This window comes from Epinephelus lanceolatus, chromosome 10 (assembly GCF_041903045.1).
Source record: "Epinephelus lanceolatus isolate andai-2023 chromosome 10, ASM4190304v1, whole genome shotgun sequence".
Taxonomy (NCBI): Eukaryota; Metazoa; Chordata; class Actinopteri; order Perciformes; family Serranidae; genus Epinephelus; species Epinephelus lanceolatus.
Genome location: NC_135743.1, coordinates 4716971 through 4861149, shown reverse-complemented (window position 1 = coordinate 4861149; position 144179 = coordinate 4716971). Strand labels below are relative to the sequence as shown.

The window sequence follows — 144179 nt, the reverse complement described above, 5'->3', positions numbered from 1 at the left end:
AAGCATCAGTGGCTGCAGCTGACAGGGACAGTTAGCAAAGCTAACATCAGGACGTCATCTGTTAAAAGCCTCCTGTTGTCGGATACGACATGAAACTACTCCAGTAAGCTCAATGATGTTGTAACTAAGACATTCGCTGGAAAAAATAGTTTTTTCCACGTTGACGAGACTCCTCAGGACACCCCTCAGGTGTCAGCCAGTTGGCTCTTCAAAGTCATTGTGGCATGCCCATTCCAGCTTAAAGGCCTCAAAAGCTCTCTCAGAGGTGCCACTGACTTGCTTCTGTGAAGCTATTTAAAATCACACACTGGAGCGGGATGATGCCACCATAGTTTAGGTCTGTGTAAAAATGCAAAGGCGGCATAAAGAAGGGACTTACTAGCAGCCCTACAGCGCCATCTCTGTGTAAAAAGGGCTACTGAATGTTCCTTTAACAGGCTGCTCAGGCTTTGACCTCTGCTCTCGTATGGTTCTCAGGGCACATGACTTCCTACGTTGGCGCCAAACATAAATCATGAGGTGTAAAATAATTTTTATGTAGATTTTTTATGAGCCTCCACCTGTAAGCTCTGAGCGCTATGATCCCCTCGTGGGGAAGTTATTATTTTTTCTCCCCCCTGTGCTCAGTTTTACATATACTTCAGTGGAGTGCCAAGGTCAGAGCTGAGACAGCAAATATTAAGACTGCTGTATTCAACATAATAATCCAGTTATTATTAATCCATTGACAAAAAAATGTATTGCTCAAACTTTTTTAGTGATTTTTCAAGCAAAAATGCAAAATATCTGTGAGCTTAGGCCTCTCAAATGTAATGATTTTATGCTTTTTCTCTGATAATATGAACAGCTTAAAGACATCACTATGTGACTCTTGAAACTCAATTCAACATATCACAATATGAATAACTGATATATAAATGGTTATTTTGTGGGTGAAGTATTCCTTTACCTTCGAGCAGGTAGCCCTGTGTTATGGAGATGCAAATCTCTGCTGTGCTGGTCTGATGCGCTGAGTCAAACCGGGTCAGGCCAAGCCAGCACATGTGTATGGAAAAGGGCTTAATTGTGAGCTGCTCTGCATAAATGCCCAAAGTACAAGAACATAACTGGAACCTGAGGTCAAACCCAGAAGGTCGCTACACCTATTTTCAGCCTCCTTCGCTTCAAATCAGCAGACACACAAAGGAAAGGTATTTAGTGACATTTTACTCTGGGAGTCATGGCAACCGTTTTACTCTAAACCCCACCATTACTTTCAGAACATATCAGGGCTGAGACACACAAAGGAAGGAGGACCTCTGAGGGTGTGTTATGTGCATTGTCTCTCCATGAGACCTGACGGAGAACACCAGGACAGGTCAAGGCTGGCACAAATACTGTGTGACCTCAGAGAGCTAATGGTGAAAGGCGGGGGGGGGGGGGGGGGGTTGGCTTCTGTGAATCAAACCCTCTAGATTAGGGCAGGAGGAGGAAGGAAGGGAAGCCGCAGCTCGTCACTTGACCTCTACATGTGTGACTAACTGTCCTCCTGGGAAAGAGGAAGGCGGTGGACGGAGCATCTTGATGGCCTCCTACAGCTAGCTCCAGTCTCGTCCAGGACAATGAGCAATCAGGAGTAAGTGTTGGTGATTAGGGGGACACTCAGGGAGGACCTGGCCTCCGATGAGCCTACTGAACCTTCATGATAGCATCAGCCTCCAGCAGCCTTCTCAGACCATGTCCTCATGTGAGAGTGGATCTTTTTCTACCAGAATGTTGATATTGGACGATTCTGTAAAACCCAAAATTACGTTCACTGACAATTTTGGGGCTGGTCAGCTGTCATTGGTTGGACAATCGCTGGAGTTACTTTCAAAAGGTTCTGTGTCCACCAAAGCTTTTATCCCAGCTCAAAACACCAGGGGCCAGGGTCTTGATCACTGTGGTGCTAAGTGCATGAGCAGGAGCCTCAGTTCACCAGAAGTGGATGCAGAAACGGATCTGTCTTATTCTCCTGAATGCAATATCTCAAGAACGCCACAAGGGAAATTCCTCAAATTTCATCCAAAAATAAACGTATTAGAATTTGGTGGTCAAAAGTCAGAGGTCAAGGTCACTGTGACCTTACAAAACATATTTTTGCCCATAACTCCCGAATTCATACGCTTATTATAACAACATTTCACACAAATGTCTAACAGGGTAAAAATGATGAAGTGATGACATTTTATATCCAAGAGGTAAAGGGCCAGCTTCACTGTGACATCATTGTGCTCTGCAAAAACACTTTTCTGTACATTATTCAACGTCACATCTCAGGAACAGAAGGGGACACTGAATTGGTGACGCTAATCTTGAAACTGTGCTGACTGTATAGATCTTCCGTTCTGGCAAAAATGTGTGTGAAGCACCCATGTTTAACACACATGGACATAAACTGTAAGTGCAACTTGACAGATTTATATTGGGATATAACTAGTTTTCATAATATAGTTTTAAAACAGTCACTGTCTGTTTAGGAGTGTACTCTAACCAGGCTGGGAAAGCCTCTGAAACATAATTTAGACCATCATGAAATGCTAAAACGTTGCATAAAAATCTAGACTAATCAGATTCTTTCAGGGTTAGCTGCTCTTTAAGGCTGCATGACCCTCTGACACTCACATAGTCAGTGGGATCCAGAGCTCTGGGATACATTACTGCATTAAAAAAAATAAAAATAAAAAAAAAGATGCAGAATTGATATCAAATGGATGTCTGGCTGATATTTGCCAACATCTAGCCTAAGTTAGATAAGTAATATGCTCATCATGTGTCTGAAAAAAGCACAAAAAGTAACTGAAAGTACAATTTCAAAACCAAAATAATAAAATATTATCAGATCACAACTGCTGCAGTTGATCCTGCAAAGCTCTGCAACATCTACAACCCACAGTTGATAAAATATCCATCTATGCTCCTCTGAAATACCCTCGCCACTTTGTCTTTATGATAATTCGATTTTGCATTAAAAACAATCACATATCTGTAGGCAGCAAAATTCTGAAAACAACAGTGTTGTAATCAAAACCGCTTTAGTGTTGAAAGCAGACGCGGCGATTACCATATGGTTAGAGCAGCGCGCACAAAGACGTTCCCAGGCTTTGATGGTAAAACAGAGGACACCATTGATGCTGCTGTGAATGCCATGCAGCCGTAATATGCTGCATATGTTTCTCATCCCATTGCAACTCTATGGGATTAAGCCACACACACACACACACACACACACACACACACACACAGATATCCAAACATGCGAAGTCTATGGCCTCACGGTCTCAGGGTCCCCCTAATCATGTTCCTTCCATGGGTCCCCCTCTCTTCATTAAAACTCAGACATGAAAAGGGGGTGCAGACAGGAGCATGGTGGCAAAGAAAGGCTGCTGAGAGAGAGTCCTCCAGCCTGTCTGGTTACGAGTGTGGGAGCGTGTGTGATGGTGTCTGTTTTTGGGGGAGGAGGGTGGTGTATGGGAATTGACTTTACTATGAAACAACCTGATTGAGAGACACCCACCCACTGCTCTCCCCCGGCGAGAGGTCGGGAGCAGCAGTCGAGCAGCGAGGGACCCGCCGCTACCACGGCAGCAATTTGCTGTCTGCGTGTCACAAAGGGGAGGTCAGAGGTCAAATAAGTGCAGTGAGATGGAGGTGCTTTCTCATGGTAATGCCATCACAAACAACTCTGCATCATTCCAGGGCTGTTAGAGGAGACATTTATGAATATGATGCTGCTTAGAATGAATGACACCTTTGAGGAATCCATGAAAATTGACAGGAAGTGTTAGGCTGGCTTACGCAAGAGGTGAACAACTGTGAATAACAGCTACACATCAGCGAATCCTCAGACCAGCAGTTTTTGAGGAACATATTCAAAATGTAGCACCCTCTGCAAATCTGCTCCTGTGAATCAGATTTCTGAATGACCAAAAGCTTGATTCAATCCCACAAGCAGATGTGTCCTTTTATTTTTCAGGAGTATCTGAATTAGTTTGATTCCTTCATTCAGATGAGAATGACTGAAATCAAATAACCAATGAGAATTAAGGAGCTAAAATTAAATGCGCAAATCACCTGAAAACAAAGAGAGAAGCAGTTTGTTGTGGATTTGAAGTGGTTTGTAACAATGCACCTACAAACAGGGTAAACTTGTTGACATCTGTTTGTCAGTAATTCCTCCCACTTCAAGCTGAATGTTGTGACCTCTGGATCGAATGACAACTATGCAACAAGTTATTACATGACAGAACATGTCATTTAGAAAAAGAAGAAGTGTGTTAGCAGCAGCAGGATGAAATCATTTGTCTGTTCTTTCCATAATCATTAAATATCACTGTTGAAAAATAAATCTGTTTTATGATGCGACAACACTGTGGTTAATGTTTGGTTAAAATTGAGTTTAAATGTTAAAAGTTAAAATGACCAATTCGTTAAGGTTGAAAATATTTGTTGTCATGGTTGTCTTGGTTAGGGAATGATTGTTTTTATTGTCCTAAGATGTCTTTTTTTTTTAGACATTTTTGCCGTTTTATTGATAGGACAGCCATAGATTGACAGGAAAGGTGCAAAGGGCCACAGGTCTGAATGAATCCAAGGCACTGCAAAGGACTCAGCCTATATGGGGCACACACTTTACCAGATGAGATAGAGGTTGTACTAAGAAACCAAAGTTGTTGAAGGAAACAGGGAAGGAATACCTAAAGATCAGCTACATTCCTCCTTTGCTCCTGGCAGACAAGACTCAGGGCCATACCCAACTATGTCAGTCGAACCAGATTTGGCTGTTCAATATGAATACTTGACATTTTGTACCTTTTTTTCCATATAGAGTTGGAGAATTTGAACAGGGTTTGTTGGGACCTTTAGGTGTACAGTGACGGACGCGTAATAATATTAAACAGACCAAGTTAGCTTTCTACGCCCCACTCTGAAGTCGCCGAAAACCAGTGCTTGGTCAGTGACTTTCAGCATCAGACACTGACAAAAAAAGCTGTCCTTTCACATTGGCATCATACACAGCTGGTCACCTTAATTGTTTAACGATGCCCAGCAGCATCAGGGGAAAATGTGGTGGGACAACAAGAAAGTTAAGTTTGCGGAAGTTCGAGTTTGGTGGATGGGTCCACTTTCACCCAGGAGGGCGGTGTCGCTTCCTGTATGATTGCAATGCCAAACCCTGTTTTTTTTCCTAAACCCAACCTGCTCATGTTGCATTTATTTTGAAAGAGACTGTATGCAAACTGTTTCCTGTAAAATCTGCAGTGTATTTTGAAAACAGACAATGCATGTAACAGGCTGAGGTTGACAGAACATCCCAGAACATCAACAACCACCGCACCCAGGGTACCTTGTATGTCATATCTTAACGTGGAAATTCCATGACCAAACGTCAATATGTGATGAGGTGCACAAATGTCAGATTGGAAACTAGAACTAGATTCAAACAAAAGTCAGAGACTGTATTGTATTTAGTTGCAGTGAGCTGTAAATTCACCACTTCTAAGTAGAAGGCAGAAAATAACGTTATCTCTGAGCCTGACCGGACAAAACATCTCTTCCTCCAGGCAGCTGCCTCACTCTCACTCAGACTCACTCTGGGTCTGCAGCTGTCTGTACCAAAGAGCAGCATGAACGCGAGGAGCGCTCACTCTGCAGCTACATCTGAGGATCGAAATGTCCCCTGAAGTAAACTGCATATTGACTGACAACAAAAGTCCTGCTCAGCTTGAAGAATCTCAGTCGATGGTGGGGTCTCCAACTGATGATTCATGTCTTTGACTCTCTGGGGCCAGCCCTACTTGAATGTAAGCATATGTTGTTGAGGACACTTGCTGAAACAACTGATGCTGTTCTTGGAAAGACAGTCTTCAAGTGTGACTTACATGAACCAGTATCACTGCGAAAGTCACTGAAAGGCCTCCAAAACTTCATTTTCTATATAAGTTGCTTGAAAATGGTCAGTTGGCCCTAAATCTGGATTTCAGCAACTGGAACCTGGTTCAGCTTTTTTTCTCAGCCCTCTCAATATTCCCCTCCTTGAGACAGAGCTCTCTGATTGCCTTGGATCTATCAAGGTGGACTCTGCAGTGGTCAAACTGAATGATCAAACACAAGCCTCCATAATGCTATAAATTATGCACAGCAACCTTCAGACTGTAAGCAAGCACAGTTTGTCTCAGTCAGGACTTTGGGGCTCAGTGCAGTTACATAGTAACAAAGGAAAACAACCCTTAAAACGGACAGCAGATCCACCTGTCTTTTCTATCTGATGACCTCTGAACTTTTTCTTCTCCAACATCCATTTAAATATCACAACAAACAGTGATATACAGGTGGCGCCCAACAAGGCGGAAGCTCTACCCTCAGCACTATTATTTCAGCATTATTTCAACTTTGACCTTTCAAAGCGCAACCAATGAGAAAACAGATGTATGTGAAGCAGCCGTAAGTGAGCTGTCACACATGCAAGCAGGGGAGATAGAGAGTGGTGGAAGAAAAACTCATCCTCTTCCCCAAACTAACACAACATCAAAAACAGACCAAAGTCTCACCAGGAAAAGTGAAGCATGATGTCAGCAATCAGATGGGGCTACCAGGTTTGTGAATAAGGCTACAGCTTATGAGCATACAGAGACTAAATCTAATGCTAAAGTTAGCTTAGCTGTTTATTGCATTAGCTTTGCCAAGCAGACACAGCTGCCTCTTTTACGCTGCCTGTTCAAGGCGGGAATATCGCACCACCATGTCATGGAACTGGGGGGACAGAGTTTTCTCTCCTCTAAGCCAGGTAGTAACAGTGCTGAAACGGTGTCTGTATAAACAGGTCAGTCAGCAGGATGGCAGGTGACATTTTGATGATGCATTATCCCACCATGGGAGGTTTAAGAAGTAGCTGTTAGCAGTTAGCTCCTAACTAAGAGAAAAAGAACAGCAGACGTAAATGTCTGCAAATTGGCAAAAAAATGAAGTTCAGGTGCTCCTTATCCTCCAAGCAGAGGACGCAGTTGACTGAAATCTAACACTGCCGGCATGTATGTTATATGTCACACTAGAGGCGGACATTGTTGTGTTACATGTCATGCCTGCCATGCCTCTTTTGAATCCACAATGTTGTCATGCTGTCTAAAATCACACACTGGAGCGACACGATGCAGCTGCTGTTTGTTTATATGTAAAAATGCAAAGAAGGCATAAAGGAGGGACCTTGTAGCGACTCTATAGCGCCATCTCTGTGTAAAAAGGGCTGCACAGTGACAGGGGCTATGCTTTGTATCACAAGCATCTGGTCTGAACAGTGACTGCCAGGGTCTTCTTTTAACTTAACTCAAATGTGTCGTACACAAACTGGCTTCTGCTTCTTCTTCTTTGAGGCGTAACCTACATATAATGGTCTAAGACTGCATCTGTTGTTGCCGAGATGACGTATACCTGTGCTTTAAAGGTTTATTCAGTGTGAGAGATTTCGGGGGTTATAGTGGCATCTAGTGGTGAGGATTGCAGATTGCAACCAGCTGAAACTTCTCCTGTTTAGAGTTCTGTCAGTGTTCATTGCTTATGAGGTTTTTACCAGGAGCCAAATTATCTGCAGAGGTCTCTTCCTCTCCAAAACAAACCAACCAGGTGATTTAAACCGGTAAAAACACTGAATAAAGCAGTTTCACGATACAAATGAGTGTTTTTCCAACCCTACTCCTTGCAGATGAGTTTCTAACCACAGTGACCAATGCAAAAATGTGAATGTCCCTATCTGGAGCCAGTGTTGGGTTTGTCTGTTCTGGGCTACTGTAGAAACATGGCGGTGCAACATCGTGGCCTCCATAGACAATATATAAGACATACTTATTATATTATATATTCTATTTCTGCCAATATGTCTCCTTAAATCCTACACACTGGACCTTTAACTCCGCATGTTCTGCATCCTACCTCATAGGCACTCCTTCACAAACACACACACACACATACACACACTCTTTTGTATCTGGCTGCTCCTCAGGAGGCAGCTGTGGGATCAGGCCTGTCTGATCAAGAGACTGAGGCCCCTCCACATGCAGACATGAAGCATTGTGTTTGCATGCTGCCTGCCTTTCTGTCTGGGTGGAGAGGCTGCTGAGATGGAGGGAAAGAGGCAGCTCAGGCCTCAGCAAAGCAATTTACTCACTGTGACTCAAGGTGTGTTTGTTTGATGGCACCAGATGAAAGCGACACTGAGGGAACAGATGTGACTTCTAAAGAACGAGAGGAAGTGGAAATCAGTTGAAACATTCTAATAAAGTGATAACATGCAGCTCTATGACACTGCTGAACAGGTGTATTGAGGGCAGTGAGTAAGGCTGGAGTCCAAATGACCTGTCCAAAATATCAGCAGCTAATTGTAGCACCAACAAACATGATGGTACTGATAGCATTCTGGTTACAGTACAGGACAAACACTAACCTGAAGCACAGGATTCCTTGTTGTGTATTTGAAGTCTGACTCCGTGGATTTTCTTCATCTTGTAATCATGTTTGAGTTGCAAGAACTGTTTCTTCCTCCCACCATTCAAACAAACCAACAACATGTGCTCAGGTGAATTATATTGCCACCACCATGACTGTAATATTGCCCCCTGCTGGCTTGGAGTGCAAATGCCAAAAACACACCTGCAAAAACCCTTCAAGAAAAAAATCAATCAATTACATTTTGCAGGAGTTAAAGGGATTTGTCCTTTCCCCTCTCCGTCTCACTCTCTCCTGTTTGTATCTGATGTAAAAGATAAAAGATAAATCTGATAATAACTCCTCTTGGTGTACTTAACTCCAGGTAATACTCTGTGACATTTCCAGCTGCTTCTCTTCATCAGTCTGACAAAACACAGCAGAGCTTCAAACTTTTTGATTTGCTCTTCTAAACACTTGATATGATGAAAATCTCTCCTGCTGCTCAGGAACAGATTTGCTTGTTTGATTCACCATCGATCTCTCTGGTTTGGACTCTTTGACTGACAGATGATCTCTGCAGTAACTCTACAGAAATTAGTGTGGTGTCGAGAGATTGACACACACACACACACACACACACACACACAAAATGTGGATCTTGAAAAATGCAACAAAGCTACATGGCTGTTTAGAGCAGTGGTTCTCAACTGGTCTATCCTCAGGACACACATTTTTCCTCAGTCATTAAGTCGTGACCCAAATTTTTGACTCTCCACTCAAATCTATTTCACAGACACTTCCTTGAAATTTTATGACTTTTTTCATGAAATCTTTTGGCACGTATTCATGTATTCATCATCTTTGCATTGACTATTGTATGTAATATACAGACTAACATTTTGAGAATTTCTAGAAAATATTTCTAGAAAAAAAAGTTGTAAAATTATATGAACAAAGTTGCAATATTTTGCAAAAAAGTTGTAAAATTTTTAGAAAAAAGTCAAGATTTTTTAGAAAAAAGTTGTAAAATTTTGAGAGAGAAATCTTAAAATTTTGAGAAAAAAATAAGATTTCAAGGAAAAATCATAAAATTTCAGAAAAAAAGTCAAAATATTGAGAAAAAATCATTACATTTTGCGAAAATAATTGTAAAACTTTAAGAAAAGGTCATAATTTTTTTTTTTAGAAAAAGTTCTAAAATTTTGAGGAAAAAAGTAACAATATTTCACAAAAGATTTGTGAATCCTCGACCCAGTCAAAATGACCCCGCGACCCACTTTTGGGTCCCAACCCACCAGTTGAGAACCACTGGTTTAGAGTATTAATCAGATGCACAATTGTGGCATCTAGTAGCTAAATGGTTAAGATATAAACCATGTAACCACAATGTAACCACAATCTCATTCTTAAGTCGTCATTTACCGCCGCTTGGTCGTTGATTTCCATGTTAGACACCCATGAAAAACAGTCCTTTCGTATGATATGCCTTCAGGCAGCATCACTAAATAGCACCACCGGACAGCAATATACTAAAGACCTGGAAAGTCCCTATAAGTGGGTGGGAGGGTGGTGGATGGGTTCAGCAACACCAGCAACCTGGTCTCACTCCAAAGCGGTTGAACACTGGTGCTTGGTCAGTGACTTCTGGCATCAGACACCAACGAAGAAAGGTGCATTCGGTATGATACACAGCTGGTCTCTGTTATTGCGTAATACTATGAACAACAACGAAAGTCAATAGGCCTAAACCCAACCATGTGCGTGTGTTGGCCAAAAATAACCATGTATGTTTGTTGTTTGTTGTCGTGACAGAGTGCTTTTATTTTGAAAGAGACTGTATGCAAACTGTACATTTCCTGTGAAAACAGAAGTGTATTTTGAAAACAGACAATGCATGTAACAGGCTGAAGCTGACACGGCATCCCAGAACGTCAACAACCAACACACTCAGGGTACCTTGGACGTCGTATCCCAACAAGAAAAGTCCGTGACCGAACGTCGATATGTGACGAGATCGGAGTGAGAATGTGTTGACACCAGACTTTCACCTATAGGACGCCAGTGTTTGCTTCCTGCATGAATGTGTATGAATTCTTCCTGAAAGAATGCTCCTTAAACCCACATGATATCAGCATATCGTACACACCTTAATCAGAAAATTTGACCTGTATTAAATTTAAAATATTATCATATTCTGAATGATAGTGGAATATTAGCATGCATGTTAACGTAGCCAGTGATGCTTGTGATAGGCTGAGACACCTGTTAATCAAAAGAACACCACCTCACATTACATGAAGATCAAGTAGGGGCCTACTGTAAGTGTTGAGATCACATTTTCTTTTGGAAAACGGTGTGGTAGTAATTCTACAGGGGATTTGTGGAGGTTTTCCCACTAACTTCAATATGAAATTTTCCTGAAGTCAGCATCTAGTGGCCATTAGTGGAACTGCACGTGTAGAGGATCCTCTGGCACTTCAGCTGTCAGCCATGATGGTCCCTGCTCAGGTAGCCTGGACTGAGGAACACTGAGACCTTACACTTTACCTTAAAGGGACAGTTCACCCCCAAATCAAAAATACACCTGTTATCAATTAACATAGCTTTGGTGTGAACTGCAGAGTAGTGTTGGAGATATCAGCCATAGAGATGCCTGCCTTCTCTCCAATATGATGGAACTAGATGGCACTCAGCTTGTGGTGCTCAGAGCACAAAAAAGACAATAAAAAAATAAATAAAATTTGAAGTTACTCAAGATGATCCACAGTTTTAAAACATTTTTGGAAAAAAATGTAAAGTAAATCCAGTAACTGTTGGCTTTGAAATGTAGTAAAATCAAACAAAGGGCAATTTAATGAAGTTTGTGTTTAAGTTGCACCTCAGAGTCCATCCATTCTTCACAATGGAAGGCTTTTTACTTTTTATTTTGGATTCATCATATTTATTTTCTTTAATACTTACACATTAAATCACTGATCACTGATTTTACTCAAGAAAGCACCAGCTGTTGGAATTAAATAAAATAAATACTAATACTAATACTAATGATGGTTTTACAGCCCACACATTTTCCCCATCAAAATACTGTATTTCCATCCGTGTCAATCTTTGGGGCCTTTTTATCATTTCATATGGCCTTGTACACAAATCCTAATTTTCTAAAAAAATATCTCCCCATAATATTCCCTTAATAACCTGGAGTTTAGGCCTTATCTAATTTCATACTACTATTGTTACCTGCTTTAATCAATAAAACAAGGCCTGAAAATGCTGCTTTATGTTTGTATGAAGTGTCCCAACATCTGATTTCATGACAGCAACATGCAAAAAAAAAAACGACTTCACTCTCATTTTGACTTTATAAAATATTATTATTATTATTATTATTATTATTATTATAATTATTATAAGGACAGAGCTCCTGTGCAGTCTTACAACAGTGCCACGGAATTCATATTATTCATATGTGGTGAGTCATTTGAGTCTAATTGCACTTTAAACCGTGAAGCAATCCATTAATGAGCAGAAACACACATCCGTTCTGCTGAAGGATTCAAGCCGCTGCTGCTGCTGCTGCTGCGGGACTCAGAGCTGCAGCTCTCTGCAGGACAACCTGCCTCACGTCAATAAAACCAAAGATTCCTGTTAAAGGTTTGGTTTGGCTCCACGTGTTGTGTTCAGGATTTCATTCAGAGGAAAATAAATACATTTTTTTGTTTGTGTGTGTTCAGTGACTTTCAGTTTCATCTCCTGTCTGTGGAAGAGTACAACACGTTATTAATCGGCACATTATTCACCAGGCAACAATTCTTGAGCTTCATTGTTTCAGAGAGTTGACTGTTGTCCACACTGAAGATCTTTTTCTCATCCTTTCAGAAACTGCAGCAGGATCAATGTGTCTCACCCTGCAGGAGTCACAACCTCAAATTCAGTTTATACATTATTTAAAAATCAAAATATGGCACATTTAATTTTTTTCCGATACCAGTGATTGTCAGAAAAGATTTCCCTCTGTTTCAGCTTTAAAAAAAATTCTGAATCAGTCGCACGCGAACTCAAGCGCTGCCAGATCAATATATGTCACATAACTCGCTGATTTAAAGTTGTAGTTTTGAAAATACAAGTTTATCTTTAAAATTATTTTGCAGTTTAGTCGTTTTATATATTATGTGTTTATTGTGGGCGATATTTGAGCTCTCCAAAATGGTTTCAGGATTAGATACTTTACCTTAAATAAAGGAGAAGAAGAAAGTGTTATTATGAATTAATAATTAAAACTCTCATTTTCTTGTTAAAAAGATAATCGAAAAATCATTTGAAATCAGATTTTTAATCCCAAGAGGTTAAATATAGGCCTAAAGGTTAAAGAGTTAAATAAATACATACATTTTTGCTTTCCCCCAAAATGGTTTCAAGGTGCAATCTGAACTTCTCACTTCATAAATGACTGAGTTAATATTAGTTCTGCACTTTTTTAAACATGAGAAATTAATTTAAATTTTAAAGCAGACTGGTTGGTCCCAGTTGTGTGAAACCTTTACATATTATATAAAAAATTAAACATGATGCAAAGCCATAATTTATAATAGAAACACATTTTATGATTTTCGCAGAGGATTGGATGTGACTGCAGAAAAAGTGGCCTATTGCATATAAGAAAGAAGCGTCCTAAATCTCCCTTTACATTATGATAAAGGTGGTGTAAATAATACTGTAAATTATATATGATAAAAGGAGGTTAAATGATCCTCAAAGTGTGATGAAATCATCATGTTTAATTATGAGAAACAGAAGCAGGCCTTGGGTTGTGGCGGTGCCCGGGCAGGAGCTCTCCTCTCCGGGCCCTTTCTCTCCCCGGGCCCCTCTGTGTCTCTGCCTCTCTGTCCCCCTCTCCCCCTCTTGTCTGCTGAGGGGTGTCTAATCAGGGAAGACAAGCGGCTGACGGAATGACGATGCTTAATTGGCATGGAGTCGTGGGAACGCGTAAACAAACAGCTGCCATTTTCATTTTGCTTGTTTCCCCCTCGTCCCTCTTCCTCATGAATAAAGGCGCCGCGGAGAAGTGGAACAGCAACCTGGCAGCTGCAGGAGGCTGAACTGAAGGAACGAGAAAGAGAAGAGGAGGAGGAGGAGGAGGAGGAGGTGGTGGAGGAGGAGGCCCGGATTGGAGATTAGCTTCACTTTAATCCGCCCTCCACCTCCTCCAGTGATGGGTAAGAAAAAGCAGCACACAGATATATACCTTCTGAACAACAGGAGAATCTCCTCTTCACATAAAGGCGAACACATTTCCAAGATAAGCTGTGCATGTGATTATCCCTCTCTTATACGAGCATGTTTCTGCCCTGAGAGGAAGAAGAAAGATCACAATAATAATCACAGGTTTCCTCCACAGTCCCGAGCTGCACAACACACAGTCACTCTGTGGGGTTATTCTTAAAATTAACTGGGCCTGGGGAGCATGCGGATTAAGATCATAGGTATTTTTCTACTAGATTAAAAATTAAAAATTCACTTTGGCTCAGGCAGCTCAGGATATTAATGATCCATAGCATAAACATCCAGTGACAAATTTCTAATGTCTCTCCTAAAAACATTATATATTTATAACTATGATATTCTTGCAAAGAATAAATGGGGTTTTAACATTTTTTTATTGTCTGTCTGGACACTAGAGACCACAATAACATAATAAAATGATAGTTGAACAAAATCATAATGTGCAGATTCACAAATTAGAAATAAAACATTTCAAAATACCCAATTTATGTCCATGAAATGTCCCATTATGAAGAATAAAGCCTTATCTTTTTCAACCACTGTGCTTTTACTTTAAATAAGCGAGTAAAGATGTATTTAAACTGCACTTTTCAAAGTAAAAAAAATTACACAATGCTTAACAATAAAAGCACAAAATATCATAAAAGATGAGCAGAACAAAATGGAATTTAAAAAAATGAAAATCAGTTTTTTAAAAATGGATAAACAGTGGCAAAGAAAGACAGTAAATAAAGTAAGTCACTGATATTTTTTACCTTTTTATTGTGGCCTTCTTATTTTTATTGAATGTAAATCCCTTCTTAACAAACCTAAAGGATGAAGCTTTCAGTATTTTATATGTTTCTTGCTGTCAACAAATCCCTCGAGACATTTTAGTCTGTGTCCCTCTGACCTCTCTAACCTGTCGCTGACTCTCAGCTCCAAGGCCGCTGGTTCCTGCTGGAGATGTGAATCTTTACTAACAGCTCACATTTAAATTATTTTAAATAACATCTCAGTGGTGGATTAATCCACATTTGGTGCTGTAGTGGGGTTTTTTGGCAGCGGGACAGTGTAAGTAGGGTTGAGTCAAAATTAAATGTAGTGTGTGTGTGTGTGTGTGTGTGTGTGTGTGTGTGTGTGTTTTCGGAGGAAGAAGATCTATCAGGCTGCAGATAAACACAGCACCAGTTGGATAAGTTGTTTGTCTCTCCATCACATTTGTTAACTATAAGAATATTACTAGCTCAGACTGATCCTGTAAGTTTTCTCTACAAGGCCTTCCTGGGTTTTTGGTCCTTTAAAGGAGCAGTGTGTCAGTTTCAGGGGGATTTGGTGGTGTCTAGTGGTGAGGACTGCAGACTGCAACCATCTGAAACTTCTTAGAATTCCTTCAGTGTTCATTGTTCAGGAGGTTTTTATCTTGAGAAGAGTTATCTACAGAGGTCTCTTCCTCTCCAAAACAAACAGACCCAGAAATTTGTTATTTGCTGTTAGTTGTATCAAGGTGAAAGCAATGTACCTATAAAGCTCCTGACCTTCTTTACACATCTCTGTTATACTATCAGATTTAAATCAGCCCTGTCAGTCAAAGGAGAAACATGCATTATTCATCAAGGCTGCTAAAATGTTCTGCTTTCTTAAATCTATCAGTGAGAAACTACTAAAGACTTCTTCCCATTAATTATCTCTATTAGCAGTAACATCAATTCAAGTGGCTGCTTTTTGGAAATCCACTGCTCTGTAATGAACATGATTTAGCTGAACTTTGAAGGAAGCCACGAGTGAATATTTACGTTAAAATGCCACATAAAGAACATTATTAAAAAAGTCTTCATGTGAAAGCTGTCCAGATTTGATGCTCTAATTTAACACTGAAACATGTTCTTCAACAGTCAGTATGAATCTCCACATTAGCCCCTGTTCCTCTTGATTATATTCATTTTCAGCATTTTAATCCCTGCATACGTTAAATCAGACATCCATATAGTGCTGAGCAGACATTAAGATTAAGCCCTGATTAAAAATGAGAATTAATTAATTCTTTTGAAGTTGCACGTCTCCTGATTGGCTCCAGTGCCAAAGCAATACATATTTCTGAAAGCAGTCGAACGTCTCCCTCACGTGAGAGCTGCTCTCTCAGGGTTCCTATAAGGCAGCACAAGCACGTGATAGACCTTCAGTCTGAAACGGTGGCGTGAGGTAGCTACAATGGGCCCCAGTGCACGCTATTATGATGGGCCCCAGTGCATGGTATTGTGCACATATCATCTTGTCACATGATCTAACAGAGACTCAACCCTGGGCAACATCGACATAAATAAAAAAACATGACAGAGATGTGCTAAGGATGCAGTCACACATAAGGGCCCATTCTCCACCCAACACATTGGTGGAGGGCCCGCTCTCCCCCCACCTAACAGGCCCCAGTGTAACCGCACTTCCTGCACTGTCTATATTTACACCCCTGGTCTGAAAGCATTTGATTTTATTGTTCAGCCTGGTTCCAACCTTATTCAGAGGTTAAATATATTGTATTATATGTGGTGAGCATGCAACTCTTTGACTCTGTCCCTGTGTGAATAATTGAAGCTTGAGGGAAATTGCAGATATTAAGTTTATATATATATTTAAAGAAAATAAATAATAAAATAAATGTAGCGTCTAGAAAAGTTCAGGCTATATATGTCTAAAATATTCCCATGCTTTCTTGCAAGATATTTACTTTCCTCTAGTGGTGGAAGAAGTTTTCAGATCCTTTACTTCACTAAAAGAAACAATACCAAACTGTAAAAATGCTCCGTGACAAGAAAAAATATCTGACCTGCAAAATTTTACAACAGGAGTTTAGTATTATTATCAGCTAAATGTAAGTGAAGTATAAAATATTTAAGTACCTCATCACGCAGAAAATGGCCAGTGTTAGTGTTATATTGATATGATGTTATTGGACAGTTAAAAACTGATGCATTCATGTGTAAAGCTCACTTTGTGTGAATGAGGATAGTGATAGTGAGATACTGGCTACAGTTGCATTCGTAGTAGTGATTAAAAGAGTAAAAATACATAAACACAACAAGCATCAGATGGACTGTATTTATAATAATTACTCACAAAATATAAAAAAACCCAGCACCAATTAATCAGGCAATGAATATGTGTGTGGGCGGGGCGTAAGCACATAAAGCGAGCAGCAGCAGCGACCCAGCGTCTGACACCGGCACACCATGAAGATGGAAACAGGAACTGGCGGGGACGGAGCACCTGCTGCAGCAGTCTAACATGCCATCTGCAGCCATTTTGACTTAACCAACAGACGTCACTACAAGCTGACTGGCTGTAGAAACAGGTGACATGTTTGATGTTCTAAAACCAGCTGCAGGTGATTTGACCAGCTGAGTTACAGGTGACACCATCAGTTAGCCTGAGTCAAGTTCAGTCCTGCTGCAACTTTTCTCTGCAGCGTTCTAAAATGGTTTCATCCTATCGCGAGTCATTGGTCTGAACTGGGCTCAGAAACATGTTAATAGTGGGTCAAGGTGGAGCTAAGACGTTTATATACTGTTCTGCAGTTGAATCTAAAACTGTGCATCATATCATAAAAACAGGAAGACAGAAGTGTAAAGTAGCATAAAATGAAAATACTAATGTAAAGAATATGCAAGATGGTGGTGCGGTGGTTAGCACTGTCACCTCACACCAAGAGGTTCCTCCTGCAATCCAAAGACATGCAGGTTTGATTAAATGGTGACTCTAAATTGTCCATAGGAGTAAATGTGTAACAGGATGTGTTAGGGCCTCAATGCAGCACACAGGAGACTAATGACGTCATGACGTTTAATGCCTCAACTCAGCAGGGGCAGGGCAGGAAATTTGCACACAGCACAGTTCAACAGTCTAGTGAAGTCTCTCCACAAAGTCTGGCTGAACTAACCAGGTTATTAGAAGCGGGCTGTCAGGCAGGTAAGTAGCCAGAGACATTTCCCCATACACACACGCCGTGTAGTTCAATAACGGGCGATGGTTTGGTGTAGGAGCAGGCAGGAGACGTAGTCGTGGAGGCAGAAGAACCAGAACCAGGTACAGTAAGTACACAGTCCAAGCAGACGAACCAGTAGGGGGCAGGCTGAAGGTAGGTTGAGGCCAGGCAGAGGGTCAAGAAACCGGCAGGTAAGTTCTCACAGGACGCACACACAATGGCAAGTGTGGTGACAATCTCTCGAGCACAGGAAACCACAGGTAAGCAGACTGGGACACTCACACTGGAGCATTGTCATCAGATGGTAATGTCAAGCAGCCACAGGCAAACAGGAACCAAGGACATGGAATCAGGTCATGTGGTCAGGGACAGAAGCCTGAGGCACATACCGGGAATCAGACTCTACAGGTAGGTCAGGGGCAGGCAGGGTCGGCAACAGGGAATCAGTCCAGATAAAAGTGCTGGAGAGCCTTGCTTGAGTGGTGAAGAAAAATCTGGCAATGAGTGTCTGAGAGACTGGGGTATATGCTGGCTGAGAGTAATGAGGAACTGAGTGAGGAAGGTGTGACTGATGCGCAGGTGCAGGACACAAGGGTGAATGAAAACTACTGAATGAATGGGAGCTGAGTGACTAGTCAGGCAGAAGTGAGAGGGGTACCAGTAGTGCAGAACTGTGACAGAATGTGAGTGTGAATGGTTGTCTGTCTCTATGTGTCAATCCCGTGATAGTCTGGTGCCCTGTCCAGGGTGTACCCCACCACCTGCCCACTGTCAGCTTGGATAGGCTCCAGGCCCCCAAGACCCTGAATAAGATAAGTGGTTACGGATACTGAATGAATGAATAAATGAAGTAAAGAGCTTAGGTACAGTTGTGGGGTATTTGTATGGTCCTTACCTGTAGTACTTGAGTTCTTATGCCTTATTTCCACTGCATGGTGCGACCCAACTCGACTCAACTCGACTGGACTCGACCCAACTCAACTCAACTCACTATTGGTCCCATTTCCTTTTCTCTATTTTGTTATCCACTGCAGTTGGTACCCTGTCAGCCTAGGTGGGATTCTCAGCCATGACAACACCACATGAAACTGCCTTCACGTCATCTTCAGTGTGACACTTGCTGAATCCTTTCATCAGTAAACAGACAAAGAAAGTTCTACACTTTGTTAATTGTAGAGCGTAATGTATGGGGAAGTTTTGTGGGCTACCATTTTTGAAAATGTGGTTCAAGTACCACCTTCTAGTATCAGCTCAGCTCGCTTGGAACCTCATCCAAGATGGTACCAAAAAAAGTACCACTAACTATCAACAACTTTTGTCAGTGGAAACCAAAACAGAGCGAGTTTCATAGAGTTTAGAGTTTCCGTTTTTTTGTTTTTTCTATTTTTTTATTGACAAAATCAATTTCACCACAAGGTCCACTTAGAAGCTAAAAGAAGAACATCTTCAAATTTCAGTTTTTTTCTGAGCAGTTGAAGTATCTTCCATCTTCTAAGCATTTCCAACATTTTACTTGTACCACAAAATGTATTCAGTGTTGAGTATCTAAATGTAGCTAACAACATGCTAATTTTTGCTAAACACTGCATTGTTTTGTTTTTGAAAAATATTTACTTTTTCTATCATTTGGCAAAAACTCCAGTCAGTAAGTGTTCTAGTGTGTTTGATCGTGTTACACAATCTTCCTCAGCAGATGATGTCGCCCATGGAAATGTAGATGTCCAAATTTCCATGTTTTTCTGAGCACTTTAAACACTTTGTCTAAGTTAGCATAAAAGTTGAGACTGACAGTTCAGTCCTGACCTTGGGAACAACAGTTGACAAAAACAATCTCATCACGAGTTTTATCAGTAACTCTGTGGAGCTTTCTATTGCATCACATGGGCTTCCTCGTGGGATTGTTATTATTTCATTTGAGTGTTTGAGTCACTGTCTAACATCCCGACAGAAAGCACTCACATTATTTTATGCAAAAAACCCTGTGAAGCTTTGCTTTCGCTTGTAACTTATCATCATGAGACTGCAGCTGTCAGCGGTGGTGCAGAATGATGATTCATTACCATCTGAAATCTCAGTTTAGTGATCACTATAGAGTATAGCACTGAGGGGGTAATGAATGAGTGAACGAGGGAGTGATTTTGGAAACAACGGGTGCTTCCAAAACTGGACCCTACCCACTCCCACTCTCAGTTTTTACTTCAGTCCAAAAAGGTAATACACAAACAAAACAACAAAACAGACTGGGAGTAGGAAAAAAATCCTTAAATCCAAAACAGGCAAAGTTAAAAAAAATCCAGGGAATCAAACACAGAGATTGCTAGAAGGCTATCTGGCAGAGACATGAGGAGCTGGTTAGTATATATACACAGTGATGGCTAAGAGGATAATCAGGGGCAGGTGAGTAAGTGGCAGCAGGTGTGGTTGATGAAAGGCAGGAAAACACAGGAAACTGCAGTGACACAAGAGGTAAGTACTTTGAAATAAATGAAGAAATATCATGACAAAATCCAGAATGTTACAGTTGGCATCACTGCAGGCTGTCGGAGGGTTTTCACTAGTTAGTCTGGGAAGGCACGCAATGCGGCAAATCCTCCCCATGACTGTGGAAACGCAGTGGAAGTGGGTAGGCAGAGGGCCCAACGTTAGTACTGCAGAAGTTGAAGAACATGAGCATAAGCAGCAAACCGATGTGATTGAACCATGGGTAGAAATGTTGTTCAGTGTGTTTTGTGGTTCACCGATTGTCCTTGAAGAAACTTATTGGTGGACATGAAAAATGTGTTTGAAATGGAGCCCAATCAACGAGCAAACCCCTCCTGCTTGGAGACAATGATAGGTGGGACGAATGGGGAGGGGCGGTAAGCAGCGTTCTGCTCAGCTGGAAGGATTTAAGCATTTGACGAACCTTTGATATGTGTCTTTGAATGAAGGGGTGTATTTTCCCTTTTTGTTTCCCAGAGTAGGATAATTGAGTTCAGCAGCAGAGAGGGGACACCGCTGCAGAGACACAAATTACATCATTTGCAGAGTTTGTTGTATTTTCTGCTCATGAGACGACGTGGCAGCGGTGGTGTGGTGGTGTGGTGGCTGGGAGGGAGCAGGAGAAGAAAGCAACACGGCCACAATTGGGCCAATGAAGCATATCACGCGCATTCACTTTGCATTTGCCACTTCCTTCAAGACTTTTCTTTCTTTGATTTCTTTGAGGCACTGCGGCACTCCTCACATGCTAATAATAGACTTGTCCATCAACTGTCCCCACCCTTGGAGTTAATTGGCGCTGTGCAAAGGGAGCCAGCGTCGCTCTGAAGCTGGGCCGTCATTAGATCAGTGGATGCTGACCATCCCGAGCTCGTATACACCCCTCTGATCTGCACACACTCCCCATCTCTTTTTCACCGCCCCACCTGCTCTCACAGCACGCCCCCCCCCCCTACAGAGCAGACCCTCCCTTTCACCATCCCGTGGCGTCTTCTCAGAAGGTCTTGAGAAGGCCGACCTGCCTCCTTTCACATCTACGCCTCAGACACCACTGTGATCTCACTCTGACGAGATAGCCCTCCTCTGCGCCCGCAGGAAGAGCCGGGAGACTGCCCTCGAGCCGCAACTGTTTTCATCTTATTAATGGCACATAGTGTCTGCGCATGTCTTCTAAGCTCGTGTTGTGGTCAGATCTCTCTGTACATTCACTGCAAAAGTCTTATTAATAAATGTGTATTACTACTCTTCTTAGCTGGCCACCAGCGTCTTTCAGCACTGATATTTGGTTGAATTTAGGCTGTGACGTCAGGTGAGCAAAATTTAATGCCAACGCCAACTGACAGAGAATACTGACGACAGATGACGTTGACATTTTGTTGATTTAAAGCTGTATTATTAAGTAACCAAAATTCAACGTCTTTTAAACGTCTCATGCTAACGTCATCTTGACGGCAAATACCATCATTTAGTTGTAAGTTATGGACACGAAACCCTACATCTGCAAAACAAGGTAATATTAATGTCCACACAGCATGAAATTCTAACATCATTAGACATTTAAAATATTGTTAACCCAATTTTTATTACAACTAAAAAATGAGTCATTTTGTTGCCAGCAGGGATAAAAGCCTTAAACTCTTAAAATAAAAAATAAAATACAAAAAACTCTCATTCTGCTGCAGCAATCTGCCCGTATCCTGTCGTCTTCAAAATAAAAGATGTACTTTCCTTAGAAAAATGGAAACTTGGGATTAAATTTGGGCGCATATTGACAACGAATGCAGTTCATATACAACATGACTCAAAAGGATCACTATTTTAAGTTAATGAATAACATTTATTCTTTTTCCCAGTTATGATCGTCCTCTGTTTGTCTCAATGCACAGGCCCCTGGCAGCATCTGCTCTCAAACAAGCCTGAGATAAAGCCAACTTCCCCGAAATCCTTGGAAAATAATGAAAAAACAAAACAAAAAAAAAGGCGGGCAAAGAGATGTCAGGGTTGCAACAGGAGCTGTGGTGCAACAACACCGTCTGCCAAGAGGCTGGTTTGGGTCTGTGTGAGAGTATGTACATGTGAGCCCTCGGTGCATGATAACACATGTACTGTGTTTGCGTGCCAGTAAGTGTTTCCCCTCATTTTTTAGTTTGTATTCTTGTTATTGTGTAGATCACAGGAAGAGTTTTCCATCACAATATTGGCCTTTCAAAAGTGGTCATGGGGGATATTTATATAGAGAGATTTTGGAGAGTGAACACAGAATGGTGAGATCTGGAGCAGTTTCAGACTAAATCCTGTCAAAAAATAAATAAAAATAAAAGAATTTTGGCGCCCTGTGTGAGATCTAAATTATTTTTTCATTATTTCTCACTCACACATTTTTATTATTGCCAACAAATCACATAAAAATACCAAAACCAACAAGTGTATCCTTTTAACATGTATTGTGTGTGAATTAAAGCTAAGTTAAAACCTGGAACCAAAGGAGAATTCAAACATTTTTTTGTGCTTGCAGAACAACTCAACAATTATCAGTACAAAATATACATAGATCTATAAATTCAGCCCTAAAATAACTGTATCAGCTTTCAAAAGCCTGCAGCAACTGAACGTGGCGTGCACATACACACACACGTGCATGCATCCTTCTGTGTGCATGAGAGAATAAATGTGTCCTTTTGGGAGTTTGTGTCTGCATATGCACAGGGCTGAGTTCAGAACACAAAACGCCGCCTCATGCCCTCTTTGTCCCCCCCCTCTTCTCTGCCCTGGCAGCTCTCCCATGATGCCCCTGCCCCCGGCTTCCTGCCTCTAATGGCCGTCTCTGTGTGCCATCTCGGGAAGCCTGACATCCCCTCCAGAGGCAGAGGACCCGGCGTTAATGGAAGCCATTGATGGGCAAAGAAAGGCTCCTTTGTGGTGCCGGGGGCAGGCGTGGGCACCCGTTTGCTCACACACAGCTTCCCCTCCGCACACACTGGGCCGGCCGCTCAGAACTGAGTGCCAACAGCGGAGATCGAAAGACAGGAGCAGCAAAGTGCCCCCTTACCGGGGAAATGGCAGAGAGGGATGGGTAGAGCTGAGGGAGGGTGGGAGGCAGGGGAGGAGGGGGAGGGTTGGTGAGAATGAGAAAGGGAGGGTGAAAACGACAGAGGGGTGAGCTGGCAAAGAGGGGAAAGCAAAGAGGAAGGGATAGGTGGGGATAGGCCACAGCGAAAAGAAAGGCCGAGAAAGAGCAGGAGAGATTAACCGAATAAGACAAATTCAATTGGCGCATAGGAGGAGCAAATAAAAAAGAAGGACGTGAAGGAAATGGGGTACAAACCTCGCAACCAAACACAGAGCGCCAGAGAAAAGAAACCCCGGAGAAAAGGGAAATTGAGCAGGAAAAACAAAGAAACGGAGGTTGGGATCGCCCACGTCAATGAAGCTGGGTGGCCCTGGAGGATAAAAAAAATGGTGGCAGGGTGCTGGAGGTCTCCCTCTGCCACTGTACAGCCTGTCAGCCTCTCGCTGGCTCGCTCCCCTTTTGGTGATTTATAACACCTGAATTGTTCTCCTTTAACAGAGTTGTGAATGGGAGAAAAAGAGGGAGCTGCCGGCATGCCAAACAGTTCTGTCGTTATTGATAACCAAACAGATGTGTCCAGTTTGGAATGAACATCTGACGTTAAATCTGGGCTAACGGTTTTTGTTGTCAGGGAAATACTGTGCGCTGGCAGCCAGGCGCTCAATGGAGACGTGGGGTTATTGTGTGTGATATTGTTTTCATTCATTCTCAAAGTCTGTTTCCTGGCGCCATGCTTTCCAGGTGACATCTCTTCTTCTCGTCATTGTTAGCTGTGAAAAGGCTTCATCTGAAATCCAAAACATACCTTTCTGATTACATTCATTTAATTACACCTCAGGTCTGAAAGCACATTCTGAGGATTATGGGAGGAAAAAACAAAAGGAGTTGTCGTGCAGGTCTGAGCTTGCTCGACTCAACGTCGCCACCTACCGGTGTGACATTCACGCCGTCAGCCACCTCTTGTCTCCCTGCTGCGTAGCACGCAGCCTCCTGCATTGTTCAGGCCGCTAATTCATCCTAGCAGCTCCTGCTGCTAATTTCCAACCACTGGCAGCGTGCCATGGCCGGAAATTGCAGCGTGCACCGCCTGTATCCATGCGCCACCGTGGGAGAGCAGCAAGAAAGTAGTGCCATATTTGTCCCAGTATGTCATCTGTTTAACACGCCTGATTGGCTTTCACACCGTAGCCTCCTAATTAATATGCAACGGCCCCTCGCCCCGCCTCCCCTCGCCATGAGCTAAGACAAAAGCGTATTGTGTGAGCACCTCCTGTTTTAATTACGCTCAAAAGGGAGCCATGTGTGTGTGGGTGTGTGTGCTGCATTTTTGAATGCATGAGCAATGACTGAGTGTGTGTGTGTGTGTGTGTGTGTGTGTGTGTGTGTACGCAGCATATGAGTGTGCGAGCACTGTACACAAACGTACAGTATGTGCACTGAGGGAATCATAAAACAAGCACATTCATCGTCATGTCATCCTGCACGTATGCTCCTGTGTGTGTGTGTGTGTGTGTGTGTGTGTGTGTCCTAAAACAAGAAGGATGGCATTGCCATTGCGAGGGGAGGAGCTGCTGCTGTCCTATCCCAAAGGAGAGAGAAAAAAGTGTTGTTGCTTGTTGCCTTTATGCAAATTGGCATCCGATAAAGGTTTTTTTGGAGAGCCACAAAGAGGGTTTGTGATCGGAGCGCTGGGGAGAATGGGAGAGGTTAGGAGGGGTTATGGGGAAAAGACAGGGACAAAATTCCCATCGGCGTACCCACAGACATCATGTTACATTCCTCTTTTCTCTTTCTTTTCCCCCTCTTTCCTCTCCCCTCTTTTCATCCCTCTCTTCCTCACATCCATGACCCGGTTATTAATTTGGTTGAGATTAGTCGCTCGTTAATTAACGCATGCCCCCCATCTTTTTCCTCTCGCCGTCTCTTTCTCTTTCGATTGTGTTGGATTCTGGGCATTTTTTTCCCTCGCTCTTTTATCAGTAGCCGTCTTTTCTGTCTTTCTCGCTGATGAGAATGAGGTAATGTGCAGTGTGAGGGGAGTAAGAGAGGAGGATTGGGTGGGTCCCCCCTCGGTTCCCTCAGGGACCTTTTCAAACGCAGATAGTGAGGGCTTAACGACTGAATATGACGGTCTGAACAGTTGAATGAATTCATAATTTTATGCCATATGCACAGCCAAGATCTGGATTCAGCGCTGATCTTTAGATCTCCAAACAACCTCAGGCTGATTTCAGAGCAGTTGAGTCCTCATAGTTTCAAATTCTGGAGAATTTCACACAGAGCAAGTTTGAATCCCTTTAATTCCTCCTGCAGGACGGAGATGATTCTCTGCACAAGTCTGATTTGTCTGTTATTTGTTCCCTCGTGATTTAGTGAAATGGAGTCGACGAGACTCATCTAATGAAAACATACAATCCAGTGAGGTTCAATAACTCGAGTCTCGGCACTGCTGAGTGAATTCAAATGACAGTGTGATCTGCAGGAGGAGAGCTCAGAGAGAGGAAGCTAATACTGTGTGAGGAGAAGTCCCGCAAGGGTTAGCTTCAGCAGCCATCTCTGACATGAATCAGACTCTTCACTGTGTGCCTCTCTGCAAATCTGCTGTCTTCTTCAGGTTCTTCAACCAGTGCAGAGTGTGTGTTGACATGATTATAAGGAGATCAGATGTCTGTTAATTGGAAAAGTTGGCTAATGCTTGTTGGGTCTGTGGGTAAATGCTGGGATTAACTCTGAAAGAAAGAAAAAACAATCAAAAAATATCAGTAATAACAGAACAAAAGTTGACAGGTAAACAATGTAATCTGTGATTTTGCCACCACTGTGCGTAGCTCTTAACTGATGACGCAACGCTGGTTACAATGGTTCCACTCAAAACTAGTGGAAATACAGACTGGTTTGCTAGACGTATCAGAGTTTCCAGAATCCTGAACAGAGCTGGAACAAGAACTGGAGCTAATCTGGTTGAGAAGAGGTATGAGAGGATGGTGAACGTGTCATCCTCACCCTGACGCTAACCTCCACACCACTTCATTATCATACTGCGTCCTGTTTCTGCTCATACTTTCATTGAGAACACACTGTTTCTCTCCCTCTCATGCATGCAGTGAAACAGTGTTAAAAGTACACTTAATTATTTCTTGTTGTTTAATTATATTTATCATTTAAAATTTTTGTTGAGTGTTTGTGACTTTTATCTCTATGAGTTATTTCTGTTTAGGGTTATTTTTAATGTTTCCTGTGGAAATGGACTTGCTGCACATTGCCTCTTCTGTGCCTCCTGGGTTTCCGTAGCTCTCTCTGTCCACCTCTCACAGTGCCACTTTGCTTTGCTGGGGGAGCAGAGGTGCAGAAATTGTTGCAGAAATTCCAGAAGGCGATTAATGTGTCGTATTGTCTCCTGCAGGAGTGAATAAATGTGTGTTCTGTGTACACAATATTGTATAAAGTACTTAGATGTCATAATTTATTAAGAGTTAATTTGCTCTGGCATATTACATCAGTAAAATTAAAAAATGCTGCTGTCAGTGAAGCTGTAAAGCTCAGAGTTAAAGTTGGAGTGTCTGAACACTGAATACAAACAATGCCCTTCTTATAATGGAGGCAATAAAGTTCACATAAGTTCACTATTGTTTTGAAGATAAACCCTGCAGAACTTTCCTGAAACAATGTACAGACTCGTATAGGAGTAATCCCGCTCAGTCATCACTTAGGACCCACTCTGAGTGTGTGGAGGTGAATTTATCTGCAGCAACTCCTCTTGATTTTCCTATTTTCTTCTCATTTTCTGTGTTTGGGATGTTTATGGGCATGTACCCCCACAGCGCTCAGGTGAAATTGGGGCTTTATTAAAAGGTAATGACCAGGTGCCATGACATAAGCAGCATGAATCCAGGAGACACAGAAAAAAACAATACAAATATAGCAAGACGAAACGCCAAACGAGAGCAAATCTGAGGTTGGCTTTTACTTTTAATTTAGCTGGCGAGTGTTTGATATACCAGATATACCTTTAAATCTATGTGTGTGTGGGGGGGTGTTAAGGCCAGAAGATCCTAGGCAGCAGTCAGCTACTGTATCTATTCAGCAGTTCACTGTATATTTGAACTGTTTCAGGCTCTAAATATTCAAGTATTTAGTGTTTACTTGAAATGTGTGTATTATTTGTGTTTTAAAGCTTAATTCTGATCATCATGACACAATAAATCTGAACCCACTGATGGGGAAACTGCATTAATTCCCTTATGTGAAAAATTCATTCACCACAAAACAACACTACTAAATCGTTAAATTAAATGTGCAAAGAAAATAATATTTCATTTGAAGATTTTAAGCATTTTTAGATGAAATAAATGAGCTCTGTTAAGCTTGGTCCCAACCAGGTGACCTGAGAGGCCGAGATGGTTCATAAGACAATTCGAGATGTATTTTTGAGAGGTTTCTCAACAGTCAGTCTTGTGTGAGAGGAAGCCTGAGGCCTGTGTGTCCTACAGAAGAGTTTCAAGTGATTTGTTCAGTTTTGTGTGTTTTTGCAGAATGTCTCGGTGTGTGTGAGGGAAACGTTCATCGCTCTGTCCTAGCGTGCCTTCCTGGCCGCTCCCCTCCGTTCGCAGCCCTGCCTCGGCCCCCGGTGAGGCCCCGCTGAGCCACATGCTCCCTCAATGGGCTCACTCAATTAACAGGCCATGAAGCCCCCAACCTCTCCCGACCTCTGCTGTCCCCCTTGAGTCACGCACCTCCACAATGCCTGGAGCTGGGAGGCATGCGTGTGGTGGAAGTGGCTGGTTTGGAGGCGGGTTGGTGGGGGGATTCGGGGTGGGGGTGATGGTGTGAGAGGCGGTCGGTCAGTGCTCTTTTGTTCCGGTGGTGTCCAGCTTGCCCCCCTTCACCCCTGGTGTCTTTCATAAGGAGTGTGTAATAACTGCCTTTGTTGGTTTTTCCTCTTGTAATGGGTCCAGTGGAAGGCCTTGTTAGTGCGCGGGGTGCTAAACCAGGGGACCTTGCAGGAACTCTGGGATTAGAGGCTGCCCCATTCTGCCCTAAATGTGATCCTTCCCTGTCACAATGGTCACTGAGCCAGTGGATGAATATGATTTCTTTAGATCTTCCTAACTGCAAAAGCTTTTTTTGTTCTATCCGAGGGTCTTAAATTTGGGTTTGCTTAGTCATCTGAGGCAGAATTAGAGGCCCAGTATGCAGTTTGAGGAAGGATAAAGAGAAGAGTGAATTACAGCGAAGCACATCAACGATATAATGACCTCAGGGAATTTAAGTAATCGAGATCCTCAGAATGAGGTCTGAGGAAAGCTGCTTATTAAAGTGGCAGACTTAATGTTTCTGTGGATTCGTGATAAGATACTGGATGTGTTTTATCTTCAGTCTTTAAGGCTTTCATTTCTGCAAAACATGTGTTACTGGTGCAACTTTCAACACATTTTTTCGCAGCTAATTTGGTAACAAGTGATTTTTTTTTTCCTCTTAGAGATTGTATGAAAATCATCAAGGTGGGGAGGACAGCTGAACCTCATGGGTCATGTTCTGGGCATGTTCCACCATGGTGCGCTATTGCATTATTTGTCCACAAAGCCTTCTAAACCTATCAAAGCTAAACTAATTACATCTCATATTCAGTATGTATGGAACAATTTGCAGGGTTTAAATTGAATCCCTTGTTGAATAAAGCTTTTAGTGTTTGGTTGAATCCAAAACTTTGCATTGACAAACTTCCCTTTTTGTGGAAGGAGTGGTTTGACAAGGAAATCCTTACACTGGGAGGTTTGTAACCTGATGATCTATCGCTTCAATTTGGTTTATCAAGAAAGGATGGCAGAGGAGATACGTGCACACCAATATATGACTGGGCTGGACAGCCACAAAAAAGATTCACAGGCTGAGATCACTGCCAAAAAGCATTGTCAGTTTTAAGTTATGTGCACAAAAAGAAGGTGCTCAAAGTGCAAGAAATAATAAAACATGAATAAAAACAGCAGCAAACATTTCAGTCCTTGACTACTAGTGCTTCACAGAGCAGATATAGACACAGTAAGATTCCTACCAGGTGTGATGAATCAGTCATGGTGCCACTAATTAGATGAGATCAGCTCTGAGGAGCAGAGGCCTGACTACCAAATCACAATGACCCGTCCAATGAGTATAACACAAATCACAACTTACTTAAACACCAATGTGTGACAGCAGAACATACAAATGTACAATAAAATAAAACAATAAATGAAAAATAAAATTGGATCTGCCCTTTGAACAGAGCTTACCGACACACCCAAGATAAACTGCAGTTTCACAGCAGCCCTAAGACCTCTCAGTTTGGTTTAAACAGATCTCAGTTCAGGAAGTACTTACAAATACGTCATGCCTTAAAGATGATTTTTGGGTCATGTAGACAAAGACATGAGGTATTGAATTATTACAAAATGTTATTGTCCTCTGGGGAAATAAAACTATGGGAGCTCTGAAAAGTGTGTGTGTCATTTTTAGGGGGAAAAATGTGGTCAAATCTGTGGCAACTCTCAGACAAGGTTGAAGAATTTGAGGTTAAGACTGATAAAGTTTAAAGTTCCACACATTTACAATTTGACCCTGAGTAGGTTACACAGACTTCGGCGCTTTGATACGTGCACTTGGGTCATGCACCATCATTCAGAACTTCTGGATAAAGAGTCACAGCTATATTATTATATAGCTATAGGTTCGCATTTTGCACTTTGTCCAGGATCAGGACTGGGTATCTGAAATGGGAGAGGTTGCTGCGTATGACAGGATGTCATAGAGGAAACTGAGATATTGGCTTAAATGGGGAGAGTATACAGATTTTTTAAATATAAAAGAGTAAGGGTGAGGTGGAAGCAATTAAATCACAAGTTAGGTGGACTGTATGTTTGTTTTATATTCTTAAAAGTCCTCGTGTGTACTGGGGTTTATTTAGTTATTTTCTTTATTTATTTTCTATATATTTTCTTTTTAACAAAGCCTCATAATTGATGTGTTGAATTGTTGCTCTCCCTCTTGTTCTTTGTGTTACACTGGGTGCAGAGGATGAGGATTGGTGTTCACGTCATAAAAACAGACCTCACCTCACTAACAACACTGTTCTTCCTAATATATCAAAATAAAACAACATTTACTCGACTCAGTTTGTTTAATCTTAAACACTTACAGTAAGTAAAGATTTTGAAATGGCGTTTCATTCACTAAAATGTAAATGGAAGAATATTTTTGCAGCTCAAGGTGGAAATAAAATATAAATCTGGGATGGGAACATTTTAAAAGTCTCCCCCAGTGTCATAAAAAAATCAGACTACCCATAAAACAAAAAGAAAAAATACATAAAACTTCCCTTTTTTGACACCCACTCCTCCCCTAATTATTTCTGTGTAATCCCTAAATGCCTATACAGTAATAAGGCTTATTGGAACAGCACCAACAGAGATGTAGGCAATTGTGAAGTCAAATTTAAACCTAAACACAAAGACAATGAAAATCATTTTCTGCACATCCCTGTATATAATCTGGGACAATACAGTTGGTTCAGCAAGTCATAAATTATGCTCACGGACTGTTTGTTATTTATAAGAGGGGGGGGGGGGGGGGGGGGGGGGGGGGGGGGGCATGTCAATTTTTTAAGCACTAGGGAGGGACTTATGTTTTTTATTTTGGTTTCGTGAGGGACATACAGTTTGGCATAAACACGTCTTCCAAACCCGCCTGAAAAACATGCCAAAATTACACCATTTCCCACAGCCAGAAACTGTAAAACATAAATTTTCTCTGAAGGTCCTTGAACACATCATGTGTGATGAATGCTTCTGTCAGGAAAAAAAACCAACATAACTAAATCTGAGCTTAAAATAGTGATATTTAATCAACATCACTTTATTCTACGTCTCATTTAAAAAAATAAACCATGGCACAAATTAAACAGCGTGCACGACAAGAGTTAAAAACCTCAGCTTTTTTCAACTCCAGGATTTGGTCTTTAGTTTTCAACTTTCAAAAATCAGAGGGTAAGTTTTAAAAATCTAGTGACTGATTTATAGCGGAGGGAGGCTCAAGGTAAAATATTTGTAGCTTCAGGGAGGGTCAAAATAGAAAATGAAAAACAAAGTCACACCCCAGCCACCCCATTCCCTGGATAGATAAAGAACAGTCCCTTAGTAGAGAATTTAGTCATTCATGTGTTCATGTTGGACGTTAGGGGAGGCCCAGGCGTGGCAGGTTGCACTGTGCTTTCACACGCAGGATTTGTCAACCTCAGGCAAGAAGAGCATTTGAGGGCCCGAAATGAACACTGCCACTACTTTTGTTGATTTGGCATTCACACGGCTGGCCATTTTTCAGGGAGGAAATTCAAGTGAAGCACTCCTAAGTACTCGTGGAGCGCTGAAGGCAATTTCCCCTCAGTCAAGTGGCTGAAACCCTCTCCAGCTGAACAACTTCCTGCATTTAGTCAGCATCCCCCGCCGACACCCCTGCTCCATCATCACCCCGCTTAGCTGGCATCAGTCACAACCTCTCAGCAGGTCACTGCTCCTTTCAGAGCACCGGCGGGGGGGCTGCGACCACAGCTCTGCTCTGAGATATAATCTGAAACAAAATACATACAACTAACTGAAATCTGAAAATCACAGCCACAGCCCCAAAATGTGTCTCTAACATGTCGTGTTCTGTTTCCTGTGCATCGCTGCTACCTGTGCAGCTCAAACAAGACAGCAGCATTTGCATATTTCCATATTTTTCAGTGATGATGATTCAGAGTTGACGAGTGTTGATTGGAGAGTTGATGCAGCTTTTTGGGGTTCAAAACTATAACGAGTGTTAAATTAACTCTGATGAGTGTGTACTTCCAGATGCACCACCAAAGTGTTGATATTTATACTCTTGAGTGTAATCTACACACAGAATTAGTCTGTGAAGGATCTCAGCAAAAACATAAGCACATGGAATAATTATGCAATCAGAGACTGCCTTATGTAATGTTACAAAGTGTAAAGTTTGGTACTTTATTATGTGAGCTTTTAGTTTTGTTCAACTGTGGGGAGATTTTCACATTTTCCTTTACTACATTTATTTTCTGCTGCAAAAATACATTTTGATATGATATCTTACAGAAAGAGATGACCCTGAATTTCATCTAATCCTAAGAAATGTTGGTGTTCATTCTTGGGTCCTTTTGTGGTCAAACAAAGAGTTAATAAACACCATGGTTGAGTCCACGTGAATCTCAATCATCTCCACATACTGTGATTAAAAGATGATTTTTTTTTTTTTTTTGCTGTTTTTGTAGAAATGAGTTTGAATCTGACGTCCTGTCATTGTGTCACATCCCCACGGTGGTTTCAGCCTCAGCCCATTATGGCCTCCTCGGGGCTGTGAGCAGGCTGAGGGCTCCCACAGGGGACCAGGAGATCCTGAGGGAGCCTATTAACCCATTATGTTCACCTCCAGAGCGCTGTTACGGACAACAATCACATACAAGCTGGAGGCTGAGCCACAGGAGGCTACAGCTGCTTAGAACAACCCTGTGTAGCCCGGGGCGCCGATCAGCACCATTCCCATGCCGTACCTTGTTCAAGGACTGCGTGTAAAGAAGTAAGGTGATGAGGTCAAGAGCGTAATGTGGCCTTGTTGATTTACATGTCACATTCTATTGAAGGCAAATGGGAAATTGTGTATATATAAAGGTTTGCACAAAAACTGGGGTCAGATGCAGGGTTGTTTTTTCTTTTCTTTTTTTGTCTGCAAAATCACTTTTAATTCTACATTTCCACACATATTCCTTTAGTGAAAGAGTCTTATTCTGTCACAAAAATGTGTGCATAGAAGGATGTTGAAGTACCAGAAGGCCGTACCTGAGTAGAAGTACAGACATCTTCCCAGAAAATGACTTAAGTAGAAATTGAAGTCAGCTATTAAAATATTACTTCTGTAAATGTCTTGAAGTATCTGATATTTACTGTATGTAGGTATCAAAACTAATTTTATAATATTAAATGTACTTCAGTATTGGAAGTAAAAGTGCATTTAAATCCTATTAATTAAAAAGCAAGTGGTCAGAATTTGGAGAATTATGAAGTTTATTTTTTCTTAAATGTACACCAACTTTAAAAATGGGGTGCACATTACATTTAATTTGATATTGTCTGCCTGTGTCTTGTTTTGTAATTGTCTATGGTATGATTTGTAGTTGTGAGGTTTTTAAAAGTCTTACTGTGTCTGTGCTGTGTAGGTGCCTGCCTTGGGACTATGGGTGAAATTTAGCATTTGTGCTAAGTCTGGCACATTTACATTGATGTTTATTGCATTAATGTTGATTAATGTGCACTGTCCCAATTCAATAAATAAATGAAAAAATGAATGAAATGAAAGAAAAACATCAAAATTCAGTTTTCCTTCCCTCATATCCTTTCCTCCCTCTGTATTTCCTTCCTCCTTTCCTTCCCTATTTTATTTTTTTTTCAAAGATGCTCAGGGAAAATACAGTGGAGTAAAAGTGAAAGTTGACAGAAATATAAAAACTCAAGTAAAGTACAGATACGGAAAAATGAAAGTAACACATATAGTTTTAGATTGCATAAAACATCCATATCTCCAAAATAAATAAGCAATGATCTCAGTGTCCTCAGCTCACAGCTGTGTAATCAGAGGAGAGGATTTATCCTTCTTTGTTTTCTTTAATAAACATTAGCATGCAGCCTATACTAATAACTATTTGAGTTCTGTACACCATTATATACATTACTCTAAAAGCACTACCCTGAATGATCATTTAGGTCAAACTCAAAGACGATTTCTTCTGCAGCCTTTAATAAGATGTTATTGTGATGCAGCCAGCTCACTGCAGAATGTCTCTTAAGCAACAGAAATTAAAACAATTACACATTTTTTCTGGTATAGTGATAGCTCGCTCCAATAGCACAAAAAGATTTCTGTTTTTATTTTTCAGGGCCTTCAACATATTGCAGGTATGATGCCAAACAAGCACATCTCCAGAAGACATATTAGACAATAGAATAATTACCATAATCATGATTATTTTTCTCTGCATTTTAATTAGCCCTATGAAGCTCAATTAAGCTCTTCAGTACGAGCGCCTATTCAGTAAACAGCTGTCCACCTGTCTTCTCGTTCCTGGGAAAAGGCTGCGGCGCCTGTTCACGCCGAGGTACCATCACCAAAATGGGTGAGGGGGGGTCAGACGAGGCCCCTGCAGCATGCGAGGGGCCCTCTGTATGAGGGGCGATTAGTGCCACTAAGACGCAGGCAAACAGGAAGGACATCATTAAGGTATGCTAATAGCTTGCTGACCAAAGTTAAAGAGATATTAATAGAAAACAGGATGAAAATAGAAAGTCTGGGATGGGGAATTGTGGGTTGTACAGGCGTGATTCTATTTGGTTTAACAAACTGAGAGATGTGAAATTGAAAACATTCCTGTCAGCCTGGGGAACATAAACATTTTTAAGATAATATTAATGATGATAATACATACTGTATCTTTTTGTTGTTGTTGTTGTAGCATAATTTCTATCTTCCCGGTGCCAACAGTGGTCAATGGTTTAAACAGTTGTGTCATGCTTCAATCCTCCTTGGCACTGCAAGTCTTGGAGCGCTGAGAAGGACGGCAATGCACTGTCTGCTACCTTTTGCCGCCCATGTTGACCAATTGACTGATCCTAAGTCCCGCCCCCTTAGCTACTGTTGCTAAGTCAGACAAGTTTGACGAGAAGAAACATGGCGACGCCAGTTCTGTTTAGCAGGGTGCTGCAGTGTCTATTCGATATTTTCTCTCCGCAACATAGCTTCACGTAGCAGACAGCAAGGACTGCAGTAAGCAATTAAATATTCATGATGTTAACTTTTAACAACAAGGCAAAACGACATGTTTTGGAGCCTGGATAAAACAGAGACTGAGGATGACATGACTATCAGTCAACATTGCTCCTTTGCTGCCGGGTGTGTGTCCCATTTTCCTCCTCTGGGGAACAGCAAAGTAGTCTGGGTATTTATTACTGAATAGAGACCATGGTACTGACCTAACGTTAGTCTCTGTTTATTGTAAAAAAAACAACAACAACAACAAAAAAAAAAAAACATTAGTTACTTTGGGGCGGCACGTGTTCTTACTATGAGCTGCTAAAATGTTGCTTAAAAATGCTCAATAACATAACGTTACACTGTCACAGGCTTGTGTGTTGCTACTTGCAACAATAAAGAAAGCCAGCAAGCTTCTCTGGCTGTTCTGACCCATAATCCTCTGCGCAGTGGACGATACGTCACATCGACTGAGCTGCAAACAGAAGACAGAAGTCACAATGATGGATGACAGATTCAAGTAACTGATGACCCGTCAAACAGTAATAATATTACTGATTGATTAAGTGAACAAAACAATCATAAATATTACAAACAACAACAGAACATAATAAAAATAACAAAGACAGAGAACTGCAGATGTAATTTCACTGTCGCAATAATATAATGTTAGAACGTGGTTGGGTTTAGGAAAGAAGAACAGGTTTCGGCTTAACAGTCACACAGGAGGTGAATGCTGATAGCCCAGGTGAAAGTTGGTGATTGTTGGATCTCCCTCGGGGATCAATAAAGTATTTCTGATTCTGACTCAGACAAAACATGGTGAGGACAAATGACTCAAACTTCACATAGTTCTGAGCACGTGTCTCCTGGGAAAAGTCCAGAGGGAAAGTCCATGCCTCCTTACAAGACTGCTCTGGACTGTTCCTCGGTCACACGATCGCAGCCTTCCAAATTAGTGAGTTATGCACAAATTACTGGCTCGTGATTGGGTGTGATATGTACAGATGTAGGTGCATTATTGGATCAGCCTCAAATCAGTTGCTGTTCTTGACTAGTTTGGACGAGAACGTGTCGGAGTTTCCATGAGTGGATTTGTGGATGATGACGTTCAATGGACAGTGGAGAACAATGGCATCACTGAGGATGTGTGACAGTGATGTGTGTTAACCTGTGAACCTGAGGGAATAACTTAGTAGTTATTTTAGTGACGAAGCTTCTCTGTGTTTTTTTAAAGTTTCTTTGTCAGAGTGAATCTTGTTATGAAACAATCATGAGTGTTTTTCCAGGTATGTTCATTAAAATGAATGGTTAGTTCATTGATGCCGCCTCCTCCTCCTCCTCCTCCTCCTCCTCCTCCTCCTCCTCCTCCTCCTCCTCCTCAGTGGCATTAATCACCCCTCATACCCAGGCCCTGAGGAGACCATATCTAACAAGGACACCCGCTTTCTTCCCCTGTTTGATCCCCGAAAGTGAAACTGTGTAAATTACGTGCTGAGAGACATATCCCGTCTGGATTAGAGGCATTAACCCTTTCCACCATGATTGCGCCACACTCATTAAGCCTTTAAAATAATAATAATAATAATGAGTGAACTTCATCATAACAAGCAGAGACCTGATTGCACAGCCCCTTACCTCGCTCCTTCACATTAATAAAATTATAGCATTGTTATAAAAGCCTGAATAGTGGCAAAAAATAAAGCATACATTATTTCCTGAAAATGTCAGTTCTTTCTGTCAGTATTATGATTTATGATGGCTGGATGAATTTTTATTCCACATTTCATTCACCCCTCATCATAATACAATATATACATTTAATATGAAACATTAAATGAGGCTCTTCACACTTGTGAACAATTTATTTTGCCAAACATGAATCCAAAACAATTTTAATTCACATAGAATTGTTGCAAACAGTGAATGCAGCTATTACCAAATCCATTTAGGCCTAATCTGAAAATCTGTCTGACATACCATTAATATAAAGGTACATAACTGTAACATGATATTTCAATCCTAACTAATCACATACGGTTTAATATGAAAAATAAAATCACAGAAAATCCCAAACCTAAAGTATCAGGAGATAATACACATATATATGAAAAAAACATATTTATGCCTCAGTATTGTTCTGCATTAAAATCTATTATTTCAAATACAGAAAATTGGTTTACGGTGAAAAATAACCAATTTTCTAAATGTTAAATTTGCCAAGACTCAGTGAGGCCGTTCCTGCTGAATGGAGGTTTGTGGCTCTGAACGAGTCTGTTTGTCTTTGGTTTGAAGCGGCTGCTGAAATTAAATTCTGTAACCGTGTCTTGGCCGGGTTTAGGGGACAATTAGACAGCATCTTTCATCAAATAGACACATCATTTCCCAGTGCAGTCTCTTCACAGGCCTGAATAGCAGAGGGACACAGCTCGAGATCGACTCCCAGTGGACACAGCTGTCTATAGCCTATGTTTTTTATTTCTGCAGGATAAAAAATGTGATTTTTTTTTTTTAAGTTTTTACACATAAAAACAAACATTTTGGCAGCTGACATGAACATGATGCAGGTTCTTTTTTGTTTTTACAACCTAAAGGGTGTAATACTCAAGTGCTGGGATGTAACAACCTCAGAGTGTGCGCGTTTGTGTGATTCTCTCAGTGTGTCTAACTGTTGAGCTTCTCAGTTTCAGCTGTCCTCACAGTGGTCAACTGGTCCCCATGACCCTCCTCGTCTCCAGGTACCTGAGGCAGACAGAATGACAGAGAACAACATAATTGAGTTTCAAGATTTTTATGACCTCATCTGCTCTCAAACATCCTCCATTTTCCGGACTAAATACATTCTAAATGTCGCTTTTCAAGGTGCACATTATAGCTGCTTCCTGGTTTTATGTCACTAATTTTCTCATGGTGCTACGTCTCTAAATGTCAGCGTTCTTCCAGGTCTCTCTGGAGCACCACATGTACAGCAGTGTACTTGTCTCTTTTGTTCCTCTGTCAGATATTTAGTAAAAAGATAAAATGATAAAAATTGGAGTTAAGGATGGAAAACAGCAGCACTGAATTACTTATTATTTGATGTAATTTATGCAAAAGACAGAGAGTTAATAGAGTATTAATAAAAAAGGTCATGAAAATATTTGTTCAGTGTACTTCATTTATCTTTAATGCTTAGAAATGGGGTTCATTCTGCCTTTAGGAATTCACAGTTAAAGAACAGTTCAATGAAATGTTAAACAATATTTTAACTTCATTTCTTTGTAACAAAATGCCTCATTTTTGGTAAAATTATCAACTTATCAACAAGTTTTCATAGTAATATTTATAGCACTGTGTGCACTTTTACACATGCACTCAAATACACATAAAACAAAAGCATGATGAGCCACAGACGTGTTGCATTGTGGGGAAATCTAAATGACGTCAGCCTTAAGTGAGAAGGTGTGACATCATCCAGGAGGGATTGTGTTCCTGGAATCACCTGGATGGTGACATCACCTACACCTGGTGGTCAGACAGCGATACTGCCTCATCACTGACATCACAGTCACTGATTGAATGAACCGCAGAGCGACGTCGCCATCATGTGGTCATTACCATGTACTGCTGCACTCCTGGTCACCAGGAACATTTAATAACTAGAGAAAATACTTCATCTTTGTGGTGGTTAATTCAGCTTGAGAGTCTAAACAAAGAGTATGGTGTTATGATTATGTATTTCAATCATGTAATTCAAAAGGAAATACCTCATTTAAGCCTAAATAAATATTTATTCATCATTCATGTATTACTGGATAATTTATTCTCCGTATATGTTGAATTATATGCTTGCTGTAGACCATTTCACATATTTGCAACTGACCTACCGTGATAAAAAGACCTTTTGTGTTATTTTTGGAATGTATTAATCGGTAATGAACCAATTTAACATTGTTGTTAAAATGTATGCCAATAAAACGCCAAGTAAACTTCTGAGGGAACTATGGGGGAACTGTTAGCAGTGTCACCAGCATTTTATTTCATGGGTCCCTCATTCCTGAATCATTTCCTAGTACATTCCCAGGAAAAAGTTCTGTAATCTGGTATTAAAGTTTGTGAGATTGGGATTTCAATGGAGTCGTGCTGTTAAGTAAATCAAAAATTTATCAATGGAAACTTGTTTTCCATCGATAGTTTGTTGTATTGTCACATTATTACATGATCAGCTCACTGTCTGTGCTCTGACTAAAAAACTCTTTATGTTTGGGATTAATTGAAATTACCTTATCGGAAGTTTACTAACTGAACACTGTCTCCTGTAACTGAGCCTTGATGAAAAAATTCTATCCAAGGCACTTCTTGAAAATGTGCAGGAAGTGATTCAGACACTACAGACCTGTAAAATAAAGGGTTACCATCTTGTTCAGTCAGACTCACCTCCCAGTAGATGCTGTCCTCAAAGCAGATGGTGTCAGGAGGAGCACCAAAGACAGGAAGCTTCAAAATGAAACCTGGTACAAGAAAAGACACCTTGTCACTTTTTTTTCTTTAAACCTATAATGCCCTCAGTTCAGAGAATGTGCAGTAAAGAGCTTGCTTTTCCAGCAGGGATTGTGCCTCTCAATCCAGGTATTTTAAGTCAAACATGATCTTTTCTTAACCATAACCAAGCATTTGTAAGCGTAAACCAAGCAATAATTTCCGGGGTGGAAAAAATTAAGCCAACAAGAAGTGTCAAAAACTGCAGTTCCTCTCAAGACCACTTGAAGCTGGCTCCAAGAGCAAGTCAGTCCCCATAGACCCGCATGTTAAGATGTTCAACTTTACAGCATTAATTAATGTGTTTAAAGCCGTACAAAAAAATAGTTTTGGTCTTTATAGCTAATTTCCCAGTTCATGACAACTGTGCAGGGAGCTGAATTTTTACATTACGGTCTCATTTCTATTTTATTAAGGCTTGAAGTCACACATTATTATGGGTGGGGCTGCTTTGAGTGACAGGTTGTCTGCTGATAGTGTCCTCAGCTTCTCAATCAGATCCACCCCTCTCTCCTCATGACCCCACCCTCTCGTCCAAATATGGTAGTTTCTTAACCTGGAAATCCAGATTCCCTGCCCCCAGCAAATTCGAAGTCGGGCTCTGGGTGGGCATAACATGATGAAGACAGCACTGCGCCGTAGGAGTCGGAAAGTAAAAGCCAAGATGGCAGCTGCCAAAGGACTGCGTCCATTCAATTTAGCTTTGGAAGAAACGCTAAGCCAACTACACTTATCTTTTTCCTTGAGAGAGGACAGAGAACAGAAGACTGCGCTAGAAGCCTTCGTTTCCAGGAAGGACGTTTTTGCCGTTTTGCTGACGGGATACAGAAAAAGCATAATATATCAGTTAGCCCCACTGGTCGGCAAACCAATGATTGGCCATCGTGCTATCCAATTGTGTGCGGCGGCATTTAATATGCCTCAGTTAGTGCCGCCCCTTGGGTAGGAAGGGTGTATCGTGAGGGCCAGACTCAAAATCTTTCTAGATTTGAGTCTGGATTTCCAGGCTAGTCACTTCTGACTCCAGAAAGCCAAAATGGTGACAGCTGCAACGCCAAACTCAAGGCTTCAGAACAAATCCAGTCTGACTACGAAGTCGTCAAACACCTGTGCTTGACTTGACTTCAGGCATCAGACACCAACGAAAAACGTCCTTTTGCATCGGCATAATACGCGGCGAGTCGCTGGTATTATGTAATGATGGCTAGCTGCATCAGGGGGAAACTAGGTGGGGCAACAACGTAAGTTAAGGGTGCCAAAGTCCGAGCAGGGCAGGCAGAAAGGGTGGTGGGTGGGTCCAACAACCACTGACTTTCATCTGGGAGGCCGGTGTGCCCTTCCCCTATGAATGTGAAGCCAAACCTTGTTCTTTTTTCTAAAGCTACCCATGTGTTTTTGTTGCCTAAACCCTAAAACTTAAATAACACACAAATGTAATGTCTCCTGTTTGCAGGGACTTTCAATGTCAACCTTTTTTCTCGCTATTGGGTTGCAGAAGAACTGCTCAAAACACAGTTATGGGATTTTTGAGAGACAGCTGAGAAAGTTAATTGTTGAGTGAGTCACTGGTGTTTATCATTAACCCTGCCAGCACCTGCATGTTCTTTAGACAATAAAAGGCAACACAATCTTACTTTTTCCTTTTTTAATGAGTCTTCAGAGCAAGTGTTGATTTTTCCAGACTTGTGAGTTAATTACCAGCTAAATATCTTACTATATAATGATGAAAACTCTGTCTGTGTGTCTGCTCCACGTTTTTCTCCTCACTGACTTGGTCAATCCATGTGAAATTTGGCACAGTGGTAGAGGGTCATGGGAGGATGCCAATGAAGCAATATTACATCAATTGGCCAAAGGGGGGCGCTATAGCAACCGATTGAAATTGCAAACTTTGAATGGGCATATCTCATGCCCCGTATGTCGTAGAGACATGAAACTTTGCACAGAGATGCCTCTCCTCATGAGGAACAAATTTGCCTCAAGAACCCATAACTTCCGCTTATACAGATTTTCCGCCATTTTGAATTTTTTGAAAACACTTCAAATGGATCTCTTCCTAGGAAGTTTGAGCGAACTGCATGAAACTGGGTGAACATAATCTAGGGACCAATATCTAAAGTTCCCTCTTGGCAAAAGTTGGAAAACTTACTAAAACTGAGCTTCTATAAGGCAATGAATATTGCGGAGGGCGTGGCTCATCACATAAAGGTGTATAACATCTCAAGGGTTTCACTCATCACCACGCAACTTTGTAGGCATATGACCACACATAATCTGAGGGGACCCCTCCATTATTGACCCCATCAAATAAAATGGGGGCGCTAGAGAGCTCATTTCTTATCTAGGCCTAACCGCCATATGGATTTTTACTAAACTTGGCAACTGGGTGGCGCTATAACAACAGAAAAATGCTTCAAAATGGCTAAAATGTGACCGATCGCTGTGGCTCCCCCTGTGGACCAATGTTGGTGTTTTCTAATGTTTGGTATGACTAAGTCATGGTATGGTATGCTGTACATAATCACGGAAACTGTCAGTGTGTCATTCTGTCAGTCAGTCATTCTGTCTGTCCCACTTTTTTCTACTCACTACTACTCACTGACTAACTATAGATCTAACTAAATTTGTTAGAAAAGTAATCGAAAAGTAATTCAATTTAGTAAATTACGTTGATGAAGTAATTACCATAGTTACATTACTTTTTACATTTTTAACAAGGTAACTCATTATCTGTAGCCTACTGCATTTCAAAAGTAATCTTTCCAACACTGTTACACCCAGTTTGAACCTCCTCTGATGTCCAAATCAGTGCTGACTGAGTTATTTGAACTCTGTGTTGCTCAAATGTCCAGTTTCAGAGAGTTTTTATCAGAATAACTGAGGATCATGTGACACCTACCGACAATTAGGCCTCCCCCGAGAGCGATGCCGAGGGTGACAGCGAGGGAAATGGCCTGACGGACACCCTGGTAAGATGCGCTAATGTCTCCATTCACCACATCTGGGAACACATCTGCCATACTGAAACACACAAGAAGAAATGTATGGAAATATATCTGATATATTCATGGATACAGGGGTGAGTCTCGACACAGTGATTTATGACTGTTTTAACTTACTGGGCACCTGCGATAACAAAACCAACAGACCTCAGATTTACTGCCTCTCTGCACATCTTTGCATGCTGACTTTACACTAAATGAGGAATGTGAGAGGGACATGGAGAGAGCTGAGATCTGTCAGTGTAGTCACAGCGATATGATCTGTAACTAATCACACTCCTGCGGCCAAAGCCTCACAGAGATTATCTTATTCAAACTGAAAAATCTGGAAATGCAGGACAAACCACTGCTGATGCTTCTGGTCCCTGGTCTGAAAGCAGTCGAGTTAAGGCTTGTTAAAGTCACTTTACTGTCTCATGGCACACATGCTACAGGCTGATATAATTTCTAATCCCTATTAGCAAATACATACAGCGTGTGGTTAACAGAAGGGTTAGGGTTAGGTTAGGACAGCTCAGGACAGGACAGCTCAGGTGACACTGAGTCCATCAAGCAAACTTACAATGAAAGTCTACGCTTGATTTCAAATAAAGTTCTGCTCTTGCATCCATTTCAGTTCACACATTCACAGCTTGGTGTCAAACACTTATGTTACATCTGCTAGTGATCCCACTAAGAAGATAAAGTGCCCTGCTCACAGGCACTTTGGACAGCTGTGTTTATGGACGAGTGATTTCTTTCATTCAGAGAAAACATTTTTCCAGTCAGTTGGGCTAATGTTGCAGTCAGCAGATGTTTGTTTCTATGACAACACAAATTATTGTTTACCCTCCTCCATAAACATCTGTGGTTGCCACGGAAGCAGTCACCGCCCCCACAATGGCGCCCAGGACGCCGGGCATGCCGTGCAGGTTGTGAACCCCACAGGTGTCTTGGATCTTTAGTTTTTCCTCCAGGATGGGCTAAAGGGAGGAGAAGAAGAAATGACGCTGATCATGTGGCTTTGTTTTGTGTTGTGGGTGAAACTGGAGGAGGATTGCAACATCACAGGCCAAAAAACTCTTCAATCTTTAATTTATAACATTTGGTGAACACATTCATCCACAGCAGCACTTCAGTTTCTAGATCTTTTTTACTGATTAGCCAAAATTGTACAGTTTGCTCACTGACTTCATCACAAAATGCTGAATCGTCCTTACTGAGAGGTACTTGAAGCCGAGAACAGAGATGATGCCGGCCAAGAAACCAACAATCATGGAGCCATAAGGCGTCAGCATCATTTCACCAGCTGTTCCTGCTGCGACTCCACCGGCCAGAGCAGCATTTTGGATGTGAACCTAAAGAGGAGGAAAAGGAGGAAACATCACTGCTACATTTTTAACAAATTGTCTTCATGCATTTTGTAGATGCAGAGGAGGTCTGAACACAGTAAAATACACTTTCATCCTAGCACTCACTGTCAGGATGTCTGCTGGTACAGCAAATTTGGGGAAGTTCCAGGAAAACACTCATTCATTCATCCATTCATTCATTCATTTCCAAAATCCTGCAAAACCATCCTCAACCAGCTGCTTTCAATAAGCCACTTAGCAGTTCAGCAGTTCAATTAGACACAAACTGGATTACTGACACTGGTGGCGTAAAGCTCACTGAGTCAAATAAATAATCATCTTTAGGCAACTTCAGATATTTCACAAAAAAATAAACGACTTCACTTCACAGTAAATCTCGCATGCTGCACATTGTGTAAAGGTTCAGGTGTTTTTCACTTCTGAAGTCATGCAGAGCCCAAAGGAAAGTATAAGACATCACCCACCCAGCACCCATCCAGCAGGTCACACAGAAGTATCTGCTGTTGTACCTCCAGACTACAGAGCAGCTCTTTCCAAAGGCTGTGAGACTCCACAAGTCATCCCCTGTTCTCCATCACAGTACCTGTTTTTAGTTTTGTTTTTTAATTGTGTATCATAAAAGAGGCTACAACTCGCATTTCATTGTGCAGCCCTGTGTTGTAGAATGACAACAAAACAACCTTGTTACTGCAGTCTTGTAAAAAGTAAACAGCAAATACAAACTTCACTATGCTAACTAGTTAGCCTAGCTGACCTGCTGTAGCGCTGGTTCCCAAATTGGGACATGAGGAGGCCTTCTTGATTTTAAAGGGTGTAAAAAAACTTTCTCAAAAATATACACTTGGCATATATCTCAGCATTCATTTAATTTCTGTCAAGAAAAATAAATATGTTTTATTTTTAAAGTTCAGATTATTATTCAAGATATATACTTTAAAAAATCTCACAGGATAAGGGCACAATGAAGACCTCAACACAAGCTTTATTTACAGAGCCTTCACTCTCTGCTAAACAGCCTTATTCTGCATTAGAAAAGTAAAACCAAAGAGCTAATAACAGGAAAACTCATCTCTGATGCAAAATTCACAGGTTATAATCACCTCAAACTTCATCCAAATCACTTGTTCAAACCTCCTGCAGTTATCGCTTTTACTATTCAGTTAATTGTAGTTTATCAGTTGTTGTGTACTGTTATTGTTATGCATTGAATATAATATGATATAGGGGTCAGGGCTCGCCACTTTACTCAATGAAAGAAAATGGTCCCTTGAGGAAAAAGGTTTGGAACCACTGTGCTATGACAATATATCAGTGACTCATTCATGAGCGTGCAATGGAAGCACAGAAAAACACACAAAATGCACAAAGCATGATTAATTTGAGCAAACAAAAATATTTTGTGCTCGGCACAGGCTCAGATGCCTTTGCTGTTTTGCACATAAACCAATAATAACAACGTTCTCGCTCAGTTTTACTAATTTCTCTCAAATGTCATGCTCAAAGTTCAGTGCTCGTTGAAATAAAACTCAGCCATTCTGAGCATTACTTTATGTTTCAGAGATGGGGGGGTGGAATCTGTTTGCACTATACTATAAATGAAAAAGTAAACATTTTAACTTTCATTTTCCTAAAACTTTAAACTTCTAAATATGAACAAAAACAGTGAGGAAACTTAAGTGGTCTGCTTGGCTTCAGAAGGAGCAACTTAAAAATGTATGTCTGATGGGAGCATACGGAAATTTCAAACAGTGTGTCTGTAACATGTTGCAGCCTCTTTAACACACACATGGCAGCAAACAGGTGGAGAGCATCAGGGACTGATTAGCTTGTCTTCACTATCGACAGGCCGTATGTTATGTGCCCTCTCTTGTTAAGTCACTGCACTGACTGTGAATCTCCCTCAGGTTTGATCTCTATCAGCACAGGAATGTCCCATCATCATATCAGGTGATTTACTGTTGACAGCTGAGTATGACAGCAATGAGAGAGTGTTTGACTCACATGAGCCTCCATGTGACTTAGGAACAACTTACATTGTTTGGTGTGTCTGTGTGTCTGTCTGTGTCTTCAGATGATACATTTATCAGCTGGTATCTTCCGAGTAACTCTGTCATGAGTTTAAAGCTGATAAGATCCACGCTGCTGACGTGAACTCAAGATGTTACAAAAACTTTTCTAGTTCTTTCTCCCAGATTCTTGTCCTCACTTCAGCACTTCTGTGTCAGCAGCAGAATTTATCACACCTGCTGATTTCATTCTGACCTGATTGATTGTGAAGTAGAAATTGTTATCTTGTACTCTTGCAGCTGACAATCACTTCCTGAAGAGCACTTTGATTCTAAAAGTTTGGGATCCAGTTCATCAGCACTTATTATTTTAGTTCTTGATTTGATTAGGAACTACAAGTGAATTCATTGACGTTAATCTTGTGTTCTCACCATGTCCAGCTTGCCGTCGTGTGCTGTGAGGGAAGACATAGCGTAGGAGGACAGAGTGCAGGCTGCCAGGGAGTAGTAGGTGTTCATGGCTGTGCGGTGCTGGTCATCTCCGTGAGCTGTGATGGCAGAGTTGAAGCTGGGCCAGAACATCCACAGGTAGATGGTACCTGAGCAGCACAGATATGATACAGGGAAATTCAGCTGTCTGTGAAAGGAAACTTGAAAACTTGAACTCAGAACTTAATTTAGTTAAATCCCAGTAAAAAGGAATAAAATACACTTCGTTTTTGTAGCCCAAGTCTCTTCTTTACTGCTTTTTGTATATGTATTAGAGGTGAATCACAGTTATTGTTTTACTAATCTCAAGACAAGACCAACAGGTTCCAAGTCAAGTCGAAGGTAAATCTGTTGCTGCTAATTGCTGCACACCAGGGTTGGAAATCAGCATCAGCCACCAGCCAAATGCTGGTAAAATATGCATATGGTTCACTCACCAGCCAAAACAACATTGGTAATCCATTAAGTGGCTGGCAGATTCTGGAATCCACCAACCACAGTAGCAGGTGGACAAAAAAGTTAATTTCCAACCCTGCTGCACACACTTTAGAAATAACTTTGTAATCTTTGAGGTTGTGGAGAACATTAAATCCTTAATGAAAGTCCAAATGAGATCATTTGTGTTATATCAAGTACAAACCACATGACTTTAGCTCAAGCGACAAACTCTGGGGTTGAAAAATGGAGCTAACATGAAGTGCCAAAAACTGCAGTTCCTCTAATGTCCACTTGAGGCTGGCTCCAATAGCGAGTCAAACCCCACAGGCATAAAATGTCCAACTTTACAGCAGAAATAAACATGTTTACAGCCTGGTACAATAAGGTTTTGGTTTTTGGTTGTTAACATTCATGGCAACTGTACAGGGGGTAAATTTTTATATAACTCACCCGTTTACATTTTGTTAAGGCTTAAAGTTATGTATAATCAAGGGAAGGGATGCTTTGAGTTACAGGCTGTCTGCCAATAGTCTCCTCAGCTTCTCAGTCAGATCGCCCCTCACTTCCCCACAGCTCCACCCTCTCGCCCAAATAAGGTCACTTCTGGCTCAGACAAAACAAGATGGCCACGGCCAAGATGCCAAAATCGAGGCTTCAAAATGGAAGCTCCCAAACAAAAGCTCTAGATCGGAGGCAAATCAGCACTCAAGCACTATGTGTGAACTGTTCAAAGACCAGAGTCATGAGGCTTGGAGATGCAGTCACTCCCCAGATAATTAGCAGGTTGAATTTTTGGAACTCTCCACAAGAACTTAAAATCTCCCAATTATAAGGCAGCGAGTTGTGTAGTGTGAATTTAGCTTTAAAGTCAGGGTCAAGTTCAGCTTAAATACAGACCAAATAGTGACCACTAGATGGCAGCACAAGAATATTTTTTAACTTTGGTGTAGTTGCCCTTTAAAATGAAAAATATTTGGCAGTAAACACTGAAGCTGTTTACCAATCATAGCGAACAGGTCCGAATGGTAGACTGAGCTGTTCCTGTGTTTGCTCTTGTCCAGGTTGGGTCGATACAGGATGCGTGTCACCATAAGGCCAAAGTAGGCTCCAAATGTGTGGATGGTCATGGAGCCTCCAGCATCCTTGGCCTGAAACAAAATTAGCCACAACCAGGAAAAACAAATAAGATATCTTTGATGAACAGGGGCAAATGAGACAAGATTCACACAACAGATGCAACATTGAGATCTTCAGCTAATTAACGCTACAGTGTATGCGTGCTTTTTAAACTCACCCCCAGAGCGGTCAGCACGACAAACTCATTGACAGCAAACAGTGTGACCTCAAACATTGCCATGATCAGCAGCTGGACGGGGCTGGTTTTACCCAAAACAGCTCCAAATGAGATGAGCACAGAGCCGGTGCAGAAATCAGCGTTGATCATACTGAAAGAAAGTTTGATAAAACATATTACTGCAGTAGCTTATGTAGGACATGGACACAATGATAAAACCCCCAGAACGGACAGTGGGAAGTTGTTTTGTTGTTATGTCAAAAATCTAAATCCAGATGAATAAACACCCCTGAAGTCTGTTGTCTGTAAATCTGGTGTTTTGCCTTCGTGTCTTCACTTTCACCTTTTAAATGTCTTTTAAAAATGTCCTGCATTTGTCATAAGCTATTACACATACTGAGCCGTTGACATTGAGTGCTAGAGTAATGAGAAAAAGTGATTTGTTTGTGTATGTGTGTGTTTGTGGACTTTCCAACATGCCTCAGGATGTGTGCAGGCCTGCTCTGACATGTAAGAGAGCTAAAAACAGTTTATGTGTCAGAGTTGTGTGTGCATTCATACATGTGAAGTATGTTTAGCACATACCTCTCCACCCCGATGTGGATCTTGCCTTCATGCATTCCGTGGAAAAAGCCCTGCATGAGCGTGGCCCACTGCAGGGCGAGGGCTGCGATCAGGAAGTTGAAGCCCACGCTGCTGAAGCCATAGCGCTGCAGAAAGGTCATAAGGAAGCCGAAACCAATGAAGATCATCACATGCACATCCTGGAAACCTGTGCAATGTAGAAGAGACCAGATAAGATTATGGACATCATGAGCCGTCGATCCAGGTAGCGGAAAGGTCTGCAGGATGCTGACCAATACATGAAAGAAAATGTAAACTGACAATTGCAGGTGGAGTTCCACAAGGCTCAATTCTGGACCCACTGTTTTGATCCTCTAATTCTACTACAATGTTCTGTGTTTTCCCATTACGAAATATCTGTAAGCACAGTATTGATTTTCTTTGCAGATGACACTCAACTCTATAGGTGACAGGTGATCTCAAGCCAATCTACTGCCTTGAAAAATCCATCAATTTGATTGCGATCTTAAGTTTCAATTTACTGCATTCAAGACACTCACATCTCAGCAAAGCTCAGCAACTTCAGTGAGGCTGCCCCCTCAAAGTTGAAGATTCAAATCATGAGTCAGAGACCCTTTAGTTGACTAAGATTTTAGTCTACCTCTGTGGACGTTTTGGGTCCCATATTTTACTGCGGAATGAACGCTCTTGACTTTCATGCTAATTCAACACAGGCTGCTGCAGATGCAGAAGCAGCTGCCCAAAGGAAGACAGACTTTGCATCATGAGGCTCCGACGTAACATTATCTTCTCTCTTTTGCCTAGAAGTGGTGAATATACAGCTCACAGCATCTTAATACCACACAGTCTCTGGCTTTTGTTTGGGGAAAAAATGTTGCACATTGCTGATCTGTCATTAGCACAGTTAGCTTGTTTATGATATTATATGAATACAAAATGCACGTCTCACTGAACCCATTCAAGCATTAGAACTTTATATGAAAAACAAAAAAAAACAAAAAAAAACAATTCATCGAATACTTGTATTGAACAACCAAATCTGATTCAGCTAACATAATTGTAAGTCAGGTACAGCCCTAGACTTTAGGGCTGCAACTAGCAGTTATTTTATTTATTTTTTCATCATTCATTATCCTGTTAATTACTTTCTTAATTACTGATTTCAATGTCGATTAAATGTCAGAAATTTGAAGAAAGTTGCTGTTTCATTTTTGCTGGTCCCAAGGTGACATCTTCAGACTATTTGTTTTGTGTAAACAACAGTCCAAAACCAAAATTTACTCAGATTGCACAGCAAACAGTATTGACAATAGCTTAATAATCATTGTAATTGTTCACTACTATTATATTACTGTAAACCTTTTTAAACTCCCTCCTTCTGCTTAGAATTTAACTTAATGATGAAGAGTTATCATATAAAAATGATGAGCTATTTAAGATGAAAAATAAATGTTCACAAACTTGGACGACATTTAAAATTTGCTTGTGGTAGACAGCCAAGAGCACTTCAGTGAGGATACCAGTCATTTAGATCGACCCCTATCTGCTCCTTAAAAGCCTCTATCAACACAAACACCAGATTACTGCCAATAACTGAATCACTTGGCGTCTTTGTCTTTGAACACAGCCTTCCTCTGTGAATTAGCACAGTTACATAAACTTTAACGTCAACAGGGACCTCAGGTTCAGCTTTGACTCAGGCCTGCACAGAGGATATTCAGGTTTAGAAACTCATTACCTTTACAGATATCATATGACTCTATATTGCTAAAATAATAGCTGATCCACTGTGTAAAAGACTCTAAAAGCAAAGCTAATGAACTCTCTCAACTTGCAACTCAATGTCTCCTCCCACCCTCATTGTCTTGGTTCACACAGTTTGTGAGCACCCCTTTCTAACTCTCCTTATTTGTCCCAAACTACCACACACAATATTGCACTGTGCTGTGGCTGCTGTCGCCATGGTGACCGTTCATTGGCATGGACGGCCGGAGGTGTTGCCAGTGTCCCTGTTGGCATTTTGGCCCAGATACACACACTGATATCCAGGAGGACCCTTTACAATCAGAGCAATGACAGGCTCTGCTGGGCAGGATTAGTGTCTTACTGTCATCTGAGATCAGTTGAAGCGAAACTAATATTTTCTGCTGACGTTCTCATTGAATTTGCTAAGAATGTCCACAAAATGACAGATTGAAGATGTCCATCAGTTATTTCATGCCTTAATGATGAATGAAATGGGTCTTTAAGCTCAATATGAACATCACTGGACACTAAAACTACCTATTGGAATCTGCGCTTAAAGATTTCTTCGTTGGGTTTTTTAAAAAGGGACAGTTCACCTAAATCACAAAAAAAAAAAAAAAAAAACAGAATTACTGCTTCCTGGTTATATGCCTCTGTGCACCAGTAAAGTTGCACTTGCAGTTTACATCCATGTCTGTGACAACACGACTGCTTCACACACATCTTCCTCCTAGCAGTGCAAAAGATCTATACAATCAGCACAATTTCAAGATTACTATCACCAATACAACATCTGACCAAATGTCTCCCCTTCTGTTCCTGATTTATGACACTGAATAGTTATGATGTCACAGCAAAGTTGACCTTTTGGATATAAAATTTAAAAGTGTATGAATTCCTGAGTTATGGCGAAAAATCTACTTTGTGCGGTCACAATGACCTTTAACCTTTGATCACCAAATTCTGATCAATTCATCATTGAGGAAATTCCCTCAAGGCCTTCTTTAATATCATGTTCCTGAAAAGAGACAGACACAAGGTCACAGTGATCTTGACCTTTGACCACCAAAAGCTAATCAATTCATCGTTTAGTCCAGGTGAACATTTGTTCCAAATCTGAAAAAAAAATTCCTCTATGATGCAACCCAGTCTCAGTCCGAATTTGTAGAAAACTGGCGCTTGGTCAGTGACATCCAGCATCAGATACAGATTAAAAAAAAGTCATCCTTTGACGTTGGCATGATACGCTGTTGTTAGTTGGCACCTGGTGGCATCCGGAGGAAACGCGATGGGACAACAACAAAAGTTAAGGGGGCGAAGGTACAAGAAGGGCGGGAGGGAGGGGTAGTGGATGGGTCAAACAACCACAGACTTTCCCCCGGGAGGCCAGTGCTCGCTTCCTGTATGACTGTAAAGCCAAACCCTGTTCTTTTTTCCTAAACCCAACCATGTCTGTTTGTTGCTGAAAGAAAAAAATGCCAATTCACGGTGTACCGACGTAGTGAGTTTATTTTGAAAGAGACTGTATGTAAACTGTACATTTCCTGTGAAAACAGAAGTAAAACAGACAATGCATGTAACAGGCTGAAGTTGGCACGGCGTCCCAGAACGTCCTCAACTAACGCACCCAGGGTACCTTACAAGTCATATCTCGATGTGGAAAGTCCATGACCAAATGTCAATATGTGACAAGGTCAGAGTAAGAATGTGTTGAGACATCATGAGAATGGGATGGACCAACAACCCAAAAACATAATGCCTCCAGCCACAACTATTGCCGGTGCAGAGGCAATAAAAAACAGCCTTAGCGGTGATGGTCTTAATTAATGTCAGGATGGATAAAAACTATCATCTTGCCCCAACATATATTTTATTTGTCACTAGCCATGTTTTCATCAGCCTGTTTAGATACGCATCTAGAAGTATTGCATCGGAAAATTATGAGGGAAACGCCAAAATTCGAATTTGCACAAACTAAAATATGCTTGCTTTAGCCGGGTTTTGGTTGATTCGAAAAAATGTTGATTCGCAAAACGGGGGATGGAAACAGTTATGTTTGAGACTTGTTTTGTTTCTGGTTCTGCGGAAAACTTGCGCGAGTTCGTAGTTTTCACCAAAGTTCGTACATTTAATGGAAACACACAGGATTTGTATTTCTTTTAATGTGCATTTCCCAATGATTCGAATCACTTTTGGATGGAAACATAGCTACTGTTTTACCTTTCGTATGCTGCTGAATCTGACAATCATCCGTACAGATACCATCACACAGTCTACTACAGTTCCCATTTACAAACAGGTTTTTACTTAATTAGAGGCAGCTGATTTTCTTCTTTAAAACATCTCTAAAACTATAAGTACATTTTTCAATCTCAGACACTTCAACTAAAAAGTTTTTCTGCTGTGTGGATCAAACTTGTGACCTCTCAGACAACAACAGAAAAGCCTCTTTCGTCATTGACTGCTCTCTGTTGCACATGAGGGAGACTTATGATGTATATTTTCAGTTGACATACCATCCTTATCTCACAGGAACATATAGAACAGACAATGCATTGGCTTTAAGACCACCACCACACAGTGGATTTACAAGCTGCCCTACAGATAACTTGTTGTGTGAACAGTAGTGTTTATTACACAGGTTTTAGGGCATGAAGGATGGAGGATGAAGGTTGTGTATACACAGCACTGAAACATGAAGGTCAACTTCTGTTTCAGCGACCGTGACAGTGAAGGTGTCGGGTTAAAGATTATCTGAGGCCATTAAATCTACTGAACCTTCACTCTCTGCTCTTATTTTTCTAACCTCAGTCTGCTTCCTTCTGTGGTGTTTAAAAGTGCTGCCAAGACAACATTTGTTCAACCAACCTCCAGTATGTTTCTCCTCTACTCTGACGCAAGCAAATTCTGTCTTCCATGAACTGTCAACATTGGGTTTCAAACCTGACCACGGTTTTTCTTTAACCCTATGGGCCCTAGGCGTTTTTGGGGTATTTTTACTGCCTTTACTTTTAAGCTCATATCACAGTCATAAAGGCTACATACACATGCTATATCTTGTTTTTTTTTTTTTTTTTTTTCAGGACACTCTGGGCTAACCAGATTTGCCATCATTTCAGGTCCTCTTATGTGCCTGTATTTTATATTAATTTTATATCAATGAAAAAAACAAATCTGTGTTACTAAATTCTTACATTTTTACATGTATCTCACCATAGCAAGTTGGAAAATGACATATTCTGCCATATATGAAGAGGGGAGACTCTCTGGAATCTGGCAATATAAGAACCATGATGCTGGGACATTCTGTCACTTCACAGTTGTCCAAAACGTGGTTTGTGCCAGGCGGACAGGATTGCCAGTATTTTTTCATTATTGCAAGAATTTCCATTGACTCATTCACAAGTCAAAAATGTGTTTTATCTGAAAGAAACATGCAATATTTACATCTAAGATCACAGAAAAATAGTCAACCAAGTGCAATGATGTCCTCCAAGATAATATTTGTTTTTCAGTTTCAGTTATATATTGGGGAGACATTTTGGGCATTGGTGGGGGGCATGTGTCCCCCTCAATGTATATGGTGACTACGGCCCTATCAGCATGCATAATTAGGCTGCAGTTGTCTGGGTGCGCAAAGGTGAAGTGGCTGGTCTTGTCATACAAAGTTTGATGGAGTGTCAACTGGACAATATGGAGATATTTGCATCTAGAAAGCCGGACTACAAATGTGGATAGACAGGGAGAAACACATGGAAGCCTAAGACGTGGTAAGATACGATATTCCTCACTATATGAAGTGACTGATAACAAGATCTGTATAATGGATTGTAAAGAAATTCATCAGGCTTTTATTTTGTAGACAATTAATCTGGATTTATAGCATGATGGGATGTCACAATGATGTGAGTGGCATCACTAGAAAGCTCTGGTCCTGCGCTTTCATGTGATATGCGTGGCCTTTCTCTGCGACCCTGCATTTGCGAGTAATCCATCCAACAGTAATGTGTGTGCAGAGCTGTATGAAAGCTCTGTTATACATCATTTTCGTGTAAATTTATCATTTTTTTCGCTGTGAAAACATTGGACTACCGACAAGTGCTTGGCCTTGTCGGAAAGCTACAGTTCTACTGTTTCACGTGATATGCGTGGCTTCTCGCTATGACGCACGGTCGGGGAGAAAATCAGTAGAGATGAACAGGTGTGAATTTGGACGCACTATGCGTTGTCGGGCCCATAGGGTTAATCTCAACCAAGTAGTTTAGTTGCCTAAACTTGTTAAGGTCGTCACATATTGATGTTTGGTCATGTACTTTCCATGCCGAGATATGATGCACAAGGTACCCTGGGTTTGTTGGCTGTTTATGTTTAGTACAAAGTACGCTTCCATTTTCTCAGGAAATGTACAGTTTGCATACAGTCACTATCAAAATAAACACACTACATCAGTACATCAACAAATGCACATGGTAAGGTTTAGGAAAAGATAACAGAGTGTGGCCTTACAATCTTACAGGAAGCAAACACCTGCTACCTGGGTGAAAGTCAGTGGTTGTGTAGTCTGAGTGGGCGGAAGTTCGTTGCATAGATCAGCCTCTCATTGGGCGGAACGAGCCACCCGCTGAAGTCCCGCCCTACCACCTCCGGTTGTGTAGCAGTTTTCAACACGTCCTTTACTAACTTTTGCGGTGTTTGATCTTGCAAGGATGTAGCCATTTTTCTGCCATAGTTCGCGTCCTCTAGGTGATATTTTTGTGGGCGTGTTACACCAAAACCTGTTTCCCCCCGGCAATATTTTTGCAAGCGCACCATTGCTATGGCACTGCTCAGAACGATTGTAATTGGTTGAAAGAAATACAAGCAGCCGGGGCATTTTTTTTCTCCAATCTTAAAGTGAGAGTCGGCCCAGCCAGACCTTTCTTTTCTTGAGAAAGGTCTAGTGAGCGAGACTAGTGGTTGTGTGACCCACCATCCCTCCCACCTGCCCTACTTGGACTTCTGCCCCTTTAACTTTTGTTGTTGTCCCGCCGCATTTCCCCCTGATGCCACTGGGTGCTGTTAAACAATGATGGCAGCAGGTCACGCACCATGCCAATATGAAAGGATGGCTTTTTTGTCAGTGTCTGACGCCGGAAGTCACTGACCAAGCGCCAGTATTTGGGGTGAGACCGGGTTGCTAAAGTCTGTAGGATTCATCATCTGGGGAACATGAACATGTGGACAAAACAATCCATCCAATGGTTGTTGAGATGTTTCAGTCTGACAAAAATATTTTAGTTTGAACAAACGACCAACGACGTTTTTCTTAAGAGGACAGTCTTGAAAATTCACATTGTGCCCTTCTTCTTTAATGCCTGTCAGAGGTCACGTTTAGGCTCAGAGCAGAGGTCAAACATCACGATTTGACACAGAGCAGCAGCCCTGGGAGTGGTTAGGCATTTGCTTAAAGGCATTTCAGCAGCATGCATACCTAACCAAGAGGCTTCAAATGACTTCTCCTGTTAACCTTGTTAACCCCTTGTGCTGCACGTAGAAATTTAATTTAAAAAGCTGGTTTTGCACTGTGTGAAAAAGTCATATATATTAAAGTCAAAGTCACTATAGCATTTGTAGCTGTTATATCAAGAGCTGGACACACAACTAAAATCATGTGTGTCAGTATGAGTTGTCTCTCTGTGCCAACATCTGAAAACATTCATGTGTATTTTTGCAATTAGTGATTAAATCTAGGTCAGTTTTAGGTTTGACTACTTTTTAATTTAGTGCATTTTCTATTTATTCCCAGTAATGCATTTCTTTATTAACTTCTTCTTTTGATGCATTTGAACCAACTTGAGAAAAAAACATCAGGTGAAACAATGAATGCTGAAAGTTGTCTAATTCAAATGTACTGAAAGTTGGCACAAAATATTAGCTACAGTCGGTGCTGGTGTTTTTGTCAGCCTGTAAAAATCCTGCAGGTCAGTTCAGCCTCAGGTCAGATGCATTACTTCAAGATCATGGTTGAAGGTAGGTCAGTGACTGACAGGAAGTTGATATTAGAGTTAGCTGCCTGCGGGAGAGGTTGCACAGAGATTTAAACTGTGTTAAGTAAGAAGACGAGATCAATCGTCTCTCTACATTCTCCTCATTTTCTGCTCTGCCAGAGGGCACCACCCACACACCTGAGAGAGAGATATTCCCAGGTAAACCTCAGACAGGATCTGACTTGTTTAGACACGCCCACCAGCCCTCAGTAATCTTACTCAAGGTTGATTTGTTAAGGTGGAACAGTGAGGAGGTGAGTGGATCAGTGAAGTGTAGAACAAAATGTTTCTGTTAAAAATGCAATGAAAGTAACAGATGGAAATTTAAAAGAACAATGGTTGTTTGCAAACATGTTTTGTATTATAATTTTATCATTTAAAAGATATGTCTTCAATATGTCAACATGATCTCACAGATATATGAAATGACTACAACCTGAAACGAGGGACTGATTACCCAGGGCCCCAGTAGGATGGGGGCCCTCAAAGCCTGGAATGAAGAATTTAGTTTTGTTTGCAGTTTTTCATTCCTGAGTAATTAGTGCTATAACTGAATCAAAATTGGCTGGATAAATTTGTTACAACACTGAACTTTGTGCAAGGAAAAATAATGGAGGATCTCTGAGACCCGTCTCATCCCTTACAAAAGGCGCTAAATGTTTTAGTGCGTCCCTTAGCTCAGTTTGGAAAAAGATCGTGTTTTGATAAGAATAAGTGAATTTATTTGTACGAAATGTAAGTATGTTGTAAAGTGACATACATCACGTAATGTGTTGTAACTACATCAGGGCTGCCCCTGACCAAATTGGGGCCCTAAGCGAAATTTTATTTGGAGGACCCCCCGCCACCTCTCCCCATCCCAAATGTATCATAGGTACAAAATGACTGTACAACATCATGCCATTTAACTTGACAACCTTTATTAGCAATAACAAATGTACTGTACTGTTTGGCTGTATGAGTCAAATAAAAAAAAAAAAAAATCAACCTGAAATAAATAAATAAATAGATATTAAATAAAAATAACTTCAAACTGAAATAAACAAATAAATCTGAGTCACAAATAGCCATCAATTACTCATCAAAAGAAAGTAACTTCCACCACCTCAATCTCCCACCCTTGATTAAACACTGAAAATAAAATAAAAGAAATTCTTTTTTTTTTTTTTTCTATTTTCATCTTATTTAGCTATATTTGTCCCTCCCCCTCTCTGGGAGCGTCCGCCCTCCCGTCCCCGCATCTACTCCCGAGGCTCTTTTGGACGACATGTCGACAACTCTTCACCTGCTGCAGCTCTGCAAGTGCCTGCCAGCGCACCCCTCTGATTGGTCAGATGTCGAGTGCTGTCAATCATTGCAGCGACGCATGCGCAGTCAGATTACAGGTCTCTTCTCTCCTTCCTTGAGCTGATGCTACGCACGCCTCACAGTAGCAAATGCGTCCCCTTGCGCAAAATGTGGCCCCCCATGGAAGATGAGGCCCTACACACAGCGCGTGTTCTGCGTTTAGGGAGGGGCGGCCCTGAACCACATAAAGGACGTAAGTACATAAAGACACAAAGAAGTCAGCGCTGACTTTCACTTTGACACGAGACACGAGCAGCGGCCTTACCAGTAAACAACCTGCGATCGTTTGACCCATCCACCACCCCGACCTCCTCCCTATGCAGATATTCTCAGTCTTTATATTACGTATGGGTTTGGGATGTCCCATTTTTTGATATCTGCCAATATCAAAACTCATTCCGATACTTCTATTTTCCTAGATAATACACTATGGCACTATTACTAGGCCGCAAGTCATTACCCAAGCACTAGATTTCAATGACTGGGTTGTCATTTCTCATATTTCTGTGAGACTGAGTTGCAATATATGTTGTTTGCTGTGGCATCATTAACAGTATTGTAGTATATATATATATATATATATATATATATATATATATATATATATATATATATATATATATATATATATATATATATATATATATATAAGTCTTTTTGAAAAAGCAGCATTAAGTGATGTCATTAACATTTTTCTGACATTTGCAGTCTGAAATCAAACATATATTTAAACTACATATTGGCACAACACTGTAGAACATGTCACCTTGTATTGTCAATAAGATTATTCGATGCTGAAAAAAAGCTCGAAGTTTTATGTGCAGAAGGTGGAGTGTGTGGAGAAAGTGGATAGAAAATGTGTTTTATGAATGCAGTAATGAGTGTTCTACAGCCTGTAATCAGCCCTGTGTCTCCTCTCCATCCTGTGAAGGAAAAAAGCTTTTTTTCTACACCATCAATCCATATAAATCAGGAAATTAACGATCAATGGCTCTGCCTCCATGGGACGGCAGCAGACTGGAAGACATCTCTGTACAATGTTCACTTTGAAAGAATGGGACTTGTCCAATTAGGGAAACCAGAGAGCTCAGCAGCTTCTCATCCCTTCACTCACAACACAACATTTCCCCCTGATGAGTTCACAAAAACCTAAATATCCTGAATATGTAAATGAGTTGGGGGAACATGAAGGGATGACATACTTACAGGTATGTTAAAACCACTGAGGGAGCATGTAAGAGAGGAAAGCATCATGTTAGTGGTAGAGAGGTGTTTAAAGCCAGTGGTTCCCAACTGGTGGGTCCCGGCTCCAAAAGCGGGTCACAAGTATGATGCTGAATATATTAAACTGTGTGGACTTTGAACCAGTGACTGAGGAGAAATCTGGATCATGTGGCTGGACCATTTGGGAACCACTGCTTTAAGCATTATTAGAAAGACCAAACCTGTAAAATGACAGTAAAAGTGATCATTCTTCAATGCTAACAAAAGATGCTAGTTGTCGTGCAAGTCGTACAAATTGAGGGATTAGTTGTACTGGGATCAATTAAACACTCTTTTAAAGTGTTTAATAAGACAATGCAACATGATCAAACACCCACAGCACTGATCTGTAACATGAGCTTTCATCTTAAGGCTGCTGCTCAAATTCAAGCACAGGCTGGGACTCAAAGCATCTTGACCCTGAACCTCTGTAACCTTTGACCCCGACCCTCCAGACACCCACAGGACACTCACTTGGGTAGCGGTAGTAGAAGTCGTTTTCATAGTCAGTGTGGTTCTTGTGATGGAATTCCCTGGCGTCCGTGTCATGGTCGTACTCCACCAGAACACCGAAGAGGATGATGAGGATGATCTCCATGATGAAGCAGGTGATCGGCAGCTTCAGCCGCATGTTGGTTGTTGCGTCTGTCATGTTTTCTTTCTCAGTGGGATGCGGACGAGGAGGAGAGGCGGACTGAGGCACTTTCTTGGGGATGAATGGGGATTAAAGATCCAGCACAAAAAGTTGGACACACTCTGTCTCTCTCACACACACCCCAGGGTGTCCTCAGTGCAGAGACAGGAGGCTGTGTGTGTGAGTGTGTGTGTGTGTGAGAGGGTGGAAGAAGAAGAGGAGGAAACTCACAGACAGTCACAAGAGCTGGTCTTACATGTGTGTTTTTGCTGGATCACACCTACTGGACCTGCCTCCTGCATGAATAATTTAGGATAAGCCCCGCCCCCTCTACTGTACTTTTTAAGGTGGACTGGAAAGCTTCAGCTCACCTTGTGATCCAGTAATAATTATTGAACCATTACTGTGTGACAGGAACTCTCTCTCAGTAATAGTATGTGTTGGGAGTTTTTACCAACTAGTTGATGAGTTTGAGGTTGATCAGTTTTGTATAATATGAGTTTAGCATCAGATTAATCCCAAGATAATTGCCTCATCAATGTTCTGTGTGTAACTGACATATTGATCACTGGCTAGCCCAAGTATCAGAAAAAGAGCTGTTATAGCATAGTTCTGCAAACTATGGATACGTTACATTTGCATGTTGTTATGGAGCTGTTATGCTGAAACTTTAAATGCTGTGGTTAACATGTGGTCAGGGTTCGACACAAAAACCTCCTGGGTATGTTTAGGAAAAGATCATGTTATGTCCTGGGGTGGAACAAGCAGGGTGGAGGCCCAAAAACTTTTACAGATGCTGGATCAAAAAAATAAAAAAAATTAAATTAAAGCAACACAATGGAGTTTTTGAGCCCTCAAAATATATATCCAAGGTCCTTGTGATGGTACATCAACTCACAAAAGGTTGGATGACACCTCCGTTATTGCTTGAGAGCGTCTGTTTCACTTGCACTGGCACTATGCAGTTTCGGGGTTTGGATAGGAACCCAGACACAAAAAGGACTACAAAATTTGGCTGCTTTACGGCATACGTCACATCCCTCTCCTCTCTTTAGAGTAGCATAGCCGAACCGAGGTGAACAAAGTTAGATGTGGTTGTCATGGCTGAAGCGACAAAGAAAAGGAAGGAGTTGAAGGTGTTGTCCGAGGAGACAAAGAAAAGAAAACAGAAGAGCGATAGCTCGAGCAAGGATTGATATTGGCCCGGCTTTCACACGCTGGCGAGAGCTGAAAGAGGAGGAGGGATGCCTGACCGATGGTGACCTGGCGCTGTTACTGCTGTTACCCTCTACTGAGGAGACTCACTGTCTGCAGGTTGGTGCCTCAGGTACATGTTCAGATAAAACGTTAGCCTACATACAGACAGCTTTCATTTAGTTTGTCTTTAACACTTTGCTGTTAGCACCGCGAGCATGATGTGCTTGTGTCGACCGCAATTGTAAATCATAATAGCGGTGAATGAGAGACTGCGGACAGAGCAGATTGAAATATGGCTTTCTACGCGTTGATCACGTGTATTGATAAGGTATTGGCTTTTTATTGGCAGAGGTTTTATTGCACTTACAGTAACAAGTGTAGTTGTCGTCAGCTAGAGTCATCTTAAAGTTATATTCCCTTCATCTGCACCGCGGCCTCTCTGCTGATGTCTGACTTCACTCTGTTGAGTTTGTGTGTGTGTGTGTGTGTGTGTGTGTGTGTGTGTGTGTGTGTGTGTGTGTGTGTGTGTGTGTGTGTGTGTGTATGTGTGTGTGTGTGTGTGTGTGTGTGCGTGTGTGCGCACTGTAAGGAGGAGGACAGCCCTGACATGCAGAGAGCAACTCATTTCTGAGTTTTGAAAATGAATAAATAAATGAATAAATGAATAAAGCAACTGGCCTAATCATGTATGTACAGAATGCTATAAGGCTACTTTACCTGTTCTGAAGACATGATGATTGCGCATTACAAGGCCAGCTTCAGGAAGTTCACCGGTATTGTTGGCTTGTCAACAAATACATGCGCAGTTGTAACAGACAATACTGTTTTTTGTCTGTAGGGGGACCCCGTGAGGTAAAAAGAGCAAGGCAAGGCAAGGCGTCAGGCATTTTAAAATTAAAAAAATTTTAAAAAATTTTAAAATTACCATCACAACAACACTATCAGCAATATTAAGACACAAACAAATTCATCTTTTGGATTGCTTGATTGTGAGTCAGTCCACTCTCAGGATGAAACAATCAGCTTCGGCCAATCAGAGGAGAGCTGAATGGCGCTCTCTGACACTCCCACATGGGGGACAGAACATGTCTTCATGCTACGGAGCAAAAAACAACAAAAGCAATACTTCACAAGGATATACTGAATACATCACATCAGATGTGGCCGTTCAAAGAAACTACAGTTTTTGGCACTTGGGTGTGGGCTTCATTTTTCATCCCTGGAGTTGCCGCTTGGTTTAGTTTAAAAAAAATAAATAAATTGTGTCCCAATCCCGAAAGGAAACAAATGATTTGGGGCTAAAAAGCGACTACCATCCACCTTCCCCTCCATCCCCACAGGGGAAAGTCACCTGATATACTACGTCACTTTGGAAACTTTGATATGATTCATATGAAACACACAAATATATTTGTGGTTTGCAGAAACGTACAGTGCCAATGTTTTCCTGTGGCGCCTGCCTCTGGTGGATGTCACCAAATCCTACACACTGGACCTTTAAAACACTTGAATGCTGAGCATGTTGTGAACTTTACTTCCCTTGTTGAAAATACAACATCATGAGCTCCATTTAAAGGCAGCAGTACAGAGGACAGTGTGGTCACTACTGACTACTGACTACCAAAAATTAGCTGTTGGTGCTGGTTCAATTGTCACTTCTGGTGAAGTTGGACACATTTTTGTGTTGTAGGTCTCTCTTGGGAAATATCCTGCGATGCACAGACAGTGAGTCATTTTATATTTCTAACAGCTGCAGCAGCAGTTGTCTGATTAGCTGTCCTGACTAAAGATAAAGAGAAGGTCTCAAACATCAGCAACAAAAACTCCACACTGGCCCAGAAATATGACGCCTCATGCAGCCATATTTTCTGTTTTTAACCATTTTTGCATTGTCAAGTCAGTTTTATTTATAAAGCACAATGTCACAAATCACAGCTTGTGTCGGGGGCCTGACTCGAATAACAGACTGTTGCTAAGATAAACTGTTGTCAGTGTTTTCTGGGATTTTTTTATATCTAAAAAATAGTTTAGTGCATGCTAACTCAAGTTGTTAAGGAAACCAGAGCAGATCATTAACTGTGTCTCTAACAGTCACAGGATGCAGGTGTGGCCGTGCCTCTGAGAGGAGAGCACAGAGGACTGGCAGGAGACTGTGTTTAAATGTTAAAGTCACTACAGTACAGGCTGGGGGTGGGGGTTAGACTAAAGGATACTTCCATAGTATGTGCCTCCTCCTCCTCCTCCTGCTGTAAAGCTTGATAAGAGTTGTCACTCACACCTGTATCGGCGTCCTCCATCAGCAGAGACAGCCGTTTCTTCAGAAAGGTGAAAGAACAGGCAGGAATGTTGTTATGATTTTGGGGAATTTAAACTATTAACCCTTGAGACCACGGGCGTCAAAGAGAGGCTATGAACTCTGCAGTGACAGTGAAAGGCCTGTCTGTCTGCTCAGCATCCTGTCTGACCAGCCACCCGTCAACAAGTCAGTCAGTATGCCTCCACAGGCCGGTGCACCTCGTCCTGCCTCTGAGCCAGGGCCGCTGCTGGCCATTTGAGTGCTCTAAGTGCAATTGCTTTGTTGTGCGCACACACACACAAAATATATATTAAATAAGTCAAAGAAATATACTGTATATTCATTATCAATGTTACAAATAAGAAAACCAGTATTATATTCCACTAACAGACTGTATAGAAGAGCAACAGGTATTTTCCAGCAGTTGCAGGGGCTCTACAGAGTCACACACATCTGCATTACCTGGCTGCAAGGTCATTAATTAGGTCATTAAATGACAGTTTCTAAGCGAGTTCTGCATTGACGTTGATGACAGAAAGACCACTTGGAAGTTGGAAGTCCTATTGTTGAATGCAAGTATGTTATTGAGTTTTATTGTTAATTAATTTTTAAAAATTTTGCTTAGCAGAGGCAACTGACTGTATTAAAGATGAGCGCACCACTCAATGAGCCCGTGCTGCTGCTGTACTGTGTGGACTGAACAGCTGCGAGTGTAGCTCAGACCATAGGGTGTCTGAATGGGCCTTAACTGGGCAACCCGGGCTTACTGCTAAGGCCATGTTTACACAAAAACGATCCACTGAAAACAGAATCGTTTCTCATTTTCGTTTTGAAAAAAAGTTCCGCGTTTAGAAGACAACGTTTTGATAACAATCGCCGAGCACACTGATGCGCAAAAATGACCAAAAACGCTGCAGTATACATGCCAGGCCAGTAGTTGGCGGTGTGACGCTTACGCTTCCTTCTACAGAGCGGCAATGTATAAACAAACAAAATGGCAACCGCATGAACGTTTGTCTGGACGGAGGACGAGGTGGAGTTGCTACAGTAAATCTACACTATGATGGGGAAGCGTTGATAAATTCAATAGGGAGCTCGGGAGTCCACCATTGTTGTTGTGATGGTCGACTTTCTCGCGCATGCCTAGTGACTGGAACTGTAATGTGCATGTGTGAAAAGTCTCTGTTTTCAGAGGAACTGCATATTGCAAGTGTACATGGCAATGGAGACGATGCCGTTTCCAAAAAATTGCACTCTGGAACCTGTTTTCAAAACGTTGCGTTTTCAGGCACCCCAAATGCCGCTGTCGTGTAAACGATCAGCATCAATGCAACTACAGTTTACGTTTTCAGTTGAAATCGTTGTCGTATAAAGGTGATCAAAGTGTACCCACTTATCCTGTTAGGGGTCGCGAGGGGGCCTATCCCAGCTGACACTGGGCGAGAGGCGGGATACACCGTGGAAAGGTCACCAGACTATTGCAGGGCTAAATAAAAGTGCAATATAAAACTAAGCACAAAAAGTAAGGACATAGTATGTGTTTGGTAGATCATTTCTTTATTGTAACAATGCTTCTTGGCAATAAATCTTATACCACTGGAAAGCCTGTTTATTTCCCTTTTAAATGGTGCCACATTTATAAGGAACATGCATTTGTGGGATGAGCAGCAGAGCTGAGTATGTGGATTGTGCCCATGAATAATTTGCCAAATCTTCTCTGCCAATGCCAAACAGCTTTTTTGATGTAATACAAGAGACTTTTACAACGTAATTTTCTTTGAAGAAATCAAAGCACAGATCTACTGGGACCAGAAACTTAAAGAAGTCATACTGCTGGTTCTGTCTACACATCATACACAGACTGTCTGTAATACAGAAAGTAAAAACAGGTTTGTCATTAATTGTACTGACGGAGAATGACTCATGCAGGTGTAGCCCTGGCTTCCAAAGAAAATTATTAGTTTGTCACACATTTGGATTGATAACTTACAATAGCCCAAAACTTCAGCCCATAAGGACATCTTTCTTTGTACATGCATGCCAGCAAGTCTCATCTTGTCTTTCCTCTTGAATCTCTCTCATTCCTCATTACTTCACCTTGGCAGTTAGAGTTACAGGTTCCACTTAAAGGTTCAAGGCAAAAGTCCACAGGTGCAGCTTCAATCAACCGCTGCTGCTTGGTGTGTTAATAATACCTCGGGTAATGTACATGTGTGGTCTTGCAGAAAAAGCTGATGGACAGATTGAGACAATGACCTCTGTCCTCTCAGTTTATTGTGTATCAATGCAGCGACTGACATGTCTTCTGGATACAGTAAAACAGGAATGGTCTTGTTAGAAACAGAGCAGACGCTTTGCACTCATGATAGAAATCAAACAGGATGGTGCCATCATGGAGGTCCAAAGGGAAGCTGGCTGCAGTGTAAACAAATTAAATCTGAACCAAACATGGAAATATAAAAGCATTGTGATGTCAAGTTTGTCTCCAAATTGAAGCAACCATACAGTCTTTGTTTTTTTCCCTTCATGCAGTTCTGCAACTGTATTAGAAACATTTGTTCCTGTCTCCTGCCAGATGAGTTTGTGTTGCACCGGTGTGATTACAGAGATTATTTTTGTTGTTGTTGATGTTGAATGCCAGAGAGATGCCAAGAGTTATTGTCATACCAGAGTTTACTCAGTGGGGGAAACTCGTGGCAGACACCTGAGGTCTTGTGCGAGTCTCGTGCTACAATCACACAAAGTGTCTCTGTCATTGTGACATTCATGTCAGATCTTAGATAACACACAACAATTCCACAAATACTTTCAATTGCACCGTAAATGTTGCAATTCATGTTATACCATGTGTACCATGTGTTCATGATTAGTCAGCTCCACTGAGCTGAAACTTTGTAGATTCAAATCTCTTTCACCAAGAAAATGTTGTCAGTAATCCTCCTCTTTTTTTGCAATTCATTGAACTTGTGTAAAAGCTGGTTAAAAGTGATTTGGATTAGATTTCTGGTTTATTGTTGAGCTGTAGTCTAAATAAAACTTATGCAAAATCAAAAACAAGGTGAAGCAGGATGTTTTAGCAAAAATAAGTAATTCCAGTCAGTCAAACAGCTGAACATATTTTTATACAGAGATAAAACAGTGCTGCAGACAGCACAGACATTTAAACCAAAGATGAAGTATATCCACATATCTCTGTCAAAAATCAAAACAAAACTGTCTTAAATTCAAGCTGCTCAGTTGAATTAAATTGTCCATGTCCAACGACTTTCACTGTTTATTTTCCCACTGCATTCAGCAGCTAACTGACAGTTATACAGAAACAACATCCACAATCACAGCTGTATAAACCAGTTTTAGAAACAGGAACAAATGCAATGACTGAGACAATCTATTGGTGGAGTGAATTTAGTATTTGTAGGCACCTTGATACCAAAACACAGCTGTTAGCCTGCTGCTAACACTCGCAGTGCTTCTCCCTGACTGACCACAGAAACAACAATAACCTGGCCTTCAGTTTTTAACTGACTTTGGGCATTAATGGGCATCTTTTTCTTTCTGCGGAACTGAGAGTGTTGTTAGCAGCTCTGTGAGGCTGCACTTGAGCTCCATTAGCATGCTAATATGCGAACAATGAAAAGGTTAATATGCTGTCTTAATTTAGCATGTTAAGGCCCACACACACCAAACCGACTTCAGAGAACTAGCAGTGACAAAGGGCCCCTGCTGCACTGCTTGACGTCCCTGTGTCTCCGCCAAAAAGTTGCACTTAGGGTGACCATATTTTGATTTCCAAAAAAGAGGACACTCGGCCTGGCCACGAGATAGCCTACTTAAATGATACTCGCAGTTTACTCAAAGATGCCTTATCATTTTAATATATTTAAAGTTTATATGTATGGATAGAATATTCAGTTATATTACAAAATAATATCTCTCAAAGACAGAAATTCAGATAGGCCCCTATAGATAGGGGACACATGCACACACTAGAGTGTGGGTACCCGATCCGAGCCCGATGGGTCCCGACGGGTCGGGCTGTGTTCGGTCAAAAATGTATAAATTGTATTCGGGCTCGGGTCAGATTCAGTCAGCTTTCAGTGAAAATGTAATGTAAAAATAAATACAATCCTATTGTCTGTCATGTTTATTGCTTGGGCACTGTTATTTACGTGACAACACCTGAACAGAACACACACAGACGCACATTGGCTGTTTGTTTCTACCTCTCCCCTTTCTGGAAGCCTCGGACCTTCCGCCGCCCGCTCCCGTCTCAAACACGGAGGTCTCCCTCTCCGCAGAGCACCCACGGCACACGCCCGGCCTGTTAAATAGCCTGTAACCATAACAACTGTGTGACACAAATTCAGTGCTTTAGTAGTTATCATCAATTTACAAACACCCCCCGGACGCCCCGGACAGGACGTGAAAAGTGGACATGTCCGGGCCTTTAGCCTCTCAACATCTCGTAATCAGCACTAAACACAAAGTACAGCTGTTGCTATCAGCTCTCATTTTAGATATGGTTCTTTCTTTGCTGCAGTGCTTTCTTGCTGCAATCGAGCATGCCCTCCACCTCCCCATCACCACCTTGTCTTTACAGATTCATCAGCCTCATCAGCCTCTGCAGTCAGCAGCCTCAGAGTCATCAGCCACCACCACCACCACCACCTTCATGCGGGAGATTTATCATGCTGCCACTGTCCCTCGATCACAAAATATCTCCCTCTGCTGTCCAAGTGCCAAAGACTTCTGTTAAATCTTAATCAGCACAAATCATCTGTTAATCTGCACACTCATATTTTGTACTAAATATAATCTTTACTTCATTCTTCTGTCTCTCCTTATTGAAATATGAGGCTGATCGGTCCACTAGTTTGTGAGATATGCTGCAGACAGACAGATACACACATAAACTCATACATCATACACTTGATGAAACACATGATCCCCTCCAGGCTTATGCATAGTAGAGGTAATAAGAAAATTCTAATTGTGTATTCTTCTGCAGGAGTGCTTTTACTTTTGATGTTTTTTGCTGATAATATTTACACACTTTTATTTAAGTAAGGTTTTGGATGCAGGACTTGAACAGACTGTGACTGTCCGACCAGATCAACCGAACTCTCACAGGGATAAATTAAAATATCTATTTTTGTGATGAGGACTTGTTGGTTGTGTCACCTGACTTTCATCAGACAATTCAGAAGTCCAAATGTGCGTGCCAGAGATTTTTTTTCTTGTGGAAGTGAATGCTTCTTGTCAGTCCATCAGTGCCACAGGCAGAAGGCTGGCTCCTGGGCCCCTCAGATAACACAATCTCCCAATCAGAGGTGGGAAGGCATCAGTAGTAACACCATGGAGGCTACAAGAGGCCTGGCACCAGATGAAATGAGATAAACACAAGTCCAAACCTGCCTGTTATCCAACACAGAGATAACATACATTAGGAAGCTGAACAGGTATTTCACACTTAACTTGCTAATGCACAGTGAAGCTATTATACTGTACTGTGCTTTTTGGAGGGTCTGCATGGTCATTTCAGAGTGAGTATGTGTGCGATGCAAAGGCATCTGTTTTAGCATGTCATTTCATCTGTGGGCTCAGTTTATTTTCTAAAAATGTGAATTAAAATTTGCAAACAGTGATTTCACTTCCCATATTTTACTGTCTAAAGTTTCAGTTTCTCATTTGTAAGAATTCCTTTTCACAAAATATATATTTCTCATTGTTTTATGGTGTCGTTTTTTTGTTACTGCATGATACCAAATTATCCTGTTTCTACTTGCATTTTTGTAACCAAGGGTGTAAATATAGGTAGTGCAGGCAGTGTGGTTGCACTGGGGCCCGCAAGGTGGGCCAGTTCTCTACGTGTTGGGTAGAGAACTGGCCCTTACGAGTGACTGCCAACTTAAAACCAAAATAAGATGCTTATTCCAAATAAACTATGATAAACTATTACAATTATTAAATTTAATTAATAATTTCCTATTTTCTGTGGTATGTTTGTCAAATACAGATATGCAATGATGATTGTTGGGTAATATGTATGTTTATGTTATCCAATGTCAAGTCTCTGACCATGTGACGAGATGATACGTGCACAATAGCGTGTACAAGAGCCCGTCAGCGTGCACTAAGGCCCGTCGCAACTACCTTACACCACTGGCTGTAACAACACATTTGTCTCAGAAAACTGTCCTGTTTTCACATTGATAAAACCATGATGACCTTCTTTTGTCAGGCTTTTATTAAATCCATCTTGTCTTTTTCACTGTGTCATGGTTTGGTAACCTGTCTCTGAAAAACCAAAATTCTCTGAACCAAGTTGTTTAATGGACCCATAAGCTTATAGGTGTGTCTCAGCTCAACCAATCAGCTCTTTACTCCACTCTGCCGCTGTGAGTGAGCTCTCTTCTTCAGGACTGTTGCCGACCCTTACAGAGTGAACTCCTTCACTCCAGCTGTTGCTCTGTGGCCCCTAAAAGGATGAAATCAGCCGTCATATAACAGGGGTGTTAAATGATTGTTGACATGTTATGGCATTGTTATTGTTTACAGAGCACTGCTGATTCATACATTATATATGACTCTAGTGTTATATGTCACAACCGTCACACCTGTTTTGATTCCACAATGCCAGCTTGCTATCTAAAATTACACATGGGGGCAGAACGATGCCGCTGTTGTTTGGTTCTGTGTAAAAATGCAAAGGCAGCATGAAAAATAGATTTTGTAGCAGCTCTATAGCGCCATCTCTGTGTAAAAAGGGCTTATGTTGACATAGTCTGAGTGGGCGGAAGTTCGCTGCATAGATCAGCTTTTCATTGGGAGGAACGAGCCACCCGCTGAAGTCCCGCCCTACCACCTCCGGTTGTGTAGCAGTTTAACACGTCCTTTACTAACTTTTGCGGTGTTTGATCTTGCAGGGATGTAGCCATTTTTCTGCCATGGTTCGCATCCTGTAGGCGATATTTTTGTGGGCGTGTTACACCAAAACCTGTTTCCCCCTGGCAATATTTTTGCAAGAGCACCATTGCTGTGGCACCGCCCAGAACGATTGTGATTGGCTGAAAGAAATACAAGCAGCCGGCGCGTTTTTTTCTCCAATCTTAAAGTGAGAATCGGCCCAGCCAGACCTTTCTTTTCTTGAGAAAGGTCTGGTGAGTGAGACTAACGTTGACACAATTATTAAAATATATATGGGGTAAAATTAGTGATATTCCTCAGGTAACCCTGCTGACAGAAATGCTGTATATGTTGTAATTAAGGCATCTGGTTTGTGGGATGATCTGCTGACAGATCAATGGACCTGCATGTTTATCTACTGAGGCTATCACAAAAAATTCCCAGAGGGAGTGAAATAGTATCCTTGTTTTGGAGTAGGAGCTGTAGAAAAAGTTGTAAATTTGTACACACACACACACACACACACACACACACACACACACACACACACACACACACACACACACACACACACACACACACACACACACAGTGTTGCTATCTTGTTTTGAGGTTGTGTGTTGTGGTGCGGGGTGCAGAGTACCACCCGGAGGTGCTCCAGGCTGAACAGAGACAGGTATGGGAATTGACTTATCTGTCTCCTGTCTCTGCGCTCAGATCGATATCACCTGTGTGACTATCACACAGGGCGTCAACATGTTACAGAACTAACTGAACTGGTAAGTTATGGGTTAGAGAGCCTGCGGCTGATCAGTAAATCGTGCACTGTGGTGGATGACACCTGTTTTTGTGTGAACGTATGTTTGTGTACTCTCGTTTGGGTAAAAGACTTAATTTACATCAGTGATTATGGTTTTCATTGAAACTCTGGAAGAATTTTGAACTGAAAAATAAACAAACAGTATTGAAGTCCCTTGGGCTGTGAGCACTGATAGAATACTCTAGCACACCTGCCAAAGTGGAGTATCTCAGCAGCCAATCAGTGAAGAGCCTGAAAGTCTGCTGGAAGACCTGAGAGAGTCACATGTCACAAAATCATAAGCACACTAAAGATATGTCAATTATGGAGAGAGTCACATGACACATGCCAGATAAGCTTTGTCATTTTTCTGACAGAAAATTAAATCCAGTGGAGACACGGCGGTTGAGAGGGCCGGGCGAGAGGATGTTCCTGTAGTAGTTCCTGCCCCCCAAATAGTACCAGGAACTTCTTCAGTGGAAACGGGCCTAATGGTTAATGTGGTTAGGTTTAGGCCCAAAAACCACTTGGTTATGGTTAGCAAAGGATCATATTTTGAAGACACTATCCCTGCTGGAAAAGCAGCAATGTCTCAGTTAAAAAACGCCTCGTCAATACACCACATGCACTATTTATGGGTTGCAGAAATGAACAATGCCAACGTTTTCTTCTGGCAACTGGGCTGCAGTCTCCAAAAATGATAGCTGTATACAAAAGGGTAAGAGACATTGCTGCTCTGATTATGTTCATTGGTAATGTTTTTAAGGCTCACCAAAATGCTACATTCTCATACCGCACAGAATTCAGATGTGTTGGGTGGATGGTGGGTGTACACGGGTGAATCCACATTCACATTTACATTTGTTCATTTGGCAGCATACAAATGAGGTACAATCCAAGCCACAGAAGATCAAGGAAGTGCCATGTGGTGAGGTATGTTGAGGTTCACCTACCCAGCAATCATAGTGTGACAGGACTCCTGAATGTAACTGGTGACAGACTCTCAAAGGAGGGAATAGTGAGGTAACGAATGAGTTCTCCTGAAACTGTGCTGGTTCTAGAAGCTCAAAGAACTGCACGATACCCTGGTTGACAATTTTAATCGTAATCTCATTCATATATCTGCTCCACTGTTGTAGGAAAATGAAACCACACTGAGGAAAGGAATGCTAAACATTGTTTACTGCAAAAAGAAGGGTCAAAAGGTGAAATCCAGCGCCATTTAGACTCACTAACCGAACATGTGTGAGGTATGCTAAGATAACAAGGGTACCCGCATTTACCTGCATGAATAGCAGAGGGATGTGGGTAATCCTGAGTCAGACAGGGGAGCCTCTCCGTGCTCGCTGTCAGGACTATTTACCTTTTTAAACTGTGACGAGGGTAAATCTGTCACTACGCTCTAAAACCATCACTCTCAACAGGAGAAGGGGCACCTGTAAGAATGATAAAAATGTTCCAGGGGGTATCGTGTCTTCACAGGGGAAACCTTTCAGAGTGGCAGAAATGTCAGAAAGTACATACTTTTTCCCATGAAGCTGCCTTTGTGACCCCGCCGCTTGTCATGCCTTTCGTCAACAGAGTCACGCACCGGTGCACCACACAAACTGATACATCATCAGGGCTGTAGGCAGGCCCGGCCTGCTCTCATATCAGCCTCGCTCATCTGTTGTGTGTGGATGGGAGGGACATTCAGTCAATCACCACATCAATTAAAGAGAAATGGCAGCAAGGAAGGGTGGGGTGTACCTTTAGGAGATCTTTGGTTTCTGTTCTTACTGAATTAAGAACCTAAACAAGAATAACCAGAATCAATAAATTCTATGGTTCCCAGCCCTGCTCAGTGCTTCAGGAGTGTAACCTAAAACCAAGTACGAATCCATCCGTCAAATGGAAATGAAGTGTCACAGAGTGCTGCAGGGCCGAGAGGGTTCACCTGCAGGCTGGAATATGTTTCTGAGAGCCTCCGACAGGAAAGACGGAAGGAGAGGAAATCAGTCAAACAGAGGATGAGTGACAAGAAACTCTGAAATGACTGATGCTCATTTTTTAAAGGAAAACATAATCAATCAAAGCTTTCAAATCTTTCCCATCATTCATGTTAGGACTTGAACCAACTTAACTTCTTTATGAAAAATACAACATTTTGCATTATAGCATTTGTGTTAAAGCTACCATGTTTTTCTTCCTTCCAGAAAAGCTGACAGTATCATGATATTTCCACCCTGGTGTTTGGTCCTCATGTTTGATCTCTGACCTCACATGTAAAGATTACAGTCAGGATGAAATACAATACCACGTTAGGTTATTTCAACGCAGTACTGCAGTATTTATGCAGCCTTACAGCAGAGGGCAATGTTTGTGCTGCTCATTCACCAAAATTTTTGTGCTGATGATACAGAGAGGAGACAGATAGGGAAGTTAAAAGAATTAAGCAAAAGAAAAGATGGAGAGGTGCTGGTAAATGACTGCAAGTGTTAATAAATGTAACAGCTGTCATTCAGGGTTGAGAATATAAAAATGGCTTGGAGGGAAAGAGGAAGATAGATATCCAGGAGGATGAGTTATTCTACAAAATACTAAATAAGTTCTAATATCCAGGAGGATGAGTTATTCTACAAAATACTAAATAAGTTCTAAAAGCCAGTTTTAATTTTGGCAGCTATTTTAGATTAAGTCTTAGTCTTGAGACAAAATTGCTCATTAGTTGAAGTCACATTTTAGTTATTTTTATCCTTCAATTTTTAGTCTCGTTTTAGTCGATGAAAATTCAAAACATTATAGTAAACTTTTAGTCATTTTGTTTTCCATATATTATGTGTCTTTAAACTAATCCAGTGAGGCTAATTGATGTATCAGAAATGAGAATCAAGGTGACAGGTTGTATAAATATTTCGTTGGTTGTTTTTTTTTTCTACAACTACAATTAATTTCTACACACTTCCTGTCTGTCATGTCTCCAGCAGTGTGTGACAGCTTTAAGGGCTGATTTACGAGCACACACTTACTGATCATCATCATCTGAAAAGCTCAACATCTCTCTATTTATGCTCTCAACAAATAACTAATGTGAGCCAACTAGGATTTGTCCCCAGGTTCATTGTAAACGCTGACTTATCCATGTGACTGTTAAGAAGCAGAAACATAACTTGTTTCTCCATGTGCAACATGTTAGTCTGGAGGTTTAAACTGGTGTCCTCTCACAGAGTTGGTGATTCAAACTAAACGTTCATCTCTGTCAGAGAAAACTGATCTGAGTTCAGACTGTTTACTTAAGCACAGCTACACTCACAGATAACTGAGCCTCCTACCTGCCTGTCAAACACCATCAACCCACAAACCTTCTCCAGTCCGGACTGAGTGGAGTCCTGCGGGGTGAAGCTGTGAAGGCTGTGAGCGGAGCTAGCTGCTAACAGCCACCGCTGCAACAAACAAACTCCACAAATCCATTCAGCAGCTCCACCATCCACAGTCAGACACACGGCTTGTCACTCATGCAGCATTTGAAGATAATTACAAGCACGGTCGCTCTCAGCGTTCAATGTCCAATAGTCCACCGCATTTTCGTCAAGTTTCGTCAACAAAAATCAAACATAGATTCCATCTTACTTTTTATTATCAAGAACTATTTTTAGCTCGTCATTGTCTCGTCTTTGTCATGGAAAAAATGCCACCAAAAAATTGACAAGCAGAGGTTAAGTGCTGCCAGAGCGCACAGGAACGACGCTCAGTCATGTTTTTTCTGGAGCTAGAATAGAATATTATGCAGTTCACATAAGCCACATGTGAGGGGTGAAGAAAAATGGGGACCATTCTATTGATACAATCCACAACTTTTTACAATGGCAGCACAAAAATAACCATTCTAATGTGTACCGAACTGAACTGGACTGAACCGGACTGCTTAATGGACACATTATGAGGCTCAAGAGATATGAAATATAGTGTGATATCCTGGATCAAAGTGTTGGACCAACAATAACCAACTGTTACCACACATAGCACTCTCCTGTGGTGGCTGAGACAGTGCAACAAACTGCAGCGTAAGAAAGCCCATACAAACACAACACGTGTTCCATGACTTGCATCTAACATGCCTGATTACTGCCATGTTTATTTCATTTTAACATTTTTTTGTCTCACTTTTGCATCATAACAAATTAACCTGTGCACATGAAGGGTTCCACTATTTGCTTTTGTTTTCTGTATGTGCAGCACATTTGATTATGATGCATATAGAATATAGAATTAATAGTTTACAGGTGTATTTTGAATAAACACGACACAAGGAATGTCAGAGTAATAAAGGAGCTGTTCTTTATTTGCTGCTGTTCATCTATTTGCATGTGTTTCCTTAAGTTGTCATGCATTCACACTCCTGGCAGTGGAAAAAGAATTGCAGATATATAGATAGATCAGATAGATGGATAGATGGATGGATAGCGCTGCAGAGACAGTTGGCCGTTTTCACCTAGAGGTGTTTGGGTGAATACTAATTGGAGGCCAATAAAGAGTCCCATTGATGACGGAGCACAATGGAGAAGCAACACAAGCAAAAACAGAAGAATCCCATTATTTCATCTTTTTTCCACATTGGACAGTGTTTGTGTGACCGCCGCCTGCTGTCACTGCGTGGAGACCGTGACCGTCACAATGCGGCCCTTGTGCCCCCGGGGGCAACGGCGGCAGAGGAAACTAGAGTCGACACAGCTTCCTATCCCACTGCCCCCAGAGCTCTGTGGGCAATAACAAAGATGGCTGAATGCACGCTATAGTCCTCTTTGGCAGCAGCCTTCTGGCAAAGGTTAGAATACACAGGAAGGCTTGTTGTCCGCAGGGCTCAGTGATGGCTCATCACTGTACGCACTGTATGCTACAATATGCTGTTTGACAGCAGGAGCCAATATAGTGGCCAGCATGGGAATGTGACATTTTTATTCGTCAAATATGGTCACAAAAAAAACAACAACAACAACAACAACAACAACAACAACAACAACAACAACAACAACAACAACAACAACAACAACATATTAATGCCACATCTATTCAGCCCTTGAGAGTAATTTTACTAAATGATTTCTCTTGTAACAGATTTTTTAAAATTAGTGTTTGTTCCAGCAACGTATTCTCATTTAACAGTTCGTATTGATATCCTACGAAAAATGCATGCACAACAGTTTGTATCACATCCTATGAATTTGTGCCCCATGAATGATATTAAGTCCTTAACGTACAGTTTTGTAATTAATGTAAAATTACAGAGGTTAGGTTTAGGAAAAGAAATATGTTCACAGGGATCTGAAAATGCAACTCCAGGGGGAAAGTACCTGGCAATAAGGGTGGGCAGATCAATCCTAAAATATCAATACTGTCATTCTCATTCAATCTTTTCATTTTGAAGATCGATCCTGGCCTCAGTAGGATCGATACCAAAATAAGGGACTTGTTTCTCTCCACTACATCGTACCTTTGTGCTTTGTCTGTGCAAACAACATTCCATTGTCTTGAATACATCTAGTGCATGCAATCTGTACTTCTCACTGCTTTTGTGACATCTGCACTCAATCAACCCGCTTAAGATCCAGCAGTGTCTTTTTGTTTCACGTTCACCCGATGTCGGCAGCAGGAGCATCGTAAGCCCAGCCCTCTTGTTTACTGCTGTGGGCTGAGGCGGACCCTCAATTGCGAATAGCATATCTGAGCCTGACTGGTTTTATCCAACACAGCAGTGATGACATAATGAAAGAGAAAAAAATCATGAAAGAGAACTTGGAGCTGCAACCGATAAGAAGCTGTGTTTCAATTCAGTGTGTGGGACCAGTCGAGCAGTAAATGATTCAGTGAACAAATCTTTTAAATGAACAGATCCTTTTGATGGCAAGTAGATATTCACTGTCCAGTGGAAAGTTCAGATAGAGATATTAGTGTGTAGCAAATGTGTTGCTTTAACCTAGCTAGCTAATGGTTAAGTAATGAATGACAAAGCGCTTTGTGTCTGAGATTGGGTTTGGGTCCTAAACTTAGGGTACCTTTCCACCAAAAACTTTAGGTATAGTACCTTCAGTACCAACAGTAACCCCTGTGAATATGTTCCTAGACCATAGATCCATTTAGCGTTTCCACAGCACACAGTCCTCTTAAATGTGGGCGGGGTTGTTGTCACTCATTGCTCCGTCCAATACTCGCTGTATTTCCTCATCAGCGGTGACACAGATGGGAGTCTGCACCTGGTTTATCGTCCACAGAACGAGGCTGCACGCCCACATTTTCACAACAAAATAGAACAGGCTGCAGTGAGAGTCTCTCTCCATGGGATATTTAAAAATAGCAGCTTTGTGCATTTAGTCCTTCTCAGGCAAGCTCAGGGGTTTAGTGTTGCTGGAGCCCACAGGAACGACGCTCTGCCATATTTTTTTCTCTAAGCGAGGATTAGTATATGTAAATCAATCAATCAATCAATCAATCAATCAATCAATCAATCAATCAATCAAATCAACTTTATTGTCCTGAAGGAAATTTGTCTTCAGATAATATACATTTATAAAACTCTTGAAGATCCACTCATTACTAAAAGTGCATGTCATCCAAGAGAGACAATAAAAACTAATGGAAAGGTCAGAGTTGTCATATTGAAATTTAAGGTGTACTGATGGATTCACGTCGTCAACATTACTAGTAAACTTTCCACCTTAAAAGTTGCCTGCACTCAGCTCAGTGAGTTAAGTTAAACATCCTTTCATTGTATAGTTTTAGTTTACTAATGTATGTCAAATGTGCCACGGCATGAACAAGGGTCACATATAAGCTTCAAAACCAGGCACAACTCAGCCCTGAGCAGGAGTGATGGTTCTCTACTGACCAAGTTTTAAGTTAAGTTTAAGTTTATTTACTTTATTAATCCCCCTGAGGAGAAATTCAATGTTTTCACTCTTGCTTGTCAATTACACACAGGTCTGAAAGACACACACATGCACAAACAGGACCTATACATGCACAAAGTGGAGAGATGTCAGAGTGAGGGGGCTGCCCTTGGTGAGGCGCCCCGAGCGGTTGGGGGGTTCGGTGCCTTGCTCAAGGGCACCTCGGCAGTGCCCAAGAGGTGAACTGGCACCTCTCCAGCCACCAGTCCACGCTCCATATTTTGGTCCGGATGGGGACTCGAACAGGTGACCCTCCGGTTCCCAACCCAAGTCCCTATGGACTGAGCTACTGCCACCCCAATCAGCAGACTGCAGGGTTTCAGCTTCATCTTTTAGTATCGGATCAGTGTGTTGGTACCCCAACAGAGGGGAGACAAAAATTGGGATGTTCTATTGGTACAATCCACAACTTTTCACAATGGAAACATAAAAAAAAATGTGAACCAAACTGAACTGAACTGAACAGGGTTAAAGATGCAGGTACAGGCTTATTCAGGTCTATAAAATCACTGATTGAAGTGTGGCCAAAAGCCTAACAAGCATAAAACATTTAAAGCATTGGAAGCAGAGCAGTTTCTCTTTTCTACATTACTGATTTTACAAATAAAGATCAGTTGAATGGTCGTGGGGACAACTACAAACTCAGCACAACTGCCCGTTTCACAATAGAGGAAACAGAGACAAAGACGACATGTCAGACCTTCATATGGTCATCAGCATCTGGAGCAGAGAGGACAACAATCCTGTTTACACACTGTGGACCACAGACTGGACCATATGACCAGAGTGAGGAGAGAGAGGGGGGGTGAGAGTGAGAGTGAGATGAACTGCGTATGACGGCTGAACATTCAGGGCAGGGACAGAGGAGCTGACAGGGATGAACAGCAGCTTCTTCCTCCTGAAGCTATGAGTTACCCTGGAGTTCAGACACTTTGAAAACATCATGTGGGACAACACAGGAGGATGAGCGGACATCTGCATCTTCCCAGCGTCACAGGTTTCAACTACGTTTCTTCCTTCATCACTGCTGATTTCAGACTAAAGAGTTTGTGAGTAACAAGCTGACTTGGAATTTGCCGGACCATAGAATACAACAAGTGCTTGAAACTTAGGATTATTTGTCAGATTTACTGCAGTTTCACCTCACTGTTTTATCGTCAGGTGGTGTGTGAGAACAAAGTGTGTTTGGTTTTGTGCACCAAAGACTGAATTTTAGTGAGAACTCTGTGCTGTTTTCTAATGAACTGCAGGAACTAAAAGAGCAACAGTCTTCATGATGAACTGTGCTGTGATTCTTCTAATAACATCAAGCTGCTTCACCTGGTCTTCAGCTCTATACAGCCCGCACAGAGCAGGTACAGTCATTAATGTGGATGAGGTTTTCCTTCATGTCTGTCTAATGAATGAATGATGGCAAAGGAAGTCTCTCTGATCATCTAACTGCTCCGCCCACATCCTTACAACAAAGTGTGTGTCCAATCATTTTTTTTATTTTCTGAAACCAACACACACCTGCTTTACACAGCGTTTGGACAGGGGTGTGAAAGTGTGAACCTCTTACTCGTGTTCTTTTTTCAATTCTTGACACAGTTCCCATCATTTCAGCTTGTTCTCAATCCCAACTAATTAAATACTGTCACTTTGTAATTTTGGCATCAGACACCGACCCACAGAGGCACCTATGCCACAGTATGATGTGCAGCAGGCAGCAGCAGTTGTTAACGCAGCAGGCAACGACCAAACTCACAGGAGCCCTGCGTGAAACCAAAAGTCAATGAGTTATTTTAATAACAACGTAGTGTGCTGGGGCACCCAGTGGCATCCCACGTGCAGAGGCAGCATCCTTGCTGCAGCGGTGATGGGTTTAATTCCGGCCTGCGTCCCTTTGCTGCGTGTCATCTCCTTTCTCTCCCTCTTTCACACTTGATGCTGTCCGATCGATAAAAAGGCAAAAAGCCCAAAAAAGTAATCTTTTAGAAAAGTTAAAAACGTAGTGTGCTAGAAGGCGTTGCATGCGATGGTAGTCATGTATATCACATGACGTATGTCACATGTTCACATGATGTTGGTAACAACCATATTTATTTTAAGTCAAGCCATGATTTCTTCTTTCTAAACCAAACCATGTGCTTTTTTGCAGAAACTTAAGGATATAAATTTAAAGTGTTTTACATACATTACATTGTTAAAAAAGACTGAAGGCATGTAATGAGCAGAAACTACATGTCCTGTCAAAACAGAAGTGTTTTGAAGAGAGACATTGCATGTAACACATGTAACAAGTGTAAACTGACATGCCATCCCTGAGCACAGACACAGGAAGGTGTCATACTTTCACATGTAGCTCCGACAAAGCGTCAGTATTTGATGAGTTGGTATGAGAACACATTTTGAATATGGCACTCTCGTGAGTGGCCTTCAAGGACAGATGGTCTGACATTGTGCACAGTTATTACCATTTGTTTGTCATCTTTAGACTACAAAGACACTCTAAAGACGCTGGCAACGCATCAGTAGCAGACATCCAGGCATCTTTCAGATGTCGGCCTGCTTAGACATTTCTTCTTCTGATGCTTTAATACTATATAGTGGCTGATTGAGAGATTAAATACTTGAAAGGTAAATTCAAGGCAGTAAAGTGTTGCTGAACTGCTCCATATGAGTCCACACTAACACATGTTGGATGGCTGCTCTTCAACAGAGCGCTGGTGTGAGCCAGGTGCATATATACTGCTGGACTAATCAGGGGAATGTGGAGCAGGTGAGTTAGTGGGCGGAGACGGTCAGGTGAGGGGAAGGAGCTAAGTGGCTGGAATTGTAATGACATGAAGAGTTATGCCCACCATTTACTGGAAGAGTTTGAAAAGACTTTGAAAAGACTTCAGTGTGACACGCCCTCATGTGAGTTTGTAAGATTTGCAAAGGCGGAGGATCTTGCAGAGTCACCATATTCAAGACTACAACTACTGTGGATTCCAATGCCCACACTACCATAGGCTGCTATATAGTGTGCCAGAAAAAGATTTAGTATGTCCCAATACATAGTATGTCAAATGCAGTATGCCAAAAATATCAGGATGTTCTTTACAGCCCATTGACAGCCGTCAGAAGTCACAATGACACATGAGAGCATTAAAGTAACTGGTGACCAGTGGAATAGTAATAATAGGAATGTTAATTAATTAAACAAATGATCTTAAATATAATCCAAATCAAAGAGGTAAAAGTATTAAATAACAATCACAGAGACATGCAAATGTAATCTCACTGTCATTCATATAATATGTTAGAATCTACAATATATGGAGTTATAACTTATTGCAGTTTAATTTATAACCTGGATCCCGTTTCACCAGCAGCGTCCAAGAAGCTCAAGTACCTCCTCGAGCCGCCTGTGTACGCCGAGGTCGTCGCCCAAAGGGGAGAAAACGTCACCTTGCCATGTATCCTGAGAACCAAACCCAGCCATTACAAAGTGAAATGGACAAAGCTGGAGCCAGAACACGTGGGGCAAGAGAACATTATCATGATATCAAACGCACATGCCCACAAGCCATACGGCCATCTCGGCCCGCGGGCTTCTCTCCGGAAGGCTCACACCATGGACGCCTCCCTGCAGCTCAGCCGCCTTGAGCTGGAAGATGGCGGCACGTATCGCTGTGAGCTTGTCAACGGCATCGAGGACGAAAGTGTCGTCATTACTTTGAGGATTGAAGGTTAGTGAAGCGATAATGAGCGCAGTGTTTTCTCAAAATGTTCATATAAAGGAATGTACCAGGTGTCTCTTGTGCAAATGAAGGAGAACATGCGACAAAATTAACCACTAAATTAGCACCTCTACTGGTGACAGGATATCAACACGTCCTCATACCTAAATGACAGGATAAGCTGTATGTGACCATTAACTGTTGCAGTTTTAAACACATGGCTAACGTTTTAGTTTTAAGCAGCAAAACTACTTTGATATAGTGTGCTGCAGGAGTCCTGGTTCCCTTGTCTCCAAGTCAGTGGGTTTTTGGTTAGATACTATCTGAAATAAGGTCTCTGGTTAACAAAAGCTGAAGAGACTTTCATGTTTTGTTCTACGACATAAAATATGTCAGTAAATACCACATTGAGAGTTTTGAAGCTCTTATGTGCTGACAAGTGGCTAAATGAGACTACAAATCATCACGCATATCAGTCTCGCTGTGTTAGGGATATTCAGTCATGCGACTGAAGCGTAGTTCCTTTATAGCCTAACGTTAGCTTTTTACTTCTGGCGACTGCATGGAGGCTTCACACATCATCAAAGTGGTGTTCATTTGTGAAGATTATTGTGCGTTTTTGACGAGGGAACCAGGGTGATGCTAACTTCTGTGTTAGCCTGCAGAAAAATATCATTCCTTGAGTACTCAACACCCTTTTCCACACAAATTAGCTTGCACATGGAAGTTTTTTAAGTGTGGGAAAACTAGTTAAAAATAGACAATAGACTCCTTTCCCATTGCCAATTAACCACAGCCATGTGCACAGCTCTGCAGCAGATGTGTATGCCTTTGTATGTTTTTTTTGTTTGTTTGTTTTGTTTTTTGTTGGTGTGTCATGTTTAACGTTGGAAAAGAAGTTAGTAAACAGTAGAATGCAGCACAAGGGCCAGTGAAAATGCTGTGGTGGTAACTTCTTTTTCTGTTTCTCTTTCAAACTGAGTGCAGACAAAATTTCGAACGATGTTGAAGCACTGCTTGAACTGAGACACACGGTATTTTGTTGTGGCCCCGGAATTAAATCAATTCAGCAAAGGGGCTAAAATTAGTGCATATAAACTGTGCTTTTATTTCCATCAAAGCCAATTGGAGCTGGTGAATACCTGTTAATACTGCAGTCATTTGTCCCAGGAGTGAATACAGATTGTAACCTTTCCATTAAATACAAAACCCAGATGGTAATAGGTGTTGGTTTGAGCTTTAGGTTTAGAAAAAGTCTGGTGACCTGTCCAGGGTGTACCCTGCCTTTCACCCAATGTTAGCTGGGATAGGCTCCAGCTCACCTGCGACCCTCAAGAGGATAAGCGGCTACGAAATTGGATGGATGGATGGAAGTTAATTAGTATGTCATGTGGCCTATGTCCTGTGTTTGTTTGAACCATATGTCCACACACAACACCTCCCTATGCAGACTTCTACCCAACTTCCTCCTTTGCTCCTGCCATTCTCAATATGTAGGTTGCCACTTAACAATAAACATTAATGTGAGTCCTGATAAGCTGCTTGTACAAATGAGCTACGTGGGCATATTTTGAGAGGAACAGGGGCGGGGATTTATAGGGTTAGAGGGTTTATAGTTAATAGATAGATAATCACACTATTGATGAAAGAGGATTTATGGGATACAGTATTCGGAGGAAAATCTTGCTGCTCACAGCAGTCTTTTCTTTGTCTCATCAGAAATAAATCAGCTTCTTATTTGGAGATGACTAAATTCAAATCTGTTTCTTCTAAACCCCCGTTCAGGAGAAATCAGGAGCAAAAGAATAAATCAGCAGGAGTTCTTCAGGCTTCTCGGAGGTTTCTCAGCTCTGAGAACAGTTCATACACAGAGTTGAGACTTGAATCTGATCATTGAGACAAATTTCTGGATTGTGCAGGATCATTTATAAGCCGATCAAGTTGTCTTTTGGATCTCACTGTTATCTCTGGAGCTGATAATTTGAAAGGGGAAAAGTGCATTTTAAGATCCTAAGTTAGGCTCAGGCTGAGACAAGAGGAAGACTGTTTATCAGGAGCTGAATTTAATAAGCATGAGAAAATGGTCAAAATCTCATATTGATGTTATACTGAGCTCAGTTAGGCTGGCACAAGACGAATCTTATTGTGAGTTTTCCTCTCCTCTGGCTACTTGTGTAAAAACGGAAACACTGACAAATCCCTCTATCTCCAGGTGTGGTGTTCCCATATCAGAGCAAAAGTGGCCGCTACAGATTCACCTTCCGTGAGGCTAAGGAGGCTTGTGCCGAGCAAGATGGCACATTAGCTTCCTACAACCAGCTGTACAGAGGTACCACATACTGTCAAACCAGTAATAAGATGTCTGCAGGTATATCAGCTCTCTAAAATCAGCATGTCTCCTCCCGCAGCATGGACGGAGGGTCTGGACTGGTGTAATGCCGGTTGGCTCAGCGATGGGACCGTTCACTACCCCATCATTCATCCTCGTCCTGCCTGTGGAGGGGAGCTGCAACCCGGCATTCGCACTTATGGACCAAAAGATAAAAATATTGATCGCTTTGATGCCTTCTGCTTCACCTCCCAGACATCTGGTAAGCTGTGAGGGGATCGACTCGGATCAACGTTTTGTCTGATTTACTGACAGAAAGCTGGAAGCAAACTGGAGTTTCACTTTGTCCAAGGAAAAGTTGCTCCAGATCTTAGAGGAGAATATAAGAAATAGAAATGTAAATGCTCATAAAACTCTTATTTTAATCTTAGTATTTTTGTCAGTTACAGGCTGGGTCTCCTCATATTAGCTGCTGCTCGGCCCTGTTTGGTTCATAGTGAGATTTCCACATAGAAACAGTTTGTTTCCTCTTGTAGTGTTGCTGAATATCAACTTTGTGTGGCAACAAGCTGACCTTTAGCAGCTACAGTGTGAGAGTGGGACTGATAGTAGGCTGACAGAACAATAAAAATCTGTTGGTGAGACTGGTGGGTGCAAAGCAGATGGAAAGAACACAAATGCAGACAGTCCAGTCAGAGAGGAGGAGTTCAGGGATTTATTAGTAGACAGATGATTCATCAGCTTACAGGCAGGCAGCAGATAGAGGCTCGGGTTAATGTACAGGTTCAGATGGTGAGAATCAAAGTGCATAGCAAGACTGACTGGGAGAAGGGGACTGATTGGGGAAATGGGAGGCAGGTGAGCATGTGGAAGGGGAAGGTCTGCTAATGGGAATGGCAGGGAAGGTGTTGCTGCAGGGCTGATGAGGGAATGTGGAAACAGGTTTGCAGGTGAATGAGAGTCAGGTGAGTGGGACCTGTGGCAAATGGTCTGAGGGCATCTGGTGGACAGGTAGAGAACAGCAAAGAGGGGGCCGCCTGGGGAAGTGGCTGGTAGGAGGGACAGAGAGGCAGAGTGGGAGAGAACTGATTCTGAAAAAGAATATTCCTACGAAGCTGTGTACATTGCTAATGGAAATGAAAATTCCACTAATATTTAGTTTACACGCAAATGTGCGATTACCATGTTGTTTATCATGTCAACATATAGAGAGGTAGATCGCCTGTTGCCTTTCCTGATATCAGACAGTTGTCAAGTCATTGCTCAGTTTCTGTCTTTAGTCTGACATTGCATCGACTCGGATTTCTTTGGGGAGGGGGATTCCATTTTCCCTAACCAATCACCTGAGACGAACATCCAACTGAATCTAATGTCCTTTTAACTGCACGCTGATGCGTAGCCATGCTAACAGTCTATGATGTCTGGCGAGATTTAGAAAACATGTCAACTAACAGGAGCCTCCATAGTAAGTCACGCCCCTTCCGGTAGACCCCCATCGGACCTCTAGACTCGGAAAATATGAATGGGAGTCAATGGAGAGAAAATTATTATTTTCTGGTCCCAGTCATGAAATGCCTTGGATTACACAAATGTTTTGTGTGGGTCTGAATAATATTTTTTCATGTTAAGAGTTTGACAGTTTATTGTACGATTCTTCAGTTAAAGGCTGTGGAAACAATGTAATGAGAAAGACTACATGTCGCCTATGTGACGTCACGTCATCACACTTCCCCTCCACTTCTCAACTCACAGTGCTGCTGCTGCGTCTTCTGCCACGATCTACGGAGCCATCAGATCAAGATGCCGGTGTGTTTCGTACCCCAATGTCACCATTCCAACAAGAACAGCTGTTCTTTCTTTCGATTCCCGTCTGATGTTAAAACTCATCTTGTCTACTGGCATTGACAACGCCGACCATCTCCCCACTGGCGTAGCTGAAAGTTTCCACATGTCCAGACTTGTATTGGTTTTCGCCACGCTTAAGGCTTTTGTCCTCTCCTTGAAAGAAGGTGATGAAGTGTACCAGAGACACAGCCATGTTCCGAGTGCGAGTGGTGACGTATATCATATGTGTCGAGAGCAGCGAAGAGCTGTAGTCCGCAAAGCGTTCTCACACAAAACCTAACAGTTTCAAACTTCTTCCCGCTAAACTGTAGCCTTCTTTGCACGAAAAAATATATTAAAAATTCACAAACAACATATGTGAAATTCGTGGCACAATTCAAACGGGACCAGAAAATAATTTTCATCTAGCCATTGGACTACATTATGAGAAATCGATTTTTAAGGTCCCATGTACCGGAAACGGAAACACACAACTTACGAGTTCTATAGCAGCATCTGTCTTGACTATTGTGCTCGCCATCATCATTACTCCTCATTGGTTCCAGACAGTGCGCTGCTTGACAACACCTGACAATGGCATTAGTGCTGCCCATGACGCTGATCTGCTAATTGAGTCCCACCAAGGCATTCATTGGTTATTTTTCAATTTTAAGTAAGGAACCGCTGATCAACTCTGGCTGACAGTGTCATCTGCAACTGAGCTGGTCAAATCACCGGCAGCTGGTTTTATAGCACGTCACCTGTTTCAACAACCAATCAGCTTGTAATGAAGTATGCTGGTCAAGTCAAAATGACCACAGCTGGCGTGATTGCTTGCTGTGGCAGGTGCTCCATCCCCGCCAAGTCCTCTGTTTACGTCCTGACGTGTAACAGGGTCATGCGGTGGGTCACTGTTGCTGCTCGTTGTATGTGCTTATGCCCCCTGGGCTTAACTCCTTGGAGTGGGTGGATTCAAAGGTCTGGGCCCAGTGGTGGACATATTGGACCATGTGAACACAGCCTCCATCTTTCATTCAGTCAACCACCTTCTTGCAAAATGTGCATATATCCAAAAACCTGTTGATATCCAACAGTGTTGGCTTTTCTTTTTGACCCTTGCAAACTTAGTGAGTTGGTTTGTGTACAGTGCATCCATGACAACACAAAGAGCTGACCGTATAAAAGGCAAGAGGCAGTATGTCGCAATGTTTAGTAAAATCCCCAATTGAGATGGATACTCCTAAAGTGCTGTATACATGTCGGAAGAATTGCTCCTAAAACCCAAATAATTTGAGCACATTCCACATCTTGGAAAATGCTTAATTCCAGAAAAGGCCTAATTTGGAAAGTCCAAACAGAAAATGTTGTACATGACCCATATCAATCCAGAATATTGTCATATTTTGGATAGTAGTGGAATATTACTGTGTGCATATAAGCATATCTCATATCCCTCTCCTCCTCTCACAGGCTCTGTCTACTACCTGTCAGGGTCTTTCTCCTTCGAGCAGGCAGGACACGCGTGTCAACGTCAGGGAGCTGAGCTAGCGTTGGTCGGCCAGCTTTACTCGGCCTGGCATTTCAAAAAGTACGACCAGTGTGACGGCGGATGGCTGAGAGACGGCAGTGTACGGTTTCCCATCAGCAACCCCAGGGAGCACTGTGGCGGCATCCCTGAAGCGGGGGTGCGCTCATTTGGATTCCCCAAAAAGACGACGCATCTGTACGGTGCCTATTGCTACAGGTAGTCCTAAACAAAAACAACTTACGTGAGTGTCTCAACAGAGCTGAGAGTCGGAGCAAAACGCCTGAGTGGCCCAGAATCCACTGCACAGTATTCACAGCTTGATCCACCAACGGATAGTCCTGAACAAGAAACCTCCCATCTGAAGCCGCAGGCAATTACTGACAGTAGAATTATAGGGTTATATTTGAAATCAAATATCTTTAAATTAGTCACATAATTTAGACTAATTTCTAAAACAAAGACCCCATTTCTATCTGACTTGGTAGATGCATAGAATATATAGGACTAAAACATGGGGTTGATTTTGGCTTATTTCATATGAGACAACAACAAATTTACATCAAACTGAGATATAGAGACAAGCGACACATCTCTACTTATGCCCACTGTACAAAAGTAAAGCCAAAATATCCTGGATACAGCTGCTGACATTTTGCGCTAGTCATTTGGAGCTAGAGTCTGCGCAGGAGCAGTCTGCTTCTACAGTAGGACCCAACTTGGAAGGACCTTACCTATCAAGGAATCATCCTTGACTTTGAGAAGTATCAAGACTCTGTGCAGTAGCAATCTGCTCCCACCCATAAATCCGTCCAACCAATTGTGAGCAGCACCACTGATCACGAGCACAATGATTGGTATGTGTAGCTGTCCGTCATGACGTCAAACCCTCTTTTTATTGCATCAAATTACTAATTAAAGCCAAACTGAAATGACAGGAACCATCTTTGGGAAAAATATATTTATCCTGCACTCTGAGGGCCGAATTCACAAAGAATGAACTGCGGCTGCTGATAGCACCTTGAATTGCACTTCATTTGCACCCGCCATCTTAACGTCCTATTCACAAAGGATATTGTGCTAATGATATACCAGCGCAAACACACCCACAAAGTTTGGCAGCTGAGTGCAGTTTGCCCCTGATTTGCCCCTGATTGCAATTAGCCACATGGCAAAGTATAAATGCTGGCTTTGCGCCAAGAACACCGTGGCAGAACAATGGCAGACTTTGTTTGGCAAAGTTCTGAATACTGTATACCCTCATGTAGTGATGTCTGCTGGTGAGTCAGTCTAACAGTGTCGGATGGGTTGAGGCTGTGGATTTGACCAAGTTTGACCACTTTATCACTATTCCCTCTCACTTGTAGCTGTTTTTTTGTTATCTTTTGAATTTAATATGAATTATGGAACTGTTTTTGTTCACGTTTGTTTCCCCCGTTTCGTAAAATAAATTATTTAAAGTTGCTTTTGAGGTGCGTGACAGAAGTGCGTTTTGAGAACGACTGCAGACTGTCACCTGTTCAACGCATCAGTATCTTCGGATGCCATTAAAGTAATAATGATTATAATAATAATGTCAAAATATTATTTACAGACTGATTTAACAGACGATCACTGCTGCCAAGATCACTGCTGGGCAAGAGGCTTCCACAGAGGAGCGCCCAGTTTGCACCAGCTTTCTAAAGACATTATTTACTTCACTCAAACTGCATGTGGCTGTTAGCGCTGGTGTTAGTGAATTAGACATTGTTTATCAATGAGGCTCATTTGCATAGAAATGGGCAATTTTTCCGCCAAATATATGCATATTACCTCATTTAAATACGTGCAAATAACACCGGAGCACCGAGACGCAATCTGCTTGGCAGCGCAGTTAGTGGAGCATTGCACCCTCTGCGCGTGCTTTGTGAATTAGACGCTATCTGTTTGCGCCATTTTTACCGGTTTAGCGGCCACAAAAGCCACGCAATCGTTTTGTGAATTCGGCCCTGAGTTTCTGGTTTGGTTCATGTCCCATCCGCTAACATGGAGGGGCGGAGTTTATGACCTACTGCAGTCAGCCACCAGGGGGCGATCAACATGTTTTGGCTTCACTTTTGGAAAGCTCTCATGTCGTCCATCTTTATATACAGTCTATGTCAAAGTTTTTTTCTCAAGGATACTTGCAGTTTGTCTAGCATGCCGACATGCTGGTAATTTGGTTCTGGCTGGTAAACCACTATTTCTACTTCCCCTGTCAGTCTCTTAAAATTAATAATCATTTATGAAATAATTGTTGGTTTACCGTTGTTTATTTTGGGGGCACGTACCACTTTGACTAATGGGAGCATTGGCAGTATGGCAGAGAAAAACAAATGTCATATACACACAATCATCTTGCACTAAACCTGTAATAACATCTTGACTTTCTGTCACTGTCACTGAAGGTAAATGAAACGTTTGGTTAATGTTGGGTCGATCACTGCACCTGTTGGCATATCCATTTAACACGAGACTGAATTGCTTCCTGTGAGCTCATTCAAAGACGCTAAAACTCTCAACTGTAAATAACACTGTTGTTTACTTTAAGGATGAACTGGTTTATCTGTAAATTAATTACATGTGATGTGATTTATTCAATAAAGATACGTTCACATGTCAGTGTATTAATTTGCCAATAAATTATTTGTGCATTGTTTAAAGGTGCAGCATGTGCAGCTCTCCTCTGCTCACCCCTTGCTTACATGTTATTATGGATTTAAATTATTAGACATTTTAGGCTACTGTTAATTAGGAGTCATATGATCATGATACATATTACAAGTAGATTTTTACAAACATTTTTAATGTGTTAATTTGTACACGGTTAAATCAACAGACATTTAACAACAGTGAAAATTTAGGCTACAGTGTATTTCTCTCATTGGATCAACTTTTACTTTATTATCTCTACTTGTACATTTATTATGTGTTCATTAGATTAACAATTAACATCACCTGCATTGTTACAGTGTCTATTACAGTACCTCTGTAAAAACTAGAAAAGATACAGTAGATGAGATATTGTTGCATCATTGAAACATTTGTTTTTCCAGATTGATCCCCGAAGATCAGCCATCAGCTCTGAGCCAGTATAAAGACATCTAGATACATTTAAAATTAAACTCTGATTAGGAGACTGTGTGCTAAATACACTTCTGGCCAAACACAGATACAGTACGGTTCATATCAGCAAACCATACAACAGACACACCCGAATAAAAAGCACCAGAGGACGAGCAGTTTGCACTCTTCATAAAGATGTCACGTGTGCACACAGAAAGTCAGGTGGTGTTTCAGCGCTGTGTCGGTGAAATCTCATTCATTTCTCTGTCTGTTCTTTCTCTTTAAGTAAATAAAAATAATATTCAAAAGGACTGAGGGAGAGGATGCAGCCTATTTTTCAGCACATCTGTATTTTGAGAAAACACTTTATCTGCTCACGTTAAAAAAACAATAAAGATATTGACCTGAAACACAGTGGGACTGCAGGCCAAAAGAAAAGCATTGATTCACATTCACTGGGATGGCCAAGGTTCAGTCTGATTGCCTGTATTGACCTCAGGTGTGATCTCTGATCACTGGCAGGAATCTCCTCCACATGCTGGTGACTCATTAGGTGTCAATTAACAGAGTGAGTGAGCTTGAGTGCTACGTACAAGATACTCAGAAGCCATTTCCCCCTGGCATTAATATTTAACCTGTACATGGATGTATTATATGAAAATAAAATACATGTTTATTCATGTGTTAATCTGCCTACATGATTTGCAAAATCAAAATAACTACAATACAGTTAATACCAGGTGTAAAACCAAAGGCATGTGATCAGATGTCCTTATCCAGATAACGTATCCAGGTACAGATGACGTTTATACCAGGTGGACATTTATGTCAAAGTTGCAATTAATTGAAAAACATGATTTCTGTGTTAAAAAGTCCACAAAGTTTCTACACCCTGTGCAGCTGCATCATATCACACCGTAAATAGTGCTTTTCCTCCAGCCTAATCGTCAGCATAAAATGTTGGCACTGTACATTTCTGTGAACCATAAATACGTTATGTTTGTACATTTCATACGTATCATATCAATGTTAAAGGTGACGTAGTTCTATTAATATTAACATGAGCTAACTTTGTCATTAGGAGGTGGAGAGAATGGTGGATGGCTTGACAACTAGGAGAAGCACCTGAAAAGCTGCAGACTGCTGTTTGAAACCAACAAACGACCAATCGGTTATGTTTTAGAAAGTCATTGCTGTTTTACCAGCTGTTTTTAAGCCACCAAACATGTTTTAACAACCTGTTCCTGTTTTTCCACCATTGCTGCATCTCCTGCTACTAGTATTGCGATTTTCAATATGTTGCAATATGCTGAGTATTGCAATAAAATCTATTGCGATATATTGTGATTTATCACCTTTTTCCAACTGTAAGTTACGTCCCCAAAGGAAAAACATTGTCAACATCTGTTTTATCTCATAAGATAAGGGTTTTAGTCTGTTCATCTCACCTCAGCCATTTTTTGCAGCAGCTAAACGCATCTAGTTCACTGAATAGTGTAAATCTGTATACTAGTGTAATTTGTTTTGTACAGTTTAGTGATATTTCTTATTCATAGTTTCTTTTTATCATATTTCTATAGCTGTTGTTTTGCTGCCTTGTATTCAACTTATACCTTTATTGCACTGACTCTGAGAGCTGCTACCTCAATTCTGTTGTACTCGTACAATGACAATAAAGAGATTTTGGTTCTGATTCTGAAAAAGCAGTTGATTATATTATTTTAGTAGGCTACCTTAAGTTTAACTTGTATTTGTAATATTAATAATTCATATAATAAAACATGTGGCTCTGGCACTGTGTGACGATATGATATCCCCACACAAAAATATCGCAATACTACCCTGCATTGATTCCCCCACCCCTAATAACCAAGTGTTTTTTGTGCCTAAACCTGACCACACATTAACCACAGTGTTGTTGAAACTTAAAGAAATGTCAAGTTTCAGTGTATCTGATACATAATAGTTTTAAAATGTAACGTATCTGTGGTTTGCAGAAACGTTCAATGCCAACATTTATTCTGATGATTGGGTTGTTTGCTCCATACAAATTCTGTGGGTGCAGTTTTTTCCTACAGTAGACTGTACATACATGTCAGAGGTTCAACACACATTTAAGGTATGCTAAGCAGCAGAGACTCTTTTTTATTTTGCTGTTGCATACAGGTGAGGTCGGGATTTTTTTAAAAGGCAGAAACAAGGTGTCAGAACATAAGCAGCACACATCCAAGAGGAAGCCACAAAAATCACAGACACAGCGCTGAAACAAAAGCAAATATAGTGAGGCGAAACACAAAGCAGACAGAGCTCGTTCCAAAATAAAGTGAGCCTGGGTTTGGCTGCTTTCACTTTCACTGGTGAGCACTGAAGGAGACGATGAAGAGCAACGAGTTAGCCTGTTATCTGCTGGACACGTAGGTGTTTAGCTAGTTTGCTTAAGTATCAGCTTTTCTATTACAACAAATGTCATGTTCCTATGATGGTACAGTAGCAGCGCAGGGAGGAGGGGCCAAGTTTGATTGTTGTGTTAAGAGGCTACCCAACAATTCCTGCAGAGTAAACTTTAACATGACCACATTTATTTAAAGACTTCAGCAGTCTGTGGGGAAATAAAGAGTATCAGAGAGTCACTGCAGCAGCAGCTCTCAGCACTGATGCAAACCTACTAGAAAGAAGGAATCTTCCAGACTGCACGTACAACAGTCTTTAGTGAATTTCAGATCAACTGATGCTAAAAATTAAACTGCAAACTATTGTGAACAGCAGTCTGTTAAATGCAGCATGTACGGCACCAGCAGTCAAATTTATGAATTCAGCATTGTCATAGAGCAGGTTCATTTTCACTTCTGCAATATCCACTTTAAAAACAGTTTAATTACAAAATGGCTGCTGTTGATGAGAGTAAAGCACACCACATGTGAATAAAGAAAGGATGCTCCAGAATTATATTTGTTTTTAAATTCTCGTGAATCCCTCGGTTGGGTCATAATCCTTCCTATCACCTAACTGGTGCTTGGTTTATGTAATATTTAATTTGGCTTATTTAGGCCAGAGATATACCTGCTTTTAACTCTGTGTTCATGTGTGCTTGATGGCTGCCTCGCGTATCCTGTGTCCATTTGTAGCGTTGTTTGTGCACGTCCTCAGAAATTAACGCAAGGCGTCCACAAGATGCAAGACATGCATGAACATTAGAGGCAGTGTTGGCAGAATGAGAGAAATATACCTGCCACTGTCACCTTGTGCTTGATAGCTACATACCATCTATGCCAGGGGTAGGCAACTTTGGCTCTGAATTGGAAAACAAATTCAACTAAAATGTGTGTCATACGTCTATATCCTGGCACCTTTTCCTCCAAATTTTGCCTCCAAGCTAGGCTAGCAATGGACTCCAAATCCATAAAAGTAAAAGTCTCGGAGGAAAATAAATAATTTAATAGTGCATGGACAGATTTGTTTGCTTTTACTGCCAATGCTGCGATGTTAAAATACCAAATAATCATAAATAGCCCACAGCAGAAGAGCCATCTTGTGGTAAAACATTTCCGAATGCTCATTTAGACCTATTTTTTATGTTGATATGCTAATTTAGACTTAATATGCAGTGTTACCACTAGGCTCAAATATGTTCTGTGGCTCCAGGCCGATTTGTTTTTAATTATTTTTGGTCAAAATGGCTCTTTTGATACTTGAGAGTGCTGACCCCTGATGTGCGCTCACCCGGCTGTTGTTTTGTCTTTTTACACGGTGATCTAAAGGCCCTGACACACCAAGCCGTCGGTCAAAGTCGCCCTAGTTTTTGCGGTGTGTCCCGCACCGTCAGCACTTTGGCATTGGCGTTGGCGGCTTTTCCACCAATTGAGCACGTTGAATCGCCGGCGGAGCTTGTCAGTGAGAGAGATCACTCTGATTGGCTGTTCAGGTTTTATTTCCTCGCCCCTGTAGCGAGTGAATCTGCCTGTAGTGAAACCGGGGCTAACCGGTGCTTCCTCCTCAGGCTCCACTTCACTCAGCTGCCCCACAGACCCGCTGCTTCTTCCCACTTTAACCTGAATAACAAACTGGAGCTAGCTGGGAGCGGCTAGCGGAGCGTTAGCCGCAGCATGACCGGAGGGAAGCACAGCCAGTTAGCCTCCACTAGTCTCTGAGCTAGCCCCGGCTCTCCGTTTGGATCCAACCGGAGCACCGAGCCCTGGTTTGTTATTCAGGTTAAAGTGGGAAGAAGCAGCGTGTTTATCGGGCAGCTGAGTGAAGTGGAGCCTGCGGAGGAAACACCGGGACCGTCTGGATGTCATAGTCCGTGGAGATGCTGCGGTGCTCGGCTGCACAGATAGGAAACCCTTCGGCTGTACCACTCTGTCACTCCGCTACTCTGTTTATCTCATGCATTCCTCAGACTTCCGGGTTCCCTTTTTGCGTTATTTCCTCTCACACAGGCGCAGAACGTACGTGCTACTTGGCCGTCGGATGTAGTCTTTGTAGTGTGTTCAAATGCAACTGACACAGGGCGACGTGAGGAGACGTAGACGACGCAACAGTTGGCTTTCGTCGCCGCTAGATCTTTGATGTCGGTTTGGTGTGTCCACACCTTGAGTATAAACAATTAATCATGTGCTCCATTCACACTGGGAAGTCGCAATTTCTGAGTTCCCAGTTGGAATTTTCAACTGAAACACCCCCTGAAGTCAGATTTCTGACTCGGAACGTCAGAGGAACCTCACATGCCCTGACCTCAAAATTTAAAGATGGCTGCTCAATATATAAACAGCAGTGAAAGCTGTAATAATATACTGTTCATTAGCACTTCGGTCTTATTTGTCTCACACAGAGTCCTGCCAAGCTTGTATGTGTGGACATGCTGCTGTGGTGTTTGTGCAAAACACACTCGCTAACAGTGGCTTACCTGGCTAAAACGGGTATGGCTAACAACATCTTAGATTTTCCGACTTGTTGTCTCTGGAACGTGGTCAACTCACGTGACGTCATTCCTTGCTCTAACCTCCAACTTCTGAGGTAAATCTAACACAGCAATAGTGACCTCTTCGACTGTCACCATGTATGTTGTTTACATCATGCAAATCCAAAAGTTTTACACAGTCTGAGTTCTCTGGTGCCCTCTAGTGGAATCCTCCAGTAACATGCCCAGTGCATAGACGAGTATGTGAAAAATTCTATGTGAACGCGTGGTTAAAAGCAAGTATATCTCCGGCATATGCGTAACAGAGACTGATAACATGTGCATTAATGTGATTAACTCATATGTTCAGCCTGATTAGAACTGTATCTGACATTTTAACGTATTCTGATGCTGATAACTGACTCTGCAAAGAAATAAGGGAACTTACGTGTTCATAATCATTTTGTTAATTAAATTCCAGGATGTTTTTATGACCGTCTCATATCAAAGGTGTCTCCTGTATGAATGTTGTCCTTCTGTGTGAACGTCAAAAGATAATAGAGGATTTGACCAACTGTCCAGAGCTGAAAACACAAATTAACAATTAGAAGGTCTTTAAATAAAAAAGGGGGAGATGGATGTTGAATCAAAGTGTCTGATATAAATTTGCTGTTTTGAACAGTGTGGAGGATCCGCTCTTATCTCTTCATACGACTGTTTTATAAGATATGTTGGATGGCCTTTTTTTCAGGGATCTCGGGATCAAGAAACATTCAGGCTTGGAGTGTTTTTTTAATGTGGCCAAATTTGCTTTAAGTTTCTGTAACATTCTTTACCTAAAGAACACATGTTTGGATTTCAAGTTTTCCAGATTTTCCATGACTGTAAGATCTGCGGCCTTGACGTGACGTTAAGATGAAAGATTAGATTCGTACACTTTAACACAGACTGGACAGGAAAGTCTTTGAGACACAAGAAAACGGGGAAACCAGGAGATGAAATATTGTTTTGTAAAAAAAGGCAGGATGGCTTCAGACATTCCACTTAATGTCCCAGAACAGCGGAGCTGCTTTCTCTGTGGCTGATCCCATCACCTCCAGAGCCTCCATGACTGCCTCGTGCTGGGAGGGAAGTGAGGTAACTGGGTCTTCTTCCATCGACGGGGCTGAGGATGGGAGACAAACAGAAAAGTAAAGGATCACAGCCTCAAAGTTTTATGAGTTTTTGTTCCAGTTTTGGTCATTTTGCCATTTTTACTACTTCTGCTCCATACAGTACTCCTTCTCAACAAAGAACACTTCATATTTAATGTTATATATTTCATCCAGACTGGTGAGAGGGCATATTAAGGTGGTGGTAGATAAAGAATTAAGGTCCCCCAGTTAACGCACTCACTTGGGATGCAGGCAATCAGAGGCTCTTCCCATTGGCCACCGGGCAGGCATTTGATGACCGGATTCAGTTTCTGCACAAAACCCTCCTCACAGTAGTACCGCACCTTGGTGTTGGTCTCGTAGCGCAAATGTTTCTTCCCAAATACCTTAGCGTTGGGAACTTTGGGGGGCTCACCGCAGGATGCTGTTGGATGGAGGGAAAATGGAGAGACAACTTTGCCTCTTAGGGCTCATTTATACTCAACATTAGATACATAATTGGACATGGATGGAGCCTATTGTCTGCATTTTGCTTTCATTTTGTCCTTATTTATGCATGTTTCTGAAAGCTTACAGATATGGATGAAACGGAGCAGTACAACCTGAGACTGTGAGGGTGATGTAGTGTAGTTCAAGTGACATATGGCTGGAGGAGTTGACGAAGACATTTAAAATGGTAAAACTGAACACACTGATAGTATACAGGGTGTCTGCAGGTCCTAAAAAAGTTTCAAAATTTCAAAAACATCAAGCCTTAACTGTCATTAAATAGTCATAAATCTTAATTTGTGATGTCTTAATTGCCACAAAAATTTGATCTCTTTTATCCATATTTCAGTTTCTCTTTGCCAAAATGAGTCATGATCTTTGTGTGACTGAAAGTCCAAATTTCTGATGTTTAAAACTCTCTAACATTCCACTGAACCAACTTTATACTTGCGCTTACCTGTTGGCAAAACCTAACCTAACATTCCTACTTCTTTTTGTCCAAAAATCTGTCTTAAATGTAGTTAAAACCCACCTTGAAAGGTCTTAAAAACATTAAATCTAAGTGTCTGATTCTTGCAGACACCCAGATAGTCAGTGAAGTGAAAAGAGGTCTATGTCCACATGTTGCGATGTATTTAAAGGCCTCACAGACTTCCACCGCCTACGATGCTGCCTCCATTTAAAGGTACATTTTAATGACCCCCTCCATCGTCATCTTGTTCGTTGTCGTGCCAAACTTTTAACTCTGCTCTCTAGTGCCATCTATTGGCTGTATCATTACCTAGTCTGACTGGGCGGAAGTTTGCTGCAAAGATCAGCCTCTCATTGGGTGGAACGAGCCACCCGCTGAAGTCCCGCCCTACCACCTCCGGTTGCAGTTTTCAACACGTCCTTTACTAACTTTTGCGGTGTTTGATCTTGCGGGGATGTAGCCATTTTTCTGCCATGGTTCGCGTCCTGTAGGTGATATTTTTGTGGGCGTGTTACACCAAAACCTGTTTCCCCCTGGCAATATTTTTGCAAGCGCACCGTTGCTGTGGCACCGCCCAGAACGATTGTGATTGGTTGAAAGAAATACAAGCAGCCGGGGCGTTTTTTTTCTCCAATCTTAAAGTGAGAGTTGGCCCAGCCAGACCTTTCTTTTCTTGAGAAAGATCTGGTGAGCGAGACTAATCATTGCCAAAATAAAGGATGCATGAGGGCAGTGACATTTACAACGTATCTATTCTCGTACGTAAAGGAAGTATAAATGAGCCCTCAGATCGTCACCCTGTGGTGCTGATTTAAAAATAAGACTTAACAAAGAGAAGATACAGGTGAACTCACAGATGCCCTTCTTGCAGGTGTAGGACAGGTGGTAGTTACATGGCACGTCGCTCCAGTGGCCGCCGTCGTGCCACACCATCACCGCACAGTCCTCACCTGACAGGAAGTAGCTGTCAGGCTGACCTCTGAACCAGTTCTCATAGAGCTGACAGAGAGGGCAGAGCAGATTAAAACACAGTCACATCAAGGAACACGATGCAAAGCTTTGACAGCTTGGACACTCATAGGAAACAATTAAAAAACTCCTGTTCTTTTCTGGGATTGACGACTAAAACTGGACTTGCTGGATTGTAAGTCTCGCATGTTCTATATTCTCAGCAGGTTGAACACAAAAAGTCAATGCAGAGTTATGGACACTCAGTAGAACTCACCAGAGGGTTCCCGTCCGACCAGCGGAAGTCTCCCTCGATGGTTCTGTCATTCAGTCCGATCCACTGATATTCTCTGTATTTGTCTGAAAATAAAAAGGTGTGAGGAGAGAAATTAAGAGAGAGCTCACTGCCCTTTAGCTAGATCATAATTTATTCATCTATTTATTATATAAACTGAATATTTTGGTATTTTAAATGCGCTGATAGAGACGCCAGTTATACAACACTGCTTTTGAAATTCTTCTGAAGTCGACTGCTTTTGTAAAGACGACTCTTTTACACTTCCTCTCCAACAGTCTAAGTATCAGTCTGTTGTCTCCATGGTAACTGCCCGCAGAGTAAAAAGCAACCACCAGAGGAATGTCAGATTTCTATCTCAACGCCTCGTTGCCAGACGAAATACAGACACCGACTTCAAAAGCCGTGACATTTTCGAGGAAAAACTGGCTTCAACAAAAGTGGAGAGATGAAAGGTCGTTGTTGTGTCTTGTCTGAGAGGCTTCGCTGTTTAAACAAACTCTGCACTTTGGGTTTTTCAAGAGTCTGAATCGGAGGAATGTTAGAAAAGATCACTATTGATATGTGCTGTGAGAAGTATGTCCGTCCCTGTCAAAGAGCCTTTTAGCAAAGGATGAACCCAACTGCTCAAATGTTGCTGCGTTCAAGGACGCCTCGACACCTGAGAGCTGGTGAACAGCTGGATGAAACAACCAAATTCACACCTTTCACATCCTTTTATATGCCTTTAAATATATTGTTACTTTTAATGGTAATGTTGAAGTAGGATCTTATGTTAGACAGAGAAAAACAGTTGGTGTGAATGTCCAGGTATGCTGCATAACTGCTGCAATTAAGTCTTAAGATCTGCACCTATCAGGTTTTTTTTAATATCAGAGGGAGTTTTGAAATTTTGACAAAACACTAAGGGACTGTTCTTTACTATTCAGAGGTGCGGGGTGGCTTTTTTATTTTATTTTTTATTTCAAGCCTCCCTGAGTGACTGGCAGAAAAAACACGACCCAGATTTTTAAAACTAACCCTTCGATATAGCTTTTGCAAATGGTTGATTTTTGGCCAAATTTTAAATGAGATGTAGAATAGTGATTAGAATATGTGATTTTAATGAAATGTCACTATTTAAGCTCAGATTTGTGTTTGTTATTTTGCTGACAGAAGCATCCGTCACACATGATGCATCCAAGGACTGTTGGAAATGTGAAAATCAAGCAATAATTTCTGTTTTTACAGTTTCTAACTTTGATAAATGGCGTAATTTTGGCAGTTTTGCCCAAAGACATGTTTTGTATAAAAAACTCAATGGAAAGAAATACAAAATATAACCATTTAAATCTGCATGCCCCTCCCCAGTGCTTCAAAATGATTTGACATGCCTCCCTCTTTTTGCACCACCCCCTCCCTCCTTATAAATAACTCCCTGAGACTGCATTCACACCAAATCCAATTCTGCAGTTAAAATGCCACTCCTCCCATTCACTGAATGTGGATGGTGTGTCTAGGATGTGGCAGCGGTGCTACAAAAAACCACAGTGGCCTGCGGTAAGATGTTGAAAAACACTACTCGACACCAAGCTGCGTGTAACCGGCAATCAGACTGGAAGGATGCTCTCAAACAAGTTGTGCGATCTCTTTCTATGGTTAAATATTACAGTGAGTAAAGAAATAAAGTCAGATTAACATGTTGTGTGTTCTTTCCTACAAAGGAAAGTACTTGTTTTGTGTGTCGTATGTGGCAGTTAAGACTCTACTGTAATGAAAATCAACAGGAATTCTACTCGTCTTTGAAGCCAACAAAAACAAACTACCGAAGGCAAATACTCAGTCACTGAGTTTAGGAGACTGGCTTTCTCTTCACCCTCCACTCCCCCACTAATGGGCCATTTAAAGGTAGGATCTGGAGGATTTTCAAACAAAACAAAATATAGACATATACAAATGAAATCCTGCTTAATCATCACCTATGGGCTTCTACTCATGTGTGGTGGTGACTCTGTTTGCAGAGCTCCTGCCCTTTAACTGTATTTTGATGTTTTTGTGAGCTCGGACCGCTTCTGGGCGGAGATTTCCCCAGCCAATGAGAGAGCGCAGGTGCCGTGCCCGAGCGTGTCTGAGCGTGCACCAGCGCGAGCCTTGCCTGAACCTCTTCTGTGAAGCCTTCTTCCGTACCTCCGGGAGAGTTGAGCCTGATAGGAGGAGCCAAATTTGAATGTGTGTTTACAAACAGCAACTGGAAAATCCTCCAGACCCTACCTTTAAGTGACACTCCCAACGCCGGATTTGGAGTGAATGCATCCTAAAGTTAATCAAGTGTTTGCCCTGATGGATTCACTGTGTCAAGCAAATATTTTATAGATCTACCCGCTGATTTTCAAAATAATTCAAGCCTGAAAGATATTCATGTAATCTAAAAAAGTATCATTTGCTTTCTGTAGAGGTGGTCGTCAACAATCAGAAATGTATGTGGTTGTAAAACATGCAAAAAAAATACTCTAAAGTGAGTAACGTCACTGGTTGAGTTGAATCTCAAAGGACTGAATCAAAGAAATATAATTTCACTACACAAATTATAAAGTTCAAAATGGTCATTTTCTTCACACATTGATTTGACACACACATCACACAAACACATTTACTTGCTAACTAGCTCAGATGTTCCTGAAATCTGTTTCCTGTGCTTTGAGAAATGACATCTAACTCCAGAAATCAGATGAGTTTCACCTCCAGGTCACTAAAGCATTGATCTAAGCGGATGGTGCTCTGCAGGGGCTTCATGATTTACCGTTGATGTAGTCCTGCTCCTCAGGGGTCATGACAGAAAGTAGATGTCCTCCACACATGCGACAGTGCTGCTCAGCCGCCTCCCAGCTCTGCCTCTTGGCAAAGTGACGGTAACAAAAGCTCTGAAACTTCTCCCAGCCGGGCTCACACACCTCCACGTCTGCAGGACGGAGACAGAAGAGAAACAATATTAAGACTTTAATGACGTATAAATCAGTTGGAAATATTATAGGAAAGATGATGTGTCTATATGTTTATGAGACAGTTGACACTGAACCTGTCTGGCACAACTCTCCTCCATAACCAGGCAAACAAAGACATCGTGCTGATTCACCGTCGACACAAGTGCCTCCATTCAAACACGGGTTCTCCAGGCAGGAGTCTGCAGCCATGTGAAGACAGTGGTGATTAATAACAGAGGTTGTTTTTAATATGTATTCATATTCAGTATCTCAGATATTCAGATAAGAAATTGTCTACAGATAGCCCATAAATTAACCTTTATAATTACTTATTTCATTGAATCTATTTGTCAAGGACCGTTGACAGGTAAAAAACAATCTTATACTTTGCACACGAATCAGAAACTTTTCCATCTGAATCAAAATTATATTCCACACATTGTTTTATTGGACTTGATGGTATGTTTGTTTTAAGAATATGAGTCCTGCAGCCCATGAACACATTCAGAGGAGAACCTTTTCATGTATATCCACTCTTAATATCGTCTTTTCACATGCAAATGCCCTACATGGAGGCACCAGCAGAGGGAGCTGTTACATCAGGTATGACCCAGTGCTCTCAACTACCATTTCTTCTCCACATTAAAACCCCGGGGTCGTATTCACAAAGCCTCCCAGCTTCCTAGTGACAAAATTCTTATAAAATTCCTCGAGCTATGTTTTACTTTTCTATGAATTTCCCCTTAAGGTTAAGACTAGATTAACTAGATAAACCATTAGGAGCAGGGAGAAGGACTTTTAAGAGTTTCTTAATCAGAGGAGAAATTGGTGGAAAGACAAAGAGGTAGCAGAAATATTCTCCAAACACTGGATGACAGTGAGTAACTGAAACACTATAGATTAAGCCATGCAGGGTTTATGTTTGTGATCAATCTCATCAGAGACACGCTCACGTCTCCCATCCAACGCAGCAACGATATAATGTCAGAAATAAAGCGATCATGAGACAAAGATATTTGGAAACTGGGAAAATGCATCAGTGCAGCAGTGATGACTTGAGTCTGTCTCAACCCTCCATCAGCAGAGTGATCTCACTAACAATGACAACACTTTCACAGTGTCATATTGTGATACAGTTCATTTCATGTGGGTGTCCTCACTTTGCAGGCTCACAAAAGGGCAACCAATGACATCTGTTAAAAGAATGTGTCACATCTAGCAACAGGGTTGACCACGCCTCCTCACTGAGGTCAAAGTTTCTGTCCCCCCAGCAGGACAATCCACCATGCCACACCATAAACACTGTTCAGGAATGGCCCAAGGAATGGGGCAAAGACCTCAAGGCATCCACCTGGTCTCGAAAATTTCCCACATCCCAATGTGATCATGCATACGAGGGACGTGCCAGGACTCTGAGTGATAACCCTCAGGAGTGAAACAATTCGTCAGCAACACCCAGCTGCCAGACACTACAGGACACCCCCTGAGGTTGCATGCTGCTTGACAAGTCAGATCCAAGTCCGACCTAAAGAGGCCCCACTGTGGATCAGGGGTACCTCTGGGGTGATTGTGGAAAGTTGGGATCTGGGGAATTTGGAGGCCAGGTTGACACCTTGAGCTCTCGGCTTTTCCTGAGCAGTTTTTATAGTGTGACATGGTGCAATGTCCTGCTGGGGGGCCTACTGAGGGGGTGTACTTGGCCTGCAGCGGTGTTTGAGTGGGTGGAGCGCGTCAGGTGGCATCCACATGAATGCCAGGATCAAAGTTTCCCAGCAGAGCATTACAGTGTAACAAGATGATCAATGTTATTCACTCCACCTGTCAGTGGTTTTAATATTTTGGCTGATCACTGTGTATATTGCATTTATATTTAAAGCACAGCACTGGAGGGTAGCCTACAACAAGCCTGTCAGTGCACAGTGTAGAAATATGAAGTATGAGACAAATAAAAACTTAAAACTCCACATTTAGCATCAACATTCATCATTTCATGCTTCTGAAATGAAGACTTGTTGAATTACAAATTTTATTTCGAACATTAGCCAAATCAAATTAAAGTACTTTTTAACAGACTTGGTGATGTGCATTTTTTGCTTTAAGTGAACAAACACTGTAACTTCAAACTAACATGGCATGAGTGATCTTTATGTTGTATTGTCACAGTGACATATATAAAGTACTGAAGGTGCAGCTTCGTGTTCATGACTGAGATGAGACTTTTATCCTGTACGATATAAAAAATATGTTGTGTAATTTGTATTTTGTGTCATCAAACAAACTGAAGGTGCAAATGAAAAAAAAGAAAGGAAGAAAAACATTTTAATTTTTAGATTTTTTGGTTTTTAAAGAATGAATAATATTTTTAAAAGAAAGGCTGTTCTTATGTAACACAGTGAGGAGACACCTGCTGTGTGTTATTCTCTGAGAATTAACTCTGAATGAGGACCTAATCTCTCTGTTGTGCTGAGTCAGCTGGAGGTGTTAAATTGCGAGCGAACATAAAATCCCTCTCCTGATTGGACCTTTTCAGAGACAGATGTCTCCCCTCTGCTTCTAACAGCAGCTGTTGTTTCTGTTGTGTGCAGCACTTTGTGTCAGAGCACAGGTACCTGACATGGCTCCTGGTCTGACAGCAGACACTCTGGCAGCAGGCAGGGACGCAGCCAGGGCGGGATACTGTGGGAACATGGTGGGAGCAGTGATCGTCACATCGCTGCTGTCGGCGGCGTGCGTCGGAGCGTTGGTTTCCTCCTCATCGGGATGCCACGTGCAAACTTTAACTGGAGGCTCGTCGGTGCCGCTCTCTCCCTCATGTCCCTCTGATCCATGTTCTGTAGAGACAGTTTATTGTTAGGGACTGCTCGTTACTTGTGAGGCAGAGGGGTGGTGCAAAAAGGGGAGACATGTCGAATAATGTTTTAAGCACTGGGGAGGGACTTTTTTTATTTAGACTTAGGGGAGGGGCATACCACTTTAAACGGTTGTGATTTGGACTTGTTTTACAGGCAAATTAAGGCATGTGTGTTGTTTTTGTTTGTTTTTATCGCCAAAATTACACCATTTATTATAGTCAGAAACTGTAAAAACAGAAATTATCCTTGGATTTTAAAATTCCCAACAGTCCTTGGACATGTCATGTGTGATGAATATGTCAGTCAGAAAAAAATAATAATAATCTGAGTTTAAAATCACTTTATTCTGTGTTATACAAAATTTGGCCAAAAATAAACTATTTGCACGAACTAACCACCATGCACAATAAGAGTGAAAAATCCAACTACAGGATTTCGTCCTCAACTTTTAGCTTTCAAACATGGAAGGGTAAGTTTTAAAAGGGAGGGTCATGCATTTTCTACCAGTCACTCAGAGAAGCTCAAGGAGGGGAGGGTCAAAATTAAAACAAAACAAAACCAAAACAAAACAAAGCCACACCCCAGGCACCCCCCTCCTTTGATAAATAAAGAACAGTCCCTTACATGGTCACAGATTATATATAAATGCAGACAACTTGACCTCAGGTGCTTTTTATACAAAAGAATGTGACTATATATTTTTTATTTATTTATTTATTTTGGCCAATTCAGCATGTTGAATCAGCGACAGTGGCAGCAAAGCCTGTCGGTGAAGTAAATCACTCTGACTGGCAGTTCAGCTCAGCACACAAGACGAATTCAGGAACAAAACAGAAGTGAGGAAAGTAAACAAAGAGCTAAAGTCTTTATCCACTGAGCTTTTTAACAGAAAAGTTTCTTGATGGTTTGTGTTTTTGTTCACTAGTACACATTAAATATGCTCTGTTCTGTCAACATTTAATTGTGTTGTAAATGTGCTAACTGGCTAACTAGCATCAAGACAGTCTTCCAGTTTCCCTTTTTGTAAGACGAACACAGACTACTGCCAATCTGCTGGTGTGGAAGGTTCTTTCCTCCCACAGAGGCGCAGAACATACATGATGGTTGACCGACTGCTGTGGTCTTTACAGTCTGTTCATGTGCTACATTTTTGGCTAAAACGCAGTGATATCTGGCCACGCAGCAGGTTTGGTGTGTCTGGGCCTTAAGACCTACACAGCCGTGGACAAAAAGGTGCGAGTGTTTTTGCTACTAACACAAAGAGTCTGTCTGAAACCAGCAATGACAGTGAGCTGCACTGTGCTCTGCTTTGTGCAGCACTTCCTGATGGAACCAACAAATGTTTGACCTTGTTGGTTAAAAACTTTTTAATTCCTTCAGTTAACTAATCAATTCATGACCAATTATTGCAGCTCTTTTTACAATACTTTTGATTGAGGATGGACGATGCTGCAGTGGTTTCAGAGACATATTTTCTAACCTTCTTTTTCCTCCACAAAGAGCAAGCTACACGTGTTGGTGCCCCTTTTTTGGTGGACTATTCCTTTAAACTCACCATTGATGCTAGCAGTGGTGATCTCGGTCACGACCTCCTGCTCGTTAGAGGCATCATCAGATTCCTCAGTGACAGGCAGCTTGGCGCTGTGTTCCTGCTCAGAGCGAGACTCCTGTAGTGTGGAGGAGGAAGGCTCTGGCTCCCAGCCGGGTGTGAGGGTCAGATGAGGGATCAGTGTGATTTTTATATCTGATGAAGATGATGGTGCATCAGTGGCATCCTCATTGTCATTTTCCTCTGAAGCATGGTCCGTTGAATGAGCTGGATTTGTCAGCAGCAGTTCTGGTGTCACCTCTGGGCTTTCTCCTGAGGATTCACCTGATCCCTCTCTGGCATCTCGCTCCGTCCCCTCCGGATCACTTTCTGTGATATTTTGGGGTGTGTTCAGAAATACCGCTGGGCTTTCTCCTAATACCTCCTGTTCAAGTTTGTCCTGGATGTCCTCCTGAGGTTCGGCCCCAGATGAAGTATTGCTTTCGGGTATGAAGGTTATAATCTCTGGGGAGCTGGCTTCAACCTCCACAGCAGGTGGAGACAGGGTTACAGATACAGGGGATGTCATCAGAGTAACTGGATCACTGTTTAAGACCGGAGCGTTCACACTGGAGTCGTCTGTGGCTGCGATGACCTCTGCTGTGGCTGTGATGACCTCTACTGTGGCTGTGATGACCTCTGCTGTGGCGACGTCTTCAGGGTGGAAGTGTCCGCTCTGGTCTGTTTGATCATCTGGTGCTGTCTCCCCTGACGCGCTATCAGACTCCTCATCAGTATGATTGACCAGGATGGACAACTCCACAGTTACTTCTGGGTGCTCCGTGGTGCGATCATCACCTGTCAAGAAAAAAGGGATCATCTGAAATGAGATTTTAAAAATACCTTTTCCTGCAGAAATGTATTTGTGAGGATATGTTTGTAGCCACGTCAGCAGTGAGGCTCTAGGAATGCCGACGTTGGACCAAGACTTTGGTTCAGAGTGAAATATCTCGGATGGATTGCCCTAAGACCCCACTGCCACAGACAATGACAGTCCCTAGACAGGATGAATCTTAATGACTCTGGTGATCCCGTGATTTTTCATCTAGCACCACTAAGGCTGGATATCACCGAAGGCCCTGATACAGTATCACCACAATACTTAAAGGATAACATTTTTCGATCTAGACCCTACATGTATTTTAATGTGTAAATTGATCGAAGAGACTGATGTGACCAACAGTTTTGAAAATTGGTCCATTGTTGAGCGAAACGGGCAGCAGCCAGCAGCCACGGGACGGGCTGCAATGGAAGCACATGGGGCAATTGTATGCCATCACTGTATCTCAATTAAAAGTGGTTATTTTCACCAGGGACAGGCTCAGATTGTTATTGTAAGTGTGTCTTTACCCCTTACTTGACCCTGTCTGTTTGTCCGCACTCTGTCTAACTTGTAAGTTTTCTACAAGTTTTATTCATCTCGTCCCTCTCCTACGCACCTGTTTGAAAATAGATTTGCAAAGTGTTCGTTCGTTTAAGGAGTATAATAATCAGAGTAGTTTACAGAAAATGTATTTCAGTGTTTTCTAAAACATTTTCAATATTATGGATGATTATTCAGATGAGAGGACAAGGGGCTCGTACAATATCTAACATTGCCATCATCATTCCCTGCCAGTAGCTAACGCCTTGATGTGTGGGAGGGGCAAATGTAAGCATAAAATATAATAAAATATATTATAGGTCGTATAATACCGAAGCATATATATTTTTCTACCACACACTGCAGCATAGATAGTTTCAGCTTGTTGATATCACTTATTTTATTATTATGAGTATCAGCTGATGAAATTGGGTAATAAATCTAAATAGTTTTGTTATTATCAGTACTGAATCAGTTGATATTTTGCACCTCCTAATCGGTTATTGATTAATTTTCGTCGTTATCCTGTTGTGCTTTCATGTGTAACATTATGCAATGTACATATAATAACGTTAGCTAATAGCATTAGCCTGCCTCCAATTGTCTGCAACAGGTAAATTCACTCTTGGAACAGGAGGTTGTTTTTTTTAAAACAAAATTAGCTCTGGATTTCTTCTCCTCTTTGACAGGTAGTAGTCATCCTGGTCAAAATGCTCACTGCAGACCATTCTGATTCAGAGTCCTAACATGGCTCTAAGGTTTAATGGTATTTAATGTCTTGCTTGGTCCCACTCTCAGCATAGCTTGCTTCTTTTCTAATCCAGGGAGCACCTCAAGAGTGGAGCCCTCAGCACCAAACACAACTGTATTTCCATTTGTTGCAATAAATGATTAAATCTAAGATGAGTGTTACTAACTGAAGAATATTATTGTGATGTAAAACTTTGTGTTATGCTGAGTATTGCAATAACATACACTGCAATTTAATGTAACTTGTTATCTTTTTTTTAATTGCAAACTATGTCTAGATCCGTTTGACCTCATAAGATAAAGTTTTTAGTCTTTTCGTCTTACTTACAAAACGTACCCAGTGGACAGAAAAGTAAAATATGACAAAAAAAATCCAGCGTTTCTCACACATTCATTTATTTGTGGTGGCCGGCTATGATTAAAGAATCAGCTGCCACGTATTGCCTTTCTATTTTTGGAGCTTGACCATTCATTAGTTGCACTTTTGAAATATATCTACACTCTTGCAGCGCAGAGCATACTCAGTGCAAAGTGAAACGTAACCGTTCATTGCCCTATATCTAAAAGTTTGCTTTCACTCACAAACAGCTGCTCCTCTCATCTATCGATCTGATCTGATCAGCTCTGAACAAATTGACTGATTAATTATCCACCCTGCAACTCAAACTCTACAAACTGCTGCTGCTGAGGATGAAAGAAGAGTTCTGCCTGTGCTGCGTTCATGGACCCACAACAACCTCAAAATTTAGAGATACACAAGATCACACAGGCAAGAAAAAGAAAAAAACTTAAAATAGTTTTAGCCTTAATGACAGTCAAATATCAGGTCACTATGACATCTTCATTGTACACATACCTAAATCAGACGTAAGGACCAGTTCAGAGGGGGAAGAGGTGTCCACACCAGCCAAACTTTGAGTCACAGTGTTTTGTGTCTCCTCCCCTCCAGACGCCTCTTCTGTTGGAAGACTCTCAGGCGTACTGTTGACAAAGGATGGCAGCAGAGTGGCAGAGTGAACATCTATTTCCTTGGTGTGGGGTGAAGAAGTCACGGCTGATATCTCCTCAACAGGCCCAGCGCTGGCCTCTTCTGGCTGCCCTGAAACATCATAAGAAGTGCTTGAGTAGACGAGCTCAACTTCAGAGGCGAGTTCCAGGTGGTCATCTGGAGTGTGGTCCTCTTGAAGAACAGGAAGGTCGCCCTCCTGAGGAGCCACTGGAGAGCTGCTGAAGAGCTCATTTGCATCAGTTCCAGATGTTGCAGTAACAGCTGGCGTATCCAGGCTGTCAGTCACAGAGATATGATGCTCTGAAGGCTCTCCGCTCTCTGAAGCTGTTGCATCAGCTGTGGGTAAAGTGGAGTCTTCACCAACAGTTACTACGTCATCAGCCGTTGGATGAGTCGTTGGAAGCGTGTGAGACTCTTCGTGATCTGTGTCTGTGTTTTCTTCAGGTGCAGGCTGATAAGACTCTGGGTAGCTGGCCTTCTCTATGACCTCGTGCACCTGATGCTCAGCTGGAGGAGTGACAGTCTGATGAACATCCACCTTCTCATAACCCAATGTTGAGTGAGCCTCCACCGGGCCCTGCTTTACGGGATTGGCTGTCTGGGCATGTTGGACGTCTTCACCCTCCTTAGCCATCACCTTGCTCAGGCTGAACCCCTCCTCCTCCTCCTCCTCTGCAGGATTAGTAAAGAAAACAATGTCCTGGCCAATGTCCTCTGGCTCCGTGGCAAGAAAATCCTGAGGAGATTCTGTGTAAGGGCCATTATGGCCTGGAATAAAGAGCAGAGTTAGAAAATGTTATTCATGTTGTTTGGGATTTGATTGGACCTACTCCTAATGCCACTACGGGAAAAACTTGGTTGAGAGTTTAGCAAGAAAGCTCATTAGCATGTAAGAAAGAAGGAATAGCATCTGTGATCTCCGTCACAAGAGTTAACAAGTGGGCACCTTTAAAAGCAGGGACACTAACCATAGCATTTGTGGTTAATCTGTACAAATCAGCCTTAATTTTACCTTCAGCCAAACCACTTTGGATGAACAGCAATAGAAAACACTAATGGAGCAGATGTATGCTGGTATATGAGCAAGTTCTTACAAGTCAGCTCCCAAACTATCCTTGATAAAACGGAGGGAGCGAGAATGATTTAAAGGATAACTTTGATGCTTTTCAACCTGATCTTTTATCAGTCTGAAGGAGTTTATTCACTGTTCTCTGTGTCTCTGGGGAGCTGCTGCAAAATCTGTTTTTCACCCGCAAATGGAAATGGTGCAGTCCATCTGACAGAGGGTTCAGATGCACGATGCGCAGAACTCACAAGTGCCACTACTGTAAACACATGAGGCAGACTGTAACCTGACTAGCTAAGTCAGAATGCCTCACCAAAAATCAGTACAGAGAGAACACCAAAATGAGAGGCGAGGAGAGACAACAGCCAAATATTTGACAAAAAAATGTGAAGAGGCACTATGACAAGCAGAGCTGGAGGTAAGAAGTGAGACAGACTTTTTTTTGCAAAGAAAACCTCCTGTAGTGGGCTCAGTTTTAAAGCTAAAGTGAAGGTACAGGTATCATATTAAATTAGAGGACCTAAGGAACCCATTGATACCAACCATGTGATGTTATCTTGTCAGAAAGGGGACCAAATAATGCTCCAAATTAAGCTAAAGTTTGGCGAAGGAAAAAGGAACATTGCCATTTCTCAAAATTATTTCTGCAGACTGGGATCACTAATCAGTCTTGCACTTAAATAAATCGGGTATGACTGGAAAACCAAGACCTGACAGCCATATACACTTTGCACTATGTCAGTTCTGCACACTATTTGACCAATATTTGATTAAAGTAAAGTCCATGAGAATATGAGGACAGACAAGAACAGCTGAATATTCTTTTAGAGGAGGTACAACTGTCCAATATTACACAAAAAAGAGATTTTTTTTGAGGAACAGAACCGTGTTTCTTCAACTCTCCTATCCCTCTAAGATTTATCTTGCAACCCCTCAGAGGGGCCAAGAGCCGGATGAAGAAAATAAACCAGGATACTTAATAAAAACAACATAGTTTTCATACTTCTGAAGCAGTAGACGTCGTGACGAGTGTGAGCCTCAGGGAAGCCCGTCTGGTTGCTGTAGCGATACACAGTTCTGACCCCAGGTTCACCTCCTCCACAGCGCTCTCTGGGGGTGACGATGGGGTAGCGCACACTCCCGTCTGCCAGCCAGCCCGGACTGCAGAGGTTCAGTCCGTCATTCCAGGCTGCGTACAGCTGAGCTGTGGTGACCAGCTCGGCCCCGTGACTCAGACAGTAGGCCTTGGCCTCCCAGAAGGTGAAGCGCTGGGGGGCGGAGCCATGGAATACTTCACCTTTACACAAGGAGACAGGTGTCAAGTTCTGATGATCTCTGGCCTGTTACCTCGCTGTGGTACTATACTGCCATGAGTATATAAACAACATTATATCATTTTTCGTAACCACTTATCCTGTTAGGGGTCACGGGGGGTGGAGCCTATCCCAGCAGACACTGGGTGAGAGGCAGGGTTCACCCTGGACAGGTCACCAGACTATCACAGGGCTGACACATAGAGACAGACAACCATTCACACTCACATTCACAATTACGGACAATTTAGAGTCACCAATTAACCTGCATGTCTTTGGACTGTGGGAGGAAGCTGGAGCACCTGGAGGAAACCCACGCTGACACAGGGAGAACATGCAAACTCCACACAGAAGGGCTCCCCCACCCCAGAGTTCAAACCAGGAACCCTCTTTCTATGAGTCGACAATGCTAACCACTGCACCACCATGCCAGTTTGTTTAAATTTAAAAAAAACATAAAAAAATTAAGTACATATTAAAAACTCCTTTTGGTTGTCTTACCATCGATATTCTCCACGTAGCAGTAGACGTCGTACAGCTCATCAGGCTCTAACAGTCCATAGTTCCTCACCCCCGGCAATCCATCCATGTCCCCAAAACAGCCCTCTCTTGGTGTGTGGATGGGATATCTGTGGAGGGAAATGTTGCACTGAAACACCAAGCACCTCTTCTGTTTTGATGGCAGCACTCCAAACATCACGCTAGTTTGAGCTCTTCTCTGACTGGGTGTTGAAGTGGGGAGAAATGTTTGGTTTCAGATGAGATGAGTGCCTCTCAGCTGCTGGATGATCTGTGTGTTCTGATGTACAGAGCATATCAAATGTTAGCTGGCTGAGAGGTCCACTATCAGACCATGATGCTCCCTCAGCCACACAGACAGCATCGTGTCACTGTTCCAGTTTACTGTTGTTGTTTTTGTCGAGCAACATAAAGGATTTGGGCTGCTGCCAAATGTACGCTCAACACCTGAGTGTCTCAACCTTCACTTCTAAATAATACAAAGTGCTGAAGAGGCCTCTTGATCCAGAGTTGAGTGATGTGTCCTGTTTGACATTTGGAGCATTTCTCTCAGAGGCGCTCACCTCACTGAGTGGTCTGAGAGCCAGCCTGCATCACACTGCTCGTATCCGCTGTGGTAGGCGGCCAGGAGCTGCTCTGGAGTGGCAATTTCCGCCCCGATCTCCTCGCAGGCCTCTCTGGCCCGCTCAAAGGTGAAGGCGTAGCGGCTGGATGCATCGCGATAATGGAACACCACCCCTGTAAAAAAACAAACCAGCAGCTGTTGTGAACTCTGTCCTGTTTATGTCATTCTGCAAAAAAGGCATCAGAGGAGGGGCGACATGCAGGACGCAGGAAAAGTAAAATGTTTTCATCAACCCCGAGGACAAGATTAAATAATTAAGACGCACAAATACTTCTGATACAACCAAACTTTTATTGCTGCTTCCTATCAAAGATGTAATTTGTATTTTTTGTAATTAAATAATTTGTCTCTGCTGATCCATGTGCACCCTGTGGTGGTTTTGTCTGTCACTGTGGAAATAAAGGCCCAATCCCAGGGTCCACACTCCCTTTGAGGCGTGTTCCTGCTAAGTCAGCAAGGGCTTATGGCTGTCTAGCTGTCAAATCATCGACTGCATGAGGACTCTCTCTCTCTCTTCTTGACATTTTGAGCCCTTCATGCACACTTTGTACATTGTTGGAGACTTAAAGTGAATAATATCCAGATTCAGATTCAGATTCAGATTTTTATTCGCACACCACACAGAATCAACATGTGTCAACAGTTATACAAGTACAAGACACAATTGTGTGGAGTGCCAGGTCTCCCATGAAGCTATTTAAAGCTTATGGCGGGAGCCTGATCAGGAAGATGAGTCAAGATGTATAGCAGTGACATGGTACAAGACATCTTACAAACCCCAGATCCCAGATCAGAGAAGGATGCTATACATATGAATTAAGCATTTTTTGTTTCAGTTTCTTCTTAAAAACAGAGATGGATTTAGATGTTTTCAGACTCTCATCGAGCCCATTCCAGACCTGCGGCCCCCTGGTTGTTATGCTTAGACTAGTGCATTTCAGTCGTCTTTTTTTACCGTGTATAAGATGTGTATTTCTGGTATTATAATTATGTGTGGGGCGGCTGACTGGGATGAGCTTGGAGAGTCTTGGATTCAAGTTATGGACAACTTGGTATATTGTAGCAGCATTTTGATGAACATTGAACTCAGCAAGCCTCAGGAGATTACAGTTGTGGAAGAGGGAACGAGTGGGAGTGTTATAACCAGACCAGGTTATGGCTCGTATTATTTTCTTTTGTAAACTTTCTAATTTCTTCAGGTGACTAGGGAAGGTGTTGCACCAAATAATATTACAATAATTGATATGAGACTCAAGCAAGGTTTTGTATAAGATAAGGAGAGCAGGTAAAGGAAGAAAATATCAAAGTTTGAAAAATAGACCAGCATATTTAGACAATTTAGTTAACAGATGTCAATGTGACATTTGAAATTGAGTGACTCATCTGTTGTCTTCACTCTGGTATGAAACTCCACTGATGTTGTGATGTATCAGATCAGTCCGATCAGCTGCAGAATCTTATCAATAACTGATATTCAGTAAGGGGGCATGCAGCTGACAGAAGGTTTTTGTGAGTGCTACACATGTTTCCTTGCTCATGGTGCCTCAGAGTAGAAATAAGAGCTCTGAGTCGGCCTTTAAGCCAGCGCCCCTGAACAACTTCAAATGAGGATCAAGAAAATTTCAAATAAGAGATTAGGGTCCGTATTGACAAGAGGTGAAACAACACAGTCTGTAGATATTATCATGAGCTGTCTGAACATATGTTTGAATTTTGAACAGCATATGATGAGGTGCCTGTCAAAAGGGTATGAAAAAAAAAGTCACGGGGCAGCTGATGTTAAAATTAGGGAGCGATTTGCACTAGTGGGAGATGATCAATAGCACAGACAGGCTGAGAAAGACCAGAAATTTGCCAGGACAGTTTTGGAGCTGCTTATTAGACCCATAAAATATCTTGGCTGTAGGAAATTCCACTGCAGAGGAATATCCATCTGGATGGAGTTTTATAGTAGCTAATGACTGGTTGTCTACAACTGGGTGTCGGCCACCATTCAAAAGGATATATTAGAAATTTTGGCAAATCAGGTCCGCAGACAGATTGTGTCTGAGGTGAGGGAGCACACATTATTTGGACTAACGAAACCACCAATTTATTTATGTATGAGCATTTTACTGGAGCTCCTCAGTCGCCAGGATAACTGTGCAAACCACATGTATGTAAAATTTGTACCTTATTATGTCGCGGACATGTTGAAAGGCTTCAGCAACACTGTGGTTGACATGTGGTTAGGTTAGGCACACAAACCACTTGGTTATGGTTTGAAAAAGATCATGTTTTGGCTTAAAATACCTGCTTTCAGTGGCACAATCATGGCTGGAAACGCCGCCAAGGTCTTGCTAAAAAAGTTTTGTGTATGTGTCTCACCTTTGACCTTGACCTGAGCCACATCATCAGCGTCCTCCAGGCCCTGCTGCACCTCGCAGCGGTAGAAGCCAGTGTCGTTCTGCCTCAGGCTCTCCAGCCGCAGGGTGAGGTCGGCGGGGGAGTAGGCGTAGTTGAGCAGTGAGGCTCGGTCTTTGTAGGCCTCGCTGACTCTCACCCTGTCGCCGCGGGCCACCAGGATCTCCGTCTCTCGGCCCTGAGTCAGCACGCTCCATTTTACCCGGGGGAGGGACAGCACGGCGTGGCGGCCGTTGGTGGAGGGGGATGGTGGCGGATGGGCCAGAGACACCAGGCAGGGTAACGTCAGAGAGCCGCCCAGCACAGCAACCACAGGCGGGGTGGTGGGGATGGTCACCTGCAGCAGCTTCGAGTCATCTGAGGAGAGGCAACCTTTAAAGTTAGAGGTGACATTTTCAGAGATATGCTACTTTCAACTGATGAGGCAAGATTGATGCCACCTTCATGTCTGGAACCTTTTTCTACACGGCGTTGCTATGAAGTCCCTTCTTTATGCCGCCTGTACAGTTTTACACTGAACCAAACAACGGCGGCATGATGGCACTCCAGCGTGCAATTTCAGACAGCATGCCGGTATCGTGGAATGAAAATCAGTTTGCATTTCCTCATTTTATTTTCCTTTACATGCCATATGTTTCAATGTTATGGAAAAATCTGTCAATATTCTCACTACAGTCCAACTACAGGAGAAGACATTATATCCGTCTGACTTCCTGCTGGGACACTCGGACGCCCTTGAAAACGGCCTCCGGAGAGTTCGTGTCAGCAAAAACAATGAACGACAGGAAATGATTAAACAGCATCCCGCTGCCCTTAAAGTCAGAGGTCACGTATGATTTAATGGAGTGGTGTGTGTCAGTGGTGAAAAGAGAGGGGGACGGAGAGGGAGGGGTGCGTACCTGACTCGTGGTGGTGGGTAGAGGACGACGGCAGGACGAGGAGACAGATGGTACACAGCAGTACAGGAAGGGGCACATCCAGTCTGTGGGTGAGAGACAGTGTTTGAACTTGATGACAAAAACCTCTGGACTGCACCAAACACATCTGCTGACAAAAAGTAACAACATGTCAGGTAGAAGTGTTGGTAGGATGTGCGTGATCGCCATGTTCTCATTCATGTTCTCCCACAATGTACAGAAGAGGGAACTTTGACCCTGTCATCCATCGATACAGGTTCAAGCCCATGTGTTTAATTACACTCAGTCAGGTGGAGGCAGCATTCATTATACTGAGCGTAGAGGTGTTACATACCATAAAGGAAACAACGGCTGAAGATAGATGAGACCACAAACAGTCAGGTGATAGTACTGAACTATGTCGCTGTGAACTGACAAGGTAATCATTATGTTGTTGGGTAAAACTTGCTCGTGTTTTTTAGGTCTGAGACCAGACAATGCTGAGGGATTTAAATATATATGAGAAAATGGATGTCAACAGACGCACCCATGGTTGAGGACAGGATTGATGCGATCCAGGACATTTTTGTGATGGAAAAACTAACACAAATTTAATGTTTGGAAGAAGAGAAGTTTAAAATTTGTTGGACTAAATATGTATCTTCAGTTACATCTGACTTTAACTGGTCATGAATGATGGAATAAATAAATAACTCCCCCCAAAGTTTATGTCGAGCTACTCAAATGTTACCTGCACATAGTTTACTTGTGATAATGCAAGCTCCTTTCCTTAGGAGCACCTGAATGCAGCAAGACCCTCTTCCCAATTTCTCTATATTTGTTATCTTTCCTTGTGTTATGCAGTTGGTCAACAAGGGGCTCTTCTGGTTTATTTAAATATGTATTGAGGTACAAGAAATAATTTGATATGAAAAGTGGTACCTGTTATTACTGCTTTGTCTTTATTTTTAACTATTTACTTTTATTTATTTATTTATTTATTTTTTATGTATGTATAAGTATTTTTTTATTGTTTTTTTATTTAATTATTTTAATCTATTTTAATTAATTTGTTTATTTCTTCCTGCCTGATATTTTTCTCAAGGGTTAAAATTTGTGAGTTTACTTTTATTTATTATACCACTAATACCATCTCTGCATATATGATTAGTCATACAACAAATTTTTATCTTTATTTGATCGCTTTCTTATTTTATTTTAAAAAACAAAACAAAACAAAAAAAACAGAAAACTTTGTGACTGACTTGGGTCTAAATAAGAATTAAAAAAAAAATTGCTCATGTTTATGAGTTGTCCTGCTGAAAACTACTATGAAACTATGAGGGCAGGGGGTGTGGGTGGGAGATGGTGAGCGAGATGTCTGTATCTGTGTATCTGTAGTGTATGTTTGCTAAGTAATGCAGTTTTGTCTGTATGTTTTTGTTTTGTATTTGTGTCGAGATGCTACATCTATCCTATAGCTATCCTTTCAATAAATTTAAATAAAATGCACACACAGCGCGCACTGTCCTAACTTAACTTAACCTAATTACTGTACAATGAAGCAAACCAGGTAATTTAAATGAGAACAAAGTCTTCCATCAGTCATACAGTGGTTAATTGTTCAAAAATCAGTGTGCACAGATTATTAACTGTGATAACAGGTTGCATTTGAGGATGAAATTTGAAACAAGACAAAAATACCATTCTTTTTGTTCTGTTTCTTGTATTTAATTTTCAACATAAAAAGTAACAAATAAAACAAACTTACAACCCCCCTTAAAAACCCCAACAAAAAGCCAGACTAGGCGGAGATAAATACAACAATGTTTAGCCTTTGGTGACGAATCAAAAACACCAAATGTCTCCAGACTGAGACTCTGATTTATTAGTTGGTTTAGTTTGTGTGACTTCCTCCCTCTCAGAATTTAGATGCTCACTACAGAGAAAAAACACATATTGACTTAATACTCGGAGCCATTCATCACACTCAGAGAGGAAAGGTGGCAGGTGGCCGATTTTCATCAAACATTTAAACAGCGACTGAAGTAACAACGAGCCAATATCATCAGAGTCTCTGCAGTATAACAGACAGGATGATGACTTTATCCATCATGTCCAACACTGTGAATACAAACTATCTATCCTGCACTCAGAAACACGAGAGACTGATTTAGATTATTTATTCTCATTGTTTTACACAACTCTTTGGTTGTTTTAAGGTTTTGTTTGGGTTCTCTCCTGGATGCATGGATGGATTATTGAATGGGCCAACTGGGCACTGGCCCAGGGGCCTAAAGGTCAGGGGCCCCGCAGCCTTCACTTGGAAAATGTCACTCAAATTTACACATTCTGACCAAGGAGGGACTCAAAGTGATCACTAAGCCACAAAAGACCACAAAGAGATGCACAGGAACCGCAAAGAGACACCAAACAACAACAAAAATACACAAAATAATCACAAAGAGACACCAAACAACAACAAAAATACAAATACAAAACAACCAAAAAAGACAAAAAATAACCACAAGGAGAAACACAGCGACAAAAAAGACACAAAATAACCACAGAGATACAAAACAACCAAAGAAAAGACATAAAATTACATTAAAGCCACCAAAATGGCTACAAAAATAAACAACAACCACAAAGAGACACAAAACGATGAAAAAAAAGACAAAATAACCACAAAGAGACACAAAACAAAAAAAGACATAAAAGTTACCTTAAAGAGTGGCTACAAAAATACACAGAACAACAAAGAGACACAAAATACCAAAGAAAGACACAAATAATGACAAAGCAACATAAAACTACCAAAAAAAGACACAAAATGACCTTAAAGAGACCAAAACAGCTACAAAAATACATAAAACAACCACAAAAACACACAAAACACCAAAAAAGACACAAAATAATGACAAGGTGACACAAAACTACCCAAAAAAGACACAAAATTACCTTAAAGAGACCAAAACAGCTACAAAAATACAAAAAATGGACCACAAAGAGACACAAAAGAACTAAATGAAAGACAAAATAACCATAAAAATGCACAAAACATACACAGACACACAAAATGACCACTAAGAATTTGCACAAAAATAGACAAAACAACCACAGAGACACAAAACTACAAAAAAGACACAAAATACTGACAAAGCGACACATAAAAGACGTAAAATTACCATAAAGAAACAAAAAGGGCTACTAAAATACATAAAACGACCACAAAGAACACAAAAGGACTAAAAAAGATATTAAATATCCACAAAGAGACATAAAACAACTGAGAAAGACAAAACAACCACAAAGACACACAAAATAATGCCAAAGTAACATAAAATGAGTAAAAACACACAAAATCCCCATCAAGAGACACAAAATAATGACAAAGCAACACAAAACTACCAAAAAAAGACATAAAATTACATCAGACATACAAAATGAACCCAATATGACACAAAATTACCTCAAAGAGACCATAATTGCTACAAACTACACACACAGCAACAATACACAGCTATAAAGTCTGTGTCTTGCTCCTGTGTAGGAGAGGTGCCGGGGCCCTTTGCATATCTGTGCCCAGGGGCCCAATGTGTGTGTGTGTGTGTGCTATAACCTGCCCATGATGAAATCTTTTATCTCTTTGTATTAGAAGCTGTATAATTATTTCATAATTGCATTTCTGTCAAACTCATGTCATATTTTTTGTTTGTCTGTGACTCAGTGTTGTGGCTGACTATCTATCAACCTCACTGAGGCTCTCCTGAGTCAATAAAGAAACAGTTGTGGTGCAGATTTGTTGTTTTGCTCTAAGTGAATATTTGGGTTTTGTAGGTTAAAATTGATGCAGAGTCACTAATAATTCAGTCAATATCAAAATGTTATAATAACTCCAGTTGAGCAGCAGCTTGCACTTAAACACGCTGAGAATTCAAAGACAATATTGACTCTTACTATTGTTTGATGAAAATGTTTATTGGCTTATTAGTGTGAGTGTGTGTGTGTTAGTGTGTGTGTGTGTCCAGCAGCAGACAGACAGACTCAGACAGACAGAAAGAGGGACTGTCTGTGTGTCCTTGGAGCTTTGTAGCTGCTGTGAGTCAGACTTCAGGAGCTGCAGAGCGTGAGCTGAATCCTGATTCCCTCAGAACTCCCCGGAGGGTCGGACTGAAGCCCGGCCTCCAACTTAACTAGATTTACCATTATTACCACTCTTTCATCCTCCACCATATTCACTCTGACTTTTCTTTCCCCCTCTGCTGTGCTTCTTTGTTGTATTATAATCCTATTTGTTCCTTTGTTAACACATCTTTTTTCTTCTTGGAGATAACACACAAGTTTTCTCTTCTCACAACAAACATGCTGACAAACTGCCTCAAACTGTGTTTAGAAAGGCTTTGATCCAGCAAGAGAACGTCTTTATATTACCAGAAGCTGCATGAGGTGACTACAACCAAGGGTCCAGATGCTAGTTAGAGGAAACAGTTTCACTATCTGTTGGTGATTGAATTGGACCACAGTTAAAGCCACCAAGAAACCTCTGACTCAATGAGCTCGTTCAACAAGCCTAAAAAACTCAAAAAACACTTTCACTTCTTCTTCTGTGGTGTTGTCATGGCACTGGAATTTCTATCTTTGATAAAATACCATGAAAAATATATTCGCTATATAAATCTGATGCATTATTATTCGATACTAGGTGGAAAACTGACATGCAGGGCATACAATCTAATTTTTTTTTATTAAACATTAATATAACAAGGCTTTAACATGACAGCAACAACTTTTCCTTTCTTGGTTTGTGCAGAGAACAGCAGAATAAAAACCTGTATTATTAATTTACTGGATAAACTATATTTATCAGAGCACGCTGAGTGTTCAGATGGACAGTTGGGAAGTAGATCGTCCTGCAGGCGCTTTAATCAATTTTTTTAATATCATGAAAACTTTTAATTCAAAGAGAAAGTCCACCCCTAAATCAAAAATACAATTACAGCAAAATACTGTCCATCTTCGTCGTGGCCAAACAATGGTACTGCAGTTTCCACCTGGGTAGCCAAAATGACCTGGCCCAGAATCGGCCTGAACTCTGCATGCCGGGTGAAATTAGCCAGGCAGCATCTGGTCGCTTGACTCGGCTGAGACTTGGTATGAATGACGCCCCAGAATTGGGCTGCTGACACTGCCATAACTGGGCAGGGTCCGTCACATGATGCCCCGCAACCCAAACAGACTTTTTCCTACTGACTTACATAGCGAAAGAAACATCTTTAAGGGTGAATCCCAATTCTCATTCTTACCCCTTCCCCTTCGTCTGCGTCTTCCCCTCGCCCTCTATACAGAGTTGAGCAGGCTAGGGGTAGAAACGTTCTCCTAAGAAATGAGACACCACTTGATTACCGTTTGCATCATCGTGCCTTCCCACAAGCTGGCTGCTACTGTACGCCAGCAGAAGTGAAAAGAGTTGACACAAACAAACAAAAATGCCACCGTCTCTGGTTGTGACACACAAAGGGAACACCGAAATGTTAACGTCGGCAAAACCGCTTGAACATTGGATTAACTGTATCATGAAACATGAGTGCTGTGATTATAATATCAATTAAAATGCTGAAAATACATTTGTGCAATTCTCTGGGCGATCGTTCAGCCATTGCTACATAAAAAAAACTTTTGCCGTCCGTCTGATTGATGGTTACGCCGTGGATGATGCGAAATTCCTCATAGCCCTCTCTTTCAAGCGTGGCCCTCCAGAATCTTTGTTTAGTTAGTTAGTTTAGTTTATTTACTTTATTAATCCCCCTGAGGAGAAATTCAATGTTTTCACTCTTGCTTGTCAATTACACACAGGTCTGAAAGACACACACATGCACAAACAGGACCTATACATGCACAAAGTGGAGAGATGTCAGAGTGAGGGGGCTGCTCTTGGTGAGGTGCCCTAAGCGGTTGGGGGGTTCGGTGTCTTGCTCAAGGGCACCTCGGCAGTGCCCAGGAGGTGAACTGGCACCTCTCCAGCCGCCAGTCCACACTCCATATTTTGGTCTAGATGGGGACTCGAACAGGCAACCCTCCGGTTCCCAATCCAAGTCCCTATGGACTGAGCCACTGCTGCCCCAGTTTCAAGGGCTATGTAGCCCTCGGTCTTGGCCCTAGCCCTTACTCCAAATGAGAATTGAGACACCCCAACCCCTCACGTGAACGTGCAAAACCAAGGGGAAGAGGGAAGGGGTGGAAATGGGATGCACCCTAAATCAGTGGATACATTTTCTTGAGTGTCACAACCCCCGAGAAATGGCTCCTTCACTGTCAGGATTTGATCCATTCGGTCCAATAACATTTGGAAGGATTAAAAAATTAGGATTTTTGTCCCCATTCAAGTTAGTAGTGCGCCATTCTCGGAACCCATCGGCTGTATCGCCGTCTGTCTTCCAGCAGACGGCGATACAGCCTCTGGGGGTAGATCCTCGATTTTTTGGCATTCCGGTTTGATTTGGGCGGAGGAGGCGAATTTCCGTTTCCGACTTCCGTTTATACATAAGTAAATATGATGAACCATTGAGATGGATTCAGAGTTTGCAGTGACGCCAATTATGTTCCGCCTCGTTAGTTCACCGCATGGAGCGTTTAACCTGGCAACAACTGCAGCCGGCTCAAACGTGATTTGTCAATATCACGCGGACTACGAACAGCCTACAACCGGAAACCAGGGCTCTTCCGCTCTTCTTCCGGAGCCAAGATCTCCGGGGTTTGCCTACAGACTCTACATTCACTGAATGTAGAGTCTGTATATAGAGACTAGTAGTGCGCTAAACCGGAAATTTACCATGCGGCCAGTGGAGGTTAGCCACTCAGTCGCACTCTGTAGAGCTCGGCCGCTGCAAGTCTCTGGTGCACATGCTTTATGGGCCGTACAGTGCAGAAGTAGTGCCGATAATCCCTGGATCATCTGGGTAATTTTATCCACAGCAGTTGAACCATTTTGGCTTCATGCACCAGTGAGCAGCTCTTACAGGACTTAACAGGGCAACACATTCAACACTGTATCCAGGTCTCTTAATACATCCGTGTCGTCAACTTACACCAAGACAGTCTAGACTGATCAACAGCACTACAGGTAAGACTTGTAGGTCTGCAGCTTGGGATCAATTTTTCAGGCTACTGCTGAGCAGAGCGTCACGTTTCACTGAATGATGCCCAGAGGAGCAGTCTAACTTTAAGTCCTGTCTGTCCCTGTGTCACTGAACACATCTGCATCACTGTGGGAGAAGCAGGAAGTGAATAAATGATCAGAGCCTCCAGCTGGAGAAATGAAAAATACATAGTGGAGCTGCAGCCTGTGAGTAAGACCGATTCCACTTTTTCTCTTTTTGTGTGTTTGCTGCGGATGAAACGTTCTCTGTCAGCTCATTGAGGCACAAACAAACCAAAACAAACAGGAAACAGCTGGCGACACTGACTCCACACCAACCAAGGGCGAGACTTGTCAGCGCTTCACCTGCAGGCCTGAATTAACAAGCAGGAGCTAAATCCAGACTTTTTCATCTTTTATCATCTTATACAAGGAGAGGACAGCTGAGACGAGGAGCTCGTCTCTCCTGAGGATACATGAAAATCACAGGCATTAAAAAATTACTGTATGTCAATGAGCACTTCCCTCTGACTGAAGGGAGTATTAAAGTTAAGATGGCGACAGAAATTAAAGTTTGTTTTGTCGATCTCAGCAGAGACACATTTCTAATCAAAACAGGATTAATGAATAATCACTAGACGATTTTTTAATGCCTAAAGTTGGCTCCGAAATAAAAGCTTTGAAAGTAGAAATGCCACTCGGGATCAAGCAGGACGTTTAAATCATTTCACTGAACAGAGCTGCAGACTGGTAAATACCCACATCCAGAAGATTTAAGTGTGAAAAGGCTGTGAAAAATCAATGCTAAGATATTACAGACGCTGTCGTCTTGATGCTAACACTGATATTAATATTTGTGGGGTTAAAAAGTCTGAAATCAAGAGGTGAACAATATTCTTGCTCATTTGCATTTAACCTTAATGCATCATATAAGTTTGGTTATCAAAGTTACCAAAGACACTACCATAGCCTACTGTTAGTATGCCAGAAAAAATAATCAGTAGTTTGTGAAATAATGCAGTACGCAACAAATACCAGGATGTTCCACTGCATCCAGTTTGGGTTCTGTAGTTTGCAAGTCAGCATGCTTTTCTGGCTATTCTAGCCCACAGTCCTCTGTGCAGCAGAAGATTCATCACACTGACTGAGCCGCAGGTGACAGCCCACTGACAGCTGACAGACGGCACAAATATGATCAAATATGATGGATACAGTTATGACTTAAAAGTTTAATCTACATATATCGCAGAGAAACAACAGCACAGCTCTCCAGGTGCTGTATCTCCAAGATAACGTTAAGTGTTAACGTGTACTGCATTCCAAATCAAAATACTTTTTTATTAACTTTAGATTTTGTGCTACGGACTGCTGTATTTGAACGGTTATTTAAGCAAGAGGGTCGACATTCAAGGTGAAATGTTATGACTGAGTAGTATGTCCCAGTGTATGCATCCTCCATGCAACAGCAAATACTTTGTAAGGGCAGCTTCACTACGTGCTGACAGTAAAGGGAACTAGAAATAGTACTTCGTGTTTGTACTCAAGTTGCACCTACATCCATGTCTGTGAAAACATGGACGCTTCACACACATCATCCCCTCGGCAGCTCAGAAGATCTATACAATCAGCACAGTTTCGAGAAGTCACCAATTCAGTATCTGACCAAATGTCTCCCCTTCTGTTCCTGATGATGCTGAGTAATGGGCAGAAAAGTGTTTTGCAGGACATTATGATGTCACAGTGAAGCTGACTTTTGACCTTTTGGATATAAAGTGTCATCGCTTCATCATTTTATCCTGTTAGACATTTGTGTAAAATATTGTCAGAATTAGCGTATGAATCCTTGAGTTATGGCCAAAAACATGTTTGGTGAAGTGACCTTGACCTTTACATTTGACCAAATTTAAATCAGTTCATCCTTGACGTTCAGTAGACACTGTGCAAATTTTAAAGAAATTCCCTCAAGCTGTTTTTAAGATATCATGTTCATGAAAATGAGACAGATGTAAGGACACAGTGACCTTTGACCACCAAAATCTAAATCTAAATCTTAAGATAACGGCCTCTAGTTTCCCGGCGCGGCGCAGGGTGGTGAACCCCGCGCAGAACTAGTTTCGAGCAGCGCAGCCCGAGGCGCGCTCAGTTTGGTAGTTTGGCAGACCGAGGTGCGCTGAGATGGGTGTGGTGGCGCAGCAGGGGGAGGTGTCGACAGATCCAGCTTGGCGCAGTGACAGTTTCGTATCAAAAGGCTTCGCCAAAGGTGCGCTAAAAGCTCGCCAGCTGAAACCACGTCTACTGTCAGCGCAGGGGGAGCGCAGCCGGTGTAAGCCGAAGTTTGGCTGACCGGCGGACAGTGCGCACACGTCACCAAAACCTCACAGGCAGGTTTCCAGAATATCAGGCACATTAACGATGCAATAAATACCCAAAACCACTATTTAATGCAACTATCTGCAATCAGCACATAAATGTATCTCTATATCGACTGTCCCGTCACATCTGATGTCAGATCAAAGGGGATTGGCACCGTTTGGCACGTTTGGCACGCGTAATGGAAACCCAACCTGATTTGATTAAACAGCTGCAAACTAATGAGTTCACATCCCTCTCAGCCAACCACAAACAGCCACAGCATCAGATAGGGAGTATATATTCAGCATCTGTCATCGTAGAAAAGTCAAAAGAAAAGAAACTCCTCCCAGGCTACCTTTGCATCATCAGCCCGTGGAGGTCTGCTCGCAGTTCCGTATATTCGGACACTGCGAGCAGACCTCCCGGACCAAAACATCAGTTTCCTCCTGGGAGAAGTTTGGCCATCTGACGCTGCTGCTCTCTTCTGCCATGGTGAATTGAGTAAACTCATTACGCCTTCATGCGGCGCATTTAAGGGCGAGGAGAGGGGCTCATTTGATTGGTGTGATGTGTGTAAAACCCACTCCACCAAGGTCATAGTGATCTTGACCTTTGATCTATGACCATCAAAATCTAACTACTTCATCGCTGAGTCCTAGTGGAAGTTTGTGCCAAATTTGTAAAAAGTCTTTCTCTGCGTTCTTGAGATATTGCATTCACAAGAATGGGACAGACAACCCAAAAACGTTAATGCCTTTGGCCGCAGCCTTCGGCGACAGGGAGGCATAATAAAGATTTGGAATGCAGGGACAGTTTCTAAATGACCTCAAATATATTGTTGACATTTTTTATTATACTGACAAACTGAATTTAAAAAACTGATAAATTAAAAACTGGTTGATCATGTCATCCTGGTGAATTTTTGAGCTGGGCTCAATGACAATAACATGACTAATTTTTGGTGAATCAAAGGATATCAATGCTCCTGATATCCTGCTGGAAATTGTTGCAGCACAGAGGTCGTCCAGTTTATTTTCTAACACCTGTACAGTTGCAAGCAGGATGTGAGTCCAGCTGGTGTCCATCTTCTCCATCTTTTCCTCGATGTTAACTTTTGTATACATTTGAAAACCTCGACCTGGTTATCTAGCAGCTAGCTAGCTAGAAGTCGGCAGGACAAGACTTAACAGACTGATGAGGTGATTTCCTCTTCGTGATGAGTGACTCTCAGCTACACGCCACCACCATGCGACTCCAACCAAAAAAAAGCACCACCAACACTTGCAACATAGTCATAGGGGCATAAATTTAGCCCAAATTTAGCCCAAATGTAGCAGAGCTAACTGAGTGGATACTGGAAATGTCTGCACAAGAGCCATCACAACTTACAAATATAACATCACAACAAAACCGCTTCTTCCTAGAACATATTTCTGCAGCGTCACCCTGAGTGCTGTCATAAATAAATGCACTCCCTTGTAGTGGGTGCAACAGAAAATCAGAAATCAGACAGAACTGCTTTTTCCTTTCCTCCCATAACTTACTGGGAGTACACTTCACACCTCTGTCAAACTCATCCACGATTGTTGCCTTTCTTGTGTCGCTGTTTTTCATTCATGTAGCTCAGTTGTTAGCTGAACTTTTTCCTACACTCAGACTGATCCAACATGAAACAGCCGTCAGATCTGATGTCTGGAACCAGGCTGGAAAAAGGACCATTGGAAAAGTGTTGAAATAAAGAAAAGTGAACCTAGATTGAGGTTCTTCTGTAAGATGTAACTCTGGGCCAGTGTTAACCTTCATAACAGAGCAGTCAGAATAACGGAGACGGCAAACCTGCCAACCTGTCAGCTTCCTGTCATATCTCTTTCTCTCCACATCAAATGGACAAATTTGGCATAATTGCTCCTGACAAGCTTCCACCATGTCTGACTATTCAAATCTAACAATGCCTTCAATTCAAACTTATCAGCTATCTGTCTGACTCACTCTTTCTCTTTCTGAGCTGGGTGTACAGCCTCAGTGAGCAGAGAGAGAGAGGTTTCCTATGAGGAGGCAGAGCAGGCAGAGGACGCATCCCGGGCAACATCAGAAGTGCAAAGACAGGCATCACAAGTGGCTGAATAGTCAATGACTTCACCTTGAGGGAAAAGGCGGCGGGGGCCAAGAGAGAGGATGTTTGACCGCTCAGTTTGCCAGAAAAGGTCATTTGAGGCTGGAGGGGAGGAGGGAGGGGGAGATGGGGTGAGGAGGAGGGAGGAGGGGTGAACTACATTCTTAAAGGACTGCAGCAGCTTCGTGAGAGTTTGGCCCATTTGTCACTTTACACAGTGTGTGACGAGAGGGTTGGTGCTTCAGCAGATTTAGAATACAGCACAACAAGTCTTCACACCTCACCCACAAACACGTCCAAAAAGAAATCAAGTTATTCCTGCTGCTTCTGTCATGAGTTAGATGTCTAAACTTACAAGTATTTGTGATTCCACTCATTTGTTTAAGGTGAAACTAATGTGTGCGTGAATCACAGCAGCAGCTATTTTGTCTTTTGTTGCAACGATTGTAAGCTAAACTAGAAATCCAAGGTTCACAAGTCAACCAGGACTACCAGCATGTATATATGCGATTGGCTTCTCCGTCGCCGGTAAGCCGTTATCATACGCCGCCGTATTTGACAGGAATACATATTCCTGTCCGTGTCTGTGACCCCCGTTCAACCCACAACCGGCGGGATTCGCCGTTTCGTTTCTGCTGCTGGTTGAAATCTGTACTCGCACAGCGTGCTGAATGATTTATTTTGCCCACACAAAACTATTTTTAGTCGCAAATGCGAGTGCGGTGACGGACGGAGTAAAATATCGCCACACTGCCGACATTTTACTCCGTCCATCACCGCACGCTGTTTGATTGCGTTATCAAAACACGCCGCTATTATTCGGCCTTGCTTTTCACTTATTCCACCGAATACCAAATGTGTGTGTTTTTGCAATATTTGGCCGAATATATTCGGTTACTGAATATTCGGTGCATCCCTACTTATTTTGCACAATGAATGTATACTACGTACTTTCAAAGCATTGTATTTCATGTCTCCATCTGCTGGTGGACCATCACGATAAGAGTATGCCTGTAAAATATGATGTTAATTCCACCAGAGATGAGACTTGATGATCACTAAAATCAGGTGGGGAAAAAGTGGATATATTAATCGGTATCGATTATCAGTCAAATGACTTGACATATTGGCACATCCGATATCGGCCAAAAATCCAATATCCAATATAATCCCTAGCTGTACTGCATCAATCTGAATTCTGCTCTCCAAATACCAACCAAAGAACCTAAACTCAGGGTATGTGCCAACATTGAGTACCAAATGATCCAATACCTAAAAACTATTGGTACAACTTAAAAAAAAAAAAAAAAAAAAAAATCTGATATAGAATAGTACAGAAATAAATATGGCAAAATTATATACTAAAGATTTCAGAACAGGTGTCTGATAAGAAATTTAGAAATGAGTCCCTTTATAATTATTTCTACAAGACAGAAATCACTGTAACCAGGGGGAGAGACTAACAGCTCAGTCTGATGCAAGCAGTATGAAGACACAGCAGTGTTTTAATGGACTCAGATCTGAGCTGAACCAGCATTTTATCATCTCAGACAAGTAGGAGTTAGAGGTCTCATGTCCAGAACAACTCCTTAATGCCTTCATCTCCAGCAGGGTGGACTGCTGCAACTGCCTCTTATCTGCTCTTTCAAAAAAGACCATTAAAACAACTTCAGCACAGTCAGAACGCTGCCACCAGAGCTGCAACAACAACTAAGAGAACAGAGCATAAACTTTTACACCCTTCAACCAATTGCCAGAAAAATCTTGGCATTGTACATTTCTACAAACCACAGATACATTATGTTTAGCAGACACATTGAAAATGTACGTTTCAACAACACTGTTGTTAACGTGTGGTAAGGTTTAGGCACAAAACCACTTGGTTACGGTTAGAAAAAGCTCATGTTTTGGCTCAAAATACACAGTTTTGGGGGCACAATCCCCGCTGGAAACGCAGACTCAGTAAAAAAAAAAAAAAAATGCTTTTGGTGTTCGTTGGTCTTGAACAGTGGTCTGCGGTTTAGCAGGCATCCCACCATCCACCATCCCCTCTATCATTAAAAATTAAGTTGGCTGTGACTGAATGAATAAACAAAACGTCAAATTTTATAATGACATTGATGAAGACACTATGGGTGATCAGTTACATCTGGCTGATACCTGATCGGCTTTAAGAAATACTTCAAATGCAAAATGGCCATTTGTATTTCATTTCATTCATTCATTCATTTAATTTTGGCCATTAAAACATCTGCAGACACAAATAGATTTCCTATTTTTGGAGCTTCATTAGGAGCGCGATTGGAATATATATATATATATATATATATATATATATGTATATATATATATATATATATATATATACACATACATGTTTGGTTTTTATCGCACCAAACTGTCTGAGCACAGAGCGCACTCGGGGCACAGACGGAGCAGCAGAACGTCAGGCAAACTAAAGTGAAACTTAATCATTCATTTTGCTAGGTCTAAATGTTATCATTCACTTGCAGCAGCTACTCATCTCTGATCTGATCAGCTCAGAATGGACTGACAGATCATTTATCCACCCCGAGTCTAAAACTGCTGCTGATGAAAAAATAACTCAAGAGCTCCGCCTGCGCTGTGTTTACGGACTGAAAAAAACCCCTCCAAATTTAGAGAGGGGACACGCAGTGAAACAAAGGGACATACAGGCATATATATAGTTTGGTGTCTTCTCCTCTTGGTAGATTTGATCGCTGTATCTTTTGCTCCATGCAAAATGGGGGTAGAGCAGGTTGTCCACTAATCAAAAGATCCCCGGCTCCTGCAGTCGGCATGTCGAAGTATCCTAGAGCCAGACACTGAACCCCAAATTGCTCCCGTTGCCTTGTTGAGGTCGGGATGTGTGGACAGTTCAATCATTCCACCACCAGAAACCATCCAGAAACATGGATAATTATACAGCAGTAGCCAACAATGTAAGAAGACGTGAACAAGAACTAAATTACAGTGAACAAGTTAACTGATGGGTTTTACCTTCCACGCGACAAATAAATGATTGATTGATACTGTTGGTTTCATTCTAAGCTTTCAGACATACTGTTTTAGCATACTAAATAGCATGTTAGTATGGAATTTGTGGACGCAGCCTCAGAGAGTTCACACACCCCCATAAAGCTGAACACAGCCTCTCTTTTCTTCCGTCTTTCAGGTTTGAGAATGGGGTCCAGAACCACTCGCTGAGCCATCGTTGGGTCAACTTCCCCTGCGCTGTACCCCTCTGCTTTCTCACAGCGAAGGACCGCTGCCGTTACCCTTTTGCCCCTCTGCAGCTCCTCCATCACACTAACCCACCAGTCCCACATCGCACCACCTCGAATGACTCGCTCTGCCCATCTCCAGGGGCAACCCAAACCCCCCTGACAGACACACTCTGACAGGAAGCAAGGAGCAGCCGGGGAGGGCTGGAAGCAACGGAGACCTCTCAGAGAAAAGAGTGGCAGAGAGGAAGAAAGAGACTCCGGACTCCGTACAGCATGACTGAGTGCTGAGAGAGACGTTAAGTTCACAGGAATGATTTGGAACGATTCAACAGTCGGCCTCGAGCAGCAGCAGCAGCCATGTCTTATTAGCTGAGAGCGGCTGACTGTGTGTGCCGCGGGGCAAAACTTTTAAAGAAGTGACAAAAGCCATAAGTTATAAAACTCAAGTGTGTGTATTTGTGTGTATGTATTTCTGTGTGTGTGTGTGTGTGTGTGTGTGTGTTGCAGTCTGCGTGCCGCAAGCTGATTAGGCAGAATTGCTGTGAGCTTTAAAGGCTTATACCTCAGACATGGTGACAAAAAAAACAACACAGCTCAGGTCTGAGCTCATTATTTAGTTTGAGTCACATTTCAGAGGAAACTTACTGATGCTACTGCAGAGGAGCTTCACCCTCTGTTAGTATAACCAAACTGTGCAGCAGTCACAGTGACCTGCATGACCTGCGGCCCCCGCTGAGGGCCGACTGCACCGTCACTCACTGAGAAACCAAAACTAATTAGAGTTAAAACCACACCACCTGAAGAGTCACCCCCTTTACATGTGTAATCAGAACAGGTGTCTGATAAGAAATTTAGAAATGAGTCCCTCTATAATTATTTCTACAAGATAGAAATCACTGTAACCAGGGGGAGAGACTAACAGCTCAGTCTGATGCAAGCAGTATGAAGACACAGCAGTGTTTTAATGGACTCAGATCTGAGCTGAACCAGCATTTTATCATCTCAGACAAGTAGGAGTTAGAGGTCTCATGTCCAGAACAACTCCTTAATGCCTTCATCTCCAGCAGGGTGGACTGCTGCAACTGCCTCTCATCTGCTCTTTCAAAAAAGACCATTAAAACAACTTCAGCACAGTCAGAACGCTGCCACCAGAGCTGCAACAACAACTAAGAGAACAGAGCATAAACTTTTGCACCCTTCAACCAATTGCAAGAAACATCTGGGCATTGTACATTTCTACAAATCACAGATACATTATGTTTGCATTATAATTAGCATAAAATGCACGTTTCAACAACACTATTGTTAACGTGTGGTAAGGTTTAGGCACAAAACCACATGTGTGGTTAGAAAAAGCTCATGTTTTGGCTCAAAATACACAGTTTTGGGGGCACAATCCCCGCTGGAAACGCAGCAATGTCTCAGTAAAAAACAACCGCTTTTGTTGTTCGTTGGTCTTGAACAGTGGTCTGCAGTTTAGCAGGCGTCCCACCATCCACCATCCCCTCTATCAATTCAAATAAAGAAATTTAATTTAAAAAAAATAAGTAAATAAATAAAATAAACGACCCGAAACACAATTAATGTCCAGGTATAGTTTAGTAATAAGATAACCTGAACTCAATAAGTGCAGTGCATGCATCAGTTAATCAAAGGAATCCGAGTTTTACATTTAAATTTTAAAGTTGCTTAAGCTGGGATGCGTTTAAGATCATCTGGACGTTGCCTTTAACCTTGTGCTGCATTATAGCTAAAAGCAGCTTCATCTTAGTCTGGCCCTCACCGATGCACCCTTCCTACCCAGGGGGCCGCACTAACTGAGGCATATTAAATGCCGCTGTACGCAACTGGATAGCACAATAGCCAATCAGAGCAACAAACAAGGTGACGTATTCATTGCACTAAGCCCCATTGGATTGCCGACCAGTGGGGCTAACTGATGTATTATGCTTTTGCATAACAGCAAATACGTCCTTCCTGGAAACGAAGGCTTCTAGGGCAGTCTTCTGTTCCTCTCTCATGGGAAAAGATAAGTGTAGTTGGCTTAGCGTTTCTTCCAGAGCTAAATTGAATGGACACGGTCCTTCGGCAGCTGCCATCTTGGCTGTTTACTTTTAGACTCCTACAGTGCAGTGTTGTCCTCATCATGTTACGCCCGCCCAGAGCCCGCCTCTGTCAGATAGACTGATCTGATTGGTCCGATGGCAATTCAACGGGCTCTGCTCGTCGGGGCCACATCCCCATGCAGAGCAAATTCGAATTTGCTAGGGGCGGGGCATCTGGATTTCCAGGTTAGCTTCATCTTGTTTGGTTCTGAGATCAGAAATCTGCTTAGTGTACATTTCTGCAAACCATGTATGTTATATTTCATATGTATCATATTAATGTTTCCAAAGTGATATAGTATATGAGGTGACTTTGTCATCAGGAAGTGGAGGGTGGTGAACTGGTGAATAGCGTAACACTGAGGTGAGACGCCTACGAAGCTGCAGGCCACTGTTTGAAACCAACAAACAACAAAACCAGTTGTGATTTAGCTGTGTGGCCAGCAGCTTTTTGAACACCAAATCTGGGTGTTTTTTAGCAGCTAGTGTTTTCAGCGGGGATAGTACCTTGAAATCTGGGTATTTTAAGCCAAAACATGATCTTTTCGTAGCTGTAACAAAGTCGTTTTTGTGCTTAAATATAACCTACTTAATAACGTAAAAATGGAACCTATCTGTGGTGTATTGAAACGTACAATGCCAACATTTTTTTTGCCAGTTGGGCTGGAAAATGACACTATGAGAGCACTGAGAGTGAACCAGAACAGTAAAGTTGAGGACCAGACAGAAAACCTGTGAGCTGAGACTCCCTATACAGCTCAGTACAGCTGAAAAATATTGATTGTAGCCTCACATAAAGGTGCTACACAAATAAAGTTGCAGTGTCTTGCCTTGATTTTGTTTTTTGTAAACCTCAGTAAAGGGTGAGCATCCACAGTGACCTGCCTTGCCTTGAATCAAACACACTATCTGACTAAAGCACATACAGGAAGCAGCAGCAGCGACCCACAGTCTGACACCGGCACACCTTGAGGATAGAAACAGAGGGCTCAGCCTGCCACGTACGTGCCGCAGCAAGCGAACATTTTGACTCATTTTGACTTGACCAGCGGGCTTCACTTCAGCTGATTGACTGTAGAAACAGGTAACATGCTTTACATTCTAAAACCAGCTACCAGTGATTTAACCAGCTGGGGTGCAGGTTCACACCAGTTCACACCACTGCAACTTTTCTCTGCAAAGTTCTTAAACCATTTCCTCCCATCACGAATCATTGGTCTGAACCGGTCTTTAGAATGAGCTGTTTATATCTACATAGGGAGCAGGTCCTCGTCTGCCAAGATCACCATGTTGCACTGCCATGTTTCTACAGTAGCCCAGAACAGACAAACCAAACACTGGCTCTAGATGGGGACACTGTAATTTTTGAGTTAGCCACTGTAGTTAGCAGCCCCTCTGAGACAAGAACATTGGAGATGCACTGATTTGTAAACATGAAGCTTTATTCCGGGTTTTTACCTGTTTAAATCACCTGGTCTGTTTGTTCTGGAGAGGAAGAGACCGCAGTTCCCGGTCCTAACCTCCTGAACAATGACCAGTGAAGGTATTCTAACCAGGATAAGTTTTAGCTGGTTGAAATCTGCAATCCTCACTGTGAGATGCAGCTAAATACCCCTAAATCTGACACACACTTTCTTTGATCAGTGGTAAATTAAGGTAAAATAGCAGCTAAGACTTTCTGGTATTTAAGTCCCTTTGTGTGAATATAAATCTAAGGAGAGCTGCAGTACATATTTTTAAATGTTTTCAAGAAACAGCTCAGCAAGAATTTTCTCAGCTGTTCCATTGAAACCAGGACAGCTTTTGTCTTTTGTGAATATGGCGTTTTCCTGAGAAAGAATCTAACATGGAATGGAATCAAAATAGCCCAATCTTTAGGCTACTATTCTCTCCTCACTGGGGGGGATCTTACTTTCACGCCCAGTCTGGAGACCTGAAGGTGTCCATACTTTTGCAAACATTCAAGGTGAGAACAGGCTACACAACTTTAATGATCTGAGTCTGTCTCACAATTTACCATGTTCATCTTTTTTTCTGTATCTCTAACTGCGACCCACGATGAAAACATCTGGAATATCATGGAACACTCCACTTACAGTCCAACAAGAGCATAAAAAAGGTTTGCTTTCTCAACTATAATCAATCTTTTGGTGTATTTCGTATAAAGCTCTCTCCATTATACATGTAAGGACTGAGTTGCTGTTGATGCTAAAAACCAAGGGACTGGTTGCACAAAACACCTTAAGTTTTTTCTTTAAGTATGACACTTAGAGCTTCATTTCTCCTTAGCTGACACAGCTGAACAAAATCCCTTGAAAGGTTTTCTTAGCTGAGGAAAATGTTAACCCATTCACTGTATTGAGGGAGATTTTATAGCAATAAAACTTCCCATGGAGATTGTTTGTTTGGACTCACGCTTGTGATGTCTGATTTCATCTCACAAAGTCGGCTTATATTAGATGGTGAAAAAAATGGCAGAGGAAAAGAAGACAAGAAAACCACATTGGTCAGAGGAGGAGAAGGTAATACTTCTAGAGGATTACGATCATAGAAAGCACAAACTATGAAGTAAATTTGATCGCTAAAAAAACAGAAAACGACTGTAGGAAGAAAGTGCGACAAAATTTAATTCAGTCAAATCTAAAGTGTAAAATCAGAACACTCTTCTCGTCTCATTTGTCACAATAAACTTGTTCCAGGGATTCCGTAAGTGTAAGACCAAGACAAGGAGAAAAACAAACACTTAGCCTTCAGGAGTAGACTTAAGGGTGTTTTGTGCAACCAGTTTTATTTTGAGGAAACCTTAACCAGGACTTGTGTCAATTTTATTCATAGGACCTTCCTTACTCATTCATCGTCTGCACCTTGTGCTCAGATGGACTTACAGGGACTTTCATGCATATGTACTGACAATGCCAGGATGTGAGGCTTTTTTGGAGCAAGGTGTGTGCTAGTCTATCTGATGTGTGATGTACATGTGCCATGTTGTCCCACTGCGCTAGTGTGAAATGGTACCTCCTCCTTAAATTTAACGTGTTTGAATAGACATGTTCTTCTATTTCATTATTTTTTCTGTCTTCTGTCTGATGTTGTTCAGGGAGCTTGTTATTAGTTTTCCTTTTTTTACCATTTGAGGTGGTTTAGTGAGAAATTTGAAATTCAATCAACTTTAATCATAAAAAACATGTTTGAACAGATGTGCTCTCCTAACGGGCATCACTGCAGCCAAAAAGATGCTGGCTCTATGTTGGAAATCTCCTCTTACAGTTACAAAAGCTCAATGGATCGACACACATATAATTAATATATGTATATGATATGCATGGTGCTAGCTTGTGCTATGCTTGTTTATATTTGAAGACAATAAAATAAAATAAAAAAGTTAAAATAAAATATTAAAGTTAATCACAAAAAAGCATCAACAAGTAGCCAACAGTGTCTACAACACTTAAAACAGCTCCACCTCTAACAGCCACAACAGCAAAAGTCTTACATATTCATGCATTAACAATAATAATTCATTCACATAATGTATACAGTAATATAACTCTGACAGAAGCCAATCTGAACACTATGAGGAGCCTATATTTTAATGGCACTTTTACTTTAAACGTGGAGTATTTTTATATTCTGGAAAATCACTAATCTAACTTTGATACAGGACCTCAGTACTTTATCACCACTGTCCATCATGTCTGCAGAAACACTCAGTGATGCTGCAGCAGCTGAGATGCTGTCACTGTTACTTAAGATCTGGACGCGCCGCCTAATCACACACATGTCACGTGTTCCTTATGATTGATGATTATTCAATTGGGATCATTAACAATTAAACGATCCAAAACGAGTAAAAGGTTGATCAAAGATGGAGCCAGTGTATTATCCACGGCGCAACAAAGGATAAAGGCAAATAAATTTGAGAGATGATGTAAAAGATTTTCTTACTTCATCTTCCTCAGGCTCAGCTGTCGGTGTATGTCTGCAGAAGTTGCTCGTGTCCTCGCGGAGCCTCCGGGCAGGTGCAGGTGCAGGTGCAGGTGGATCTTTGTGTCTGTGTTCCGACCGAAGGTCCTTCAGCAGCCTCTCAGAGCTGGAGCGACACAGGAGCTTTGACTTGTGTCCGTATCGACCGCCGCGAGCAGAGGAGGTGAAGAGAGGAGAAACTGAGCAGAGGGCAGTGTTTAAAGACCTGCACCTCCTCCTCCTCCTCCTCTTCCTCCTCCTCCTGCTGCCTGGAAAATCATAATCCTGCTGAGGTAGAGGGCAGGCTGAGAGACGAACAAATGGAAGGTGCTAATCAATCATTTTGATATTTTCTGTTCATATATGTGGAGCTAAGTGGGCTACAGTTTATGCAGAACTCCCCAAAGTAATCTGATATAATGAGGTGTGTTGTGCATTGACCTTGAAGTGCCCTATTTTAGGTTCAAGAATAAATCACAATTAAAGCGGCAATAGGGGATTTTTTATGGCCACCAGGGGGCAGAGGGGCAAACAAACAGTTGCCAATTTACAACTCCAGCAGCAATGTTAGCATTCATTAGCAGACGTCTGTTTCTGTCAACTTACTGTAAAACATAAACAACAAGGAAAAAAAAAAATAGACGTTTACACATAATTGTGCTGGTTTGCTATCGCATTTTGCAATTTTGTGGCTTATAATTTTAAAGGTAAGGTCTCAAAATTAACACCCATCAATATTAGCTCAAAATAACAGGGTCTTTATTGTGGTAACTTGATTTTATTCACATTTCTTTCCACCTTCATTTAGTAAGTAAGTAAGTAAACTTGTATTTATATAGCACCCTTCATAGTACGCGCAAACAGAGTGCTTAACAGTACAAACAATAAAACCAGTTTAATCAGTCACAATAAACATGCAACTGAAACATTCAAGAAAACATACACACAATGCATATGGCAATGCAAGGTCAGTGCATGTAGAGTAATAAAATACACAAATAAATAAAATTAAAAATAGAACATGATCACATGGCACTGCAGAGCCAGAGGAAATAAGGTAGACAAGCTGAGAGAACAACAGAAAGCGGCATATAAAACAGTGGATACGGCCTAAGGGGGCGATCACACAGAAATGAGACGCTAGAGACGCGGACGCTTCAAAGATGCTTGAAACGCTGGAAGCGCTTATTCAATGCGCGCTAGCTACTGCCGTCTGATGCTCAAAAAGTTGAAAATTTTTAACTTTTCAGCATCTACGCCCATCTAAAAACGCGTCTAAAAAGACGCTGGAAAAATGGCCATCTAAAAAGATGCTTGAACGCCAGTCAGACGCGCCATATCATAGGAAAACAATGGTTTTACTGGCGTCGCATTTCTAGCGTTTCATCTCGGTGTGATCGCTCCCTAACACTCAAAAGCTAGTCTGTACAGGTGAGTCTTTAACTGTCCCTTGAAACTATTCACTGACACTTATCCTGCTGGGGGTCACAGGGGGGGCTGGAGCCTATCCCAGCAGACACTGGGTGCGAGGCAGGGTTCACCCTGGACAGGTCACCAGACTATCACAGGGCTGACACATAGAGACAGACAACCATTCACACTCACATCCACACCTATGGACAATTTAGAGTCACCAATTAACCTGTATGTCTTTGGACTGTGGGAGGAAGCTGGAGTACCTGGAGGAAACCCACACTGACACAGGGAGAACATGCAAACTCCACACAGAAGGAACCAGAAACCCTCTTATTATAAGACACCATAATGAGATAAAGTCTTCAATTTATTAATTGCTCCATTATTGAATACGCCTCAGTAGATCTCGACAACCCAATCGCCAGAGTAAATGCTGGCATTGTACGTTTCTGCAAACCACAGATATGGGACATTTGTACGTTATTATGTTGTGGATATGTTGAAACTTTACACTTCAACAATGGTGTGGTTAACGTGTGGTTGTGTTTAGGCACCACAACCACTGTATTATGGTTAGTGTAAGATCATGCTTTGGCTTAAAATACCTGGTTTTTGGTGCCTCATCCCGGCTGGAAATGCCACTTACAATTTTGGTGGCACAATCGCTGCTGGAAATGCCTCTCATGTCCTGCTAAAAGCCAACCAATATTGATGCCGCAATCGTGGCTGGAAATCCTGCTGACTTCTTGCTAGAAAGACCCACTTTTGGTGACATAATCACGGCTGGGAATGCCGCCAATGTCTCAGTAAAAAGCCACCAATTTAGTTGCCATAGTAACAGCTGAAAATGCCACCTGTGACGCTCAAATACAAACAATTTTGGAGCCATCACCTGCATTTGATGCCCAAATTACAGCTGGACTTGTCTCAGTCTTGCTAAAAAAAAACATTTGGTTTTGGTGCCACAATACAGCTGGAAATGCTGCTGTTGTCTTGCTAAAAAAACAACCAATTTTGATGACACAATCATGGCTGGAAATGCTTATGTCTCGCCAAAGAACACCTGGTTTTGGTGGCACAATTGCCACTGAAAATGCTGCTGATGTTGTACTAAAAATAAACATGTATTGGTGCCACAGCCACAGCTGAAATTGTGGCGTGTGTCGTGCTAAAAACAAACTGCTGATGTTGATATGATACGTATAAAATGTAGAAAATGTAACTAATCTGTGTAGGCATAAATGTACAGTGCCAACATTTTCTTCTTGCAACTGTGCTGGTCTCCACCAACTCTTAAGAAAAATCTGTCTCTTCAGCTTTTTAGAGCTTTGAATATGAATCTTGGAATTGACAACAGTAGAAAATGTATTCAGTCCCGTTGGTTGAATCTGGACATGGCAAAAGCATTTTAAAACATGTTGTTCTTTTCAGTAAACCTGGTCTGAAACATCCATCAAAGCCAACTGGTGTCCCAGAAAGACAGCACAGAGACTTTTAATTCCTCCTCTGCAGTTTTCATACGTATAAGAAAGAAAGACAGCACAGAGACTTTTAATTCCTCCTCTGCAGTTTTCATACGTATAAGACTCTTTGTGTTTCTGTATATGCTGATCCTGCTTCCACCCCACACTGTGCTCTCGTATGTACTGTATGTGTAAGGTTAACTGCCAATGTGCAAAATGGACAAATTCCTGATGGCTCAGCAGTGGGTAATAAAAGCCGAATTATGCACATGTGGTCGTTGCTGGGCCATGACTAATATGATGTGTGCATGGAAAGGGTAATCTGCAGAGTCAAGCTCCCAATAACTTGACCCAGGGGGTAATAAAATCCATGAAATCCATAGTGTATTGCCTAATGAGACTAACGGCACTCTTTCATGTATTTCAAGGACTTATTAATACAGCAGGTGAACACTTAATCTTCTTTCATTTCAAATGTCAGGAATAGAATTTAAATCAATAACGTGGAGGTGCATTTAACAAAGGTCTAAATTACAAAAAGGATCAGTGAGTCGAAAAGATGTTTCTCATTTTCATGTTATTTGGCCTCAAAAAATGAAGGAGAAAATCTTGTTTTTGACATGTTAACACACCCACAGAAGAAAATCCAAAGCCTCTTTTGGTTTTAAAGCTCTAGCTTTTACTTATGGAGCTAATAACAGGGCATCAAATCAAATTACTCACATTATTGCCCATGCACAAGGAGATTTAGGAGGGATAAGCAGTATGGTTTAATCTAGACTTAAATCACATGTTGCTTTGCAATATTTTTTTGCTCAACCTTGTCTGTGGCCCAAAGTATGAAGAGGTCCAAGGTTACTTGGTGACTGAAGGGCTTCACATGATGACTAAAGGCCTCAGGATGGTTCAGGTAAAGTGTGTCTGATCTTCAAGATGAACTGAGGAGGGCTGTTCCACAATATTTGTAATTTTCTGAAACACACTGTGACAATCACGTCTACTTTATGCAGCAATTATCCAAGTGTGCAGAGGTGATCCTGGATGTTTTATATTAACAGGGTACTGGATTTAAAGAAAGCAACCAAGCAGCGAACTCTGGCTGAAAAACTGCAAGTCAATCCCCATAGACCCCTGTGTTAAATGCCCAACTTTACGGCAGAATTAACAAGCAACATGCATGTTTTTGCTGATATTACGTGATTGCACCTGAGCGAGGAAAGAAAAGGTAGGACTGAGGAATAAGGATGACAGGACACTCCCGTCTCCCCTTGCATTACCTTCCCTAACCTTCCCCTTGATGTAGAGAGATACAGTGAATTTAACTGTATGTTGTGGGGTGTATGTAATGCAAAGTGTCTGGTTGTTTGCATGATATGGGGTGCTCTCGGGTGGTGGGCATGTGCACAGAACTGTATATGGAGTCTACTCAGCACATGATCACCCTGCTGCTTATTGGATTCAGTGCAGCTGCAGCCTTGTTAAAAACACCTGTGCACTGTATGGGTGAAAAATGGCCACGAGTGTGACAGTCTGTCTGGCGTTGCTGAACTCAGATTCACTCCTCGCTATCCCAGAGCTCTAGCCTGGAAATCCAGACCCAATCCAGACAGATTTAGGGTCTGGCTATGAGTAATGCAAATGGCCCAACTCAAGGGGCGGCACCAAGCATGCATTTGAAAATATCATTGCATGCCATTGGCTAACACTACGACCAATCAGAACAATACACGGGGTGACGTATCCAGAGTTTAGCTACCAGCGGAGCTAACTGGTAGATTAGACTCTTGCCGTATCCGGTCAGCAAAACAGCAAAAACATCCTTCTTGCAAAGGAAAGATTTGAGCGCCGTCTTCTGTTCCTCTTTTAGAGAAAAAGCCAAGTCTAACTCGTTCATTGTAGCGGCCAAAGCCATTTCAAACAACTGGTGTTCATCTGTAGCCATCTTGCAATGTTTACTGACTGATTCCGGACATCGTCGTCACAGCGCTGTCGTCATCTGTTTAGCTCGCCTCTGGCCCGCCTTTATCAGATACACCGATGTGATTGGTGCAGCTCAGCTCCAACAGCATGGGTAATGAGCATCATTACTGATTGCCAGAGTGACTCGCTGAGCAAATTCTAATTGTGCTCTCGCGAGAACTCTGGATTTCCAGGGTACCAAAGCTCCACTCTCTCATCCAAATATGGTCACTTCTCAATCTGTGATGGCACCCAGTCAGTTCAGACAAAATTGCTCATGGGATGAATAAGCCAAAAAGGTCTTCTAGCTTCCAGGTTTGCTTCTGCCTTGTGCAGCACAGAGCACATGCTCACCGTCAGCCCATAGATTTCACATTAGAATGACGTCACCATAGACTTTAAATTTATGGATGAGCTACTGTGACTTCACCCACTGGTTCATGGACTCCCATTTGGAAGCCTCAAATTTGGCATTACAGCTGTTGCCATCTTGGTTTTTTGGAGACAGAGGTGACCAAATTTGGACAAGAGGGTGGAGTTGTGGAGGAGCGACAGGTGGATCTGACTGAGAAGCCGAGGACACTATCGGCAGACGGCTTGTCACTCAAAGCTGCCCCACCCCTAAGTATGTGTAACTTTGAGCCTTAAAAAATTGTAAACAGTGGATTTATATAGAAATTCATCCTCCATACAGCTGTCATGACTGTTGAATTAGCTATAGAGTCTTATCTGCCAAACAGTCTTCATGAATATTGCGAAAAGTAGTGAAGGTGTAAAGGCCCGTACACACCAAGCCGACAGTCGGCCATCGGTCAGTGTTGGGCCGTCGGTGAGCATCTGACGGCGTAGCCAGTGCGGTGTGTTCTGCACCGTCGGTCCCCGTTGGCTTGTATTCGTTCCGCTGATTTAGCATGTTGAATCAGCGTCAGAGATGACACAGTTCATCAGTGAATGAAATCACTCTGATTGGCAAACTGAGGTGAGGAAAGTAAACAAAGAGCTAAAGTCCAGAAAGAGTGAGATCGAAACAAACCTGTTACATAAGGTAAGATTATTTTTCTTAAGCCATTGAGCTCTTCAGCAGAAACATTTCCTGATGGTTTGTGTATTGCTCACTGTCTGGCGCACAGTAAATATGCTCTATTCTTTCAACATTGGATTGTGTTGTTAATGTGCTAACTAGCGTCAAGATGGTCTTCTGGTTTCCCTTTTTGAATGACGATTACAGACGATCACCGTCTGCTGGCGTGGAGAGTTATTTCCTCTCATGTAGGCGCAGAATGTAAGTGCTAGTTGGCCATCAGCTGTAGTTTTTGCAGTGTGTCCATGTGCAACTTTCTTGCCGAGACACAATCACGTGAGGTGACGCAGCAGTCGGCTTTAGTTGCTGCTAGTTCTCTGAAGTCGGTTTGGTGTGTCTGGACCTTAACACAGCACCTTTGTGAGATCAAATGTGAGTTGTTCAGTGATGAAGAACTTCGGTGGGACTGCTTGGTGACAGTGGCCTACATCTTGTGTCCTGACCTGAACCTGCGCAGCCCTCAGCGACATGCTGGCTCTCTAAATTGGCTCACAGTCATCAAAACTTTGGGACTCCCTGCTTTAAACAGATGGAAGAGGAAAGCTTTTATTATGTTAACAAAGGCTTTTAATGATCTTCAGCCAACTCTACAGTTCGGCTGTGGTTCCAGGTTTCTGCTGTGTGGTTTATCCCCATCTTCTATTGAGTACCTAGAGCACTGTGGAGCTCACAGCTGAAGTATTTCTAGTTCAGGAGATTCCATTGCCTCCTTTGCCAGCTACTTAGACTGTGACCATCAGATGCTTTGGCATCCTCTGCTGTGATACTGAGGGGGTCTCAGCTGCTGCTTTGGACAACACACAAAGAAACACTGGACTTGTCTTTACCTCAGGACACATCTCATTGCTCCATTCTAGAAACTCTAGAATATCTTTTCTATCAAAGACCTGCACACACGCTCACACAAACTAACACTTTCTTTAAAGTCCTTGACACTTTCAGTCGTACCTGATTTAAAATGAGAAAGTGCTGCTGAATCATGGCTGGTGTCGGAGCCGAGTGTTGCCTCTGAGCTTTTGGTGGGTTTCTTCCTCTTTAATGAGCCTCTCTGTGCCAGCAGTCGTGTCTGGTGTGGCTTTTTCAGGAAGGATGCCATGCTGTATAATTAATGAGCAGGTGTTGAATTCACAGCAGGGAAATAGTGCTGATCGCTCACCTTTAAGGACAAACACTTTGCCAGAGGATACAGGAAGTGGGGCAGAGTGAGACTCTGATAGAGCCGTATGTTTACACCAGTGTGTACGAAGACTCCATGATGAAGCTGTCTGAGGAGCGAGGTCAGTCCTGGACAGAACAGGATATTAACACCAGACAAGTCAAATATTTGATCTTCATCTTAATTAGTCTAGTTTCTGAAAGCATTGACACAGATAAACACTGTGGCAGGCACACATTATA

The 144179-nt window shown here is 41.9% G+C and overlaps 3 protein-coding genes across 5 annotated transcripts; 1 reads left to right on the top strand and 2 right to left on the bottom strand.

The window, feature by feature from the left end:
- Window positions 1-36900: 36900 nt before the first annotated feature.
- On the bottom strand, window positions 36901-59904 carry rhbg (Rh family B glycoprotein). The gene is made up of 10 exons (XM_033641208.2): window positions 59595-59904; window positions 48739-48925; window positions 48154-48304; window positions 47860-48007; window positions 46365-46531; window positions 43774-43911; window positions 43403-43536; window positions 42472-42593; window positions 39471-39544; window positions 36901-37796 (listed from the first exon to the last, which is right to left on the bottom strand). The coding sequence occupies exons 1-10, from the start codon at window positions 59770-59772 to the stop codon at window positions 37719-37721; spliced, it is 1377 nt and encodes a 458-aa protein (XP_033497099.1). The 5' UTR covers window positions 59773-59904; the 3' UTR covers window positions 36901-37718.
- An 18632-nt stretch (window positions 59905-78536) lies between these two features.
- On the top strand, window positions 78537-89904 carry hapln2 (hyaluronan and proteoglycan link protein 2). Of its 2 annotated transcripts, none has more exons than XM_033640242.2 (6): window positions 78537-78872; window positions 79126-79230; window positions 81232-81591; window positions 83795-83911; window positions 83991-84173; window positions 87206-89904. In XM_033640242.2, exons 1-6 carry the CDS (start codon window positions 78839-78841, stop codon window positions 87481-87483), a joined length of 1077 nt encoding a protein of 358 aa, XP_033496133.2. In that variant the 5' UTR covers window positions 78537-78838; the 3' UTR covers window positions 87484-89904. The 2 variants fall into 2 exon arrangements, with proteins under 2 accessions (XP_033496133.2, XP_033496134.2); XM_033640243.2 differs by having other exon boundaries at window positions 78719-78872; window positions 81235-81591.
- Window positions 89905-95906: 6002 nt separating this feature from the next.
- On the bottom strand, window positions 95907-136982 carry bcan (brevican). Of its 2 annotated transcripts, none has more exons than XM_033639816.2 (15): window positions 136845-136982; window positions 115947-116029; window positions 115012-115419; window positions 112583-112757; window positions 112002-112129; window positions 111191-111484; window positions 108969-109889; window positions 105967-106797; window positions 104169-104390; window positions 101655-101759; window positions 101379-101537; window positions 98582-98664; window positions 98211-98355; window positions 96637-96819; window positions 95907-96406 (listed from the first exon to the last, which is right to left on the bottom strand). In XM_033639816.2, exons 1-15 carry the CDS (start codon window positions 136847-136849, stop codon window positions 96273-96275), a joined length of 3876 nt encoding a protein of 1291 aa, XP_033495707.2. In that variant the 5' UTR covers window positions 136850-136982; the 3' UTR covers window positions 95907-96272. The 2 variants fall into 2 exon arrangements, with proteins under 2 accessions (XP_033495707.2, XP_078027452.1); XM_078171326.1 differs by having other exon boundaries at window positions 115012-115404.
- Between the last annotated feature and the right edge of the window lie 7197 nt (window positions 136983-144179).

Coding starts and splice junctions, on each gene's coding strand:
- rhbg (XM_033641208.2), bottom strand. CDS start 59,772: ATGACAGACGCAACAACCAACATGCGGCTGAAGCTGCCGATCACCTGC. Junction 43,912..46,364: donor ACGACGGCAAGCTGGACATG/GTGAGAACACAA, acceptor CCTCCTCTTTAG/GTTCACATCCAAAATGCTGC. Junction 39,545..42,471: donor CGGGGGAGGCCTAATTGTCG/GTAGGTGTCACA, acceptor TTCTTGTACCAG/GTTTCATTTTGAAGCTTCCT.
- hapln2 (XM_033640242.2), top strand. CDS start 78,839: ATGAGCGGACATCTGCATCTTCCCAGCGTCACAG. Junction 81,592..83,794: donor CATTACTTTGAGGATTGAAG/GTTAGTGAAGCG, acceptor CTCTATCTCCAG/GTGTGGTGTTCCCATATCAG. Junction 84,174..87,205: donor CTTCACCTCCCAGACATCTG/GTAAGCTGTGAG, acceptor CTCCTCTCACAG/GCTCTGTCTACTACCTGTCA.
- bcan (XM_033639816.2), bottom strand. Junction 98,665..101,378: donor GGAGCAGGACTACATCAACG/GTAAATCATGAA, acceptor TTTTATTTTCAG/ACAAATACAGAGAATATCAG. Junction 96,407..96,636: donor TCTGATTGCCTGCATCCCAA/GTGAGTGCGTTA, acceptor TCCCATCCTCAG/CCCCGTCGATGGAAGAAGAC.